Source organism: Nelumbo lutea, chromosome 7 (genome assembly GCF_056320005.1).
Source record: "Nelumbo lutea isolate HS-2025 chromosome 7, American lotus-T2T, whole genome shotgun sequence".
In the NCBI taxonomy this organism is placed as follows: domain Eukaryota; kingdom Viridiplantae; phylum Streptophyta; class Magnoliopsida; order Proteales; family Nelumbonaceae; genus Nelumbo; species Nelumbo lutea.
Window position 1 is genome coordinate 26,830,084 of NC_142690.1, and position 144,179 is coordinate 26,974,262.

General features: G+C 37.9%; 5 protein-coding genes, 1 long non-coding RNA gene and 2 pseudogenes across 9 annotated transcripts; 3 read left to right on the forward strand and 5 right to left on the reverse strand.

Annotated features, from left to right (window-relative positions):
* Nucleotides 1-15,635: 15,635 nt before the first annotated feature.
* LOC148845827 (F-box protein SKIP31-like) lies at nucleotides 15,636-39,466 on the reverse strand. 3 transcript variants are annotated; one of them, XM_088955017.1, is made up of 8 exons: nucleotides 38,762-39,466; nucleotides 27,523-27,598; nucleotides 26,135-26,245; nucleotides 25,267-25,441; nucleotides 25,047-25,165; nucleotides 17,246-17,306; nucleotides 16,301-16,375; nucleotides 15,636-15,933 (listed from the first exon to the last, which is right to left on the reverse strand). In XM_088955017.1, exons 1-7 carry the CDS (start codon nucleotides 38,830-38,832, stop codon nucleotides 16,305-16,307), a joined length of 684 nt encoding a protein of 227 aa, XP_088811143.1. In that variant the 5' UTR covers nucleotides 38,833-39,466; the 3' UTR covers nucleotides 15,636-15,933; nucleotides 16,301-16,304. The 3 variants fall into 3 exon arrangements, 2 of the variants coding, with proteins under 2 accessions (XP_088811143.1, XP_088811144.1); XR_016102241.1 differs by lacking the exons at nucleotides 15,636-15,933; nucleotides 16,301-16,375; nucleotides 17,246-17,306 and adding exons at nucleotides 24,648-24,759; nucleotides 24,869-24,937; XM_088955018.1 differs by lacking the exons at nucleotides 15,636-15,933; nucleotides 16,301-16,375; nucleotides 17,246-17,306 and adding an exon at nucleotides 24,648-24,937.
* A 3,433-nt stretch (nucleotides 39,467-42,899) lies between these two features.
* On the forward strand, nucleotides 42,900-43,715 carry LOC148845828 (ubiquitin-conjugating enzyme E2 35 pseudogene; annotated as a pseudogene).
* Nucleotides 43,716-53,876: 10,161 nt separating this feature from the next.
* On the reverse strand, nucleotides 53,877-68,533 carry LOC148845829 (zinc knuckle (CCHC-type) family protein). The gene is made up of 7 exons (XM_088955720.1): nucleotides 68,092-68,533; nucleotides 67,933-67,995; nucleotides 67,466-67,617; nucleotides 67,174-67,281; nucleotides 63,732-63,933; nucleotides 54,873-54,987; nucleotides 53,877-54,787 (listed from the first exon to the last, which is right to left on the reverse strand). Exons 1-7 carry the CDS (start codon nucleotides 68,314-68,316, stop codon nucleotides 54,252-54,254), a joined length of 1,401 nt encoding a protein of 466 aa, XP_088811846.1. The 5' UTR covers nucleotides 68,317-68,533; the 3' UTR covers nucleotides 53,877-54,251.
* A 3,852-nt stretch (nucleotides 68,534-72,385) lies between these two features.
* Nucleotides 72,386-102,502, forward strand: LOC148845830 (RNA polymerase sigma factor sigB-like). Its single transcript, XM_088955365.1, has 7 exons — nucleotides 72,386-72,770; nucleotides 73,823-74,004; nucleotides 80,348-80,956; nucleotides 90,066-90,296; nucleotides 90,515-90,655; nucleotides 101,727-101,927; nucleotides 102,033-102,502. The coding sequence occupies exons 1-7, from the start codon at nucleotides 72,662-72,664 to the stop codon at nucleotides 102,312-102,314; spliced, it is 1,755 nt and encodes a 584-aa protein (XP_088811491.1). The 5' UTR covers nucleotides 72,386-72,661; the 3' UTR covers nucleotides 102,315-102,502.
* On the reverse strand, nucleotides 102,462-105,980 carry LOC148845831 (ABC transporter G family member 14-like). Its single transcript, XM_088955364.1, has 5 exons — nucleotides 105,711-105,980; nucleotides 104,754-105,546; nucleotides 103,973-104,158; nucleotides 103,465-103,652; nucleotides 102,462-103,326 (listed from the first exon to the last, which is right to left on the reverse strand). Exons 1-5 carry the CDS (start codon nucleotides 105,840-105,842, stop codon nucleotides 102,676-102,678), a joined length of 1,950 nt encoding a protein of 649 aa, XP_088811490.1. The 5' UTR covers nucleotides 105,843-105,980; the 3' UTR covers nucleotides 102,462-102,675.
* Nucleotides 105,981-114,953: 8,973 nt separating this feature from the next.
* Nucleotides 114,954-115,979, forward strand: LOC148845832 (F-box protein At3g07870-like; annotated as a pseudogene). Its single transcript, XR_016102524.1, has one exon. The product of XR_016102524.1 is annotated as an F-box protein At3g07870-like (transcript).
* A 10,862-nt stretch (nucleotides 115,980-126,841) lies between these two features.
* Nucleotides 126,842-127,523, reverse strand: LOC148845833 (uncharacterized). The gene is made up of 2 exons (XR_016102537.1): nucleotides 127,448-127,523; nucleotides 126,842-127,314 (listed from the first exon to the last, which is right to left on the reverse strand). It is a non-coding gene; the product is annotated as an uncharacterized LOC148845833 (long non-coding RNA).
* Nucleotides 127,524-138,614: 11,091 nt separating this feature from the next.
* LOC148845834 (uncharacterized) lies at nucleotides 138,615-138,974 on the reverse strand. Its single transcript, XM_088955899.1, has one exon. The coding sequence runs from the start codon at nucleotides 138,972-138,974 to the stop codon at nucleotides 138,615-138,617; it is 360 nt and encodes a 119-aa protein (XP_088812025.1).
* Nucleotides 138,975-144,179: the final 5,205 nt, after the last annotated feature.

The following is a 144,179-nucleotide window of genomic DNA, read 5'->3' on the forward strand; positions in this document are numbered from 1 at the left end:
GCTTATGAAAGCTCTCACATTTATAAAGCCAAAATGAAAGTGTTCCATGATAAAAACATTTCAAGAAAAACATTTAAACCTGGTCAAAAAAATTGGCTCTTTAATTCTAGGTTGTAGTTGTTTATGGGTAAATTAAAGTCCAGATGGGATGGGCCATTTGTTGTTGATAAAGTGTTCGATCATGGTGCGGTTAGAATAGTTGATCCTAAGAATGAAACTATGTTCAAGATCAATGGTCAAAGGATTAAACCATACATAGAAGGAGTATCTGAGAGTAGAAGAGTTGATAATTTTAGGCTGAGTGATCCAGTTGAGTCTGGCTGAAGACGCTAAACTTAGCGTTGGTTTGGAGGCAACCCAACGTAGTTTCCAATTGTTATTAGGATTAGAGTTTTTAGTTTTTGATTCAAGACCAATTGGCAGACCTTGAACCCCTTGGGAAAACCCTCTTGATTGTTCCCTTTGGCCCAAGTCCTTCGCAACATTCTAGTCATGCCATTAGGGACAATGGCACTTAAGTTAGGGGTGAGGAAAGAGAGAGAAAAATTGAAGCTAAGCCTTTAGAAATGCAAAACTAAAAATTTCATTGAAAATTTTAAAAATTCTTTCCATTAAAAGAGATTCCCAAACAGAAAAAGTTGAGGAAACTAATAGAAGAATATTGAAGTTTGTTGAAATTGGTAGTAAGTGATAGGAGTCAAAATTAGTCTTATTTGAATATTGTCGAAACCGTTTAGAAATTAGAAAACTCCCAAGTTTGCCCCTGTAATGATAAAAAGAGAAAGATTGAGAAATCAGACACAAAAATTCTTCAAATTATTAGAGACAGTGGACTACGCTAAACAGTGTTTCAAAAAAAAATGAGAGAGAATAAAAAGTCAATGGATACCCTAGACAATCACCTAACACTTGGTAACCGGATCTCTTCACCTAAGGAAAGTGTCGAGATTTGCATCAAATGGTAGAAGATATATATATATATATATATATATATATATATATATATGTGTGTGTGTGTGTGTGTGTGTGTGTGTGTGTGTGTGTGTTCATATCAAGTTCAGCAATACCTGCCTGATTTTAAAATCAATCATAGCTTACCGAGGCAGTTTGCAAATGGAAGGGTATATAAGATTTTAAGCCAAGTTTCTGTAATATTCAAAGCATGACAGTTTTACCCCTCAAGCCCAATGCTGATCTATACAAAGTTTGAGAATTCTGAAATCAGAATACTTTGCTAATTTTGTTAGGGATGATCTTGCAATGGGAATGGTCTCTTTACTCAGTATAATTTTAAGACCGCATTGCTAATGTTATCATTTCAGGGGTATTTTTGGCCTTAGAATAGGCAAAATGTCCCATTTTCCCAGTTAAATTCAATATTGTGACCTCTGAGGGTCTCTATGCAAATCTTGGGGAAAACTAGGGAGTTTCAAGACTACAATGCAGTTTTGGAAAGCTAGTGTGAAGTCCAACAGAGAGACGATGTGTTTTTGTGAAAAAACTGAGCACAAGAGGGTGCCTCCTATCTACTAAACCTAGAATGACACCCCTCCTACTATATTAGCATACTCCCCTCTCCTTAGAAAACCTTAGTCCACTCATTCTTTTCATCCTTAACAAACCCTAGTCGCCCCTAACTGCTAAATCCTCACCTTCCATCCCTTCTAATCTCCACCATCCATTATAGGGCACTCTTTTTTTAGCATTCTAACCCTAGAGAGCCACCTAACTTCTAATCTTCACCATTTAGCCTTTAGCCATTAAATTTCTGCCCTACATAATATTGGGTGCGCTCTCCTTTTCTTTTCAACCTTAGGATCACCTTAAAACAATCCTAATCTTCCATTCTAAACCATAGGGTGCCCATATTTCTGCAAAAAGCCAATTCTCGCCCCCCTTTTTCTCTCTAATCCCAGTTTTATCCACATTTTCTATAAAAAGGACCCTAAGGGCCCTGGAGAACGGGTTGGTCAATTCATCCAGTTTACAAGGCTAAGGTTTCTTGAGGAGTTCAATGGTTGTAGAAGGAGAGGACGCCCAGTTCTTGTTAGGAGGGGTTCCTACAAGCTGTTCAATTAATCTACAACTATCGCCACGTGATCTGATCAATTATTCTTTTCTTTTCTTCATTTTCTTTTCCGTTATTTTTTTAGCACTCTTTTAGATTTAATTCTTGTTTGTTTCTCTATTTTGCAGATCTCAATTCGTCTGGTTCAATGCTAAGGTGTCTCAAGGGGTTTGAGGGCTGAAGAGGGGAAGGACTTCCCTATCTTGTTAGGAGGGGTTCCTACAAGCTGTCGGCCAATCTGCAGCTACCGCCACTGAATCCGAATTTTGGATCAATTTTATTTATTTCTTTTGTTAATTTCAGTACTCTGTTAATTTCTAAATTTTATTTATTGTCTTGTTCAATTCCGATCCTTTAATTTCAACATTAATAAATTTTATTTTCTTATTTTCTGCAATTCCCAATTATATTTTCTTTCCCGGATCTAAGTACATAACGGTTTTTCTCTTGCTTCTTTGTGGATATGACCCATTTTCACCCATTTATTGTGTTTATATTGGTTTGTGAATCAGAAAAATTTATAAATAATTAAACTAGTGTTCCAAAGTGGTTAATGACATACTTCCTGACACACCAGTTAACCACTTAGGTAGCATAAGAGATATTAAGATGGGTAACGGTTAGATAAATAAGATTGTACACAAGTTGCCAATATAAAATAGCATCTAGAAGAAGTTCACCATCATCTGTGGAAAGCTTAAGATTGACTTGAAGAGGTGTATCAACTTGTTTATCTTCAGCAATATGAGCCAATTAAACCAAACCAATCACATGCTTATACTGATTTACAAAATAACCTTAAGAAGAATGAGACAACTCCAAGCTTAGGAAGTAGGTAAGAAAACCAAGATCCTTCATCTTAAAGGACTAACTGATAAGATTCTTTAGGTGAGTATTACCATCATGGTCATAACTAGTTATAAGAATATCATCTACATATAACAAAAGAAGAGTGATTCCTTGAGGTTAAGTATAAATAAAAAGTGAAGGCTTCATAACAACACACTGAAAGTTCTCAAACTAAGCTCAAGATGCATGTTTGAGACCATAGAGAGATCTCTTAAGACAACAAACCATAGCAAGATCATCATAATATCTAGGTGGAGGCTTCATAAACACTGTCTTCTTTAGGCGACCATGCAAGAGAGCATTTTTAATATCCATCTAATGGATGCCCTCATCTCCAATTGATGTACTATACATAACTTATTATGTATAAAAGCTCATTCATTTCATGTGTCATGGTTTATTCTACTAAATTACTCTTTAATTCATATTAGTATTATGTATGAGGCCACATAATAATATGGACTTAAATTTTAACAACTAGTGGATAGACTTGGGCGTTTATCCTTACAAGGTTATCATTCTCACACTACCCAAGGTAGTAGAGAAGTAGGTTTTAGCTACTTGGGTTGTGACCCAAGGTGTAAGAATGAATGTTTACAAGAAGCATCAAACTAGACCAAACCCATTGTGTTCCTAGACCTTGTGATAAGTGGAACAATTGATATTCCATTTAATCTTTAGACTTGATATTAGTATTAGGTTGAGTATCAAACTTCTCTATCTTTGATATGACAACTAGTGACATCCTTAGGGTTAAATACCTAGGTACATTGGGGGGTATTCAAGAATGATATTTCAACTAATGATTAATGTGATAGGATTTGCTACTAGGTTAAAAAAGAATCCTATGTGTAATTTCTCATGATAAATACCTGAATATACTAGCAATAAGGTTACATGAACATTCATAAGGATCCATTAAAGGTTAGACACCATGTCATAAAAACTAAGAGAGAAAATGTCCTTCCCATATGTAGTGTCGAGTATTTTTAGTAGGGAAATTTATTATAAGTGATTTGTTGGGTTGATTTAATCTAATAATCATATAATAGGTTAAACCAATTGGACTCAGGCCTTTAGGATGGTAATGTCCCAAGTACACAAGTGTTTAGACACTTACCGGTCTAATTCACTAAAGCCCATAATTGATATAAGCAAATTAGCCACATGGTCTAGCTTCTTTTAAGAGGCCAACCCACATACATAAGTGTTAAGTGAATAGGGTTTAAGTTGGTTCACTCATTAAGAATGGGTTCCATGCCATACAATTTGGCATTTCCCATTAATAGTAGATATTTTAGAATCATTTGGATGCTAAAAGTTGGTTAAGAAACCTATATGGATTTAGAGAGGACTCTTTGCAATATTTTCATGTCTATATAATAAAACAATGAAAGGGAGATTGATGCATGTATTGTTCCCTCTACATATTTGAATTCATCCTAGTCTTGTAAGATATTTTTTCTAGGGTTTTAGAATTTCATTCAACCAGACCTTTTGGGCATCCAATATACCTTTGTTTCAGAAATATTTTAGGTGAAAGTATCACTCAAATTCATGATAAAGACACCACCTTTGTTATTGGAAATTTTGGAGATTAATTGAAGTTGCAAATACAAAGTTGTGTCATCTTCAACTTATTGCAATCTTTCTTAGGAGGATCAAAGCTTGGATTTGAACCATCACTTCAATTTCTGCACTTGTGGACATCAAAGGTTTAGTACTATAACCATCCCTCATCCAAAGATTTGATCTAGCATAGTCCAATAGACCTAAATGATTCAAGAAAGAAATTGGATCTCTCACATTATGCGATTTTATCATTAGGGTTTGTGAAAATTTTTATTTTACCTCCTCTTTTTGCTAGGATTTTTGTATACAATGATAATTAAATGATCACCTAGAAATGTCCCATTACTTAACAATAAAAACCACAAGTACAATTCAAATTGTGGTGATCTTAGCAAATAGGGTAAAAGTCTCATCATAATTGATACCATACCATTGCTTATACCCTTGTTCTAACAAACGAGTTTATACCTATCAAGACTCTCATCATATTTCAATTTCATAATGTAGATCCATCTATTACCAACGATAGAAGCATTTAGAGGATCAGAAACCAAACCCTAAGTATCATTTTCCTAAAGATCGTGAATTTTGGCATCAATAACTTCTTTCCGGTGCGGAATAGCTTTGGTTTGCTATTGAGTTTTAGGAATTCCTATAGAAGAAAAAATAGAAAAACAAAGAGTTATGATAAAAAAAATCATAGCGGGAAGCTTACAAATGTGAGTAAAATGGTACAAAGGTGGAAAGCATGAAGAAACTTTAGAAGAAAAGATAAGAAAAGAACTTATAGTGTCAAAAGAAGAAAAATGACTCTAAATTAATAGTATTGGAAGTGGGGCAATAGGTGTTGGAGTACTTATCTACTTCCTAACATACTAAAAAAGAGATAGAGAAAAAGCTAATGAGGAGACTAAAGAACCTACAATATCAAAGGATCATAAAATTGATATGGGAGTAGGACACTTTGTAATATGATTAAAAAAAGAGGCATTTTCAATGAACACAACATTTCTAGAAATCCTAACCTGACGGGCCTGAGGGTCATAACAAAGAAACCCTTTATGGTATGAACAATATCTCATGAAAATGCACAGGGAAAATTGTGGGGTGAGCTTAGTCCATTTATGAGGATAAAGATGGACAAAACACACACACCCAAACAAATGAAGAGATGAAAAGTTTGGTGGATGATGGAAAAAACTTTGAAAATGTAAGATGTTACTAAGAACTAAAGAATGAATCAAGTTGATGAGATGTATAATCACATTGGTCACTTACATCCAAATGGAAGTAGGAGCATGGGAGTCCTACAACAGGGTTCTCACAACACCTAGTGTATGTTTTTTTTTTTTTTTTTTTGTGTGTGTGTATTCTTCTACCCCATTCTACTATGGTGTTCTTGGGAAAGACTTTTGTGGCTATATTCTCTATTCCCTCAAGAAGATTTGAAAGTTTATATCAATGTACTCCCCCTTAAATTCGAATGAAGCATGCCAATAGTTGTATAAAACTAGTTCTTACTAGAAAAGTTTAAATGTGAAAGAAATTCTTATTTCTATCAAAGAAAATATATCCAAGTATAGTGAGTACAATCATCAACATAAGTTACAAAATATTTATAGCCCAACCGTGAACTTATTAGGAGACGACTAAGACATCATTGTGAATCAATTTAAAGGAACATTATAATGTATAGTAAAAATAAGAAAAAGGCATGATGTGGCTTTTACTCAAACCACCTAAAATGTATGATTTATTCATGAGTAAATGATGTAGATTTAGTAGAAAAACAACTAAAGCAGAATAAAATTTATAATTTATTAGAAAAATGGTGGCCAAGGCACCTATGCCATAAGTGGCACTCATTACTTTTGTAAACAAGTTTTGAACTAGGAGTGGTGGAAAATAAATAAGATGAAACAGATGAAGCCAGTGTCTTCTCAAACACTAGAGTGAATAGCTATCCAAGTCTATGCCCCTTCCCCTTCATTGTCCTAGTGCATTGGTCTTGAATCAAACAACCATCATGAGAAAAAGATACGGTATTATTCTCCTCAACAAGTTGTCCAATAGAACTTAAATTAGTAGTAAGTTTAGGAACAAGAAGGGTTTTAGAGAGATGAAACAAAGAAGAGATTGATGTACGTAAGAACAAATTACTACAATTAAGATTTAATATACTAATCACAATGTGCTCCTATCATATGATTAGAAGCACCAAAGTCTATAATTAAAATGTGGCTAGGTGAAGAACAATATATAAAAGACTCATTAGACAATCCAATGGTCGAAAACATAAAGGAAATAATTGTAAATACTAACTACCACACCTTCCCCTCAGTAAGAACACCATAAGGCTCATTCTTAGTTGAAGGCACAACTAAAGAAGAGGTACCTCCCTTAGGGGTGGATGTGATGGCGCACTCTATTATGATGTAACCCTACTATTTTTAGTAGGGTCATGTATTCCACTTCCTACAATGAGACTCTACATGACCAAACTTCTTACATTGATAGTACTACACTTTAGGCAAATCCTTTTTGGGCTTTGATCTTATTTGCAAGAAAAATAGTCTTTGGTCCCAAATCTTGCTTCTCATTGATAGTTGATTGGATCACAAAGTCTTGTCTCCTCTTTCAGAAGTTCTCCTAGGATAACAACTAGGCTTGGAGTTATATCTCTACTCACAATATTAGACTTAATCATTTCATATTTAGGTTGCAAATGCATTAGAAAAATGCAAGATCTTTTTCTATGAAAGCGACTATTCATAGTTTTAGCACAACAGTCTATCAAGGATTCACCCATGTGCACAAGTTTCATACTAGGTCCATAGAGCTATAGACCCAACATATTACTCCTAAATCTTATTCTCTCCATGGGTATAGGAAAATCTCAATTTTAACATGATATTGTCTAGAAAGATTAGACTGTTAAAAGACCTTTTCCATATAATCAAACATCTATTTTGCAGTCTTTAGGCCTCTCATTGGAATGTCAATATCAGTTGCAATCAATTCAAGAATCCATAAAACTATCTTAGCATAATTTATCTTCCATCTTTTTAGCCTTTTGGTATCAAAGTCATTAGGTTTAGGTGAAGAATCATCAATATGTAGGAATGGCAACAAGGCGGAGCGGGGCAAAGTTGGGTTTTGCATGCCCTGTCCCTGACCCCAAACTCAAATACCCCACCCTATCCCCGCCCCGAACCCCACTTGGGGCTAGAAATCGAAATCCCACCTCTATCCCCACAGGGAACAAGGATCCCCAAATTTTCCCTGCCCTACCCCGGTCATCCTACTTACATACTTACAAATTTATTTTTTTAAACCTACCTGGAACTATTATATGTATGTATGTATTAATAGTTTTACATATATTATACCATCCCCACCTTATCCCCAATCCCCAGAGTTTCAGGTTTCCATGAGACCTGCCCCAAACCTCAATCAATAGTAAAAAAACCCACCCTAACTGGGGCGGGGCGAGGCAGAGCCCCACAGAGATGAGTCAATTTTCCATCTCTACCATTATGACCCCAAAGACCCTGCCCTTCAACATAATACTAAAAGTGGAATTTCCACAATGAGTAATTTCTAGAAACTGTCCAAATTCCAAATAAATTAGATAGGAAGATAAAAGACCCTACACAGGATCTAGAGCCCCAAGTCTTTTGGTTCAGCCAATTGTGAGTAAAAAGAAAAAAGAAAGAAAAAACTAACCTGAATGGTATCTTTCTTGAGAAAACAGATGAGCTTTGTACTAATCAAAGCAGCCTTGAAAAGAGATCCAAATAGGTGTCGAACAGTAGATCTGAATGCTTTTGAAATACCCTTTTAAACGCTAGTTTTGAAGTTCGATCAGATGAGAAGAATGTGAATTTACTTTGATACCATGTCTTCTGGAAGAGAGAACAAGTAAAAGGGTGTGTCTAAGATTAGCCACACACCCAAAGAAAGTTATATTGTGAAAGGATAGTTTTGTCTCTTACAAGTGTAAGAAAGAAATAATAAAATAAGTATATGATAGATAAAAGACAAGATAAAAGAGTGCTTCCAATAGTAGATCAGTTGTAGATTCTCTATAGCTCCATCATGTCCTTCCAAAATTTGGTCAAGATTGTTCAAAAAATAGCCAAAGGAGTGGATTTAACATATTTTGCATGCATGTAGTTATCCCATAAACAGTTCCTTTGCACGAGTCTAAACCAAGCCTTAAGTTTGAAATATTGGACAATCTCATTCAGTGATCTAATACCAAGACCACCTTCATTAATTAACTTGTAAATGTTTTGCCATCCAACCCAATGAGCTTTGTTACCAAACTCAATAGACCCCCATAAAAAATTGGCAAAGAGCTGATGCAAGTAAGTGAATAGAGCTTTCCAATCTTCAACTCCTTTTTGAATTTTTCCCACAATAGGATCAAAGTCACTAGACTTCAAACACTTTATACCAACTGGTGCACCCAAGTAAGTGAATAGGGCATTTTTTTTTCAGTGAACCCTGTAATATTAGGATGCACGATGAAGCAAGATTTTTCTTGACTTACCTAATGGCCAAAAGCTTTTTCATAAACCCTAAGAGATGCCATTAGGTTTTGAAGACCTCTTTCAGATTTACCAAAAATTATAGTCATTTGCATAGAGATTGTGAGAAACCTAAATGCAACCTCTAAGGAGATCAAAATAGGGAATATGACAATTACTAAAAATAATAGACAAGATTCTACTTAGAACTTCTTCGACAAGTATAAATGTTAGGAGAGAGAACATCTCCCTACCTCAGCCCTCTAGAAGAGTGAAAATAACCTAAAGAAGGGCCATTAATCATAATTGAAAACCAACATTTATGCATGCATAACCTGATTAGATCTATCCAAAGTCACACGCACTAGCTGTTTTGTTTAAAAAAAATGTTCTTTTCTCTATAACATTGTTTGCCTACTACAACGAAGGTTCAAAGTATTGAGATATTGAGTATCATAGGGCTGCAACTTGGGCTAGGTTAGCTCAAAGCTAGCCCAAAATAGTAGGGTTTGATTGAAATTTAGATTAGGGCTAGGATTGAAAAGTATGAACCCAACTTAACTTCATATTTGCATGTAAAAATATAATTATGTATTTATAAATGTAAGCACATATGTTAATGGGCATTCACTATTCATGCATGTTCTTATATGCAACTATGCATCCATAAATATATATATTTATGTATACTACATGTATATATATATATATATATACATATATGCATGTATGTTGTATGTAAAAAATTTTAAGTTAAAGGCAATTTTTTTTTCTAAAACATATAATCATGTTCTTTTACACATAATAATCCTAATATTAAATTAACATGCATAGTCCAACCTGAAATTTTAAGGTCAGGCTAGGGTTGGGGGTTCAACAACTCGGGTTGTGTTAGGGTTGACCTCAATCCAACTTGACCAGGCTTGACTTTCAACCTTAAGTAACGAGCACCCAATCAGCTTGATACGCTTTTTCTTTTCTTTTTTTTTTGAACTTTTCAGTTTTGTAATTTGCACTTGAGTATATTGCTATCTTTTAAAATTATTAAATGAGCTTTGTTTAAATTAGGACACGTATTGGTGACCCTAAAAACTGATACGTATTGCATGGTACACACCAATACGTTGGGATACTTTGAACCTTGATTACAATGAGCAAAAACACTCATTTCATTTTAACCATTATTACCTGGCTCAATTGGTATGGTTTGTGACTGGTTGTAGCAGAAAATTGTGGTCAAATCCTATTATTACTAAGGTTGGGGGATTATGGATTGGACCTCGTCTAAATCAAAATCAACTTAGATGGATTGGATAGACCAATAAGATATCGAATTAGACCAGTTCAGACTTAATGGTTCAAAGAATTTATTGGATTGGACTGGACCTAGTCCATCCATAATGAATTTGTATTGGGGGTTGGATTGAGCCAATATCTAATCCATTGATAGAAGATGAGGATATAGGTGTCAAATAACCAGGTTTGGGTTAGAATTAATCTAAATTAAAACAAATTCGATGAATAGATTAGATGGTGCAGACATTGAATTGAATTAGTTCAAAATGATCCAAAATATTTATTAGATTGGATTGGACCTAATCCATTTATAATGGATTAACATTTGAATGAATCGGATTGATCTAAATCCAGTACAATTGACACCCCTACCCCACTGTTGCATAGCCGCATGAAGAAAATAAAAATTTAACTACTGACATAACACGTTTAGATTTTCTTAATAAAACATTAGTAGAGCAACATTGCTTGATAATTTCCATATTTAAGACTCAATTGTTAACTGATAGGTTGCGATATTAGAAATTTAATGAAGTCCAAACAACAAAGTGATCATTTGGGAGGGCTTTAGGGATGCGGTTTTGGCATTTCAAGCTGGCCCCATACAGAAAAGTCAAAATCTGTGTTTGGTAAAAATCCAAAAAGTCAACGTGGGTTTTCTAAACATCCAAACCACTGCTCAAATATGAAGTTATCTAGAACTCCGTGCTCAACCACCTTAGCTCAATTAACACAATACACCCCAAACATAGAAGCCCTTCCAAATGAGCTCTAAGTGCCTGTTTGGAAGAGCCTTCATCTAACGGCTTCTGGCTTAATGGCTTTACAAGGTGGGCCCCCACACAAAAAACTTAGAAACTATGTTCGGTGAAAACCCGAAAAGATGGAAGTAGGGGCTGCTCACGGTTCGGACCGTGGACCTTTTTTTGTAATTGAACCAGTACTATTGGTTTTTGGAAAATCGATAACCAAAACCGAACCGATGCCAATCGGTTAATCGGTTGATTGGTTCGATTAACCGTTGGTTTGGTTCATCGGTTTTCCAAGTTCTTTATTTTTACAATGTTGATTATAAAAATATATAATAAAAAATTATAAGTATATATAAAATATTATATTTTAAATAATAAATAATATATCATATTATATAGAATGCATATTTATTAATTTATAATATATAAATATATATATAATATACATAAATATATATAAAATATATAGAAATATATGCATACTAGTCAGTTCAATTAATTGCTGGTTTTCTATATTGGTTAACCGAAATTGAATCGGTACCTTTGGTTTTTTTAAACATCGAACCAAAACCGAACCAACCAATTCGGTTAACTACTTTTTCGAATTGGTTTTAGTTGGTTTTTTCGATGGATTCGGTTTTTCAGTTTTTTTGCTCACCCCTAGTTGGAGGCACTTTCATTCAGCAAATAACTCAACTTTCCATTGAAACTAGCTTTAGTAGCTTTGGAAACACAACCAACTCAATGCAACTCAATCATATATTCATAGCTGAAGCCTTCCTAGTTCCCATAAAGCCTTTAACTTATTTCTAGGGGTGAGCAAAAAAATCGAAAAACTGAACCAACCGAAAAAACCGACCAAAACCGAATTGAAAAGTCGATTAATCGAATCGATCGGTTTGGTTTTGGTTCAGTGTTTTCAAAAAATTGAAGGTACCGGTTCAATTTCGATTAACCAATACAGAAAACCGGCGGTTAACCAAATTGACCGGTATACATATATTCCTATATATTTTATATATATTTATGAATATTATATATATTTTTTATATTTTTTATATACTATAAATTAATAAATATGCATTATATATAAATATATTTATAACATATGATATATTATTTATTATTTAAAATATAATATTTTATATATATTTATAATTTATTATTATATATATATTTTTATAATATATTGTAAAAAATAAAAAAACCAAAAAACTGATGAGCCGAACCAACGATTAATTGAACTGGTCAATCGGTTAACTGATAGGTTTCGGTTCGGTTTTAGTTATTGGTTTTCCAAAAACCGGTACTACTGGTTCGGTAACCGTGAGCACCCCTACTTATTTCTAGAAGCTTTACATAGGGGTGCAAGTCAAGTGGGCTGGGTTGAGTTTTTGGTCAACCCAGGCCCAACCCTAAGATTTGGGCATAAGACTTGAGCCCGAGATCAAGCCCAATCTTCCTAGTCCGAGCCCAACACACACTATAATTCAATGCACTTGGGTTGTGCTCAAGCCCAAGTTAGGTTCAGGTGGGTCAACAAATCCACTCTAAAACTACACACACACACATATATATATATTTATGCAAACATGTATATATATAGAGAGATAAATATATATGCAAATCTTTGTGTATATATGTAAAATGTATATTTATATATGTATGAATATATGTGTATAGTCAGGCCGGGCTTGGGTTGGGATAAGGTCGGGTTGGACTCGGGGCTAGGTTCGACTACCTAAGGGAACACCCAATGTCTTGGACATGAGCCCAATCCGATAACCAAAATCCAAACCCATCTCATATAAAATTTCAGACTGAATCAGTTCGGGTTCTAGGTTGGACCCGCCCAAATTGCACTCCTACTTGACATGTCCTAAATTTTCCTTCTTATGGAGAGGATAAATATCAATTTCGAGGGGCATTTTCTATACAATACCAACGCGTTTATGTTGGTGGAACCTATTTAACTTTCTAAATTGGCCATGCATTCGACATAACATTTACAAATGCCCAAAGAACATTGGTATGATCAAATGCATTTGCAACGTCCGAAACATGTAATATATGAAATATAATTTGAAAAATTTTGAATGGTTTGTGATTTGAGAAGTCACCCTCTTTGCTGCCTTATTGTCAAAAGTGTGTAGTTTATGGGTTCAGTAATCTTTTGACAAAATAGAAGCGTGTAGTAAGAATACCAACTAACATGACAGAAGTACACCCATTATATATTGAGAGGGTATTATGGTTTTCCTCATATTTGTTTGGAATCATGGGTGTTTATTCATTAAATGTGTGTATTTGATTTGTTTATAAAATCGAAAAAATCAATAATGAATTAATTTATTGATATTTAGTCACCATTAGGTACCACATCAGCAAAACAATGAATAAATGCCTATTTATTGGTGGAAGCACTAAAATTAAGTTTCCCCAAGCGATAGACGTGCACATAAATTATTGTTTGCTTTTACAAGTCTCTATACGCATGGATCCGCATAATGAGAGAAATGCTGAAGTGGCATTTGGTTTTGTTGGAGTTTGTTGGGGGTGTTTATGAGATAAACGTTTATATGATAAATGCCACTTCAAGCATTTTTTATGTTCATTATTTGGTTGGGCATTTTGTGGGCGTTTCAAGAAACAACGTTTAAAGGCACTTGTCAATTATTTACATGTTGATTTTGATTCTTTTCTTTTCTTTTTTTAAATGGAAAAGTGACATCTTAGATTTATAAAACAATTTCCTTACTTAAATTAATGGATTTTAGATCTTCAAAGCGTGTTTAAAAATACAATTGAAATGCTACCCATGCCCGACCCATTGACATCCCTAATAACGAGAGTACTGAGACATATAAGTGATGAAAGGTTTATTGAGAGATGATATGCTTCAAAGCTGTAAAGAGGATTAGTGAAGATGTATTTCTAATTTTTGGATTAATCAATGATGACCCCACGTAAATGAGGCTTCTCAACCACCAAGATGTCTACTGAACGCTCAAACAAAATTGTCTACTGAATTACCGCTTGAAGTAAATTTGTCAATAAACAAAAAGCTTATCATCCTAACCAATGTTGAAGTCAAAACAAACATATTACATTCCCAATACTGTGAATTGGCTCCCATTTTCGTCTCTGGTTCAATCATCTTCTATCCCAATATCCCATTGTATTGAATGATAAGTGGTGGACTGCATTGGAGCCCAAGCCCATGGTCCAAACATTTCAATCCATCTTCTGTCCTACACATAACTGTTGGTTTCTCCTAACTTATAAATAAACTTCAAATTGATCCACCCTGATTTGCTTCTCAAGTTCAATGGCTTATGAATTCAATAACTACCAAATTGCACCAGTAATATATTTCTTCTGATTAATGCCACATTTTGGCTAGCTTCATGATGGGTATTACTAGAAAACAACTCCTTCAAAAGCAATCTGATTCTGAAATAAAAAACAAAGAAAGACTGTTCTTGATTGTATTTGTGTTTTTTGTTTTCAAAATTGAAACTAAAACCTAAAAGCTGGTTCTTAAATTTATGATTTAAAGAGCACGTTTTCATCTAATGGTTGTTATCATGTTTTAATAAAGGCCTTGTGGTCAGTATAAAACACCTTGCCAGAATCAAGGCGGGGGATTTGACGGTGTTGACAGCAAACTTACCGGCGTTCACAACCTCCGGTCAGCGTGAGAACCTCTTCTCTGCAAGTCATCCTCACTGCGACCATCGAGAGTGATGGTTTGTCATGGTAAAGGTTTGTGGCAGGTTATTTTTTTGTCAAAATGATAGATCCGTGATGCACCAGATTGGGACCCTCAAGCACCACATCAGCTTACACATTAGTGCCATGTCCGCTTCACATTTCACGAAATGTGTAGCCGTTGGGGGAAGCGAGAGTGACTCCTTGCATGAAAAACCACAAAGAAATGTTTATCGGTGTTTTCTTGATAAACGATCACACCAAGCACCCATATCAAGTCCAAGAAACGTTTATCGAGCCAAATGCTGAAGTGACACTTATGTGGCAATGTTTATTGAAAAAACGCCCACGGTTCCAAACATCCTCTTAAAGTTCTCTCTAGAATCTATTTGATTCATGGGAATAGGAATCAAGATGGCCTATTCTGATTTCATCTGTTTGGTTGAGCAGAATTAATTCCATTTCCATTCATGGTGGAACGGAATTCCCCCATTCAAAGGAATGACTGTTCCCTCCCCCTCCCTTGGGAATGAGAATCCATTCCAATTAATTCCAATTCTCATCTGAACCAAACAAATGGGAGGAATAGACCAATCTGACTCTGATTCCAATTCCAACTGTAAACCAAACGGACCCTTAATGCCAAGGAATTCTTCAATTAAAGCACTACTCCATTTTTCTTTTTGTGATAAAATTCTTAGTGTGAATTTAAATATTTGTGCCACAGAAAAATGTTATGCGGGGATAGAAGCCCGTCTTATATTCTGAACATGGTGTGGGAGTTGTGATTAGGATTTTTTTGGAAGGGGGAGGGTTTATAGATTCTTCCACTTCATATATTTTTATAGGTTTGTATAACCGGAAACAGAGATAGGTGGGGGAATCTATTACAATACAAAGGGGTACTATAGTGGGGGTTTGGGACAATACATTCAGAAAACCAATAAAAATTTCCATCGGGGAAATTGGGGGTACAATACAAAGGGGTAGTATAGTGGTGGTGGGGTACTATAGTGGGGGTTTTGTCATTTCTAACCCTTTATCATAAATCATAAATATAAAAGACCATAAACTTGCATCTGCAATGCTCACATGGTGGGAAAAGTCCATCTGCGTTGAATTTAGACTTTCCATTTTCAAGCTAATAATATTCCTGCAATGTGCAAACACTTTAGGTCCATATTTGTGAGATATAAATAAAAAACACATACTGATTAATTTATAATCTTATCCACACTAAACACCTCTCAACATCTTCAATCAAATGGTATCCTTCTTAAAAAACAGTTGATCTTATTTTCTTTTCTGAGTATGAAATCCATTGAGGTTCTATTCAGCACACTTCCTCTTGGGGAGGGGAAGGTGGACGGGTAAGAATGGAGAAAATTAGCTGATGAGTATTATAAATGGTTCCAAATATGATGCAATTATAAAACTTTGTTGGCAAAAGAAATTTGATGCCGTCTTTCATCCTGCCAATCAAAATTCATCTCTACCATGCAAAGAGAAGCACACAATACCAGATCAGCAAAACCTCAATGCTGCTGCCAGTTCCTTCTCATCAGCACAATTATATCCCAACAGATAAGCACGCGCTGCCAGAAAAGCACACGAAATGAAGAAAGATGAGAAATTGACATCGTCAAGATTTAGGATACCAGAGAGAATCTTGGACATAAAATGAAGATGGTTCACTCAGATTTTTAGCAGATTATTGTGCCCTTCAAAAACACTTTGTATTGAAGCTAAGGTAATAGTAAGGGTTTGCTCAGAATGATGTTGAGGGGATAGCTGTTAATAATTCAATAAATATGATAGATTAAATCTTAACAAACAAATAAGATTTGTTATTTCACTTGTTCAATAAATAAGATTTAAATACTGGAAATATGAAGCACATGAAGGAGAAAAAGTGAACCTTGTCTAGTCATCTGTATTCACCACATCAATTATTTGATATCAAATCCCATTGCCTTCCCAGATTGACTTGGATTTTAATCTAATTATTACTAGTGGATGTAGGGGTGAGCAAACAGTTTATTCGGTTAAAAACCAAACCAAATAAACCAAAATATTGAAAAACCGAAATTTCCGGTTCAGTTTTTGGTTATTTTGGTTAAAACCAAATTTCTACACTATATATATATATATATATTTTAATATATAATATAATACAATTTAATATATTTTATACATATTATATATGTATTATATGTTAATATACATATTAAAGATAATAAAGTTTGGTTAATTTGGTTTTTTTGGTTAACCGAATTAGTGCTCACCCCTAATTGGATGGCCTGAAGTTTTAGAATTCTCATAATTTTTGTTTTTGATAGCTGATTGGGGCCTTGGTTAACCTCTATGATTTTATCTTCCCAAAAAGCATGTAGTGAAAAGATCTAAAAAAGTAAATAGATAAAATACAATGATGCATGAATAAAGTAAGGGGACTGAGTCTTTACCAAATCGGCCAGATCCCATAAATGGTTCTGCTTCATCCGTTACACCACCTTGTTGTTGTTCCTAAAATTTTGTAAAAAACCATCAGATTTAATCCAGTAATGCAAGATGATTATGTCAAGTCCTTTTTACTTCAGAATCGTCATCCCAATTAAGTGAAACTAGATTGTTCTTTGTGCAATAACAGAAGAATGCTATGATCCAACACAGGATATTCACAATGCACTGAAACAAAAAGTTCGGAAAAGAGCTCAAAAAATCACATCTACCAGAAGCTGCAATATCCAAGAAACAGTTACCACACAATGCAAGAAACACATCGAAAAACAGTTACCACTGAAACAAAAAGCTGCAGTATCCGAAAAAGGGCTCAATGGACAGTAACTTTCATTGAATTAGTAAAGGAGTACAATGCCAATCACTCATAGCATGAGTGTTGACCCCATATTTTCTCCCAAAATTTACAGTACAGTCCAAAAAAGATTTTCCCTTCGAGTTCCCTGTTTTGCCAAAGTATTAGCCACACTGTTGCTAACCTCCTTGTCCAAATAAAGATTACTCCTGCCCTTGCTAAACAATAAATCTCTCTCATTTGCTGTCTAAAAGTCCATGCCCCCAGCACATTCTATCCAATATTCAATAGCAATAGGAGCAAAATGTTTGAAATTTGGGGTTGGGTGATCCATGGAATATGTTTTCTCCAATACATTATCCAGAAACAATTTCAAAACTTTTTGGATGATTTTAATTTTTGGTCAACTCATGTCCTTTTGAAACCACAAATTTGGATTATTAGGAGCATTACAATGTAAACGAGATGGATAGTCAGGGAGGGATAGGAGTTGATATTTTTCAGGGGGCTTGACGAGCATAGTGCCATAGGCATTTGCTACCATATTGTGGTTAATGTTAGGGTGGATAGGGGTGTGGTTGTTGGGTCAGAGCTGTGTATCTATTCTGTTAGACTATTGTAAGGTTCAGGGTGTTTGTTTTATCTTTATGAAGGGTAGAGTGCCTTCCCTTTAGGTGGGCTTGTAAGGCTATTTCTGTTGGGCTTTGGTTTTGTAAAGAGTTTGTTTTCTTTCATATGAAGTGGCTAGTGTTGCTGGTCCTGTTTTCTCTGGTGATTTCTCTTTACTTGTATTTCTCCTTTCTTTTATTTGAGTGAATTTTCCTCCACTATAAGAAAAAAAGTCTTTTTATACCCCTACCAAAAGCCCAAATAGTTGGGAGCAGCCATTTTGTGAAAAAAATAAATAAATAAAAATGCTGAGGTTAGGTCCATATCCAGCCTACCCATCCCAAGAACCCAAATAGCTGGGACCAATATGGCTGTAATTGGGTCAGATCCATCCTCATCCAAATCCAATCTGATTATTAAAAACTTAGATCCAAATCCAATCCAACATCCGATCAGATCTAGGGGTCTCAGATTTGGATCAGATCCCATCAGTTTGGATTTATCCAAGCCCACTTCTAAAATAAAAGATAAAAAGTGAAAAAGCTAATCACTATTAACTAATACCTGTAAAATAAATAAATAAATATATATATATATATATTTATATATAACATTGGAATTATTAATTAAAGCAAGAAAAAGCTACAGCATGTTGAGATGATGATTCCTAAAGATAAAGCAAAGATCTTTATGTTGTTGAATTCTTATTCCTGCAATTACCATAAAAGGCAAAATCATACATGTATTTTTGACTTGGAAAATTCTTTAACTCAATACCACTAAAATTAAGGATGAGTTATGCTGAACCAACCCAAACAGTAGCTAATTGAGGTGACTAATGAACTTGTTCAAGTTAGAATTAGGCCACAAAGCACTCAGCTTGTTAGTTTGACGTCTTGCCTGGAACTTAACAACCAACAGGAATTCAACAGAGTTTAGGAGGGTTAATAAAATTAATAAAGAAAAGGGTAAGGGGGATGGGTTGAGAGGAGCATAAAGAGGATAGAAAATGTAGTCTAAGAGTTCGGGGGGGAGGGGGGGGGGGTCTGTCACAAAACAAAGCTTGGGGGGCTAAGCACCACACTGACCCCTTAAGTATAGGCTGCGCATCTGTAATTCACCCTAATATTTATTTATGAAGTCAACTAAATACATTTCATTTGTTTTTTTCTTATATTTTTCTATCAAATTTGTTTCTTTATAATTAAAAATGTATTTCATTCATTTTCATAAGAAATCAAGTTGTCCAAGAGATGGCCAGCAATGGCAATACAACACAGCTGTAGGCCAACAAATCTTCACTGTTTTTAAGCTATGAAAAAGCTTTACATTACATTCCCAAGTCCCAAAAAGGTGGATACCCCAGATTATAATCTTGCATTTCTCTCACCCCAAATGCTCCAAATGATAGAATTTCTAGTGAAGTGCCAATAACACCTTCATTCTTTTTGGATGGGATTCAAAGGGATACATGCCAAACAGCTCCAAAATATTTGGTAGGGCTATCTAAGATATCCAAAGACAGGAAGCGATTCCAAATCTGAGAAGAATAAGGATAAGATAGAAATAGGTGACTTGTTTTTTCTTGGTTTCTCACAGTCCACTCTTTAGGCAAGGAACATATCACGCAAATGGGGATATAGTATGCATCAGACCTTTTGCTTTCTTTGAAGCCTATCAAATGTGTTAATAATTTGATTAGGGCTGCAAACAGTATCCAATAGTCAGAATTCGAATTCGAAGTGGATCTGGTTAAGGGTGTTACAAATTCAATCTGAAATTGGATAATACCCCAATCTGACCCAATATAAGCTGATTTTATTTGATTTAATTACAAATGGTTTATATATATATATATATATATATATATATATATATATACTTGAATTTTATATTATAATCATTAGTAAATCTGATTTGAATTTTGTTTTATAGTAAAGAGTCATAGGTTCAAGTTTCAAACAAGTTATTATCAACTCATTTGTTCATTATATACAATATTGAAGTTATATATAATATCTTGATCACTTTATTTTTTTCAGTAATATCTTGATCACTTTGAGCTTAACTCATTAATGCTATTCAATATCCAATTGCATTCTCAATTTGATTTAAATGTCAAATCCGAATATAAACATCTGATGCAATCCAACCTATTTACAGCCCCAGATTTGAAGGGCAGCATCACAACAAAACACCTTTAATTTTTGGGGAGGGTCCCCTCCATAAATCTCTCCGATGGAAGATGTTGAATTGGACTGGTTATTAATGAAATACTTCACCTTACATTTCGAGAGAGAGAGAGAGAGAGAGAGAGAGAGACTTGGTGAAGGGCTTTAAAAATAGAACAAGAAAAGGTACAAGGGTTAGGAGGCAACACTTGCCCGTTCTCACTAGCTGGAACCAATACAACTTGGTTTAAAATGTTTAGAATAAGGATGGCTTCCACAGATTTAACACAAATAGTATTTGATTCAAGATTTGGAAATTCTTGACAATGGCCCCTTGCTCTCCAGAGACCAAAGTATCACACTTCTCTCAATCTCAACACCAACACTTTTGTAATAATCTTGTATACACTATGGTGAGGTAGATTGGCCTAAAACCACATGGGGCTTCTGTATTTGGATTATTCATTATTAGGGTGATAAAGCTAGCATTCATTCCTTTTCCCACCCTTCCCCTGTCATGGAATTCATGGAAAACCTTTTTTTTTTTTTTATCAATAATTCATGGAAAACCTTCATCAAGTCATCCAGGTTACTCATTCCCAAAACTGTACTTTTAATCTCTATTTAAGCGAATGGTTCTTCCAACTTCCTCATCCACACTTTAACTCCCAAGCCAGCCCCTCAAAGATTGGTTTCCTACACCATGATGGTGCAAATAATCCTTTAAAATGTTCAATAAAAATATTTCCAATTTCCTCTTGATCTAGATTCTTTCTCCCACCATCTACCAATCTCCTTACGTGATTCTTTTGCCTCCTGCAATTGGCCAAAGAAGTGTTATCAATGTGGTAAAGCGATGAGTAGTTGTTTTGGCCTCTCTGGTCATTTCAATGACTAGTCGGTGCCTAGGTGCTGCCTAGTCAATAAAAAAGATACATTCTAAATTTAAGATATTCATGCCATCATAAATAAGTTAATATAGACTACAATCATGCAAGGAAAGAATGATTTTTTATCATTAACCTTGAATTGTATTAATTAAAAACGGAAACTTTTCGGTATATGACAGGATGGAGAGTAGACAGTACAAACAGCTTAAAGCTGACAAGAAAGAAACAGCATATAGACATACTGGAACTACAACATGTCTCGGCCTTGGTATTCTCCAAAAAATATGGGTCTTGGTTACTCCATCTCTTACAAGAGTATCAGCTAAAGTATCGGCTAACTGAGGAAATCACTTGAACAAGCAATTCAAATCGGATAACAAAAGGCTTCCCTAATCTCCTGATGGTGTGCTGAAGGGCCTTCATTTTGAAATTTCCATCCAACATATCACCACTCTGCAATCCCCTTCAACAATCAGGTTTGACCAACGCAGTGAATAAGCTATTTTCAGACATTGAAGAAGTGCATGGATCTCAGATCTCAAAGAATTACCAACCCCAATCAGTCTTGTGAAGCGCTCATAAGGATGTTGCCATTGTGATCTTTCACTGCATCCCCTACTCCTGATGGCCCTGGGTTTTAAAGAAGTGCATGGATCTCAGATCTCAAAGAATTACCAACCCCAATCAGTCTTGTGAAGCGCTCATAAGGATGTTGCCATTGTGATCTCTCACTGCATCCCCTACTCCTGATGGCCCCGGGTTTCCATGGATGGCATCCCTCACAATTTAATTTTAATCTCCCCATCTCAAGAGGAATCCAACTGGTGGTAATGGAAGTTTTTACAAAGAAAAATAAAGAATGAAATTTATTGAAAAATAGAACAAAGTACAACTTCTAAGGTGACAAGGTGTGACCACCCAACATACAAAACTGGATCCCAAAAAGAGAAAACAACAAAGATCACTAATCTAAAATAAATGATCAAACATTTTTTTTATCAATAAATGATCAAACACTCAAAGTACACCAAAATTTAAAACCCAAGTCTTCTTTCCTGAGGCCTCCAAATTCTGGAAGAATTAGAAGTAGAACTCAGCCAATTATCTTTGAGCTGATTAGCGCCCCTAATTCTTCATTGCTTTCATCCTCCCTTCAAATATTCTTTTGTTTCTTTCGTTTCATACCTCCCAACAAACAGCCAATTATCTGTTGTTTCTTTTGGCTTTAGTATTCCATGAGCTCTTGGCCTTCCAAAGATTCAGCAACCATCCGACCACTTTGAAGAGTTTGAAGAAATAAGCCCAAATTCCTCTCACAAAGCTGCACTAGAACAGAAAATGAAGAATATTCTCCTCCACAGACATACATAAAACATATCTGTTTGGAAAATGAAACCCTCGTTTTTTTCAACATGTCTTGAGTGAGAATTCCACCCATTGATACCAGACAAGCAAATGCCTCCACTCTTGGAGGAACTGGCTTCCCCCAAACACCTTTGATTGAATTGGGCTCCACCCAATTCCTAACCAAAGCATTATATAGAGACTTGACTGTGAGCCTCCCATTCTTGCATTCCTTCCACCACTTTGAGTCTGACATTGAGGGATTCAAAACATGCCACAGCAGTCAATCCCTTTAGGATATTATCCAGTAATTGACTTTTAAATTCTTTTTTTCTTTATCAACACCCAATGAGCTGTCTTTGCCATGCAATTCTCTATTATGGTCTTTATGCAAGGAAAGAATGATATTGAACATTTAGCTTATAGTTATCACAAACAAAGTAAAAATTAGGTTGAATAGTCTAGGATAGGGAATCAGAACCTTTGTTTTCTAAAGAAGAGTGCAACCTTAACTATTGGATGTGCCCTTTGTTTATGGCAACTCCAAACCAACACATTATTGAATGGAAGAATACTTAAAAGAACTCCTCTACTGCCTTCTTTTATTTCATGGTTTTAATATGCCATCATCTAATTGTATTCCATCACAAATATTTAAAGCAACAGCATGAATATAAGAAAATGCATACGTATACAAGCAAACAAATAAAGCTTTAAAATGATTTTGTGGTTACTAAGTTGACTAGTTGTTAGCCAATTAGTCAATTTTGACTAACCTAGTTGATGCTTAGTTGTCCTAAGAGACTGTTATGAGTATCAACTAATAGTTAGTGATGCAGTCAGTTTGGCCCTCAATTGACTAATCGACACATAGATAACATTGGACCAAAGAATGAAATAATCTTGTACTGCCATCCCCACTTTTAGTCATGTACATCTTGGTTTCTATTTTCCACTAATCCTTTCCCTCCTAGTTATTGTTTCTATTTCAGCCTTAAGTTTGACTCTTCTCCCCTATTCTCTTCTAATAATCCACAGCCCTCTTCTAATTCCTCCCTATACATTTTTCAATCTGACTTAAATTTTGACTCTTCCTTTATTAAATTCTACCAAAGTTTTTATATTCCACGTTTTTAATTCAGATTTGACACCTCATAGTTTATGCATGAACTTAAAGTCTTCCCACCTGTCAACCTGATTATTCCCCAACAAAGAGTGACATTGGTTTTGAATGATGAGTGGGTGATCCACAATCCACATATTCTCAAAATGAAATGGGATGAGCCCTTTTCTAATTTCATCACATGTCAAAAGAATGGGACAATGATCAAAAATCAGTTTACAATGATATTTCTCTTTGAGATCTATAGGATTTATCTTCCTAATAAGTTCAACAAACAAGAAAACACGTGCTAACAAAGAAAAAATAAATAAATCTAACTCAGAAAATAGGCCCCCACTTGAGTTTGAATAATCTTCTTGACTGCACCCAAGTTCATGGGCTCTGGCTTCACTCATGGTGTCTTGAATAATCTTCTCCCTATTAGCAAGCTTTGTCCCCCTTCTGAATGGGAGGCAGGGGAATCCCCCTCAATCTCTCTTTTTTTATGAATTATTGAATATAATATACCTTCTAGTCAACAATCCCAACAGCTTTTACAAGATAAAATGAAGATGACTGGGATTGGAGTAGCAAACAAGGAAACAAGAATCTATCAAACTAAGCAGGTCATTTTAAGAAACAACCCAAAAAATAACACATTAAGGGGCTCATTGATAATGGCTGAAGATGCTCAACTGAAAGACTCAATTCCCTGTCTTTCATTAGATAATAAAGAAATTAAACAATAAAATATTCAAGGGTATAGTAATCTACCCAACCTCGGCTTCAGCCATGAAGGAGTGCACAACCTCCCTAAAAACCTCTTCACCAAAAGACAAAGCAATAAGATTTTCAGTTCAGCCACTTCAGCTATTATCATAAGGCCCCAAAGCCCAAAGTGAGCTATAGTGACATTGAAACAAGGGAAGTACTAAGAGAAACATTGCAATATTCATAGACCAATATAGATTTTACTCACAGTGTCTGGTTCCATCTCTGAAGGTCACCAAAAGACAAAGCAATAAGATTTTCAGTTCAGCCACTTCAGCTATTATCATAAGGCCCCAAAGCCCAAAGTGAGCTATAGTGACATTGAAACAAGGGAAGTACTAAGAGAAACATTGCAATATTCATAGACCAATATAGATTTTACTCACAGTGTCTGGTTCCATCTCTGAAGGTCACCAAAAGACAAAGCAATAAGATTTTCAGTTCAGCCACTTCAGCTATTATCATAAGGCCCCAAAGCCCAAAGTGAGCTATAGTGACATTGAAACAAGGGAAGTACTAAGAGAAACATTGCAATATTCATAGACCAATATAGGTTTTACTCACAGTGTCTAGTTCCATCTCTGAAGGTGAGAGCATTCTATCAAAACAGTGCCCAGATATTGTACAGACCAGAAGCCCACTGTCAGCATCTAAAACAACTTCTCTGCATGTATCGTCACACACTGCAGAAGAGGCAATTAAGAAGAAAAAATGTGTAAGCTCCAAATTCCATGAGCAAGGGATTGATTGGTGAGCTAAACTCATGATAAAGAACAACTCATACCATGGACTCGACCAATTTTCTCACAGAGGAAAACATCTCCAATCTGGTAGTAAGAACATGTTTCCCCTGAACAAGCATGGTCAGTAACTACTTCATCAGTCAAGCCGTGACTGCTTTTCCACATAGATACTTGATCTGCCACTGTTTTGTCTAGAATTATGCGGTCATCATTCACCTTGACATGCCAAAAAAGAATAAAGATTCAAAAGGAAATACGCAAGGATCAGAAACAGAAATAAGGCATCTTGATTCTTGGCAGCACCTACCATGCATATGGCACAAATGCAAGGCTTGCCCTTGGCATTTAAACCCAATTTATAAGCCCCCATCAAAAAGTATATAGTTCAAATAGATATTTCAAATTTCAATAAAAAATAAAGCATCATAAAATAAAACTTTGAGCAATTTCTAAACTCCAATCTTTCAAAAATACAATTTTCACTTAATTCCTATTTTATTTGAGAATTAAACAGAAAAATTGAAAATTACACCTAAAACTTAACAACATTGTATTGCCATACTAGGAGTTCCTTTGAGAAAAATGTCATTCAAAAGAACAAATTTTCTTGGTCAACAAAAACTTCAAGAATGAACAGAATTTTCAGAAAATCCATTTTCACAACACATTTTTTCGAATAGCAGAATCGGATAAACAGGCCTAATAAGCATGCATCCACGAGTGCATGATAGTGATAGGATCATCTTTCTGTGAGTTTTCCTAATTAGGAACAACTTATTAATAATTTCCAAGCCACTACATCCACATGTAATTGAGATGCACAACAGTGGAAGAATACAGTATCCACATGATAATATGAATCTTTATCATGCTTATCAGAAAACAATTTCAAGATCTTTTTCCCCTTACCTGTGAAAGAAGAGGAGCCTGGCTTCTCTTGGCTGCCTGCATTTGGATATAATACTCTCTGAATTCAGAAGGAGTATTCCTAACAAATTCAACCATGTCCACTTCATCTCGCTGCAATATAAAAATATTTCTTATTACTAAGGTAACATATTCAATTTGGCAATTGTAGTATAAATGTCAAAGGCATCAAACATAATATACTAGGCAACTCCAAGCTCCCAGATTAAGACTATTCTTGTATTTAGATCACTAAAATCTAAAAAATAAATCTATGACATATATCAAAGCAAAAGGGATGGGGGCATGGCCCCCTCTCCTTGCAAGTAATGGTATCAAGTGGCCTCTTCTGCATCTAGGAAATGGAATCTTTTTTCTAATTCATAAATTATTGCTTTATTTTTTGTTAATGATTTTTTAAAAATTGAATAAATAAACATTTACTTTTTCCTATTAATGATTATTTTAAAGGGCAATGACATTCCATTAACTTATTTATTTTGTATTATTTTTAATAACTTTTTATCTTACTTTCATGACAGCTACATTAGCAATTAAATACATTTCATTTCATAAAAAAAAGTGGATGAAGGCATTGAAAAAATTAAAATGTTAATGTTTTTAATGATTTGCTTCCATACTTTTATGATAGCTAGATTAGTCATTAAATGCATTTGATTTCATTCAAAAAAGTGAATGAATGTAATGCATATTAAAATACTAAAATTGTTTTAAATATAATTTAATTTATGAATTTAATTTAAAGATTAAAAAACATTAAAAACATATAGATTCAAAAGAACAGAAAATTTTAATATTAATTGAATATTAGTAAAATTGTTGTGTTATTTTAAATTAAAAGATTATATTAGTAAAACTGTTGAAAAATTAAGAAGATATATTAACCATTAACCAATTCATTTGTAAGTCACATGTGTACATGCTCAAGTTAACCAATTGGGCTCTGCCACATTTTGGCAATATATTAACCATTAACCAATTAATAAAAGAGAATATAGTTGATACAATTTTGCTTTTATTTATATTTATAAAAAAAATCTTTTATTTAGAAAAAGAAAAATAATAATTGGAAAAGATATGTTATTTTATTTAATTTAGCACTTACTTTTTTACCTTTTTAATATTTATGTTTAAAAAATTTTTGGAATTAATCATGATTATTCTTTTTTAATATTTTTCTATTAGAAAATACGGTTATTTTCACTTTCAACACCATTTCCTTCTCAATTACCCATGTTCAGCATAAGCCATCTCCTAGCAATAATAGTTCTATTTTGGACGTGTCTACTTTGTTCCAATTTACAAAGAATAATTTTCATTTCCAATGTTTATATGATGCAAGGAAAATTGATCTAGAGACTTGATCATGCCTGAATGTAGAGCTTTTTCCAAGCAAACTGATGCAACTTTTTAGTAGGAGTTGACAGACCCCAACGCATACAATACCTACAAAAAAAATTCAAATTGGATAACATACACAAACATATTTTATTAATCAACATAAACCAACAGCTCCTTTTCAAAGTATCCCCTAAAATGAAGGTCAAAGAGACTCTATCATCTAAGAGCACAACAAACAATAAATCTGTAAATGAAAGTAACATTGCTCTTGTGGGAAATGTGGTAAATCAGTCCATGCAAGCAAGCAAGACCACAGTCAGAGAAGGAACAAAACCCCAGAAACTCACTTAAAGTAGAAACAGATCAAAGAAACCGCATTACAAACATGCAGAAAAATGCTCAAATGCAGCTTCAACATCCAATTAAACTGTTCAATCTTAACAATGCATCTAATCTAACCAACAAAAATAATCTTGATTATTTAAATTGAAGTTCAAATGAAGTATTTTTAAGTTTTAACTAAAGGCAAAATTTGTGGTGCATGAACAGCACTCTGAAATAAAAGAAAAAAAACATGAACCAGTGATAAAACAACACATCATAGCTGACACCTTTAATGTTGTTAAAGCCTTGATGGCAAGTACACCTTGTGAAATGAGAACAAATAAAAAGTAAGCAGACCATGTGATGTTTTTAACATGATCGGTTGAAATCTTGATCTAGCATGCAGCAAATATCCGGAAATGCACCATAGTTGGACACTTGGACTCTTAACTAAAAAGGATCCGATCCTAAAAAAAAAAGATTATCATACTGAAATTTGTTACTAAATCATTGGTCATAAATACATCAAACACTAATAAATTCAAAGAAATATCAATCTCGGTTTTTACCAAAAAAAAGAAATATCAATCTCGACTAAACTAGAAGACAGATTGTCATGGTTAAACAGTAACATGCCACGTAAGAAGTTAAGAACCATAAAGAATTCAAAAAAATATAGTTAGAAAAAGTTATCGAAAGAATATGCCATTGGCATGAATGACACTATACTATAGTCATAATTTACTTAAACCTCTTCCAGTTTCCTTGAACCACAGCTCTGACTTTCTTTTTGTTGATCCTTGCATCCTTGACTATTATTGCTACATTCATAGTACAATTAGATCAATTCATAGTATACATTTTTTATCAGTAATTCGTATTATGCAATTCATAGGTTGGCTAGTGAATCTAATTCATGAAGTTTGATTCATCCGATTCATGGCACTAATTTGTTCAGTTCCGGGCTAAGATCCTCAATAGTAGTTTTAGTTCAATTCATTTGATCATCATCATCATTCATGCCTCATCCCAACTACATGGGGTTGGCTAAATGAATCCTATTTCTCCAATCCATTCTATTTAAAGCCATATCCAGTGTAGAAAGTTCAATTTGTTTCATACATGAATTTAATTGGTTCAGCACCTTTTCTAAATATAAATAGAAAGGAAGGTTATAATTTCCAAAATAAGAAGATTCTCAAATGAAATAGCATGTGATCTTTCTATTTCCATGGAAGTTAAATCTTTCCACCTAAGAGTTATATGTTTTTTTTTTATCATTTTCCCAAAATGTTGGAATTAACAGGCTATTTTCTATGAGGAATGTGTGAACTTACAACTTATACACTTAACTTTACAAGGAAGGATTCACTGGATGTTCTAAACTTGGAAAATTGCACAAAACATCATGAATTAGCTCATATGAACTATTTCTTGGCAGGGATGCAGCAAATCTAGCAACACTTTCCTTGACAGTCTTAGATGACTAAACCACTCTTCCCTGCTATATTTCAATACAGTCTAGTCTTAGAGGGAAAACTTTATGCCAGGGTTCAATCTTACCTTTTATCAAAAAAAAAAAAAAAAAAACAGTTTCACTATAAATTTCTGCCACATTATCTATTTAGAAGCAATAGAACAATATTAATCTAAATTGCTTCCCACCTTTGCACAATCATAAGTGAAAGGACATTATCCAATGCTGTTCCCAGTTATCTGGGATCTTGAAAGTGATGGACTGGATATGAACATAACCACCAGTATTTGTTGGAAGTGGCCATTGTTAGACTCACACTGATGCAGGAGTGGAAGAGTCAAAATTGGAATTTTGTCAAATTTTATGTATTTCTGTATTTTTGGATGTTAGAATGTTAGAGTGATGTTCGGCTGATAAGAGTTCTTATTAGCCCATTCTTATGTTTAACTTATCTTGTAACTGGGCTTGTGTTAATGGGCCTGGGCCTAATCCTGTTTAATGATTTAAGTCATCTGGGTGTCCCATCACTAATCAGGGGCATCCCAGTAATTTCTTGTACCTTGTACCATATTCATCTATAAATAAAGGACTGGTCGACTGGATAGAACAGTTCGACATTCTCTTCAGTTCTGTGGTTCTCTTCTCCTCCTTGCTACTTCGAGTATAGCTCTTCAGATTACATGGTATCAGAGCATTAGCTCCTTCCTGGTTTCAGCAGGCGCACTCTTTTCTCTTGCTGTCCTTTCATCTTCTCTCTTCCTTTTCTGGGTTGCTGCAGTGAAGACCTAGGAGTGTAAGAGAGTAAAGCAAGTTCGAACCTATGGTTTCTCTTGGTTGTAGGACTCAAGGGAAGTAAGACCCAGAAGTAGATGTCCTACTAGATTACACCAGCAAGTAGTAGCTATTGGGCTACTAAGAGAGGTCTGTATAGGACAGACCTGGTTGAGGGCTGATTCAGCAGTCCTAGCACTAGCCGAGAGGGGGAGAACTTCCTCTACAGTTGCAGCTTCGTGCCCTAGCAAGACTTGTGCAGAACAAGTGGTAAAGACTTAGCTCCTTCAACTTCAGTTGCAGTCTTAGTGCATCAGAACAAGTGGTAAAGACTTAGCTCCTTCAGCTTCAGTTGCAGTTTCGGTGCATCAGCTTCTACAGTTGCAGTCTTAGTGCATCAGCAAGACTCTTACAGAACTGCGGCAACTTCAGTTACAGATTTTCTTCAGGTCGGTTATCAGCCCTACTCTTGGACTAAACTGGTTCAGTTACAGACCTTTACCTTTTACCAGAACTGCGGCAACTTTTGCACCACACAGTTGCAGCCTTAAAATTTTACCAACACTGTGAACTGGTTCAGTTACAGATCTCTACTTGCTACTGTACCCGTATTGTGAACACAGTGACCAATTTGGCCAGTCCTTAACAGAATCACCTATAGTACTGTGAACAACTCTTGGACTGAAGTCAGGATGTCCTCACTATCCGGTGAAGTTTCCTCTAGAGATAATAGACTTGTTACAAGGTCCTCAAACCTGGAAAACCCTAATTTGCACAGCTTGCAGATTACAAGTGTGCTGCTAGATGAGTATAACTTCAAAGAGTGGTCTGTCTCAACAATGCTGTTCATTACCTCTCGTGACCTCACAGGCTATTTGGATGGAGACAAGAAACAACCAGAAATTGGCAGTCCTGAATACACCGTGTGGCGCAAGGAAAATGCCACTGTCATGTCTTGGTTGCTGGCCTCTATGACTCCTAGGGTGGCCAGAACTGTTCATCACTTCCCCACAGCTGCTAAAATTTGGGAGAAAGTATCTAAGACATATGGCCAGAAAAAGAACAATGCTAGAATCTACAGGCTGAACCAAGACATTGCAGCCCTAAGGCAAGGAGACATGTCCGTGGCAACCTACTTTGCAACACTGGAAGGCCTCTAGGAAGAGCTTGACCACCATTTGATCTTGGATTGGGAAAATGCTATTGATAAGGGGAGGCATGATAAGCAGATTGAGGAGGGCAGAGCCTTCAAGTTTCTGGCGGGTCTTGACCCTGTATATGAAGGTATAAGGTCACAGATTCTAGGGAGAGATGAATTACCTGAGCTTCACCATGTCTACTACTTGGTGAGGAATGAAGAAGTAAGGAGAAAGGAGATGCAAGTTGACTTCCATACACAGTCAACAGAACTACCTGGAGAACATTCAGCCTTAGTCTCCACTAAGGGGAATAGATTTTCAGACAAGAAGTCCCTCAAGTGTACACATTGTGGTGGTGAGAAACACACAAAGGAGAAATGTTGGGTCCTGTACCCTCATCTGAAGCCAGCTGCTCTGAGAAAGGACAAAAGGCAACATAAGGGCCACACAGCAAGTGGGAATCTTGCCACCAACAACAGTAGTGACAACTCACAGAGTATTCAGACAGTGTCATCTTCCACCGCAAGGCAGGCTGCTGACTCCTCTGGACCAAGTACTTTGGGCTTCACAGCTAGTGAGGTAGAGGTTCTCAGCCGGGCATTAGCCCGTCTGAAGAACAATTCTTTAGCTTCCACCTCTCTTGCCAAATCAGGTACAACCTCTGCATTTAGTGCATCTAGTTCCATTAATTCTACCTCTTGGGTGATTGATTCAGGAGCCACTGACCATATGACACATATGTCCTCCTTATTCTCAACATATCATCTGTTGTCTGGCCAGGATAAGATGAGAGTAGCTGATGGGTCCCTCTCCACCATCTCTGGAAAGGGGGTGGTTGACCTAAGCAAGGATCTCTCTCTTAAATCAGTCCTACATGTTCTTAGTCTTACCTCAAATCTGTTGTCTGTTTCAAAGCTTACGAAAAACTTGAACTGTAGTATAACTTTATTTCCTTCTCATTGTGTCTTCCAGGACAGATTGACGAGGAGAACGATTGGGAGTGGTCATGAGCATGGGGGCCTCTGCTATTTTGATGAAGATGTCAGCTCAGCCTTGCAAGCTTCTACTACTAGTCTGGAAAGTGTGGAGTCAATAGCTAGGCTGCACTTGTGGCATGCTAGGCTAGGTCATTTGTCTTTTTCTTCCTTAGCAATGTTGTTTCCCGAATTATGTAAGGGCATTTTAAGTCAGAGTTTAATTTGTGATGTGTGTCAAATGTCAAAACAATGTAGATCAATGTATCCAATTTCTAGTAATGAAATTCAAGCCCCTTTTGATTTGGTTCATTCTGATGTTTGGGGTCCTTCACCCATTGTTTCCATTGATGGCTTCCGTTACTTTATCAGTTTTATTGACCATTATTCTCGGTGCACTTGGATTTATCTGTTGAAAGGACGTGAAGAAGTTCCTCGGATAACTACGATGTTTTGCTAGATGGTTGAAACACAATTTGACAAAAAGATCAAGCAATTCCGTTCAGACTATGCAGCTGAATACTTTGAAAGATCCCTGAACTCATTCATGGAAGATGCAGGCATGTTACATCAATCATCATGTGCTTACACCCCTCAGCAAAATGGGGTCGCTGAGCGCAAGAACAGGCATCTATTGGAGACAGCTCGAGCCCTTCTTTTCCAGCACAATGTGCCCAAGCAATATTGGTCTCAAGCTGTTCTTACTGCATCTTACCTGATAAATCGGATGCCATCTAAGGTATTGGGTATGAAGACCCCTTTCTCTGTTTTGTGTCCCACTCTTCCAGAATTTCCTCTTCCCCCGCGGGTTTTTGGTTGTACATGCTTCATACATGTGAAAGATCCAAAGAAGACCAAGCTGGATCCTAAGGCTACAAAGGGAATATTTTTGGGGTACTCTCCTATGCAGAAGGGGTATAAGTGTTATGATCCTGTCTCCAAGAAAAAATATGTCACTAGGGATGTAGTCTTTTTTGAGTCTCAACCCTATTTCCGATCTTCTCAGAATCCTCTTCAGGGGGAGAGTAGTGGGTTGGAAGAGGATTCTCATTCTCCCTTCTTTTTTGTTCCCATTTCATCACCTTCCACTACTACTAGCTGTAACATTCCGGGTCAACCTAGTGAGACTTCCACTGTGCCAGTTACTTCTCCAGATTCAGCTGATGCTCCTGAAGGTTCCAGTAAACAAGAAAAAGAGATACTTACATACAGTAGAAGGAAGAAGGCCCCTCAACCTCATGACTGCAACCAGTTGAACTCAGATCAATCTGTCTCTGCAATCCAAGGTAATTCTGATTCACTCAATTCAGATTTGGATCTTCCTATTGCTCTTCGTAAGCCTGTTCGTTCTTGTACCACTCGGCATCCCATAGCCGATTATGTTTCTTACTCACACTTATCCCCTGCCTATCATTCCTTTGTGTCTGCCCTTTCCTCTGTATGTGTCCCTTCCAGGTATTCAGAGGCGGCATCTGATCCAAGGTGGAAAGAAGCCATGAATGAGGAGATGAAAGCCCTAATGAAAGCAAGGACATGGGAATTGGTGGACCTGCTAGAAGGGAAAGGCACTGTTGGGTGCAAGTGGGTATTCACAATAAAGCACAGGGAAGATGGGTCAATTGAGAGGTACAAGGCCAGACTTGTGGCAAAGGGATTTACACAAAATGAAGGAATTGACTACAAGGAAACCTTTGCCCAGTAGCAAAGCTCAACACAATCAGGGTTCTACTGTCACTAGCAGCAAAATTCTCTTGGGAACTTCATCAGCTGAATGTGAAGAATGCCTTCCTAAATGGTGATTTTCATGAAGAGGTATTCATGGAACCCCCGCCTGGATATGATGTTGGAAAGAAGGTATGTAAACTAAAAAAAGCATTATATGGTTTGAAGCAATCTCCCCGGGCATGGTTTGAGAGACTTTGTTTGGCCATGAAGAAAGTAGGGTACACTCAGAGCAGTGCAGATCATACATTGTTTACAAGGAGACAGGATGACAAACTTACAGCACTCATTGTGTATGTGGATGATATGGTGATTACTGGAAATGATGTGAAAGAGATGAAGAGGTTGAAGGAGTTCTTAGCTTCAGAATTTGAGATCAAAGACCTGGGAAATCTGAGATACTTTCTTGGAATTGAAGTTTCTAGATCAAGAGAAGGAATCTACATATGTCAAAGAAAGTATGTGCTAGATCTCCTAGAAGAAACAGGCATGATGGGGTGCAGGCCAGCAGACACTCCAATAGAACCAAGCCATGGATTACAAGAATCAATGGGTGAGGAATACTGTGATAAGGAAAGGTACCAAAAGTTGGTAGGAAAACTGATATACTTATCCCTTACTCGGCCAGATATTGCCTATGCAGTGCATGTTGTCAGTCAATTCATGCACTCACCAAAGGCCCCTCATATGAGAGCAGTGGAAAGAATCCTCAGATACTTAAAAACTTGCCCAGGGAAAGGAATTTTATTCAGAAAAAACAGCAGACTTGAAATTGAAGCCTACACTGATGCTGATTGGGCTGGGTCCGTTGGAGACAGAAAATCAACCTCAGGTTACTGTACATTCTTGGGAGGAAACCTAGTCACATGGCGTAGTAAGAAGCAGAATGTTGTGGCTAGATCAAGTGCAGAAGCAGAATATCGGGCTATGGCACACGGGGTTGCTGAACTCTTATGGCTCAGGACTCTCCTTAATGAGCTTGGTATCAAGACTGAGGGTCCTCTCAAGCTGTATTGTGATAATAAAGCTGCTATCAACATTGCCAACAATCCTGTGCAGCATGACAGGACAAAACATATTGAAATTGATCAACACTTTGTCAGAGAGAGAATTATTTCAGGAGAACTTTGTGTGCCTTATACTCCATCAGAGATGCAGATTGCAGATGTATTAACTAAAGGGCTGGCATCAACGAAGTTCAGGGACATACTTGGCAAGCTAAACATGATTGATATTCATGCTTAGCTTGAGGGGGAGTGTTAGAATGTTAGAGTGATGTTCGGCTGATAAGAGTTCTTATTAGCCCATTCTTATGTTTAACTTATCTTGTAACTGGGCTTGTGTTAATGGGCCTGGGCCTAATCCTGTTTAATGATTTAAGTCATCTGGGTGTCCCATCACTAATCAGGGGCATCCCAGTAATTTCTTGTACCTTGTACCATATTCATCTATAAATAAAGGACTGGTCGACTGGATAGAACAGTTTGACATTCTCTTCAGTTCTGTGATTCTCTTCTCCTCCTTGCTACTTCGAGTATAGTTCTTCAGATTACATTAGACACTAGGGATAATTTTACCATTTTACGATTTTTCTATTGGGTCTAATAATAGGGTTTGATTGTCTATTTATAGTTTGTTTATGTTTAAAATTTCAGAATCATTGCCATTCATAAAAAAAAAAAAATCAGAATCATTGCATAAATAGGATTAGAGTTATTGAATCTACTTTGAATTGAAATAGGATATGATAGCTTAATTTTAATCGTACTAGTATTATTGAGTCTAACAATTGGACTCCAAGGACTATTATGAGTCTAACAGTTGGACTCCTATGTGACGCCTAGGCAACAAAGACTATTATTCTTCTCATGAATATGTTCATTTTCTATACTTTAACATGAACTCTTACTTTTCTTATGAATTATGAATAATTATTAGGGAAATATGGTTATGGTACCCAGGGAACTACCCTAGGATCTATTGTTTTCTACATAAAATAATCCACCACCTAGGCCGACAAGGTGCCCCTTTTCCCCTTGTCACCTAGCCTCGCCTTGGTGCCTTGAAAACTATGCTCCTAGGATTATTATGAGTTTAGAGTGTATAAATATGCATGGACGTTTTATAGAAAGAAATGAAGTTTATTAAGTTTTCTTCAGCTTATGCTAATTATGGTGAGTGATTCCCATACCCTAGAGTGATTCTAGGCACCCCATGACTGTGATTTAAAAGGCGTGCCAAGGCGCAAAGGCGAGGTCCTAGGCACACCCCTATCAAAAGGCGCACGCCTGGTGCTCCTGTTGCACCTTGCGCTTCAATAGGGGTGCTCTTGGTTTGGTTAACTGAACCAGTACTACTGTTTTTTGGAATACCGATAACCAAAACCGAACCGAAGCCAGTCGATTAACGGGTTGACCGGTTCGGTTTGTCGGTTTTTTAATTTTTACAATATATATTATAAATATATATATATATAATATTATATGTTAAATAATAAATAATATAATATATATTTATATGTAATGCATATCTATTAATTTATAATATATAAAATATATAGAAATATATGCATACCGGTCGGTTCGGTTAACGCTGGTTTTGTATATTGGTTAACCAAAACCGAACCGGTACCTTCGGTTTTTTAAAAACATCGAATCGAAACCGAACCGACCAGTTCGGTTAACCGATTTTTCAGTTCGGTTTTTTGGTTTTTTTGCTCAGCCCTATGCCTTTTTAAAAATATGCGCTTTTTGCTTTTTTTTTTCTAAGAACCCGTTATTTGCTAATCTTGCCCATTCATTAATTCCAATAAAATATCTTCTTAAAAGGCAATTAAAGTTATAAAATCATTATTTTTTATGTGAGAAATAAGAATTTAAAACCCAAACATAGACTTGTTCGGGCTTGCCTCGAGGGGCATGGTACAAAGGCGACTCACAGAATCAAGTATGCAATATGTTTGACATCACATTAGCTACTTGAAGTAATGCAGTTGAGGAAAAAAACGAGATTGCGGTTTAGCAACAAGATAAAGAGCACCGATGAGATTGTACAGCAGGCGGTTAGCAAGCTGATTTCTTGGATGTCTGTAGCTCTTGATTTTAAAAACCTGAATGTACCTAAGTTGTCTAGATCTAAATCCATTTGGATTTTGTAACCTGCTCTGTGGTCTGGGTAGCCATTTAATGGCTAGCTCTCCTGTTGTAATGAGTTCTTTCTGAATTAATAAAATCTTACTTTACCTTTCAAAAAAACAAGAGAGAGAGAGAGAGAGAGAGAGAGATTGTGGGTTTTACATGCTTGAAAATGTTTTATATGTTTGCTTTTATTTTTAAATTTTCATTTGAATACGCTTTACATGTTATGTTTATGTATTTTAATTTTAGAAAATAGGTTTTTTAAAATATTTATTTTAAATTTTCAGTTTATATTTTTTATTAATATTATGTTTAATATTTTTTGAATTTTTATTTTTTTATTTTTGGTTTTTTTAATTTTCTGACAATTTTTTATTTTATAACATTTTTTGTATTTTAGTGAGTGCCTCAAGTGAAAATTGGCCCTTGCGCTTTATTTGCGCCTTGCACGTTTAAAACACATTATTCTGGGTATTTTCTCTCTTCTTTTTCTCCATGTTTTCTTTTTTATTCCTTCAAGAAGCCATTACAGCTATCAACAGCCATAAATTTCTGATCAAAGAAGACCATTCAACGTTGTCCAAGGACTAGAATTGAGCTGGTCATACATCACACACCCATGTTTCTTACTTGTCAGCTCAAGATATTACCATTGCACCAAGTAAAAGCCCCTCTTTGCAACTCAAACCCTTCCAAAAATGTATGGTTTCTTTCTTTCCAAAGACACCCAGCAACAGAGGGAAAAAAGAGCATACACTAAATAATATCCTTTCTCTTGCAAGTACACCCAGGTCTGACTAAATGGATATCAAGTAATCCACTCACTTAGATGGTGTTTGGAAGCGTGGGCATAAAAGAAAAAACGCCCATGCTTGCTAGACCCATTTTTCACAAAAAAAAAAAAAAAAAGCCTTCATATGTTTGGGAGTGTTTCTGCCACGTAGGCAGTGAACAACACTATGCTGTTTGGCAAGGTGATTTTCATCACTGTTTTTCATGTATGTGCTGATAGATAAGCACCGCATAGGATACATGTAATCGCCGATCAGTCAACCATTGGGGGAAACGGTTCACCGATGGATGAAATGCCAAATTTGACATTTCATGAATTGGTGGGGTCCCGATTTATGAGGCATGCCCTTTTTCAGCATTTTTTTCAAAAAACGCCTGAACCAAACAATCATATATGTGGGCATTTGTTGAAACGCCTATGTGGATCCAACGTGGCAATGTTTTTCAGAAAAACGGCCATGCTTCCAAACATCCCCTTAAAGCTTCAGAACATCACCCAGCAAGAAATGATTCCAAATACAGGCTGCAAACTGGAAATCAAGTACTGGATGATCCACTAGGTCCACTACCTCCACAGATTCCCAGCACAAAAGGCAACATCAGATTCATTTGCATGTGTTCCTTGTACACTTCAAGATCATCACTTGTCAAATTATTTCCAACTGATAAATACCCACACAAATTAACATTCCTTCCTCATTTATTGCTTCCTATCTCACTCCCTCATGATATGATTCTAAATAAAAAAAAATAAGCATCAAATATTCCCACACCCACACGTTGTTTATCAAGAACAGTCAACATCCAAATTAAACAAGGCCTCCTTTTTGAGGCCCAAAACACAAATTTGATGGGTAAAATTTTTCTTGCTTTTTTAAAGAAACGCAGATGTAATTCTAAGAAAGAACATGCGTTGATGATGATATACTCACAGGCGACGCCATAAGCTTTCGTCGGAAGCAGCATAATTTAAAAATCTACAAACCAAAGAAAAACAAGGCATTCTCAATCAAAACCCTATCGATCTGATTTAATGCGAGAAGACCTTCAATTAATAAAGGAACGGGTAGAACCAGACCTCGTCGGATACCTCGGAGAGGACCTCGGATTCGAGAAAGTGAGCCAAGGATTCGTTTTCGTCGTCCGAAACTGTCATGGCAGAAAACCCTAATAACCATAGAAATCGAGTGCAGAAGACTTGAGCAAAAGCCCTTATAAAGTTCTGCCAATTTCGATTCCAATGGTGTGGTCACAGTTGAGGCCAACGCCACCACCGGCGACGTGGAGAAAACGGCCGGCCAGCCTACTCCGATACAACGCCACCACCTTCCGAGATGTCCCGACTCCTGATCGCGTGAGGAATCTCGAAGGTCAAATGGCCACCCTGTACTTTGGGGCTTTTAATATTTGGCCCCCCGAACTTTTTCTTTCCGACAAAAAACCCCCAAAACCTTTAGATTCCAACGTTTTACCACTCATCCTGCTAAACGGGTTAACGATAAAATTAATATTACTGAATTGTCCGCTCGAAATTCGCAACAAATATCAAAATGATAAAAAATTGAAGTCCGGATTTGCTCTCAGAGAACGCTCCTCACATCGAAGTCACGGCATATACCAGTTGTACATACATCTCTAGTGAAGTCGGTGTGGCCGTGAGTTATGATTTAATTAGTTTTCTAAATACAATATTGAAGTCCTATTGGTTTCTTTAATAGATCTTTTCAAATTTCTGGCTGGATTCAATATTTAGATAAAACAATAGAGGTTTCTTTTTGATAGATATAAATTTAATGTTTCATTTGATTTATTGGAAAAAGGAGTGGATAATTTTTATTTTTTAAGATTAAGAGAGACATTCATGTTAGTGAAATGAAACAATAATATAAAGAAACTTGTTTTTCTTTATTTACAGTAAAATGTAGATTAGTGTCCTAACTTTAGGGGTAGTCTCATTTTAGTACCCAAACTTTAAACTTGAACTCTAAAAAATGGATATTCAATAAGCTTTAAAAGACCTATAGAGGAAAGTAAAAGGTTATTCTTGAAAAATAAAGAGCTTAAGAAGATAATTGAAAACCTAACTATCCAATTTAGTAGCCTATGGAGTCAAAACATTGCACTTGTATATTCAAATTCAATAATAAAGGCTAAAAATGAAGAACTTAGGATGGAAAACTAAAGGTTGAATGAATCTTTTCAAAAACTAACAAATGAGTGTATGCTTGAAAATTAAGAAAGGCAATCTATTGAGAACCTTAGGAAAGTATACAAAAGGGACAAATACTTTCAATAAATGTTGGGAGGCCAAAACGCTAGTAATAATAGCAAAGAGATTGGATACTCTAATTTCCAAAAGGGACAATGCTCCAAAACAAGATTTGTATAATGTAGAAGCCCCCAAAACAAACTAGACCCGTATGCACTTGTTATAAAGTAGGTTACTGAAACTACCACTATTGGTATATAAAGAACCGAAAGGATCCATGTAAAAGTTGGATTCAAAGATGGAAGACAAGACGGAAAGTCAAATGGGTACTAGATATTTTTTATTGCGGGTCCTCAAAAGGATTGAATTCTTGAAGAGGACACAAATGATCTTTAGAAAGGGTCAAAGGAAAATTATTTTAGGGAAAATTCCCAATAGGTACCTTCTACTTTAGGTCAAGTGCTAATTTAGTATCCAAACATTAAAATGTGACAATTTAGTATCCAAATTTTCATTTCGGGAGTACCTGGCATTAATTTACCGTTAAATGTCATGGGAAAAAACCCAAATGCCCTTTAAGTTTCATCCAATTTTTTACTATTCACCACCACTGTTCATCGTCTCCTTTGTTGAACACCGCCATTATTCCCCGCCATAGAAGAGAAAACCAGATAAAGAAAACCAGTGTTCATAGAGTTAGAACTAAACAAAAATTCACCGCCACTATTCTAGTCCAAACCATGGTTTCCGCATCATACCATTCATTGCTACTGTTCCCCGCCACTGTGCATATGCTGCCACCGGATTTGGGGGAAGGAATTCTTGTTGTTTTAAATCTAAACTTACTCCAAAATTGGTAGTGGAATCAGAATCCTTGCGGTTTTAGCGGAGTTACATGTAAGGACTCCAAAGTTTCAGCTCTTGATCTTAACTCTATCCTGGTAGCCTCCAATTTTCAGTCGGTTGCTTCAACTCTCTTGAGCCTAGAGCATTTGGAGTCATTGGTGCTGAAGCGTATGAATCTTATCGAGAACCTCTCGTCGGATTTGGGTTCTCGGTGTAATAAGATGTTGAGCGAGCTGGATTTGGCAAAGAACGGTTTGTCTGGTTTGGTTTTGGACATTTCGTGTTTGTCTTCGTGTTTGAGCTTGAAATCTCTAAACCTCACGATAACAGCACGGGCGTGTTGTCCATTAGATGGACGCTCTTAAACTCTTTATCCTCCCGCTGGCCATGGGGGTGGCCAGTGACAAGCACCTTGGATTTTGTTTCATTTTCATATGATGAACAATGTATTTTTTAAGGGTAATTTTGACAATTTAAAAAATTTTAAATTGTGCATGAGGTCACGTGATATACATAATTGATGGTCCATTAACGGTAAATTCTAGATTAATGCAAAATAAAAGTTCGGATACTAGATTGTCGCATTTTAAAATTCGAGTACTAAATTGGCACTCAGCCTAAAGTACAGGGTACCTATCAGGAATTTTTCCATTATTTTAAGCTGAATTTTGAAATCAACATCCTTTCTTTTTAAAATCATATCATCATATATCTTGTTAAAGTCTCCTGAATAGTTTGATTTGATTATTGGTTGCCTTGACAATGACTAAAAATTTCTTAATTTAAATTTAGCTTCAAGTTTGCATTTTATCTAAGTATTTTTGAGTAATTGATGAACATCAAATGGACTTGATGAGTAGGGAATACTAGGTAAGTGACAAGTTTGTTTGAAATTCTATGCTTGTGTCCAATACGGAAAAACGGTTACCATCCTCTAGGGATTGAAATGACTAAGAACAATGAAATTAACTTGTCTTTGCAATATGAAAAGAATAAACTCAGTATACTTAGCAATAGGAGGGATTGTTCAACTTGAAATGATTGAAACAAGCTATAAATCATTCTTATATACTTGTTTTGTGATTTACAAGGATACTTGTGAGCTTAGAATGTGTAAGAATTGACTCCTAAATTCTAAAGTCAACTAAGAAACTGCTTGAAATATGGATTGCTCTGATCAGTCGACTACGTGAGTCAAGACTGTCGTCAGTAGCTAGTCCACTATACTTTGCATTACTTGTATTTAATGATAAAATTTTTCAAAAGGAGTTGTCCTTCACTAAGGAAACCTCTTCCTTTATCATTTAAATCCTTGAATGCCTACTTTTGTGAGTCAATATGGCATCTACAGATGAAAAAAAGAAAAAGGTCTAAGGCTCTTGAGGTTAGAATCAAGCACATTTATGATAGAACGGGGCCACTATTCAAGACCAAGGAAGCCAAACAAGGTATCAAGAACTCTTTACCACTACAGAAGTTTTAGAAGGAAGATTAGTTGGTTTGGGAGTTTTGGAGTATGGGGTTTTAACATAGAGGGGGCAATTATTTTTGGGATTTAGAGAGAGGGGAAAGTTGGTCAGTGGTGAATCCCATTGGCCAAAAAACTCATCTCCTAGGTGGATAAATTAACTTTCCCAAATTGGAAAAGTTGCCAACACTTGGATAGAATAAAAATGCCTTTTTGATCATGGAATTTTTATAGCTCAAATGGTTATTATATTATTTACCTGAAAAATATTAGCAGGGTAAGTGCATTTATCCAAATAATTTACTAAAAAGCTAAAAGGGCCAAAGACTCCTTTTATTCGTGGGATGAAGATGGGAAAAAGAGAATTTTTTTTTCCTTTATTTGTTGTAAAAAAAACAATGAGATGGAATGGAAAAAATGTGGGATGGAAAATCCCAAAAGTAAAATTGAGGGGTCACACCAAATCTGTGCGACCCCACTGAAAAAGGGAAAATGAGAACTTGATAGGAAAAATTATCGGGACTTGTCAGACACGAACCTCCTTGTCTTCTCCGTCTACCTTTGCACAACATTCCAACCTTCATATCTCCGGTCATTTTTTTTCAGTGTTTTCGAGCAACGGTAAGACCACAAACATTTTCTACATGTTTAACAAACACCAAAACCTTCTTCTCTTCCAGCTCTTCGCCCTCTCTTAGCTTTTCCAAAATCTCAACTTCAATGGCAAACAGCAATCTATCCCGAAGGATTATCAAGGAAACACAACGGCTTCTTAGCGAGCCAGCTCCTGGAATTAGTGCTTCTCCTTCAGAAGACAACATGCGATATTTCAATGTCATGATTCTTGGCCCAACAGTCTCCTTATGAAGGAGGGGTTTTAAGTTGGAATTGTTTTTGCCTGAAGAATATCCAATGGCGGCACCTAAGGTTCGTTTCCTCACCAAGATATACCATCCAATATTGATAAGCACTCCTGAGTTCTCCGAATCCGGAAGGTCCTCTTTCCGAAAATATTGCTAAGCGTTGGAAGACAAATGAAGCTGAAGCTGTTGAGACAGCAAAGGAGTGGACTCGTCTATATGCAAGTGGTGCCTAATATTGCTATAAAACCTGCCTCCTAGTAAATAACATTTCTGAGATGTAAGCCAAGTGGGCGTCGCGGGTTTCCAGTGGAAATGGAAATGGAAGAATTCATGACTGAAGTATCAGAGATTAATCCCTTCAAGCTCCAGTACCTGCTGTTACTCGTTTGATGGAAGGCGTCTCAGTCAAATTTGTATGAATAGATATTGTTTACTCTTCTATCCCCATCTTTCTCACGATCTTTAATATGATTTAGTACAATACTCCACTTGCTCGTGCATTGATTTAATCCAATTACAAAGACTCTTCAATTTCTATGTGGTGACAGAATTCCAAGTTGGGATCCTTCATAGAAGCTCTTATGGATGGAGAGCTCAGCTCAAGCTTTGACCTAGCTTGAAGCCTAACATGCCAGACCCAACCTGTCAAAGAGTTTAACAAGGCCCTTGTAAGTTGTGTTAATAGTCAATTTTTTTTCTTACCCAAATGATAAAGGTGACTATGTAAATAGGGAGAGAGAGCTCTACCAGCATGAAAGTCTTAAAAACAAGAAAAGGGAAACTAGGGGAAGAAACACAAAAGGTTTCAAAACATTCATGTACACCTCTAATTAATTTCCCACAAAACAAACATGGAAAAATAAAATTTCCCACTATTTTCCCTTGTTTATCAAACGGTGGAAGGTAAAATTTTCACACTTTCTCATCCCATCCCACCCAAATTTTCCCATAAACCAAACGGAGCCTAAAGAATCTAGAGTGGGATGCTCTGGTCAAGGTTTAGAAGCCTTTGCACCTCACACTTCTTCACCATTTCTGTCCTAGCTTCTCACTGACTATAACTAGGAACAAGTTGGATTCCTTCATAAAGGGTGTAAGGATCAATCTAACTATAGAAGAATTAAGGCAGCTCTTGGGAATCTCAAATGAAAGTTTAACGGTATATAAAAAGGGGGTGCTGATCTCAACTATACTAAAGTTTTAAGAACTATCTTTGAGAATCCTCATTATTCATTTATTTATTTTATTCATTTTAATAAATTATTATATAAAATTAATTTATTTAAGAAAAACTAGGGTCGAACCAATGGGTTGGCTCTATCTTGATGGAGCTAAATTGACTTAACATAATTATAACGGTTTTGATTCCATGATTTTGTCTCGATTAATTATTGGATCAATTCTCGTTTTTACCTGTCTAGAACCGATTTAGGTCCAAAACCATATATTTTATGAAATGTATAATTTTTTATCTTTCTTGTAATTTTTATCATGTTTCATGTTTAAAATAGTAAATTTGATAAATAATAAATAAGATAATATTAGTTAAAATGTTTAACTTATTAACATAAAAAAATAATTTAGTATTATTTAACTATTCGTTTCAATATAATCATGTCTGTGATTTTATCCCATTAAATAATTGGTTCAAGATTGATTCTACTTAATCTTGACTTGTTGACAACCCTAAACTAGATCAGGGCCTACTATATTTATTTATTATTCATAATAATATAGTTATAATTATTTTTATTTACAAAAATATAACCTAATTTATTATTGTATGTCCAAATGGCATTTTTCTATTTTGCCCCTGCAAAGCAAGGGCTTCCCGCTAGTTAATTTAGCTATAGAAGAATAAAGGCACCTCTTGGGAATCTCAAGTAAAAGTTTGACAGTATATAAAACGGGGGTTGGATGGCCTAACTTTGAGAATCTCAGCTATTATGAGTTCTAAGAAATGTCTTTGAGAACCCTCATCTTAATAATTATTAAAAGCCTTGGGCAAAAGACTCGAAAATTCCAATTAAAGTTTTGCATATTATAGTAGCCAAGGGAACTCTTTCCAAGAAAAGTTCCTTCAATAGTATCTCTTTTATGGAATGAGAATTTTGCATATTATAGTAGCCAAGGGAATTCTTCCCAAGAAAAGTTACTTCAATAGTATCTCTTTTATGGAAATGCTTCTGATGTATTGCATTAAAACTAAGGTTTTGTTTGATAACTCTTTTTAGATATTTGAAGTCTAAAATATTTACTTTTCAGATGTCGGTCTCGTTTGTATTGCATTTGAAATGCTTTTTCAGATCTGAAATACAAAGAGGTTGGTCCGGCCCTTAATGCGCTCATATGCATTTCAGATGTGGCCAAAAGACAAAAATACCTTAACATTGTTTTGAAAATGACACGTTATGCCCCGTTTTAAACCCAATCCTATAACATTCGGGTTCTTCTTCGCCGAGGAAGACAAACAATGCACCTTCGAAGCTCTGCTCCAGGTATGTCTCAAATTCACTTTCTCTACTCATTTTGCTATTTCGTGGTTGCAAATGCGATCTCTCATCATTTTCTCCATTTTTTAGGGATTCAATCAGTCGCCTATCAAGCATTGAAGCAGCAATGAAGGTGAGTTTCTTTTTCTCTTGCCCATTGACCACTTGTTGTTCTTCTACTAGCATGACTCATATTCACCAATGTCGGGCATTTGAGAGGGCTTCAAATCGACGAGAACTTCTATTTCTCTTCTACTTCTAGTTTTCCATCAGAGTGAAAATTACAAGCTTATTCGTCTTGAGAAGCCTAGAAAAACGCATCCCTTCTCATCAATGGAGGCGGCATTTTTCTTGGCCTAGATTGGATTTCCTCGAGTATTGGGCTCTGAGTTTCTTTTTTGATCAATCTGGGTTTCGGTTTGATCTTCTAGGTTGGTATCTACTTCTCCAATGGCAGCCTCCTCTGTTGCTTCTCCTCTTTGTACATGGCTCGTCGTTGCTTGCATGTTGGTTATTTGATTTTATTAATTAAACATGGAATTTATTCAAAATTTTTAGTGCTATTTGAATTTAAATTATTAATAACCATTAATTTTTATTGATTATTTTCATTTTTATTAAATTTTAATCATTTTATTATTTTTGAATAGTGATTAATTATTTTTTATTAATTTAATTCATGGTTTTTAAAACCGATCCAGTGACCAAACATGTTAAGGATCTAGTTACCAAGTGGAATGGTCCGATCTTTCGAATCGAATGGTTAGCCCATTTTGGCAAGAAAATAAAAAAATTCAAAAAAAAACAAAAAAAATGTCAAAACCATTCGAACGTTAACTGCTCAATTCAGTAGTTCGCTGACCAAAATCAACAGTTTTGGGGGAAAATTCGATTTTTGGGGTAAACAAAACCAGTCACCTAACCGGTTCCCGGTTTTTTTGGTCTAATTGTCTGATCCAACCCGATTTTGAAAACCATGATTTAATTATGTTATTTGTTATTTATTAATTATTTTTAGTAATTTTTATCAATTATTATGTATTTAATTATTTTTTATTCGTGTTAGTTCAATATTATTAATTATTAATTAGTAACCATTAATTTTTTTGATTAATTATTTTTAGTAATTATTATCAATTATTATGTATTTAGTTAATTTTTATTCATGTTAGTTTAATATTATTAATTATTAATTAGTAACCACTAATTTTTATTAAATTTTAATAATTTTATTATTTTTAATAGTGATTAATTATTTTTATTAATTTAATTATGTTATTTATTAATTATTTTTCATAATTATTAATTATTTTATTAATTTTTTATATGATTTCAATATTATTTTGAATGTGGTAAATTATTTTATATGGAATAGTACAAATTAAGCTCAAATTTACCAAATAGTCTATTCTATGGGTAAAATAGTAAAATCAGTACACTTCAGATGTTAAAGATTTGGTCCAACACAAACAAGGTTAAGTATTCAAAGCCTCTAAAAAGTAGAAAAGCATCAATGACTCTTTTCAGATTTTAAACACTTTTAATATATTTTTAACTTTTCAGATTTCCGATTTATCAAACACCACCCAAGTGACCTATCAATTTATTGCATGTCATTGGCAACATTAAACTACACCAGCCCTTTACCTTACAGAATGGTATTAATAGAGATCTTCACACAATTTGGGGTAAACTTGAAGAATGAATAAAAAATAAGAGTTGAATTTTGTGAAATAATAAATACATGGACATTGAAAAACATGAATCTTCACAAAAATGACATAGGAGTATGGGTTAATATATATATATATATATATATATATATATATATATATATATAGAGAGAGAGAGAGAGAGAGAGAGAGAGAGAGAGAGAGAGAGAGAGGGGGGTGGGGGTGGGGGAGAAAGAAACACAAGTAGAAGTTGATATATAATATGAAGGACAAGATGATATTGGTACAAAGAATCATCACGTTGAGGACCACACAGAATATGGTGGGGACCATATGCCTTATCATGATGTTAATGTGAATGATATTGACCTACAAATGTTCCAACTTGTTCTCACAACCCATCAGTTCCCTCACCATGAATGCTCTAACTCACTACTTAGACACCATCACCAACAGCATCTCTGATATGAACGATAAAGTGATCAGACTAGATAAAAGGTTTGTGGGTCATAAGCGGTTAATAAAAAGAAATCTAATTCACAGGAAGTTAAAGGATCCAATAGTGGTAAAGAAACCAATTCACTATGATGAGTAACAACTAGAATCTTGCAATCAAGTTGGGCTTGAAACGATAAAGATTTAAATTAATTTAAGTTTAACAAGATTTGTAATACTAATTGTCCAAATAATGTCAAAAGTGCACTATAATATTCAAAATATAATAAATATAATGGGAAAAATCATAAAATTTAATTTCAGCTTGTCCTAGTAAGACACAAAAGTTAAATGAACGATATATAGAACTGCCACAAAGTTGTACTATGGCTGAGGTAAGATTAATCAAAACATAGTGAATATTTTCTTCATCAACTAAAGAATATGGATAGAAAAACTAATTATTCAGAATATAAAAAATAAATTCTAGACCCAAATCTAAAAGATAAATGCTTATAGACAAGGAAACAGAGCTATTAAGAAGCACTTCATAATCTATATGTGACCAAAATCAAGACAAAACAGAGGTTATAATGTGCAACCAGTGATCTAAATAAAATAAAATACAATTAATAATCCAATCAAGTGAGTTTAGATCTTCCCTGTTAAGTGAACTGGGATATTGTTCGTATCAATGGCAAGCTTTTGTCTTTCTGTGTTTGTCGGTCTCTAACATTTGAAAGTGAATGGTGAGCTATGAAACAGCCTTGTTGTGAAGCCATATATAATGAGAGTGAGTATTGCTTGCCCCTATTAGGGTTTTGGAAAATAAATAAAAGAAAGGGAAGAGAGAAAAGTATCACTTACCTAGAAAATTTGATTTTACTGTGGGTCCAATACAAGGTGTACCATATCCATATCTATGTCCATGGATACAGGATATGCCACAACTAGGTATGTATCCCACGCATCATGCATATCGACAAGATACACCTCCGTATCAAGTGGTATCAGATACAACACGATACAGCCTGATATAAAAGCATATCAATACCTAGTTTGACAAAATTCTTTATTGACTGCTTTTGGATTGTTTTTGAACTTCAATAAAAATTGAAAACTATAATTATAAAAATTGAAATAGAATTATAATTATAAAAAAATAAATAATTTAAGATTTACTTTTTCCCCAAACATTTAATAAGAACCAAAAGTTATAAAAATAATTTATTTTACCTACCTGAAATGATTTATATGTTTTATTTTACATATAAATTATATAGTAAAAATGAAAACATATTTATTATTTAAAGATTAGATTTATTATTTATATAAAAATACTAAGTAAATAAATTTTCCTAACAAAATTTGAAATAAAGTTAAAAAACAAAAATAAATAATTAAAATTTAATTTTCTCCAAAATTTTAATAAAAACTGAAAATTATAAAAATAATCTATTTTATCTACCTTAAATGATTTATATGTTTTATTTTACAATTATATGTTGACAATGAAAATATATTTATCATTTCAAAAAATAAGTTATTATTTGTATAAAAATATAAATAAATATTTTTTTAATTTTAATAAAAAATAAAAATTGTAAGTGATAATTTATTCCATGATTTGTATTTTGCACATGTCTTAGAGTCTCGGTATTGTTGATTGGGATGTTTCTCTTCATATAACCTATTAAAGTGTGAATTTCTCATATGTTTATACTTAATACCTTATCTATAGATAATTCAGCTTTAGATTTGGTATTATTAATGTATTTATATGATTTGTGTGCGTTTATCTAGTGTATTCAAGTGTTTTGATATCTTTCATTCATATCCATATGTTTCCAAAATGTATCCATATCTATGTTTGTATCCAAACTGTATATGACCTGATACTAATACTTTGATCCTTCTTTCTTGCTTGTGAATTATGAAAATGAGAGTTGTCTACACTATTTGTACCAAGTAGAGTTTTCCTTTGAAGTCTTAAATTTTGAGGGGTCTTGGGGCTTTTTCCTATGCTTGCTTTCTCTCCCTCATTATTACAATGATTTGGCATTTGGTAATGTAAATAGATGCTTTTTTTGTGCCAGATTGGAATTTAATCAAAATGATACCCATCTTGAATTGCCATTGATCATCTAATGCCAATTCAATGGTATACATGAATTATGAATCAATATTGTTTTGTATTTGTTCACTTTGACTTTTGCCCTATTCAACAAAAGTTGACACTAGCTTCATAGCTTGTCACTTGACACTTAATGGAACTTGCCCTTCTTAGCTACAAACACCAGCATGCTAGACTCCCGGAGCCACGAACCATGAAAGCATGCATTGTAGTTTCTATTTGTGAGGGTTTTCATGTAATGGTCTTTTGGATTTTCAAGGTAGGGCCCACAAGAAAAAGCTTAGAAGCTTTGTTTACTGATAATCCCCATAAAGTTGAAATTTGCTTTAACTGAGATATTCATTTGCATTGAATTCTGAACTCTGAGTGCTTCTAAATTAAAATAATTGCTTTTAGAGGTGCATTAGAATTGGTGAACTTTTCTTGGTTCTGAAATGTAAATGCAGAAAATGTTGTTTTGAAATTTAAATGTTAGAGTTCTGAAAAGTGGCAATTAACTATTTTAACCCTGCATGTGAGAAACCTAGCTTGTTTTACTTTTAACAAATCAAATAAATAATTTATCAATTTAATAATACTAATAATAGATAATTATTATTTTTAATAAAAAATATTAAATAATTAATATTTATAATATTAATAATATTATTATTACTAATATAATAATAATAATTATTATTATTGTTATTTTATAATAATATTAAATAATTTATAAATAATGGAATTGATAACAAATTGTAAATAATTAAATATTTATATAATTAAGAAATTATTAATTAATTAATTATGTAAATAGTTATTCATAACCATATTCATTATCTAGTTTATAATAATAATAATAATAATAATAATAATAATAATAATAATATAATAATAATAATAATAATAATAATAATAATAATAATAATAATAATAATAATAATAATAATAATAATAATAATAGTAATAATTAATGATTTTTTAAAATAATTATTATTCATTATTTTGTAATTAATTACATAAATTAACAAATATGTACTCCATAATTAATTAATTAATTTTAATTAACAATTATTATTATTATTAATTAATAATTATGTATTCCATAATTAATTAATTAAATTAAATAATTTAATGAATAATAAAGTAAGCGGAGTCATGAGAAAAGAAATGAGGGATTAGACATTAAGACTGAAATTCAAAAATGGAACCAAACACTATGATGCATGAATGCTTTTCTGCATTCAGCATTAAGAGGCAACGACCATGCACTTTTAAAGTATATTTTGGCTTTCTACATTTTTCATCAAACATGACTTCTACGCCTTTCATGTGATATCCACCTTGTAATGCCAGAAGCCATTGCATAAACATCTTTCCCCTGGTGCCCATTTGGGAGGGATTTCAAGCAGTGAATTCTAGTATTCCAAGTGGGTCCCACATGAAAAGCCAGTAAGTTATGTTTGGTGAAAATCCAAAAAGCTAAAATCAACTTTCAGAATGTAATTTTAACAATTGTAACATGAAGTTACTCTAATTAAGAAGCTTATCCATACCATACCCACTCAATTTGAGTGGCTTCTCTATTTCTCTATAGTATTTCCTCTGAAAGTAGGAATGGCAATGGGGCAGCTTTAGGGTGGGGCACCCCCTCCCTATCTCTGCCCTATAGCCAAGATATCTTACCTCATCCCCACCCTGTGCCCAGTGGTGGGGCATCCATTCCCCATCAAGGGTAGCCCCAAATTTTCTTACCCGAAGGCAATTACCTAAAAATGCATTTAATTTGGGGGTATTTAAAAATGGAATTATAGGATCCTAAGGTTTTAAGAATTGGAAGAAACTTATAGATATTTTAGAAATTAATATTAAGCCTAAGGGTATTTTACTAATTTACCATTAGGCTTGAATCAGGTTCAAGGAATTATGTGCAAATCCCATACCCATTTAAGATCAGGGAAAACGTCTCATTCAGGGTGGGGTGGGGCGGAGCCCCAGTTTTATGGGGGAAAATTGTCATCCCTATCTGAAATGCATAAGCCCTCCCAAATGGGGCCTTAATACCTTCTTTCAGGGGTTCAATCAATGCAATTCAATCAAAGTTGAAGCCCTCCCAAAATGGCTTGCAATTATATAAATCGAATGCATAATACAGGATAGTAACACCCAATCAGAGATAAACACGTCATTAACATCCAACCAAATGTATGGAAATTGACATGGTTAATTTTGATTGAATGTTAATAGGACATGTTATAATCTTGTTTCTAGTGTAGATCAAGACTTGTGAAAATTTTATTTTTCTTAAGGCTCAGTTTGGAAATAGTATAAATACAAATATGTACAATGCAAATACATAGAAAGTAATACAAAATATAAGATTTTGCACTCTACATATTTGCATTTGTACTCCTTCCAAACTAAGCCTAATGTTCATGAGTTAGAAGTTCAATCGGAATTGAACCGAAGGTTGAACCGTGATGATTTGGCATATATGTATATATAAGGTTTAAAATATTAATACATATGAGGAGGCAAGGGTGTATCAAAGAATACACATATTAGAATCACTATAAAAAAAGGAAGGTTGGTGTGATTTGAACCTAAGTCACCAATGCCCTAAGAGTTAGATGCATCCTTAACCACTAAGCCACTATTCATTTTCTAATAACAAATAAATACATAACTTTTACTCACTTTAACGTTCAAAATCAATTCAAATAAATAACATATATTATATTCAACGACTCCAACTACAAATTAAAATCTCTCTCTCTCTCACCAATGCCCTAAGAGTTAGATGCATCCTTAACCACTAAGCCACCATTCATTTTCTAATAACAAATGAAATACATAGCTTTTACTCACTTTAATGTTCAAAATCAATTCAAATAAATAACATATATTATATTCAATGACTCCAACTACAAATTAAAATCTCTCTCTCTCTTTCTACACATACATACATACATACATACATACATACATATATATATATATATATATTCAAAATTAGTACTTTATAAACTAATAGAACAAATAATCTATCAAATCCACATTTATATCAAAAACTAATTTTTAATCTCAAGAAATTTATATAAATAAAAATATTAATAATTGAATATTTATTTTTAGTACTTAAAATTTATAAATTTGCACATTTTTTTCTGTATCCATGTGTTTCCAAAATGTATTTGTATCCAAACTGTCTAACACAATACTTAATACCGATACTTTGATCCGTGCGCATATAAACTGAGTCATATAAATACTATATATAATTCTTTATAAAACAAATACTAGATATTATTTTACAAATTTTATTATACTAAAATTTGGTGGATGGATAGCAACTTAGCAAGTTCCTTAATTTTTAAAACATATTACCAAGTTCAAGTCTTTTAGTTTACATTTTCTTTAAAACGTGTTGTATAATAAAATAATACATACAATAAATAGTCATTAATTAACATGAATAAAAAAGCGATCTAATGATAATTAAACAATACATAAAATAAGAGGTCGTGAGTTCCTTCTGAAATTTCAACTATTTAATGACTTGGGTGGTTTCATAAAATTGAAACCGGTTCATCAGTTTTCTGATTAAATGGCTGATTAGTTGGTTTTCACTGGATTTTTAGCAATTTCGGCTCTTGGGGTGCGACTGAACTGGCCAGAGCCCTCCTGGGTCATGATTCAACCGGTCAGACCAGTCGATCAGGTCCAATTTCCTAAACAATGATTTTTCTGCAAATACACAGGTAATTTGATGTCTATAATTATGGCATTACCCTTTATCAAGGAAAACAATCATTGTTTCTGGTCAGTTGATAAATAAAAATAAATATTGGTTCATTGTTTCGAACAAGAGCCACCATCAAAGAGTAGAAATGATTGTTCATACGGTTCACTAGAATTTACAGAAAAAAAGTTACATACAGATAAAGAGAAAGGAAAAAAGATGTGCAGTAATGCGTTTAGTAACATCGTCAAGATACAATGCGTTTAGTAACATCGTCATGATACTTAAGCACTAAAACCGATTTCACACCCACAAATAAATGAAAATGCATAAACAAGGCTTTAGAAATAAATCAAGGATTAAGGAATCTTACTGAATATACTTCTGGGTGGAAATCATATAAATAAATGTGCTTTAATACCATGGGAGGCCCAAACAAGCTTCATGGAAAAAGCTGATTATGAAACTGTTTTTCTTCCTCTACTCGAGCAGAACAAGATAGAAAAGAAATAGACTCGAGGATGCACTTGACATGGAGCATGGTAAATCATGTACAAACAACTAACCAATGCAATCTAGCACTAATCAGCTCGAGTTGTACCAGAGTGACGATGGCGGTGATGATGATGACCATGATGACTGTGGTTGCGCTTACTACTACTCCTATGATGCCTATCAGACTCAGAATTGTCGGATGAACCTGATTCAGGGTCACGCCGCTTTCGACTTTTATGATGCCTTCCATGATCAGTATTGTCAGATGAGATTGAAATAGAACCCCGGCGTTTTCTACTTTCATTGTGTGTGTCCGAGTCGAAGTTGTCGGTTGAATCTGAGACAGAATGTCGACTTTTCCTTCTATGATGTCTATCAGACTCAGAGTTGTCTGAAGAGCTTGTATCAGAATGATGTCTCTTCTTCCTATGTAACCTCTCTTTTGCTTTCTTTTTCTTTGATTTCTCCATGTCAGGATCGGGTGAGGATGACCGGTTCTTGGACTTGCTACCAGAAGCTGAAGAACGACTCTTGTGTTTGCCCTTCGTTTTAGAATGTTTCTTAGATTTGCTTGCTGAGAAGTTGGTCAGCAGGTCGGGGATATTTCCTCCACAGAGGAACCCTACGAAGAACAAAATTTATGTGTAAAATATAGAATGCAAGGATCACAGAAAAGGAAAAGTTCCAATTACTAAATAGTTTCTTACCCCCATATTCATCAAATATGTCTTCAGCAACTATCTGCTGGTTTGGGTCATCTGGCTTGAAGCCCCCTCGTGGAGGACTCATACCTGGTTTTTGTTTCAACTCCCACTTTAGAGGCTGCAGAGAGATCCATAGAGACAATATTAAGTTACCATCAAAGAACTTAATACCGAAAGTTTCAATGATGTTTTGTTGCATACCCTCCTGTCCTGATGCAAAATAACCAACACCTGCAGTGTAGTGCAAATACACCCCTCCCCCTCCCCACTAACAAGAGTGCAACTGAAAATATCAAGCAAAAAGGGGCAATTTTAGGACCATAAAGGTTCACTAGCATTCACAAAGTGCTATGAACAGCCTGGTATAATACGAATTTGTGCTAGCAGATCCATCAAAAAACTTATGCCAGAAGATGGTATCTGAAAATAGGGAAATAGGATCTGTTAGAAAACCAGTACTGGACAAGAAGTTTTAACTAATAAACCTCAATCTAGCCCAAGGACGTAAGGCTTGATTGAAGAACAAATCATCTGAAAAAACCGACTCACTCAACTAGCTTGCATTAGTGCAGACCAAAGAAAACTAAATGGCTGGAGAAACTGTTCCAGTTCAAAATGGGGACAGATCTGATACATAAACCATGGAGGCAGGCTTGACAGGTAAGCTGGTATAAGGGATGAGCAACCACATTAACCTCACAAAAAACTTACAATGGAGGCAGGCTGGACATGAAATCCATGCTCTATACTTCTTTAATAAACCTGATCGATCTTCTATTGTTTCTATAGCATGCATTAGCATCAATTATGCCCCAGTTGAGCCAGTCTATTGAGGCTTTAATGAAAGGGCAAACTTCAACCATGTGGGAAGCAACAATTTTCATTTAAAAATTGCCATTCAAAAGAAAATAAATTTCATTTAAAATTTCATCAGAGCATGAAATAATATATCATTGGCGACCTCAATACGATTTTCTCTAGAATGGTATATAAAACAAGACATGAATCTTTAATAAGGACAATAAGAAACTCAGAACCTATAGACCATGGAAGCGTGGATCTGGAAAAAGCCAAATCCCTCGGTGCTGATGAGAGCCTTCACACCAAGCTGCTTTTTTGGGGACAAGACGACTTGGATGTTTCAGTTTCAGCTCAGAATTGGGAAAATAAGTGGGCGGACTTGTTAACAAGGGCTCTACCTAGAGTCACATCTGACCATTGCCCCATTAGCCTAGGACAGGAGCCTTTTAGGCAAGGACCTTGACCCTTTAGGTTTGAGAACATGTGGTTGACCCACCCGGACTTCGTGAAGGAGGTTGATGAGTGGAGAGAAGATCTAAGGGGGGTGAAGTGGAAAGGGGTAAGATTCCATAAAAAACTAAAAAGATTGAGAGCAGATGTAAAGGATTGGAATCGGGAGCATTTTGGGAGAATAGAAGAATTGAAATCCTCTCTATTGACCCAAATAGAGGAACTGGATGTGAAGGAATCCCAAAGAGCCTTAAGCCCTCAGGATAGAGATCGGAGATGGAATCTGAAAAGTGAGTTAAATGAAGTTATTTTGAGAGAAGAAATTTCTTGGAGGCAGAAGTCTAGATGTAAGTGGATTAAGGAAGGAGATGGGAACACTAAATTTTTTCATGACCTAGCCAATGGAAGGAGAAGGAAAAACCTAGTTTCCAAACTGGAAGGGATGAAACAGTCTTTGATACCCAAGAGAGGATAGCTACTTGTTTTGTTGACCATTTCAAATCCATCTTGAGGAGACCCCTAAGCCCTAGAGTGGAGTTGGAAGGTGTGACCTGGTAGAGGCTTCCAGAAGAGAGTAGAAGCTGGCTGGAAAGGAATTTTGAGGAAGAAATTAGAAAAGTTGTCTTTTCCATGGACAAATCTAAAGCTCCAGGACCAGATGGATTTACAATGGCTTTCTTTCAAGATTGTTGGGACATAGTCAAAGAAGATTTATTTGAGGTCTTCAAGGAATTTGAGAATAATCAAGTGATGAATTGGGGGATTAATGCTACTTTTCTAGCCTTAATTCCGAAAAAGAAAGAGGCCAAGCATCCAAAGGACTTTAGGCCTATCAGTTTGGTGACTAGTGTTTACAAGATTGTGGCAAAAGTTTATCTTTGAGGATAAAACAGGTGCTTCCTTGTCTTATTAGCCAAGCGCAAGGAGCTTTTGTTCAGGGGAGACAAATTGTAGATCAGATTCTAATAGCAAATGAATGTGTGGAGGAGATGAGGAGATCGGGGCATAAAGGTTATGCTTGTAAACTTGACCTTGAAAGACCTATGACTTAGTGGATTGGGGATTCTTATCACTCGTGCTAAAGAAGTGTGGGTATGGGGATAAGTGGTGCAAATGGATAAACGTTTGCCTCTCTAGTTGCCATTATTCCATCCTAGTCAACAAGGTAGTTATTGATTTTTTCCCAGCTAGTAGGGGTCTTAGACAAGGTGATCCCATGTCATCTTTCCTTTTCACCTTAGTGGCTGATGCTTTTAGTAGACTCCTTTCAAAAGCAGATAGAGCCAGATCTCTAAGAGGGTGGAGAATAGGTAGAGACAGAGTGTCAGTAACCCATATCCAATTTGCAGATGACATAATAATCTTTTGCAAAGGTTGTGATTTGACAGATGTAAGGAATCTAGAGGACTTAATAATTCACTTTGAGAGGGCCTCGAATTTGAAGGTAAATTTTGAGAAGAGTTGTGTTGTGGGGGTTAATTTGAACAGGAGGAGGTGGAGTCTATAACAGCCTTGTTAGAATGCACTTGCTCTCAGTGGCCTCTATCCTACCTAGGACTTCCTTTAGGTGCAAACCCAAAGGAAAGTAGGTTTTGGAATCCGGTGGTTGAAAATTTAAAAAAAAGATTGGCAACTTGGAAGAGAAACTACATTTCCGTGGGTGGTAGAGTTACTTTGATTAAAGCAGCTTTAGCCAGCTTGCCTTTATACTTCTTGTCAATCTTTAGAATTCCTAAAAGGGAGGCAAAAAAAGGTTGGAAAAACTTATGAGGGACTTCCTATGGGAACCTAGTGAAGAGAAAAAAGATCACTTGATTAGGTGGGAGGTGGCGAGTCGAAGCAAAAAAGGAGGACTAGGCTTAGGGAATGTGATGAGTAAGAATGAGGCTCTTTTAGGTAAGTGACTTTGGAGGTGGCCCCTGGAGAGGGAGAGGTTGTGGCATGAAGTAGTGAAAAGTATCCATGGTTGTTTTGAATCAGGTTGGGATGCAGGGGTATCTCGAAGGGCTTTGCTCACAGCACCTTGGAAGACTATCTCTGGCATTCTCCCTAAATTCCTCGGGTTTGTAAGGTATGATGCTTGTTCTAGAGACTCTATTCTTTTTTGGGAAGATACTTGGGTGAGCACTCAACCCCTAAAAGACTGTTTCCATTCTCTCTATTTCATCTCCCTCTTTAAAAAGAAACCCATTTCTTGGTTCCTCCCCCCCCCCCCCCCCCCGGCCTGCCCTTTGGCTTTAAATTGGGATTTTGGGTTTCGGAGAGGGTTAAGGGATGAAGAGTTTCATTGTGTCTCAAAGTTGTTGTTGCTTCTAGATTCGGTGTGCCTGGACCCCACCAACCTGGACAAGAGTCTGGGCTCTAAACCCGGTTGCCTCTTTCACTTGTGCATCTTTCTTTAAAGCCCTTTGCTCTAACCCTTCCTCTCAGATCTTCCCTGTTAAAGAGGTTTGGTCAAGGCCAATACCCCCCAAAGTAGCAGTGTTCTGTTGGGAAGCCTATTATGGTAAGATCAATACTGTGGAAAACTTGCAAAAGAAGAAACCTTTCGTGCTCCTTTGCTGCCAATATTTGAAATTGGATTGTTTCTTTATTTGGGTGCAAGTGGAACTTGCCCTCTGAAGTAAAGTTGTTGTTCACTCCAGATGCTCTTGGGAGATTGACAAAAAAGGGGAAGATAATTTGGAAATGTATCAGAGCTGCCACCTTGTGGATCTTATGGGAGGAGAGAAATGCTAGAATATTTCAAGAAAAGGAAAGAAGTCTTGCTGAAGTCAAAGAATGTATATTGACAAAGACAATTTCATGGCTGAAATATTCACAATTGTTGGCAGATTTCTCCTTTGATGACTTACGGAGAGAAGCAGTGGCTTCTACAGTCTCCACCAAGAACAAATTACAAGTTGAATGGAAACCCCCACTGAATGGAGTGGTAAAACTGAACTTTGATGGTAGCTGCCAAGGTAACCCAGGGCCATCCGGAATTGGAGGGATTCTGAGAGACAAAGACAGCAATATGTTGTCTCTTTTCTCAGGACCAGTGGGTAAAGGTGATTCTGTAAGGGCAGAGCTACTAGCAGCGGTACAAGGTAGTAGTGGGCTGGCTGAATAGCCCAGACACAGTTTGTTGGGGCTACGGGAATCTGGTAAAGAAAGTTAAATGGATGACAAGAAATATGACTGTTAGGTTCCAGTGGGTTAGAAGATCAGCAAATGTAATGGCTGATTCTCTGGCCAAGCAAGGGGTGTCAAGGGGTGATCTTTTTTGGGCTAATTTTTAATTTGTTTCTCAGGTTTGGGCATGTTTTTTTGTGCTTATGATTCAGTCCTTGGGGGAGGTAACATCTCGTGCCTCTTCCTAGGCTGCATGTATTTCTGATACTCTTTCAATAAAATTACTCTCGTTTATAAAAAAAAATGAATATGGATCTAATAATAACATCATATTCAGGGCCTCTAGGTCATGGTGACACCCTGAGAACCGAGTTTAATGTGGTGCCACAAGGGTTGAGGATGGCCAAAGCACTTCATGTGGAGAATCTATTTGCACAAAGAGACTCAAGGATAGTGGTGGTTAAAAAATAACAAGGGACTTGGACGCTTAGACACCTCATGAGGGAAAGCAGGCAGATTGTCAATGGAATGGTGGTAAATTTTCAATTGATAGATCCATATATTGGCAAATGGGTTGGTTGATATTCTAGCCAAGCAAAGGGTAAGTAAGAAATCAATGGAATACAGCTAAGTGCAGCCTATACAAAAGTAACTGTTGGAAAAATGTGATAATAAATGAAAAAGAAAACTCATTGGTAAGAAGCAAAGAGTTCATGATCAAAACAAAGGCTGATGAGGAATCACCCAAAAAGGAAAGCAATAAAAGGCAACATAACTCAAACCACTCTCTCAATACCAAATCTCCACAATCACTTCTCTAACAAAATTTTGTTATATAATATCACCCTTCTTATCCCCAAACCCCCATCCTTTCTAGATCTACAAACCTAGCCCCACTTTACTAAGTGATACCTCTTTCTACTTTGATGTTCCAAAGGAAATCTCTTTGCATCCTCTCTATTGAATCAGCCTTTTATTCCAGATTTTTTTATCAGAAACACATAAGAATTTTATTAATTAAATGAGAACAAAGTTACAAGAGGTTGTGAAAACTGAAAAGACCCAATACAAAACGTACAGACCCACCACCCCATTACAACTGTGCCCAATACAATTGCTGTACTCTTTGTTTAGCCAAGCCATCTGCTAAACTATAAGCCGATCTCCTATCCCATCTAATTTGAATGAACATGTCTCTAGAAAACCACTTAAAGCACCTAAACTCGTTCCAAAACTGCCACAGCACCCCTAAACCTTTGTTTATCCACCCTACTATTGCCTTCTGATCCTCTTCAATGATCAATCGAACAATTCCCATTTCTCTGGATTTCAGTACCCCAAAAATTGCTGGCAAAAGTTCTGTCCTTACTGAATCACCTCATTCTATTGGGCCCAAAAACAGGCCACAAATAGTACCATCGTCACCCCCCCCCCCAATTCCTGAGGGAACAGGATTGCCCAAGCTGCTACCATCAAAGTTCAGTTTCATCCAACCACCTCAGGGTGACCAAACCTCCAAGACCTTTTGTTTCCTGGAGGAAGAGCCTGCTATTGTCCCTCAGTTTCTGAAGAAATCCTCCAATGAGAAGTCTGAAAAAACATTTTTAGTGTCTTCACCCAACGCACCACTCAGAGAATTTATGATCTCAATAACTTTTTTTTTGGAAAAAGTTAGGTAAATTTATTCAAACAGAAAAGAACATTACAACAAAACTCAGGCCAAAAACTGCCTGAGTGCATATCAGATTACAGACTCATCCAACACTGAGAATAAAACAAGTGAGTCAAATTCTGATGCCTAAACTCCTCAGTAACCAACACCCAAGAGATCAACTTGCCCACGGCTCCCTGCACTAACTCATCAGGACTTTTAGCTCTACTCAAGAAAATTCTATTATTTCTCTCATCCCAAATAGACCACAAAACAGCTGCAGGAATGGTCTTTCATACTAATCTTCCTTTCTTGTTGAGACCGTCCACTCTCCAACAGTACAGCAGTTCCTTGACTGATCTTGGCATAACCCAACTAATACCCAGAGCCTTCGGAAATGTCCCCACACCATTGTGGAAGTCAGGCAGTGAATGCACAAGTTATCTGTAGTTTCTGAAAGAGAACCACACAACACACGAGGAGTCCAGAACCTGAATGCCACGTCTCTCCAGATTAGCTCTAGTCAAACATTTATCAAGAGCCATTGTCCAAACAAGAAAGGTAACCTTGGAGGGGCTAATTGGATTCCAAGTTTGATTGGCAGGAAAATCCGTATGACCTGAACTGTGCAGCTTGAAGGCCAAAGACTTAACAGAGAAACAACCATCTGAATTCCATTTCCATCTCCATTTGTCCTCCATATTCATATCTATCTTCTGATTTTGAAGCAGCCCCAACAACTCCACAGTTTCTTCTATCTCCCAATCAAACAGACTTCCCCTGCAAAGCGGGGTCCAAATAATGGTTCCACCAGAGAAACTATAATTCTCAGCCACCAATAAGTCTTCATTAATAGAACATTGAAAAAGAAGAGGGAAAGCATCCGCCAAAGGACCCTCCAAGCACCAGGGGTCCTTCCAGAACTTTATTCTATCTACTTTACCCACCTTAAGACTGATCCCTTCCAAGAGTGTAGGAAGATTCTTCATTATGCCTGTCCAAAGAGAGCTGCCCCTACTTGGAGGAGGATCCCTCGATCTCCAACTTCCCCATTCCACACCATACTTAACAGCTACTAGGTTTCTCCACCATGCATTCCTTTCAGAAGCAAATCTCCATAACCATTTACTAAGAAGGGCTGAGTTAAATTTCTTCAGATTTCTTACTCCCAGCCCCCCTTCTTCCTTAGGGAGACACACTTGATCCCACTTGACAAGGTGAACTTTCTTTTCATCTTCCCAACCCCTCGACAAAAAATTCCTCTGTAATTGCTCCAATAACTTTCACCTTCTTCCTTAGGGAGACACACTTGATCCCCCTTCTTCCTTATGATCTCAATAACTTTCACCCCAAAAATTCTTGTATTCCTTCTCTTCCCAAACTTTCCATATCACTGCAGCCCTTGTGCATCTCCATATGGTTCTTCCCCTTTTCTTTGTGCTTCTCAAAAAAAGAAAGATAAAAAATAGGCAAATTAGTTAGAAATCTCATGATGAAAGTAAACCTACCTCCAAGAGAAAGGTATTTCCTTTCCACCCAGCCAATCTTCTATCAATTCTATTCAAAACAGGTTGCCATGTGGATTTAGCAGAAGCCTTTGCCCTAATTGGTAAGACCATATAGATGAAAGGGAATTCATCCACAAGTATCCAACGTTACTGCACAATCTTCTAGCATGGAGTTTGGAGTATCACCAACACAAATCATAATGCCTTTGGACAAGTTTACTTTCAGACCTGATAACATTTTAAAACATTTTAGAGTAGCTCTAATATGCAACACCTGCTCCATAGATGACTTTAAGAATATCAAAGTGTCATCAGCATACCGAAGATGAGTGATGATTGAAGCCTCTCTTCCTAACTTGTAGCCTTTAAATTAACTCTGCTTCAACACCTTTACAAATCATCCTAGTTACAACTTCTGCAATTAAAACAAACAACATGGGGAATAAAGGGTCCTCTTGCCTCAACCTTTCTAGAAGTTTGAAAGAATTCTGTGGACGATCCACTTATCAACATTGAAAAGGATACCAAAGATATACACGCAAATATCCAACTTCTCCATTTCTCCCCATAACTCACCTGCATGAGAACCTCCTCTAAAAAACCCCATTCTCCATAGTCATAAGCCTCCTCAGTGTAAATCTTGCAAATCAAACCTGCTTCACCACTCCTAATCCTTAAATCCACACACTCACCAGTAACTGATGCCCCATCAGATCATTGCAAGGAAGGTAACATCCTTTGGAACATCATACCTTTTATATTTTGTTAGTAGACCTTATCGATAGAGCATAATCATACTCTTTAATGCAAGAAGTGTCCTACTCCAAACTTAGCATTTACAGGTAAGGTAGAGCAGCTGATTTATTTGTGGGCATCCATCTTGGTGGAATTCAAAGATTTAAAGATCCACAGCTTTTGCAACAATTGGAATAGAGTTATTACTGTATCTAATGACGGTACAGAAAAGTACATCTTGTATATGAGTAACCTCATAGAAACCACGTCATTTTTCATCTAGGGGCTCATCTCTTAACCTACTAGCATATCAATAGAAACCATCATTGTTTATCAAAAGGAAAGAAAAGAAAAAGAACACAATCGCACTAAAGATTAATTAATAAGTGATAAATTTATGATAGCAGATAGATTTAATGAAGAGATGATAGAATTTAAACTTAAATGGCTTTGAACTAAATACCACAAACTTTACCTAATAGAACATCATGTTTCATAGGTATGAAATAAGTTTCTAATAGGAATATTGAAGCATGTATACCAACTTGAAACATTGATCAGAACTTAGTTCATTTCAAAGTACCCAATGAAAACATCACTGACCTCGCTAGATTCAGTGTGGGCCAAGATAGCTGTCAAGGGATCATCTCTCTTCAATCGGCTTTCTTCATTAGGCATTATTGCATCTCTCAATGGGCATTCGCGATCACCACTTTGATGACCATATTTTCCACATCTTACACATTTCACATTACGGACTTCAATCCCAAATGGTTTTACTCTTGCTGGCAGACCTGTCTCTAGCCTGAAATAAAGCGCCGCTATTTAAACCGCATATGGAGTAGTGGTCAAGAATAACATAAGAAGTTTTCAGGTGAGAACAGCATTACAATTAACAACAGAAAAAAGTCCAAGGTATCAAGAGAACAAGAGAAAACCTCAAGTAAGAACTCTTATTGCATGACTTGGGAGGTGGCCACTCCCCCCATAGAAAATGATGCATGCATCAATTGGACTTTGTTCTCAGCCTATGCATGGAACACATGATGATAAACCAGGAACCAGGACCATTCAAAGGCCTACAAGGCTACCACAAACTACAGTTCACACAGTCTTGACAATAAAAACATGTTGGACATGATGGATCTCATCCAACGCAATAGTGAACAAGGCATCCTCTTGGCAACAAGGCATTGTCCCAGGGTCACCTTGCATGGAAGCTTCAACATATATATGTTATACATGTCATGTTAAGCCACAAGAACATGGCCAGAAAGTGTCAGATAAGAATGTATACCAAAAATTGAAGTATTCATCACGATACAGAACCCTTATATAGATAACCTGTATCATGGTTGTGGTGTATGTGCACTATACTAAAACATACATAAATATACAATGCGAAAGGATGTAAGTGTTGAAAATGAATGATCACTATTACTTGACAGATCAAGAGTTTACAAGCATGGCAATGGAGAGGAAGGAGAAAAAAAGGCAGGCAACAAAGAGGTTGAAACTCCATGAATCAATTGAGGTAGTAATTTTTTTATTGATAATGATCAGAAATTTATCAAGAAAAAAATAAGAGTTAAGATACAACAGTGAGTGCACGCTTTCATCTATCCCAGTAAAACTGAAAAGAAAGCCAGCCCCTTGACTATTCGCCCTAACATCTTTAGTAGTCCATTTATAATCATCATCATCATCATCATCTAAAAGGCCATTTGGTAATGGATGGAGTTGTTGAAACTGAATGACTTGTTGCTTTGTCCTTTCATGGACAAAATCATTAAATTATAAAATATTTAAGGGTATAGTAATCTATCCAACTTCAGCTTGAGCCATCAAGGAGCCCATAACCTCCTTAAAAACTTATTCACTAAAAGACAAAGCATAAATTTTGTCCATCCACTTCAGCTGTTATCAAATGGCCCCTAGCATGTTCCCACTATATGGGGTCAGATACACCAATGCTGTTCCACCATTCTCTTCTATTATTACTAGTCCATTCCCATACAATAATCGACAAGCCCAAAGGAAATGATCTTCAACACAAACCTTATCTATTTGCACCATCTCTAGCAAGTGAATCAGCTAGAATTTCAGAGATCAAGAATCTTATAGAAACCATAAGGTTGATTACCAGCAATTCCATATTCAGAGACTTGTTTTGAAGTAACTCTTTGCCATAGTTATCAAGGTGTAGACGATTCTAGGTAAGAGTGGAGTGCCTATTGGCCTAGTTACCTAGCCAATAGAATTTTGCAAAGAAAAACCTAAATTCTAAGTTAACTCCCTATTTTTACATACCAATACAAATACATATAAATTGAAAAAATAGCCATATTCTTTAATAGTAACATTAGTTTTCCCCTCAAAACATTCTTTAGACAGCTAAAAGCCCTTTTCTGGGGGGTAGGGGTGGGGGTGATTTCCCTCACAAACAAGTTTGGGCCCATGGATTTTGTGGCATGGACAAAAATCTTAGGCAAATGTTTGACCATGTAAAAGTTAGTTCTAAGGAAGATAATCATTCCAGGGTGTGTTTAGGAATGAAGAGGGGCAGATTGTTGCCTTATACTCCAGCCCAAATGGTGTGGGGGATGCAGTTAGTGAAGAGATGCAAGCGGCTATACAGGGTGCACAAATTGCTAAAGAGTTGAACTTTGGGAGATTGATCATTGAAGGCGACTCTAAAGTGGTAACTGGGTGGTTAAAAGAACCAGAGACAACAGCTTGGTCTTTTAGGGGAGAGATAAGGAGATTTAAGTGGCTTACTTCTAATCTCACAGTGAGAGTTCAGTGGGAGAGGAGGTCAGCAAATGGGCCGGCAGACTTACTAGCTAAGCAAAGGGTGAACAGGGATCACTTGTTCTGGGCTCAATTGTAATTTTATTTTGATTTTCTTTGTTTTGGAAGGCAGCAACTCGCGCCTTCTGGGAAAACTCTAGATTGTATCCACTTTTCATTTTAGTTTATTTTCATCCTAATAAAATTATTCATGGTTCATCAAAAAAAAAAAAAAGGAAGATAATCAAACATGGATGGTGTTCTTTATCAAGAGACAGTTGAGACTGCTAGTCACTATGACTGATCACTTTGAAGTTTTTAGAATTCAACCCAAGGTTTCTTTGTTCTTTTTTTTTATCAATAACAAAACTTTCATTAATCAATCAGAATAATTAATTAAGCAAAGGGGGAGATAAACTCTCTTAACTCCCCAACAGAGGCATGAACCCCCACAATGAGAAAACCAGAATTACAACTGAGCTCAAAATATAGATTCCCTGGCCATCCCTAGCTTAGCTAACCCAAGGTTTCTTTGTTCTTACAGAGCTAAGGATGGCAAATCAGGAAATTAGTAAGAAAAAGCAAGGCCAATGGAGTATCATTCCTCTAGCAACTATTTGGATGGTTACGGGAGAGAAATTCCAGAACTTCTGAAAGAAAAACATCTACTTCTGAGTCTGTGCTCCTTAAATCCACTGGGATGGTTTCCTCTTGGTTATCTATAAAGGAATTCAAGGGCAATGTCCCTATGTAGTTATTAACATTATAATATAATCCGATCTAATTCACCCATCAAAATTTATTACTAATTATTAGAGTATGTTTTCAATGTAAAGCTGCTTATAAGTTGTATTATCAACTCACCCACCCACCAGAAGTCAAAGTTACAAAAATTCATTTAACAAGAACAAATACTAAATTGTATACTGGCACTTGATGAGGAAAGTTGCCTCCCCCCCCCCCTCTCTCTTCAAAACGGACTTGGACAGCAAGAACTATTCCCCTGAAAGATATAGCTATTCTACATTAATTTCAACAGGAATTCAAGCATACAAGGTGCAAGGATTATTAAGTATTAGCAGATCTTGCAGAAGAAAATATGGTAAATAATGTGCTCTTGAAAGTTTTCCTTGCAATTCGGACAAATGAAATGAATAAGCCAATATTTCTACTACAATTTCAAAGCTCACATCTGAAATCACAATGAAAACACAGATTTTACAAATTGCAAAGAAGACCAACTAAATAAATATACCGTGGAGCATTTTTCAATACTTCAAATTCGTCCTCTGTTGGTAAGGCACGACCAAAGACATCCTTTGGCCTTGGCTTCCTCCTAGTTTCACTTGGATAATCAGGCGGCCTACAAGGAAATGCAATGTTGTATTTGTAATCGATCACATATGAGAAAACAATCTTAGTATTACGTTTACAGTCTAAAACACCCAGTGGACATCCACCATTAGTCTTCAAAGATTAAGAAGCCCTTAAAAACAGTTAGTAGGGATGGGAAAGTAATAGAAATGACAAGAAATGAATGCCAGTACATTGTGGGGGGAGCACCATCTGCAGGCTCTTGCTGAGGATTGTTTTGTTCCTGCCTTTTCCTCTCATCCGCAATCTCTGCAGCTTTGGCACTTTCTGCATTATAACCCGGTGGCCGAACATACATGAAACTAACAGCTTTCATCATCTCCACCTATACAAAATTTTGAATTACAAATGTCAAAAGGCATCATCGTTCTTTTTCCTCAAGCATATCTTGCATAATTGTTTACTGAAATTTCTTCTATCAAGTTCCAAGTATTTCCCAATAATTCACATTATTTATGGCGACAGACTGAAGTGGACTAAAAGAGGAATTAATCCAAATCCAAATTCTGATCATTCATGCGAACCCACGAAGTAAAATAGGCAGATAATTACAATGGAACAAAACAAAAAAAAAATGAGATGTTAAAATGGGACTGCTGCAATTGAAATTCTAATTATATTTATTGTAATTATTTTTTACCTTCTCCTTCTCTTTCTTGGAGACAAGAGCAGTTTGACGGAAGAACTCCTGCTCCTGAGCAAACTGCAGAGCCAAACACAAAGACGCATAGAGAAATTTGACAGAAAAGACGAATGAAACTGAAAGCATATGAGAAAGAGAGGGAACGGAGAGACGAACTTCTCTGGCAACTTCCTCGGCACGGCGCTCGCGTTGAGCATCGGTCTGCTCAGCTATCCACTTGCGACGTTGGTTGGGATAGGACAGAGGGTGCCAAGGCTTCTGGTTGAGGTAGGAATGGCTCCAAGCCGTACCAGCCTTGGTCTTGTAGTCCACTTCGCCCTTCTCCACGAATTTCTTTTTCCCTAGCCTCCCCAACCCTCCTCCACCCTCCTCTTCATCCATTTTTCTTACTTCTCCTGAAACCTCAAACTCCCACTATTCTTCGTCTTCTTCGTCGTTGTCGTCGTCGATCCGAACCAACTCTTGATCAGCAAACAGGGACCTCTCTCCTCGACCCTGTGTTTTATGGAACGAGGAAGAGTATTGATCAGGGCACATCACCATTTTGATGATCCGAGCAAAAAAGACAAATACGCTATGGGGTACATTGTGGTGCCCCTTTTAAAAAATAGGAGGTGCTATAATCAATAATTACATGTTTTCTTATGGCAAATTTTTTAAAGTATCCCTGAGATTTAGCAAATTGACTAATTCTACACTTAATATTGTGTTAAAGTACGTTAAGGTGAAAAAAGGGCAAAATGTTAAATTTATTCTCCATTATTTCTCAAAATTTCATATGTGATGATCCTATCAAGTCGGAATCTCGCTGATGTTTTTTCTCCAACTATTCGGCCATTTTACTTCTATGTTTTGTAGCAATTTCAAATCTAAATTGATTTATCTTGGCTACGATCACACAATTGTGTTTTTTTCCTTCGACTTAAAGACTGTTTTCCCCGTTTTGCACTGTTTCTCGAACTAATAAAAGTAGAGCAGAGTTGGAGTTTGCATTTTTAGAGGCAAAATCAAATAACCCTTAGCAATTTTAAGAGATTTTAACCTTATTGGAGACTATTCATGGTAGAAGATAAATGAAGGTCAGAGCCTTTGCTTAAGCATTGTTTCAGAGTTTCATATTAGGAGGTCGAGGTGGAGACAAGGAAGTCATCAAGGAGTATTTCAATAACTTGGGTTTTAGAAATGGAAGAAGATGTATGGAGATAATGACGACGTGAACAAGATCCAACTTGATATTCAACTCAAGCAGTCTAAGACTATCGACAACGTAATAAGGACAATTTCTATTTCCACCACTCCTCCCCACCTCATACCATCCTACCAAAGTTCGAACCACAACAAGGTTGCACTTGGTTTTGGGGAATGGAATCCGAAAACATGAGAATTTACAACAAGGTGAATTATGGTTGTTTTGATGCCAGCAATAGTTGAAAGGGTGGGGGCATTTATCAAATAAACGTTTACTCACTTTAAATGTTTTTTTTTTTTTTTTTTTGTTTGGTTGTTTGGTTGGGCTTACCTTGGGCGTTTCAAGAAACAGCCTATAAAGCTACTTTACTATTCAGCAAAAATAAATGTTTTCTCATGGGTTGGTTGTTTGGTGGCGCATTTCAGAAAATAGCCATATGGGTGTTTTAGTAGGACACTTTCACTTGGATGCATATGAGCCATGAATCAATCTAATGGCCCAAATTACCCATGCTTGGACGTAATGGCTGATTTTCATATCCAATGGTGGATCTATGATGCAAACCACATCTAACGGTCAAAAATGTATGGTATAGGTTCTCAAAGTGTGAAATCGATATTTATTGATGTATATTATATACAAACTATCCATTGTTTTCTCCTAACCTCATCTCATTACTTGTCTATTATTTTCTTCTATTTTGGATTAAGACAAATACTTTGTTGGTAAAATATTTGTTTGATAAAAAATTATTATATATATATATATATATATAATATGACGAAAAAAGTGAAATGTTGAATTTGACGTCCATTATTTCTTAAATTTTTTAAAACAAAACTTAAGTACTTAACTGATGAAAATTTTCAAGAATAGTAAAAGAGTCCAAGGCCCCACCAATCACAAACAACTCATCACTTGAAACAAGTAGGTGGGTTTTTGCGCAAAGTGACTCCTTGTCCCTAGCGTTAAAACATGGGTACTATGGCAACGCCGAAAGCAATGTGGCCTGTGGCCTTTCTTGAGTCCCTCATTCTTGGAGAGATAGATTCTCATCTTTTATCTTTATTTTTCTTATTTTTCTCCTTTCAGTCCTTTGCTCAATTTATACTTACTCCTTGATGTAGAGAGGGCTGTTTTGCTAAGGTGTCATTGCATACGAAACTTATGTTCCTTCCAATTCTTGTTTTGTTTATTCACTAGTTCTGCTTTAGGTTTAAAAGGGCTGTCAAATTTGGTCGCCACCACTTGACAGAGCAACAACCATTGTAGGAATCTAGCACTCATAACGTAATGAAGGCATTCACAAGGGATTCCCATTTAGAGGAACATATTTGTTATAAGGTGGGTTTTTCTCATTGTGGGGTCATAGTGTTGTAGAGTTAGATATAGTCGGAGTCGGATTTTAGGCTGGGTGGAGATAGCGGAAGGTCATTTTAGAAGGCTTTGAAATTTGTACTGAGGAAAGTGTTGGATAGATTTGAAAAGCAGGGTGGTCTTGATTAGTCACAGTTGGAGACTAGACTTGTTGTTCATCCACCTAGATTAGTGATTGCGAGCATATCTTACAATTCTTTTTTTTTTCTTTGGTTATTGTTGGTGGAGATGATTGCTAGCGACATTGGTTGAGCATCCCTTTCCATAATAGCTTCTTCACTACAACTAGGTTGAGCATCCATTTCTTTCATCAATAAGATAGGTTTTGTTTTGAAAATTTAAAGAACAATGAAGAGCAAAATCGACCACAAAAGGGTAGTTTTGGAATTAGGAAGAATTTTATAACTCATGTGACACCACATGAGAACAAATTATTGTAACGACCCACTAATGGTAGGGGAGGATTTTGTCCATTGTCAAAAAACTTAATGGTCTTTTAAGTAATTTTTCAAACAATGGGGTACGTTTTTGTCCATTTGTTAAACCATAAGGGTAATTTAAGTATTTAACCCTATATTAATTTATTTAATACATACACACATACATACATACATACACACTCCAAATTTCCAAGTCATCATAACCCCCTTTCTATTCATTTATGGTTCACAAAGGTGATGGATTAGGAAATGACCTCTTCTTCCCTTTCTTGAAAGAAAGAATTAATCCCCTAGATTATAGGCATCAATCCCTCTCTCTCCCTCTACAATGATTTAGTGTGCTTCTTCTTTTCTTTTATAATTTATTGCCTTAATTGGAAAAAAATTAAAACATCACAAAGACTAAAGAACCTACATCTTCTGTCCCTTTTATCTTCTTCATCCCTATTAATCAATTAATTGAATAAAGGTGACCACTCCTAATTATCCACTCATTAATTGGAGTTGAACTAATTCATGCCTATTAATAACAATTTAATCCACTTACTCAATTAATATTACATTAATTTAAATTTATTTTATTCAATATGTAATAAAAGAGAGTTAAGGATAAAGTAGGAAGGGGAAATGAAAGAGAGTTAAGGATATAGTAGGAAGGGGGTTTTGGAGAAAGGAGAGGGTTGCTGACATGGACCGTTTCGCTTTATATATAATATATATATTATTTATATTATATATATCTCAAAATATATTTAAAATATTATTTATATTTTAAAAATTTCTTTTATTTTAAGAAAATATATTTTCCAAAAATACTTTTAATTAAAAAAATTTTGGTGATGCAAGTGCCCACAAGGAATCCATCTCCATCAAGCGGGAATGGAGGGTAACTTTTAACCCCAACAGTGATTAGGATGGAGAATAGTCCCTGCCCTAAACTCACCCCATTGCCACTCAATTACTTATCATAAATAGTAAAGTACTTATTTTACTATTAATTAACATTAATTATTTAAATTTAATTATAGATTAACAAGAGTTATGATTTAATTTACCTTAAATTAATAATAATTATGAATTTATTATTTAAATTATATTGTCCGATAATAATCTGGACAATATATTGGTTCCGATTATTGGAACCAGAAGCAATTCAATCGATTCGGGTCCGTCAGGTCGGACCCGACCCATAACTCCAAATTAGCAAACGGGGTTTTAATAGTTTCCGGGGTATTACAAGTCGACGGTCTAGATCTTAGGATAGTTTTTTTGCTTCATAAGATCTTACGATAGTGGCACTTACAAACATGTATATTTGTATTAAAGCTACACAAAAAGTGAAACACAAAAAAAAACAGGTGAAGCACTGAAACTTCAGGGGCAGTTTGGTCTTACAAACATGTATATTTGTATTAAAGCTACACAAAAAGTGAAACACAAAAAAAAACAGGTGAAGCACTGAAACTTCAGGGGCAGTTTGGTCCTTGCGTTTATTTTTGAGAGACGGTCTGTCTGTTCCTCTCTCCTCCTCAGGCGTTCGTTTTCCCTTATCCAATTATCACTACACTTCTTAAACTCTTTCTGAAGCTCCCGCTATTCCTCTGTTCCGAAGATCGTTCTGGTTCTATCACTGTCTTCCTCTCATTTACTTTAGTTGCTTCTATCTTTCTATCTACTTGTTCATGTAGACATAGAAAGTTAGAAAATTAATACAGAGAAAATGGCGTGTCTGCTGCCACAATTCAAGTGCTCACCAGATACTATTTCCATCCATTTCAGAACCCACCAACTTCAACACCACAAACACCACCACTGTAACAATAAACACTGTAAGTTATGACTCCTTTAACCCTTTTTCCCGTCATTCTTCCACCTGTTTGTATTGTTTTAATTGGTGCTGTTATTTGTGATGGAATGATAACTTAGCTTAGCATCCTTTTCTTCCGGAAATGCTACATACAACAAGAAAATGTTTCGAGTGGAGTAGTGGGTCTGTTCTGTTTTCTTGTTTCCTGCTATCTTTCCAAAGATATAAATGAACTAAAACTTATGGGTAGTAGTAGTTGGTGTAAAGAGGTAAATTCGTTGGTGGTGCATTTATCTGCAAGATGGCAAGTCCAGGTATTTTCTAAATTTCAACCCGTACAGGTGCATTCTGGAATTGCTTTCCGTTTGTCAACGTTGCGGTGTTTATATGCTAGACCTTGTCATTGAATGAATAATCCTCCTTCTGTGGCCCATTTATGGCATTCAAATGGAATATTGGTTGATCAGGTCTTCTATAAATGTCTAATAGATACAATTTACATGTATAACTTGGATGGTTTGTTATTGGGTTTGTTGGTTTTTGTGAATTGCTGATTCTTCATGAAGGATGCAGTAATTTAAGTCGTGTGGTTTTTAGTCTCCCCAAGACGAGCTCTTAAAAAGAAAATGAAGGGAGAGAAAGAGAACTAAATTACTTCGGGTGCTGGCATTTCCATTTAGTGATGTATTTCACTTGGGCGTGAAAAAAATAGTTTGGGGGAAAATTGTCACAAATCATGCTTCAAATTTGATAATTAAGTATGTAGTCCTTATTTTGTAGAGAAAATTCCATCAGAAATCTCTAGTTGACATACCTTGTCCTTTCAATCATATCCTAGAACTTATAAAAGCAATTGACATAAATGTATTAATATATATGTGATAGTTCATAGTTGTTCTGAAATTTAACTTCATTGTTATGTGAAATTAAAACAGAAAAGTCACCCCTTTGTACGTTTTTCAAATGATTACTATGATATACTCTTTGGAGCTTATAATTTTTGAAAAACCTTTGAGAAATGTGATTTTGTATATGATGTTGGACTTATTTTTCAGTATTGGTTGCAATATGCAGCAAAATCGAGAGATCTTCTTTCCTTCCAGACACAATGTGTTCTTTCCACAACAACAACAGCTATGACAACTACACTGGTTGATGTGGAGAAGCTGAGAATGCCTTCTTTGGAATCTCATTCAATCTCAGTAGCAGCTGACAGACCCTTGTCTTATATTGGGGCCACCGGTCCACCCACAAAGGTCAGATTTAGTTTATTTTATATATTTCAGGAAAAAAGGGTCCTTAAGTTTAGCAACATATTGTTTCCTGCAAGATGACATGTAGGACTTATGTCATATGTAGTATTTGAAATGTTGTCAAGTGAGCTCTTGTGGACCAAGATCCTAACATGACACTAAAGGCAATTCTTCACATTTTTTTTCACATTTTTCATTTTTCATTTTTTTTTTGTGATCAGCAAAGTAGATTTTATTGAGAACCATAAAATGGCGCTGTATGTACAAGGTGTACATGTTTCTTGACATAAATAATGACCATAGTAGCAAAAACATTTTACATTTCCATACTGCATTAAGAACCCCATAAAAATAAAAAAAATGAACTCAATGGATATTCTGCCCAACAAAGCTGTTGCCTATCCACACCTTCATGAGCTAGGGGATCTGCCAAAGAATTTATGGATCTTGGAACCCTAAAATTTATGCTTGCATTCTTTGGCATAATTGTTTAGCCTCCCTGATCATGTTCTACAGGGTTCAAAGACCTGCCTTTCACTTTTAGCAAGCATATGATTGATCTTGAGTCTCCAATTGCAAACCAGGGTAACCTGCTGTATTTGCTAGTTTTCAGCCCTTGCATCACTGCTAGTAACTCAGTCCTTATCGAATTTCCTTCCCCAGTAGACCCTCAATATGCAAATAACACATCTCCCATATTGAAGTATTCCACCAATACTGGTTGGACCTGGGTTTCCACGGCTGCATCCATCAAAGTTCATTTTGATTTTATCTGCTGGTAAGAGTGTCCACATTGTGGTGATTTGGTTGGCCAAGGAGGGTGAAGATGCCATTATGGCCAACCTCTATGGATAGGAGAATTCCCATCCATATGCAATAGAAAAATAGGTGAACTCTTTAGTTGTTTGGGCCAATTACTTTGATCATGGTTAAGCTGGTTGCCTCTTCTCTTGACTTTTATTGATCTTTGAAAATTCTTGCATTCTGTTCTTCTCAAATGGTCTATAGTATTGTCACCCGAGAGCACCTCCACGTTATCTTGCCTTTTCTTATTCTTGGTGCAAAGCAAATTAGTTGGAACAAAGTGGCAGTTCCAATGGGGGATTCCAGCTAGCTTCAAACAAATTAAAGAAATGCTTCCTAATATATGATACCCATTGACAAGAGATTAGCAAGTGATAGGAGGTTTCGGAACTTGCCTTGCATAGGAAGCATATATTTGGGGATATAGCACAGTTCGGCCTTCTCTTTTGAAGGAATTCCCAAGTATTTATCTTTTGGTGGTAGACTTCCCAAAAGGCCAAATTCGTCACGTCACTGATTATTGGATATTCAACCATAAAGATCATGGTTTTTAGGTTAAAATTTGCAACTGGATTATACAACTATAATACTTGATAGTTTATTATAATACTATAATCAGTTAGGTGTTGTTCTATTTTTTTAATATATTTGCATAATAAGCTCTTAGATGTAATTAACCTTCAGTTACTGGATTCTCTTTGCTAATATGCATATGTTAAAACTCAAAATTGAAATTCAAAGTATACCCCCCTGTGTCCCTGAATCCTACATTTTTCATGGAGTTTGAGATCTTGTCCAATGCTATGTTTTGAAGCTTATATGCTCATCCACATAACAAGGTATATTATGCATATTTTTTCTTCAGTGCATGAAAGCAGTATTTTAAAAGCTGTGGGAGGCTCCAGGTGAGGTGCCCCCAAAATGCCCGAGGCGTACACTTCATACACCTTTTGCATGAGGTGTGCTAGAGGCATATGCCTCATGTCCCTCATACAAAAGATAGAAAGAAAGGAAAAAGAAGAGAAAGGAAAGGAAAAGAAAGGGAAGGGAAAGAAAAAGAAAGAAAGAAAGAAAGAGAAGGAAAAAAAAAAGAGAAAGAAAGAAAGAGAAGGAAAAAAAAGAGAAAGAAAGAAAGAGAAGGAAAAAAAAGAGAAAGAAAGAAAGAGAAGGAAAAAAAAGAGAGAGAAAGAAAAGAAAAGGGAATGGAAGGAAAGAGAAGGGGAATTAGTGTTTGGGCTGGGGGTGAAGCACCCCTTCCCTCCCCAAAAAAAACTCCCAATTTGTTTTTGTTAGTTTTTTTTTTTTTTTTTTTTTGTTCTAGGGGGTGGGGGGTGTCTTGCTCCAATCCAGCCCGCTTGCCTCTGCTTCAACAAGAACCCCCCTCTTTGAACTAGTGTTTTGCATCTTCATTTTTCTTAATATAAGAAATCTTTCATAAAGACACAAGTTGAGATCCTCCTTCCTCTTCTTATTCCTCCTCCCCCTCCTTTTTCCTCTTCACCTCCCTCCTATTAAGGAGGCTTATGCTTCCTTGTGCTCAGGAGGCTTATGCCTCTTACGTTTTGCACTATGCCTCATGCCTCTAGGTAATGGAATGCATTGCATCATGCCTCCACGTTTTAAAACATTGCTTCCAAGTCAATGGTTATTGCTGTCCTTGACTGAAAATAGGAATTACCTACTTAGTAATGGGGTTGTGCTCCCTTGTTTGTTTGGATATCTTTTGCATGGTAAGGGGGTGGGGTGTGGTGGTTCATAGGTCTACTTTAACCAAAGCTCCTACCTCAATACTGGCAGTACAAATACAAGGCCAAAACGAAAGCAACTCAGCCGAGATATGGCAGATGGTTGTGCCGTAGGAGTGCAATGTGGGCAGGTTTGATTGGGTTCAAGGCCATCGTGGGTTTATAATCTATCTCTCATGTTTTGTATGTATACATTTCATTTGGACTCCATTTGGGTTTTATAGTCTAATATAGAAATAAAACAAGAGAAAAATATGTAAAATTGTCATTACATATATATATATATATATGAAAGTTTTTTTTTTCTTTTTGAGAAAAGGAAAAGTATGTTTGTATTATTAAGAAAAATGGGAGGTTACCCCAATGCAGTGAGTGACCGTACAGTGTAATTGCATTCACAAAAAATAACAATAGTATGCTAATTACAGAAAAGAGAATCTGTAGACAGATTACAAAGATTTTACACAGGAATAGATCATTCCAGCCATGTTATGGATTACTTGATCAGTCTGAGTGGTTGTTTTCAAACATTCTGCTATTTCTTTCCATCCAAATGGTCCAAAAAACAGCAACAAGCATCATGAACCAGATGAACTTATCAGATCTGGTCAGGCCTTCAATATGCCAACTCTGAAGAAAATCCAAGATCATGGGAGGGATCCAGTTCAACCGAAGATTTCCAAGAAGATGGACCCAGATTTTCTTGCTAATGGGGTAATGCAGGAAAAGGCGGTTGGCAGTTTTTAACTCCCCATTATATAGAGAGCAATTTGTGGAGGAAACTGAAATCCCCCTCCCAATCAGCTTATCCTTGGTTAGACATTTGTCTAAAGCCACAGTCCAAACTGGGAAGCAAATTTTAAAAGGCACCTTTCTTGCCCAAACAGGTTCGTAGGGGAAGCTGGTTCCATCAGAGTAGGAATGATAAATCATAGGCTTGATTGAGAATTTGTCTTGACAGTTCCAGCTCCAAACTCTCTTATATCAGTGTGGGCATTCAGATGAATGTTCTGAAGCTGATAGAGTAGATTTTCAAGATGGTCAATCTCCCAGTCAAAGAGATTCCTTCTAAATTTGGAGCTCAAACATCAGAAGGCCTAGAAGCAGAAAACATCTCAGCCATAGTAGCATCCTTGTTTGTGGCAATATTAGAAGACTCTGTCAAAAGGTCTATTACCCCACCAAGCATCAAACCAAAATCTCAGGTGGGTACCAAGTACCATTTCCAAGCTTGAAAGCAGTGCCTTTGAGGAAATAAGGGTGCATCTTCTGTATGCCTTTCAAAATAGGTCTGCTGGTAGCATTCAAAATAGGACCACCCCCATTAGATAGCCCATATTTATCAGCAATCAACTGTCTCCACCAGATGCAATTTTCTTTATTAAGTCTCCAGTGTCATTTGATTAAGAGGGCAGTGTTGGCATCTCTGGTTCTATACAGCACTAAACTACCCAAGTGCTTAAGAGTGCAAATTTTGGCCCAATCAACAAGGTGAATCTTCTCCAAACTTTGTGCCTCTTTGACTAGGGATGGCAATGGGGCGGGGCAGCCACTCCCCATCCGCGCCCCGTAGCTTAAATCCCCGCACCCATCCCTGCCCCATCCCCGGTATCGGGTGAAGATTCAACCCCCATCCCCGGCCCCGTTGGGGATGGGGAATCCCCGACATGTACTCGCCCCGCAACCAATGATCTGGGGATGGGTAACCCCTGGTATTTCTCCGCCTGGATGACTATTTCAATGGGTACGCTGGAGGACGAGCTGCAGAGATGCCGGCCTAAAAGCCAAAAGAGATCGATGAAATGGAATGGAGCGGAGATGTAAATTAGAGGACATGACAAATAGAAAATGAAGAAAATAATGAACATGGAGAGAGAAAGGGTTTCCATGCGTAACATTTCAATTTACAAGAACCTAAAATGTCATTTGTTTGTTCTGTTTTGATTCAATTAGCAGGACAGTCTTTCAGAAACCCTCAGCTATTGGACAATGAGGAGCTTGGACCTGATCTTGATGCGACGGTCGACGGACGAACAGAGAGCAAGAAAGACCGAAGAAGATTGCAGACCGAGAAAGTTTGAAGACGAATAAACGATTGTAGACTGATAAAGGTTGAAGATGATTGCAGACTGAGCTGCACCTCTGTGCTACGGCGGTTGGCGGCCGGTAGTTCTATAGTGGCGGTAGCGCCCAACGGTTAGCGGACGAAGCAAGAACGGAAGAAGATTGCAGACTAAGAGATTGAGAAGTCTCGAAGACGAAGACTGAACTGAAAACGGTTGCAGATTGAGCCACAACTCTGTGCTATGGTGGTCAACGGGCAGCAGTCGGCAGTTCTACGGTGGCGGTGATGCCCGGTGGTCGGCGGTTGTGCGAAGGTTGAAGGTCTCTGCGCTCAGCGAAGGTTAAACAATGAAACTGAAGAAGAAGACGAAACAGGAATTCAGGAAACACGAATTTAGTCAGCAGTTCTACGGTGGCGGCGATGCCCGGTGGTCAGCGGTTGTGCGAAGGTTGAAGGTCTCTGCGCTCAATGAAGGTTAAACAATGAAACTGAAGAAGAAGACGAAACAAGAATTCAAGAAACATGAATTTAGTCAAATTATTCTTACTCTAATACGTTTAATACATTTATATATATATAAGGGTATAGTTGTAAATTAAAATCGGGATCAGGGCAGGTTTGGGGATTTATAGGCAGAACCCATCCCCGCCCCGTCCTCGGTCCGGGGCAAAAAAATTCCCCAAACCCGACCCGTATGCATTTGTGACTGGGGAAAATCCGCCCCATTCAGGGCAGGTCGGATCGGGGACCCAGTTTTGTGGGTAAAATTGCCATCCCTATCTTTGACTGGGATGTGAAACATAGATAGGTAGTGTCTAGGTAGGCCGGAAAGAGTAGATTTAATAAGGGTTAGCTTCCCACCTTTAGATAGATATCTAGCCTTCCAATATGAGAGCTTTTTGTAGAATCTCTCTAATACTAGATATCAGAGGGAGCAGGGGAAACTTTTTACTCCAAGAGGGAGCCCTAAGTAATTGAACATGGGCTAGACATTGAAGGTCAGGAATAAGACCAAGAGGAATTAGAGAGCATTCTTCAAGGATAACTCTTAGATCCGAGGAATTAGTGAACATGCGGCAGGCATGTGGCTAAAAACATAAAGTAATAAGGTCCAATTAGGCATAAATAAACCATGAAGTAATATAACAGGCCCAATAATTCATATTTTTGGCTTGATTACTCTGTCAATAAGGACCTTCCTGGGCAGTGCCTTGATAACTATGCTTAGGAATAATCACAACTTTTCATCTTAATAATTAAATAAAACCTTAATGTATCCTAACCAACCTTAGCTTCATTGTTAATTCTTGGAAGACCTATGCAGTAAATAGCATCAAAATCTGTATTAATTAGTTTTTAGGATTGAGGAGATCTTTGCAACAAGCCAGAGCTTGCTCAAAGCGGTCATTGGATCACAGAATTATGCCTCCCCATAAGGTCATTACATTTGCTACACATTTCACCAGTCCTATAAATCTATTCATCAAAATAATTTATTTTCTTGAAGATAGATGCTGCAACTAGGTTGATGTTTCATGAGAAGAGTGGATATTAAGATCATCTGGTTGGGTCATTTCAAAGGTTCTATTGCATGATGCAGATTGATGGCAAGCATATGCATTGAACTTGTAATTAGGGATCTTATGCGTATGACATTGTGAATGATAAAATGCCATCATTTGGTTTTTTGTTCACCATATTAAGCTCTTTTTTTGTTTATTTCAATATGCAGGCCAGTTTTGAAGCAACTTTGGCCATGGAATCACTTATTACGGGAGATGAGGCTTTGATTGCTGCTGCTGCTGCTGAAGCAGTTGCTCTAGCAAAAGAAGCAGTTGAGGTTGCTAAGGATGCAGCTCTCATGGTCAACGATAGATCTTCTTCAGAATCAGAAAATGGGCCTTCAGATTTTTCATCTGAACCTCACATTTTCAGGCTTGAGAAGGCTCAACTTACTGAAACACAAGAAGTTGGCATAATAGATCATTCTGTAGGATCAGAATCAAGACAAGAGGAAGAACAATCCGTGCATTTTTCCAACAAAGACTCTGATGGTTTGGACTCATCAGATGAAGAATTCAAGCTCTTGCAGATGCAGCTTTTGAAAAGCATAGCTGTGAGATCAGGGCGTCAGACAGAAAGACAAGCCAGAAGAGCAAGGGCAATGGAAAAAGCTTCTACAAATGTTTTATCTGTGAAGTCTGGACATTCAAGCAGGAAAAGGCGTGCTGCTTTACAAGATATAGACTACTCTGATCCCTTGCGTTACTTGAGAGGGACTACTAGCACTTCTAGGCTTCTCACTGCTACTGAAGAGCTTGAGTTTTCAGAAGGAATACAGGTATTCTCACACTAAGATTTTTGTCTATTAATTCTGGATCATATTAGTTAATGGTATAGCAGTAAGATAGGTACAAATCCCCACATTTCTGCATCTGCACTCAACACATCATCATCATCCTCCTCCTCCTCCTCATCATCAAAATGTTATCCCATCTATATGGGGTAGCTACATGCCATCTCCATTATGGCTGTTAATGGACTCCAAAAGTCCAATACCCAATTTGACACCACATCTGATTACCCCGGTTTGGTTGTTAGAACTTCCATCTGATTAATAATCAGATTGGATGCAGATTATCCCATTCAATCTCACAAAATGACAGTCCACTTCTATGTGTTTGGTCCTCTAATGGAATATTAGTTTAGTGGATATGTGAATGGTGGCTTGATTATCACAAAACAACTTCATAGGAGAGAGTACATCTATCCCAATTTCTTGCAACAAGTGCTTCATCTACACCAACTAACAAGTAGTATGACCCATAGATTTATGCTCTGCTTCTACATTGCTTCTAGCAATCGCATTTTACTTCTTGCTTTTCAAAGAAATTAAATTACCCCCATTGAAGGTGCTGTAATTTGTGGTGGACCTCCTGTGTTGGACCCTGCCCAGTCTGCATACCCTTCTAGGGCTAACTCACTTCCTTTCTTATATAACAACCCTTGATCAAGAGCAACTTTCACATACCTTGGTACTCTTATAACTGCTTCCTAGTGGCTGGTTCTAGGATTTTTCATGAACTGATTGAGCACACCCACACTGAATGAAATATTTGGTCTTGTAATGGTGAGATGAATGAGTTTGCCAACTAGTCTCCCATACCTCCCTGGATCATCAAATGGCTCCCTCTCATCATTTGAAATCTTCACATTTGGACCAATAGGAGTGTCAACTGGTTTACCTCCTAGAAATCTTGTCTCTTCCAACAAGTCTAGAACATACTGACGTTGGGAAAGAGAGATTCCAAATTTGGACCTAGCAACTTCAATACCTAAGAAATATTTCAAGTGTCCCAAATCCTTAGTCTGAAATTGTTTTTGCAGAAACTGCTTCAACTCCTCAATTCCCTCACCATCACCGCTTGTAATAATTATATCATCAACATATACTGCCAAGATAATTTTCCCCACTGGTGTCTCTACTAAACATTGAATGGTCCATACTACACTGCTTTAAACCGAATTGTTTTACCACATTGCTGAATCTGCCAAACCAAGCTCATGGTGACTGTTTTAGCCCATAAATAGCTTTCATGAGCTGACACACTTTACCTTCCTTCCCTTGAGCAACATACCCTAGAGATTGCTCCATATACACCTCCTCAAGATCACCATGAAGGAATGCATTTTTAACATCAAGTTGAAACAATGCCCTATCAAAATGAGTGGCTAGGGAGATAATGACACAAACAAAGCCCATCTTGGACACTAAGGAGGTCTCAGTATAATCAACTCCATATAATTGAGTGTAACCTTTGGCAACTAGCTGAGCTTTGTACTGTTCCACACTACCATAACGATGGTGTTTCATAGTATAAATCCGCCTCCAAACAACAACCTACTTCCAATGAGGCAAAGTAACAAGATCCCATGTCTGATTAAATTCCAAAGCAACAACTTATCATCCATTGCCTTGTAGTTAGGAGAAACAAGAGCTTCCTTGAGAGAACAAGGAATAGAAACGTAAGACAACAAAGAAATAGATCTCTTATAGGCAGGAGATAGATGTGCAAATGAAAGTCCTTGTCCAACTCCATATGGTTGGGAGAAGGCCAAATTGATGATAATGATCTAGATGAAAGTCCTACAGCTATTTGCAGTTAAAGGATGTTAATGGAATCAGTAAAGGACTTTCTAGGAAGTTGGTACTTGAGGGGTTTGAATGGGAGAGGTAAAGTAGCTTGTAATGTTACGCCTGCAGCTGTATTTTGGGCTATTTAGGTAGAAATGCTAGGGTCTTTGAGAGTAAACAACACTTAGAAGAAGAGGTGGTTAGAGGAATGTTCTCATGGTTGGCCAATTGATTTTGATAACCTTTTTATAAGCTCTTAAAGTATGTCATATGATTCTTGTCAGTCTTCTCTATATCTTTTGTTGAATAGCTGTATTCAATTCAATGCTTTACCATTTCAAAAAACAGTGTCAAACTTTTTCTATTTTTATTTTATTTTCACTCTGTAGTACTCTAGCGCTAGTTTAAAAAAGGCCACTACCCAATGTTGGTCCCAGCTATCTGGGGTCTTGAGAAGGTGGACTGGATATGGACCTAATCTTTGTCTGTTTTTTTCTTTTTTTTTTTTTGGGCACAAAGTGGCGAACCCACATTCACACACATGTCAGTCAAAGATTTACTGTTACATGCTCAGTTTTATAATTTACAAGGAACTTTCTTTGCACCTTATATAAGCAATGAAAATCATAAGCATGAGCAAAAGCCATAGTTCGAAGGATATTGCTATTTTGTAGAGGATGAAATCCCAAGTATCACTTTCACATGCCTCAAGAACATTATATCAACATTGTACCGGTGCAAGTGGTGGCGTACATGTTTTAAAGTGTCCATAAATTTCTTTTAACATTTCCACAAAATATTTTCATTTCCATGGTACCGACACAAAATATTGTTGGAGTCAACATATTCCCCAATAAAATCTACCAGTGTTATGTCAAGTACAAGAGATAGTATTATAACATAAGTGAAAAGAAAAAGTATAAGTTGGTGACAATATTTTAGATATGTGGTGTATCAGTGTTATTTACCACCTAATTGATATAATTCTCACTTTGAACCAGCTCTAAATTCTTTTCAAACATGAAGTTAAATCTTATTTTTCGTTGTATAATTAATTATTTAGTTGATCTATCAGAATCATTTGCACGTTTTATGAGTTGAAAATTTTCTTGAACTCACTCTATAATGCAGTTTTAATGACTTGGAACAAGATAATAATTTAAAAGGGTCTACCTATGCATCTTTTATAATTGCATAAAATAGCATTCTATATTTTTACAATATTTCCATACAATGTTTTTGACATTTCTGACATGTTTCCTATATTTGGGTGACCAATATTTCCACTGACACCAACATTTAAACCTTGGTGGTGTGATCCACTCTTTTGATGTTTTTCAAATCTCAACTACGTGACCCCCACCCCTTGATGTGGGACAAGTTAGAGGTCCTAAAACTTTCAGATCTAGTGATGGGGGTTTTGTAGTGTGATAAAGGAGATTTGGATGATAAATGATGAAGAATAGAGATGGAGAAGCATGCATACAACTTGCTGTCCATCAAAGAATGTGCAAGAGGTAAGAAAGAACTCTTTCTGTTATAGTAAACATTAATTAGATGGCTCACTTAGAAGAAGAAATAAGTGAGAAGAGCGAGGGGTAAAAGGAGAAAAAATCCTGACAACCAGAATTTACTAAACCAAAAATTTATTTCATCAAATCAACACGTATAAATTGCAATTCTATTTATAGACTCACCATGAGAACTTGGAACTCCAATTCGAATAGGAAGCTGACCCAAAACAACTTCCAACCACTTCTAGGACTTTTAACTCCTAAAGTAACTCTAGCAACACATTACTAATCTTACTAAAACCAGCTTAATGTAAAGAAACCAGAAATTAATAAAAATAGTAAATCATGATTTTACCATAAATAGTAATTATGGGAATTTCTATAAATAGTAGGTCCATAAATTACCATTACTAGTAAGTTCAGTTTACTGATAAGAGCAAATTTCTAGAGGGAAAAATCCTAATCTCGAGACACCTACAACTAGAAAATAAATTAAAAAAAATGAAAAAAATACCAATATCTCTATAACTAAAAAATTCTAAAATTGGTATAAGTAGAAAATTGGTTTATTTCTCCATCCCACCTCCAACAAAGGAAAAAGAATGGAATAGATAGGGGGACATGGACCTAGTAGGGCTGTTTTCAGTTTTAACAAAGCTGGAATCATAGGATGCTTGAACCATAACCCAAGATCTAAATTGGGTTTTGTTCATGTCAATATCTTGATTGAATGTCAGTTGATTCAGTCAGAACATTTTATATATGAAGCTGCTTTTAAGTTAAAAAAATGATTGGATCATAGTTTTCAAGGCGCCACGACTGGGGGGCACCTTGTCACCTAGTCGCCTAGGCGATGGATTTTTTTATGTTAAAAACATAGATCCTAGGGTAGTTCCCTCGGTACCATAACCATATTTCTTTAATAATTATTCATGATTTTTATAAGAAAAGTATAAATTTCATATTAAAGTATAGAAAATCAACATATTCATGAGAAGAAAAGGAAGAAGGAAAATAAAATTAAAAAAATATAGGGGCTGAACCCTTATTTTTGTTATAGGAAAAGAAGAAAATAAAAAGTATTGGTATTAGTAGTAGTAGAAGAAGAAGAATATATGGAAGAGGAAAATGTGCTGATTAGATAAAATTTTAAGTTCTTCCTTATTGGTTCAGGTTTTCAAGTCTTTGAGGGTTTAATACTGCATTTAGTAATGCTTTTTGTTGATTAAACCCTAATTAATAAGAAAATAATAAAAAAAAATTAGTATATAAACACAAAATGATTATTTTGGTTTAATAATGTCTATTTTATAATTATAATCTCAAAAAAGAATGAATACAAAAGTATTTTATAGTAGGAAGTAGAAAACTGCTTGGTGATTAGGCGAGGCGAGCCTCGAAGGTGCCTTGTCGCCTAGGTGTCGCCTTGACAACTATGGATTGGATAAAGTTTTTCTAGGTCTTTTTTGTCAAAAACAGTAACATGGTTTTATTAGATTTTGATAAAGTTCAGATCTATATATCCGTTAGTTTCAGAATACAAGAGAGAGGAAAATGAAAGAAGAGAGAAGAGAGAGAGGAAGAGAGGAGAAGAGTGAAGAGGAGAGAAGAAAGAAAGACTGGTTCGAACTAGAGAGAAAAATCTCACCTCTCTAGTTGGCCAAGTTATATTTATAGTTTTCTATATTAAACACAAATCAACTCTTGTGCCCCTACTTAAGTATGGGACACATCACTTAACTCAACATTACACCTCATACTAAGAATAAACAAAAAGACTAGTCTGCCCCTGTATAGTCGACACTAACACTCCCCCTCAAGCTGGTGAGTATATATCATATAATCCCAACTTGTTACATATGTAGTCCACTCTTGCCTGACTCAACCCTTTGGTGAGCAAATCTGTTCATTGGGCTTCCTGTGTTAACATATGTTGTACTTATCACTCCACTAAGAACCTTTTCTCTCACAAAGTGACAATCAACTTCTATGTGTTTTGTTCTCTCATGAAAAACTGGATTAGAGGAGATGTGGATTGCAACTTGGTTGTTACAATAAAGCTTCATCCGAGTGTCAATTGAGTACCCCATCTCCTGTAGAAAATTTCTCAACCACACTATTTCACAAGTTGTATGTGCCATGTCTCTGTATTCAGCTTCTACACTGCTTCTTGCCACCACTGTCTGTTTCTTACTCTTCAATGTCACCAAGTTACCCCCAAGAAAGGTACAATAACCTATAGTGGACCTTCTATCAGATACAAAACCAGCCCAATTAGCATCGGTGCAACTTGGAAAGCCACAACTAGGAGCTCCCTTCAAATACCTCACAATCCTTAGAACTGCATCCTAATGTGGAACTCGAGGGTTTTGCATAAATTGACTCACCACACTAACTGCAAATGAAATATTTGGCCGAGTAATGATTAGGTAGTTTAGCTTACCCACCAACCTTTTGTACTTTCTTGGATTTTCAAACTCCTCACCTGTATCACTACTTGACATTCAATTCCATGGGTGTTTCAGCTGGTTTGGCACCCAACAACCCTGTCTCCTCCAGTAGGTCAAGGACATATTTCCTCAGGCACAAGTTAATACCATACTTGGACCTCGCTATCTCTATCCCTAAGAAATATCTTAGTTTACCAAGGTCCTTTGTCTGGAACTGATCATGCAAAAAGGTTTTCAACCTATCAATCCCAAACTTGTCACTACCAGTAATAACAATATCATCTACATATACCACCAAGAAAATCTTCTCAGCACCAAAATCATAGCTGAATATCAAATGGTCAACCTGACACTGTTTCATGCCAAATTTCTTCACTACTTCACTCAATCTGCTAAACCATGCATGAGGAGACTGTTTAAGTCCATAAATAGCTTTCTTGAGCCTACACACTTTACCATCCTCCCCCTGAGCAACAAACTCTAGTGGTTGCTCCATATACACCTCCTCAAGAAGATCACTATGCAAAAAAGTATTCTTAATATCAAGCTGAAACAGAGGCCAATCATACATAGTAGCTAGAGAGATCAAAACATGAACTGAACCAATCTTGGCAACAGGAGAGAAAGTCTCTGTGTAGTATGCCATATAACTGTGAATAACCCTTGGCAACCAACTGAGCTTTCAACCATCACTAGCCACTGCACGATTTGCCCAGGTTTGGGCCATGTAGATCATAGCAAAAATTAACAGTATGTCCATCCATACCACAATGTGTACACCTTCTCGGACCATTACTATGTCCTCTACCATGAGCTCCCCTTGAATCTCGACCTCCAACATGCCCACCACCATGATTGTACATGTGTCCACTTCCATCACAACTGTATTGTCCACCACTACCACTACGGCTTGGCTGAACCTAATGAGTTACTCCTCTACCACCACGACCTCCCCCTCTTGTCAATGCAAAAGCAAACCTATCTGATATGGTGGGGTTCTCTGGAGGTCCAACGGAAATCCTCCGGAGACGGGAAAACACCTCTTCAAGGGAAGGGAGGGCAGACCCACCTAGTATCTGTGCTCTCACCGGTTCATATTCAGACTTCAATCCCACTAAAAATCTGGTTACATCAAACTATTCTCTTTGTTGTTGCTGAATTTTGACATCAAATGTAAGGGGGTGATACCCATTCAGCTCATTCATTGGATTCCTCAGACTAGCATAGTACTCCTTAAGACTTTGATTACGCTGCTACAAATTAAAATACTCTTGATAGAGCTAGTATACTCTAGTGGTATTGTCCTACCCTGTGTAAAGCTTCTTTGCATGATCCCAAATCTCCTTGACTGTGTCTAAGAACATGAAGTTCACACTAATCTTAGGTTCCATGTCGTTCCATAACCAAGTCATAATCTATGCATCTTCTTGTTCCCAATCACTGTACTCCTAAGAGTCAACTAGGGGTTTGTCTTCTCTCACATGCTTTACTTTCTTCTTAGCTCTGAGAAACACTTCAACAGATTTGGCCCAAGGCACGTGATTCTCTCCATTCAGTTTGATGGATGTCATTTGCACATTCAAATAATCAGGGGGAATCATAACAGACTTGTGTTCACTACTGTCTCCCATAGCTGCCATAATTTTTTTTTTCACACTAATATGTTACCCTACCTTACCAACAATCACCACACTGCACTCCTATACCTGAACGATCACCAGTATTTCATTCCTATGGCTGACCATTGCTGAAACATTCACTATCACAGGTTTCAGCAATTGTAATCACCACCGTTCTCTACTTTCGGCACCACAGATAAACATCACACACAAAAACATCACACCAACACCACACATCTGATACTGGATTTTCAACCCACCTATGTGAACCACACATCTGAACATAGACCATGAAGCTACTGTAGCAGCCCTCTTTGGTCCATCGATTAGAGGGTTTCCTACCAGCCACCTGAAACCACCACACCAAAATCAACCGGAGGCATTAAAACCTCCAGAAAGAAAAAACCGACCACTCCTTTTCAGCCTTTTTGTCAAACTCCAAGAAACCTAAGAGAAATCTGCAAAATACTAAACTAGGGTGTGCAGAAAACTATACAGATCTGAACTGATTTAACCTAGCTCTGATACCATGCTAAAGTTCAGATCCGTATATCCATTAGTTTCAGAATACAAGAGAAAGGAAAGATAGAAAGAGGAAAGAAGAGAGGAAGAGAGGAGAAGAGTGAAGAGGAGAGAAGAAAGAAAGACTGGTTCGAACTAGAGAGAAAAATCTCACCTCTCTAGTCGGCCAGGTTATATTTATAGTTTTCTATTAAACACAAATCGACTCTTGTTCCCCTACTTAAGTATGGGACACATCACTTAACTCAACATTACACCTCATACTAAACATAAACAAAAAGACTAATTTGCCCCTGTATAGTCGACACTAACAGATTTAAAAAATAAATTACAGAAATTGTGATATGAACCCTTGTTGTAGGCTAGCATAAGCTACTTACTACATATGAAGTGTTCTTTGCTATTAAATGAGTTCCCTCTTCTAATTCACACTATAGTACAATTGCTCCCTCTTTACTAGTCTTGCCAAAGCATCTGCCATGCTGTTGGAAGACCCGAAGTCCAACAAAAAATGCTGTTTAACTCAGTTTCTGTCTTCTGTACTTCCTCAACAAATATCTGTACTTTCAATTCCCCATAGTTTTATTTTTGTGCCTGCCAACCACTACTTTAGAGTCACCCTCCACCACTATGTCATTGTATTGGAGAGAACTGGCCAATCTTGACTCTTAACCCATACCAAACCGATAGAAGTTCTTCCCTTGTGAAGTCTCATACTCAATAGGTTCTGAGAATATAGGCATTAAATCTCCATTGCAGTTTTCTAAAAAGCCCTCCTATCCCATAATTTCCAGGATTGCCCAAACTAATGGATTTCATTTTTTTCATAACCATTTAGACTGCAACCTGTCAGTGCCAATGGTTTGATGCCCATTCCAGGTTTAATGACATTGATTATTTGATAATGCATTTCACAGAAAGTTGCCCATACCTTCTTTAGTAAGTCCTCTTATTCAATAGTTACATTTCTCCAATATGTTATAATTTTCTCTTAAAATCTTTAGGAAAATAAGTTGGTAGCTTCAATAGTTCCTTTCTTCTTTAGTTTAGTTGGCCTCTCAGCAACATCCTGAATCATATCTATCTCCTGAACTTACTTTCTGAAAAGTGTTTGTTTTTTTTAACAGAATATTTCTATTTGATGTTTCTTTTGAGGGTTTTCAATTGACTTATCTGACTAATGAGGTGTTCTTTGATGTTTATGATGCAGGACCTGTTGAAGCTAGAAAAGCTCCATGAAGAGCTTGCAGAACGATGTGGTGGTCAACCCACTTTTGCTCAATGGGCAGCTGCAGCTGGGGTTGATCAGAAGACCCTGAGAAAGCGCTTAAACTATGGCATTCTTTGCAAAGACAAAATGATTAAGAGCAACATTCGGCTTGTTATTTCTATTGCAAAAAATTATCAAGGAGCAGGGATGAACCTCCAGGATCTTGTTCAGGTAGTTTTTCCCTTTTATATTTCTAAATGTTATGTTGTCCAGTTATCTGCACAATGTGTTGTCTTATGTTGGACACTTCTTTTTTACAGTGTGAATTCCATGTCTGACACTGTGTTCAGCTATGTCCTTGCTATATCTGGCTATTGCAGTTTAACTGGGTTAAATTGCAGGGCTCATGTGAATTTGGTTCAATTCTTATGGATAATAATCTTTCACAGGAAGGATGTCGTGGTCTTGTAAAGGGTGCTGAGAAGTTTGATGCTTCAAAGGGCTTCAAATTCTCAACCTATGCACACTGGTGGATTAAACAGGCAGTTCGGAAGTCTCTCTCAGATCAGTCCAGGACAATTCGCTTACCGGTAAGTCTCCAATATTTCAGGTTATTCTGCTGAATCAGATAATGTTTCTGATCCAATCTCTCTCTCTCTCTCTCTGTTTGTCTGCTTGGATGAACAGAAAAATAGACCCAAAGTTTGTTTTTGTATGCATGTATATAGGCCATTTGGGAGAGGTGGACTTGATATGGACCTAACCTTTGGCATTTTTTTTTCCTTTTGTACAAAGTGGCTGCCCTCTGACTTGATCCTACATTCTCATGCACCCTGTGATGCCATTGCACTAGGGCGGATTCTAGATAACGTTGTCTAGAATTTGGACACTGTCTTAGACCCCACTAGGGCGGATTCTAGAATTTGGACACCTACCCCCAACGACATCTTTTCTTGTGCTTCTTTCTTCAAAGTCTTAAGTCAGTCCACCAGTTCTACCTTCCCCCCTTTTCTTGTTGATGAGGTTTGGTGCAGAGCAATACCTCCTAGGGTTGGTAGTTTTTGTTGGGAAGCCTATCTTTCTAGGAAGAATAAACACTAGTGATCTACTCCAAAAGAAGAGACTCAGTACTTGTTTGTCACCTCAATGGTGTGTTCTTTGTAAAGCGGATGGGGAGACTGGTTTTCATCTACTGGTGTCTTGCCATTTTGCGAGGTCAATTTGGGAATGGGCTTTGTCCCTATTTGGATGTAGCTGGAATACCCCATCAGACTTGCAGGGCCTTTTTTCCCCTTCTTTTTTCAGGTGGCGGATAAAAAGGGGAAGGACAATGTGGAGAGGACTAAGGGCTGCAGTATGTTGGACACTTTGGGAAGAAAGAAACTCCAGGATATTCTCAGAAGCTCAGAGAGGAGCAGCAGATCTGAGGGCTTTCATTGATATTAGGGCGGTACAGTGGCTGAAATCTTTGGAGCTTTTCACAGATTACACTGTGGATGACATGTTGAGGAAGTGGGGTGAAATTGCAAGTTGCACACAGCCCAAGTCAGTTATGAGTGTGGCTTGGACCCCTCCACCTGGTGGATTCATGAAACTAAACTTTGATGGGTGTAGAAGGGGAAATCCGGGACAATCGGGGATTGGGGGTGCTTTTAGGGATGAAAACAGGGTCATTTCTGCCATGTTCTCAGGCCCAATTGGAGTGGGTGACTCCCTTAGAGCTGAGATCTTTGCAGTTATGGAAGGAGTCCAAAAAGCTAAGGTGTTGAACATCAGGAAACTCTTAATTGAAGGGGATTCAGAGGTGGTGATAGGGTGGCTGATTAAAGATCACAATGGCTTATGGAAGTACAATAATGAGAGGAGGAAATTCAAGTGGCTGGTGCGGGAGATGGAAGTTAAGATACGTTGGGTTAAAAGATCGGCTAACTCCCTAGCTGACGGTTTAGCTAAACAAGGGGCAAAAAGGGACTCACTATTTTGGGCTAAGCTGTAACTATAATGTGTTTTCTTTCTTTCTTTTTTTCCTTTTCTTGAAGTTCTTTGTTGCTCTTGGAAGATAAGCGTGTTTGTCTTCCTATTGTAAATATTCTATTGATGAGTTAATGAAAGTGTTATTGATAAAAAAAAAAAAAGATGCCATTGCACTAAGCAATTTGTATAACTCTACCAATGTGAGCTTGTCATACACTGTAGATCCCAAGCCTGGAAAAAGGAGGGCTGCATCAGGTTGGCAGCTAGCACTAAAACTTTTTCCAAACTCTCATGATCATGGATCCTGGTTTTTCTTTTTGAATGGTGAAACAGGATTCATGTTAGCTGACCCCATATGGTTAATATAAGGCTTGGATGATAGATGACTAAGCAATTTGTGTATACACACACACACACTAGCTGAGTCATACATGCTTTTCCCATGCAATAATGTAGTTCATATAATAATAAGTATGTAACCTAGAATGTTGGTAAAATAGAACTTGGATCTAAGACATTAACTCAACACCAACAAAGCACATTCAAGAATCCCAGAACAAGCATATGCATACAGAATTCATAGAAGCTTTAACAATAGCTGAACCAAAATGTGTTAGGTATTTTAATGGTTAATGTAGACAATTTCTCAAGCCTCTTACTACATTAATAGTTAATCTAGATATTTTCTTTTAGTTCTTTTTGCAAGACTTTAAAACTGAAATGGTAGTGTGTGTTGTTCCAATGTCTTCCTTGATATAGCAGTGTAAGTTGTTCCAAAATCTTGAGATACCTTTAGTTAGAATTGAATTTTTAGTTAGGAGAGTAAGAGTCTATCATGTATTTAGTCTTTACTGTAGTTAGATTAGGATTATTTTTACTTGATGACCAAGGAAGTTTAAATCAAGGTTTTAAAAACCAACCTGGAAATGGAACCACCTTTGATTCCTGGTCAGTTGTTCAACCGTATGGGTCAAATAGATCAAAACAGTTGAGTTCAATTTACATTGTATATTGCATCCTGACGATTAGATTGGAATCAATGTTTTAAAAGGCATGGGAGGTGCCCAAAAATGCCTTTAGGTGTATGCTAGAGGTGCTGATGCCTCTGAGGCATACACTGCATATGCCTTTTGCATGAGGTGGTGCTAGAGGCATACACCTCATGCATGCCTCATACAAAAAGATAGAAAGAAAGGAAAAAAGATACGAAAGAGAAGGAAAGAAAGAAAAAGAATGGGAAGGGAAAGAAAAAAGAAAGAAAGAAAAGAAAAAAAAAGAGGAAAGAAAGTGTAGAGAACACTGAAGTGGGCCCCACAGCTACGGTCCCACTGTGTTCGTAGGGTAGAAGATATTCTAGTCTGCCTAGGGTTAGCTATTGGTCATTTAGTTGTTTCAGTTGTTATTTATTTCAGTCTTTGTTTTACTCTATTTGTTATGTAAAGACTAAGGGCAAATCTGTCCTTTCCATGTAATGAGCATAACCTATAAATATTAATTAAAGTGGCGGCGGCAGAACATGAAGCTTCTGCTCCTCCTTTCAACCCTTGTGTTCTACTGCTTCTTCTCCCTCTTTCTCTTCTCTCCTCTTTTTTTCTACTTATCTTCGATCCTGAGATTCATTAGGGTTCAAGACTGATAACAATCCTGAACTTCTAGTTGGTATCAGAGCTAAGTTCTCTCATGTGAGCCTAGTCCAGCCGACCACATGAGAACCATCTAAGGCGGGAAGACTGAGAAAGCAGAGTTCGTTGACTGGTTCTTGGAGATCTCCAGAGGATTAGCAGCTGTTTGAAGAAGTATCACAGTTGTAGCAAGTTGGTGATCAGGAAGAATCAGAGAAGGCTAGGGTTTGGGTAACCTTGGTAGGCAGCGAACTGCATTCTACTGTAAGTTTTTTACTTTCTGAGAGAAGTAACATCATAAAAGATAGGTTGGACCTATCCAGTAAGGGTGGCCGAACTACTCTAGGGTTTTATCTCTCTATTCTCTAGGGTTTTGTCCTATCCCTACGGCAAACCCTAGTATTAGGCCGAAACTTGTGACCTTATTCCTACGGCAAACCCCAGAATTCTCCTCAACATTGATCAGTTTTAGGGTTTCATATTAACCCTAATACAAACCTTATCCGTAAGGCTCTTAGGACTGATTAAAACCTCGAATTTGCTTCAGCATATCAGATTGCCCTTCAAACTGTGTTTCAGTCCTTTTTTGGGGTTTCAAACACTTTTGAAGGGGTGAAAACAGTTCGGACTGTTGCTGTTGTGTGTGGTTATTGATTTCAGATCAGTCTTATATATATTTCATGCACATCTATCGTGAGTACAGATTGGTTCTCTACTAATTTTGTGACCGTTGTTGGGATTTCTAGTGCTGGTTTTGACTGTAGTAACGATAATCTTTGATACTTCTGGTTCTTGACTGAAATGGAGCTTAAGAATCAGGCAGAAGGCAGTTTTGGGAACAACAGTTATGGTGGTGGTTCTGAGACAGGTTTTCAGATTACAACCGTAAAGTTTGATGGATCAAACTACTTAGAATGGGCTCAATCAGCCATGATGGCTATTGGGGGAAGGGGCAAGGTAGGGTATCTCTTGGGAGATGTAGCAGAACCTTCCAAGGGAGACCCTACATATACCAAGTGGGTCCAAGAAAACTACTTGGTTATGACATGGCTCTGTAATTCAATGCAGCCCCATATCAGTCGAAATTACTTATGGGCAAAGACAGCCAAGGAGATATGGAATGTGATGAAAGAGACTTACTCCCAACCCCTTAATGTTGCCAGAGCATATGAGTTGAAATGTGTGGTGAATGCCCTTAAACAAGGAGAGAAACCGGTGTCGGTCTATTTCTCTAACTTGCAGTCCCTATGGCATGAGATTGATCACTTAGAGACTCTTGAGTGGGAGAGTCCCAAAGATGCTCAGATACATAGAAAGCACATTGAGACAAACAGAGTGTTTGAGTTTCTGGCAGGACTGAATTCAGAATATGATATTGTGAGGCAGCAGATCTTGACCAGAGATAGTGTGACCCTCCCTCAGGCATACTCCTTAGTGCACAGTGAAGAGACCAGGAGGAAAGTCATGATGCAACCTCAGCCGCTTACACCTGCCTTTGTAGCTGTCAAACCCAAAACAGAGGGTGATTCAGAGAGGGACAGAAAGAAGGAAGATAAAAGGGATGTGGTGTGTGAGCATTGCAAGAAACCTAAACACACAAAAGAAACATGTTGGAAGTGCATCCACATTTGGTCCCGGCAAAGTTGAGAAATAAAAGGAGTAATGCTCATGTGGCTACGACTACTGATTCAGCATCCTCATCTGGCACGAGAGGCACACCATTAGAGACCTTAGCTGCAGTTCGGGCAGCTCTAATACAATTGGAGAAGGAAGTTGACAGTTCAGCTCAGTTACCGCAGTCATCATCAGCTCCAACTATATCGGCCTTTGCACACTCAGGTACTCGAGCCTCAGCCTACCATGCCTCCGCTCCAGGTACTATTGAACCGTGTTGGGTAATAGATTCAGGTGCATCTGACCATATGACCAGCTTGCCCTCTCTGTTTACTACTTATCACTTATCTTCTGGTAGGGATAAAGTATCTATAGCTGATGGCTCTCTTGTCCCTATTTCTGGCGAGGGTGACATCAAACTGTCAGATACTATATCCTTGTCCTCTGTCTTGCATGTTCCTAAACTGGATACTAACCTCCTTTCCGTCAGTAGCATTACCAAACATTTGAACTGCTCAGTAACTTTCTTTCCTGACCGATGTGTTTTTTAGGACATGGAGACAAAGAAGGTGATTGGGACTGGCTGTGAGACGAATGGGATCTATCTGCTCGGGGAGAGTTCTCGTCGGGAAGAGTCAGTGGATAAGAAGTTACTGGTTTCTCAAGTTGTGAGTCCGGTTATGTTGTGGCATAACCGATTGGGTCATTTATCTTTTCGGTCCTTGAAGAGTCTGTTTCCTACTTTGTTTGAGTCTGTTGAGTTATCTCAGTTGAAGTGTGAAAGTTGTGAGTTGGCTAAACATTGTAGAAACTCTTATTCATTGAGTAATAAAAGGAGTAATAGTTCTTTTGATATTGTGCATACTGATGTTTGGGGGCCATATCACATTCCTTCTATGGGGGGGTACAAGTATTTTTTACTATTTGTTGATGACCACACCCGTTTTTCATGGGTTTATCTTATGCGATCACGAGATGAGGTGCCTGTCCTGACCCAAAACTTCCACCAAATGATCCTAACACAAATTGATGTCAGGATAAAAGTGCTTAGATCTGATAATGCAAAGGAATACTTTGCTAAGCCATTGGCATCGTACCTCCTTAATCATGGGGTTATCCACCAGAGCACGTGTTGAGAGTCTATCAAAGGCGAGTGCAGTGAGGACAGGGTTAATACCTTTGGGGCTGTTCCCTTACCTATTCCAGTTGATGATGAGGGCTGTAGTAGCGAGGGTGGTCAAAGGGATCGGGAGTTGAGAGTCTATCATAGGCGATGCAGGCAGATTGATCCTGGTCATCAGCAGTCCCAGCCAGCTACAATCTCTTCTGCGGCTCCAAGTCCAGATATTATAGTCCCAGGGCCCACAGAGACTCCTTCCATTGTTGCTACCTCACCCTCTGCAGATGACCTTGACCTTCCCATTGCCCTCCGTAAAGGAAAACGGCATTGCACCACATCTACAACCCACTGCATCTCCCAGTTTTTGTCCTATGATCGCCTATCTCCCTCCTACAGGTCCTATCTCACCTCTGTTGCTGATGTCCCTATTCCGTGAACAGTGCAAGAAGCCCTATCAGTCCCGGAGTGGAGAGGTGCAATGCAAGTTGAAATGGATGCCCTGTTGAAAAATAATACCTGGGAGCTAGTTGACTTGCCCAAAGGAAAGAAACCAGTTGGATGCAGGTGGGTATTTACTGTGAAGCATAATGCGGATGGTTCCATTGAGAGGTACAAAGCTCGGCTAGTTGCAAAGGGGTTCACTCAAACTTATGGTATAGATTACTTGGAGACATTTGCCCCGGTAGCCAAGATGACCACCATTCGGGTTCTATTATCTCTTGCAGCAAGCTACACTTGGCCTTTGTACCAAATGGATGTTAAGAATGCTTTCCTGAACGGGGACTTGCAGGAAGAGGTCTACATGCAGTTGCCTCCTGGATTCTATGATACAGAAGCAGGTAAGAAAGTTTGTCGGCTCAATAAGGCTTTGTATGGTTTGAAGCAGTCACCTAGAGCTTGGTTCGACAGATTCAGACTAGCCCTTGGGAAGTTCGGTTATGTACAGGCCCAGTCAGATCATACATTATTCATCAAGAGGGTGGAGTCGTCACTGACACTACTTGCAGTTTATGTTGATGATATTGTGGTCACAGGAAACGACAACCATGAGATTGAGTCCCTTAAACAGCTTCTTCATCAAGAGTTTGAGGTGAAAGATCTGGGTACACTATGGTATTTTTTGGGTATTGAGGTTGCTAGATCTAAGCAGGGGATCTTTGTCTCTCAGAGGAAATATGTGTTAGATCTCTTGGCTGAAACTGGAAAGCTAGGTGTCAAACCTGCAGATACACCTATTGAACAGAACCACAGGATTAATGCAGAGAGTGGGGAGCTGCTTGAAGACAAAGTTATGTTCCAGCGGTTAGTGGGAAAGCTCCTATATCTATGCCTTACCCGACCAGACATCAATTATGCCGTTAGTGTTATCAGTCAGTACATGCATTCTCCTAGAACCACACACCTTCTAGCAGCAGAAAGAATACTAGCATATTTGAAGAGATGCCCGGGTAGAGGTATACTGTTCAAGAACAATGACCACATGAAGGTGGAAGTCTATACAGATGCCGATTGGGCTGGGAGTGTTGATGACAGAAGGTCTACCTCTAAATATTGTGCTCTTGTGGGAGGTAACCTGGTTTCTTGGCGGAGTAAGAAACAAAGTGTTGTCTCTCGATCCAGTGCTGAAGCTGAGTATAGGTCAATGGCTAATGGAGTGGCTGAAATTCTTTGGCTGAGATCACTACTTGAGGAGTTGGGCGTTGAGTATGAGAAGCCCCTGATGCTGTATTGTGATAATCAAGCGGCTATTAATATAGCACACAACCCAGTGCAGCATGACAGGACTAAACATATTGAAGTTGATCGACACTTTGTACGAGAGAGGGTCTCATCACAAGAAGTATGTCTCCCATACATCACCTCCAATATGCAATTGGCAGATATCCTCACTAAAGCTGTATCACGGAAGAAGCTAGAGGCAGATCTATCCAAGTTGGGAATGATAAACATTTATTCCCAACTTGAGGGGGAGTGTAGAGAACACTGAAGTGGGCCCCACAGCTACGGTCCCACTGTGTTCGTAGGGTAGAAGATATTCTAGTCTGCCTAGGGTTAGCTATTGGTCATTTAGTTGTTTCAGTTGTTATTTATTTCAGTCTTTGTTTTACTCTATTTGTTATGTAAAGACTAAGGGCAAATCTGTCCTTTCCATGTAATGAGCATAACCTATAAATATTAATTAAAGTGGCGGCGGCAGAACATGAAGCTTCTGCTCCTCCTTTCAACCCTTGTGTTCTACTGCTTCTTCTCCCTCTTTCACTTCTCTCCTCTTTCTTTCTGCTTATCTTCGATCCTGAGATTCATTAGGGTTCAAGACTGATAACAGTCCTGAACTTCTAGTGAAAGAAAGAAAAGGAAAGAGAAGGGAAAGAAAGTTTGGGCTGCCTCCAAACCCCCCAACACCTTTTTAGTGCAGCCCAAATTGTTTTTTGTTTCGTTCTTTTTCTGTTTTTGTTGGTGCTGGGCTCCACTTTGTCTCATTTGCTTTGCTTTCTCACCTATACTTTGACAAGACTCCCTTTTAGCATCTTCATTCTTAATACAAGACATCATTCATAAAAAAGAAACCAAAAAACAAGATGAGATCCTCCTTCCTCTTCTTCCTCTTCCTTTTTCCTCTTCATCCCCTCTTCTTAAGGGGGCTTCTTATGCCTCCTTGGGCTTAGGGGGCTTACACCTCTTATGTTCTGAACTATTATGCCTCATGCCTCCAGGTAGTGGAACACCTTTTGTCACACCTCTGCATTTTAAAAGATTGATTAGAATATTAGGTTAGAGAGGAAAGAGTGAGAGGGACGGCTGAGAAAGAATGAAAGATGGAAGAAAAAGGAGTGTGGCAGTTGCCTCCTCAGTCCTCCCTCCAATCTCTGTCTTTCAGGTTTCTCTTTTCTCTCTCCCTCTCTTTCCCTAGCCCTCTCTTTTTACTCCCCCTACCAACTGGTCAATTTCTTTCTCTCTCCCCCACCAACCAGTCAACCTTCTCTCTTTTTTGTTATTTTAGTGTTTAACAAGTTTAGTTTCTTTTTATTAAACCCTGAACCGTTGCCCAGGTCTAATAGTTCAGTGGTTAGACCATCTGGGTCAACAGTTTTTTTTTTTTACAAAACAATGTGCACGGAGCCGGAATGGTGGTTAGTTTCCAGTCCGAATGTTTAGACTGCCAAGTCAACCATGGTTTGAAAACGTTGGTTTAAATAGAATGGATGATTAGTCTTCACTGTGTCTAATTTAATCTTTATGATGAATGGAGTAAACAGAATAGAATAACTTTAAATTTTATAGTTACTTTTGATTGTTCTCGGTTTGATGGTAATTATGTAGACTATCTTGATGGTGCTAAGTCCCTTGAGAAGCTATAGGTGCTGGCTCTTAAATATACTGGGTTATTATATCTCCTTTTTATCAATAAAGTTTGAATTAATATGTTACCAGTTGAAAACAAAGAATACAAATTTGTTTAGAATCGAAAAAAGATTCTAGAATGCAGAAGCAAGATGGAAGGAAATACTTGAGTCAATCGGAGAAAGATTGTACTTTTATTTTTCTCTATGCTCTTTCTAGTTTTCTGACTGCAAGCCTGAGTCCCAATGCATGTGGACCTTCAGGACTACTATAATCACTTGACTACATACAACAAACACGAATTCAGAATACCCTAGAAATTAAATTGAAACAAATAAAAAATGTGATCCTTAGAATCTAAACAGAAAAGCCTGAAGATGTTCCTTTGTATCATCATTTTGTGCCAAGATGAATTGACCTCTTCTAGCCTCGAACCTATATACCCATCTAGCACATGTGGTTGTTATCGCCTTCATTTATTCATCTCTGTAAGAATCACAACATCACAAAAAAAAAAACATAGAAAAGAGTTTGCGAGAGAATAGCAGAGCAAGCAAAGAGAAAGAAGACAGTCAATCCGATCCATGTTCTTTATCTTCTCTCAAAGAAAAAGTACCTTTTATGTGGTGGAGAAGCTGCTGGCATGTGCTTGGAGAGGTTCTATGTGTAATGCTATTGGGAGAGATTGAATGTGAATGCACAGATAAAGAGCAAACTCTTGGGTTTCTCCAACAAATAAGAGGGAGGAAAATGGATATCACATGGATTACCATAAATAAAAATAAAAAGGGAGGTATTCTAGGCATTTAAAAGTTAGAACATTGACCAAGACAAGTGTAAAATTCTCTCTTTTATAGCGGTTAATGGATATACCCACATGGCATAACTATAAATAAAAATAAAAGAAGGTTATCTAGGCATTTGAAAGTTAGAACATTGGCCAAAACAGGTGTTTGAAGCTCTCTCATAGTGGTTAATGGTTATATACTTATATACAATTATGGGCCATTGCATAGATTTTGAGGCATTTATACTGATAAAGGATACATCTTTTTTGGTGATAATAAAGGAAACTGAATGTCTACATTTTTATCTCATCATCAAGTTGTAAGTGCTGGCTATCAACCTGATACATCTTTCCTTAATCTGGGCTTAGGACTGGCAGTGTAAGACAAACTCACACCAGCAGAATATCTACATTTTTTATTTGAGTTTACAAATTTATTATGAAAATGGTGCTTTCTTATACGTAGACCTAGACCTAGCGCAGCTTGCATGAAAGAACAAAATATTCAATTGGTCTACTGGCCCCCCTCAATGAAAAAAACAAAGGAAAAACACAAGAAAGTGCATGCACATGGAAATTCACCAATGTGAATGTCTACTGTTAAACATATCTTTTTTTTTTTGTTATATCTCAGAATATCTTTATAGTCAGTAAAGGTAGCTTTCTACTGCAGATGATAATCTGCACAACAGAACGGATAAATGGTTCAACCCCTAGCCACCTTCCCTTGCTGATGGTGGAGGGTGATTATTCTTTTGTAGATATGGGTCCCTGTCCAAGTTCATTGATATTGATTCCACTGTGTGGGCCCATATCAGATTGCCACTTAAAGGAATCTGGTGATTTGCTTTCTGCTACTGCCCATGGATTTGTCTATTGTATTTTATGTGCGAAGGATGTTGTATGTACTCTTGATGTTTCTTTATTGGTTTCTCTTTCTTGGTCTTGCACTGTAGTTTTCTTTTTTCTTTTATTAATTGATTTTACTCATCTCTGACAGTTGAGGGTGGGGGAAGAGGGAGAAGAATGTAACCAATACTAATTCAAAAACCAGTTCTGCTCTTACGTTAACAATCACAAAATATAATTTGACTTTGAGTATAGTAAATTGACTAGTTTGTTGTTACAATTATTAAGTTGTGATTGCATTTTCTTCTAAAATATCCTTCAATCATATGTTTGAATATTGTTGGAACGAACAGTTTCACATGGTCGAAGCAACTTATCGAGTGAGGGAGGCTAAGAAGCAACTATATAGTGAGAATGGAAGACATCCCGATAATGAAGAAGTTGCAGAGGCAACAGGGTTGTCAATGAAGAGACTCACTGCTGTGCTACTTACCCCAAAAGCTCCTATATCTCTTGATCAGAAGATTGGGATGAACCAGGATATGAAACCTTCGGTCTGTCCTTTTTTGCGTTATTCTTTTGTATGGATACCTATCATTCATATGGAATCACTTCACTTTCTTATTCATTTATTAATGGTGCTTTCTCTTTGTTTTCAGGAAATTATTGCAGATCCGGATGCAGAAACAGCTGAAGAATTGCTGATCAAGCAATTCATGAAACAAGATTTGGAGAAGGTGCTGGATAGTCTTAATCCAAGGGAGAAACAAGTAATTAGGTGGAGATTCGGGATGGAGGATGGAAGAATGAAGACGCTGCAAGAGATTGGGGAGTTGATGGGTGTGAGCAGAGAAAGAATCCGACAGATAGAATCCTGTGCCTTTAGGAAGCTGAAGAATAAAAGGAGAACAAAAAATTTACAGCAATATGTAATTTTATAAGCCCCACAGTAAGATGCTCGACGGGGTTGTCCATATTTATTTTCTTTCCTTTGTTAATCTTTCTTTTTTTCCATCAATGGGAAACATATCTTATTCATACCTTTTTGTAATGCACATTTAATTTATTCCATCACGAGAAATCAGTTCTGTAGAGAAATAAAGTTTGGAGTTGGTATATTTCATTATTACTGAAGTCTGAGTACATGAAACTGTGACAAGGATCAAAACGGTTGATGACCTTTGTCTCATAACCTAACTTTTCAACTAACGTTTTTCCTCAGCTGAAGAAAGAGAAAACTCTTCAACCGTCGGTGTTCTTGGACGAAATTAGTCCTCTGGTGCTGAATGAATCGACTGTTGATTACCTCACCTGCACCCTGCGTAATGCCATGTACGCAATAAGCCGATAGCCAACTAACATCATGGCCATGATGGATACATCCACCCACAAGTTTTTCAGACCCACCACCTTCACAGCCGGAAAATCTACCACCCGGCAAAACACTCCCTGTGAACACTCGTAGTAGTCATTCTCAGTGTACTGAATCCCAAGAAGCAGCTTGTAACAGTAGAAGCTGTAGCTCAAGTACTTCAACCAGACAATGAAGGGAGGAATCTGTTGTACGTAGTAGCCTCCGGCTATCAGGAAGACAAGGGTGGTCACAGAGGCCAAGGTGGCAGCCTGTTTGACATCCATGAGGATGGCACCATATGCAAGACCAAGGCTCTGGGAGACCAGAACACTGAAGAGAACTACAAGCCAGGAAAGAACGAAGGCGGTGAAGTCAGGCTTGAGTCCACCCATCCAGTAGATTATGATTACAAAGGCAGTAGGAAGTGCGAGCTCCATCGGCAGGTCGCCGGCTGTCCGGGCAAGGAAGTAAGAGGAAAGACGGTACATTCCAGAAGAGCGTTCTTTGATGAGCATTGATCTTTCTTGAGGAAACGTGAAGACAGCATTGTACAGTGGGAAGAAGCCCCAGAACACAGAGAAGAAAAACAGCAAGGCTATCTGCACTCAAGCAAGAAAACCACCCTTATGACTCACATAGAAATAGAACCCACAGAAACTTCAGTTAACAGTTTTGTCCTCTCTGTCTTCTAAAGTCCTAATTGGGTTGTTTAAGAAGTGGAAGAAATTAGTACTTACTCGGTCTTGGAGATGGGATGCTGGGGTATGCCACCAAAGGAGACCGCCCAGAGTAGCAACACTTATGACTTGGAAAATTCGTAATCTGTTGAAGGACTCGTACCTCCGTTCCTTCAGACCTCTCTTCAGAAGAATCAAAAACTGCTGGCACCAGCTTGTTCCCCAGTGATCTGATTTTGTGGAATTCCCTGCGTCAGGGTGCAAAGAGAACTTGAGATGACAGTCTGGTATAACCACAAAGTCGATATTGTATGTATACGTCCCATCATCAAGTGGTAAACCGAATGATCTTTGATAGAAGTGAATCAAAGAGATTCCATTCCAATAAGCACTGAGCTGTTAATTGTAAAAGCCAAGATGATTCCTAAACCTAAACATCTGGGAATTAAAAAAGTCACGGATGATGAAGTATTGGTAGTATTTCTCCAGTTTGTGTTTATGTGGAAATCGCATATTGTTGGTGTGGCTGGCATGAATAGTCATGGCAATTGGATAGAAGATCACTTACTTGCAGAGGCATCTCTTGTATAGTTGTAGCTATTTACATCCGTACTGCAGAGCTCAGCTTTCAACCCCGTAACAATGTTTTTGTCATAAGCAGAAATGAGGGCCTCCTTCACTGATTTCTGCTCCTGTTCCATGTTGGCCTGAAAATCACCTTGTTCATTGACATGCTTGGAATCCGGGGCAATCCCTGCATTAGTGGGTAATCTTAGAATCAAGTTCCAATGTTTCTTCAACAAAACTAGCCCTGTTCCTCCAATTCTCTCAATTGGAATGTTTAAACAGATAATGGGTTACGAGAGATTGATCCTGACAATGCAGGGGCATTGTCATCTTTGATCAGTCTCTTGCACAGGTGTTAATGTTGGATCAAAAGAAGACATTATCGTTTTCTTCAACTATTATCCTATCAGTTTAATATTATATATGATGCTTCATAGATTAGGCATAAAGAGAGATTAAGATGTCTCGTGTCCCATAAAATACAGGAACTGAAGATGAAATTGTGGTGGTGCTGTGGGTTTCTCATCATACTCCATTTATTTCTTTTGTCAATGAAGAAGGTACAATAATAACCACCACTTCCACTCAGTAGTAGGCCCTGCCAAGTGATTCACTATCTCCCGTGCAATAAACTAACCAAAGAAAAGAAAATAAAGCTCCCTGCACTCCCATACCCCATTGCACTCACGTCGCCACTTATTATTAAAAGATATCCAAATAAGGTCACTAAGTTGTTAATAATGGCCAAAACGAGAAATTAAAATAGCAGAGGGATTACATACCATTGGCGAGATCAAGTAAATGATCGGCCGGGTTGACAGAAACAGACGTAGAGAAGCCAATAGAGGAAAAGTAATCCAAGGCAGCTGATGCTGGGCCATGGTAGATGGGGTAGCCCTCACAGAGCAACACCACCTTGTCAAACATGTGGTACAGTCGGCTTGAAGGCTGGTGAATGGTGGTAACCACGGTGCGACCCCCGCCGGCGAGCCGCTTGACGGTGGTCAGGATCCTTTGAGCCGTGGTGGAGTCCAATCCTGAAGTGGGTTCATCCAGCAGCAGAAGACTTGGGTTGATAAGCATTTCTTGGCCTATGCTGACTCTTTTCTTCTCACCTCCTGATATCCCTCTGAAGAGTGGACCTCCTATCATGCTATTCCTGCACCGGCCGAGCCCCAGCTCGGCGATCACATGCTCGACATGCTGGACCTTCTCAACCCGAGTCAGGGTGTCAGGCAGCCTTAGTAGTGCAGTAAATACTAAGGTCTCAGTCACAGTCAGATGTGGGTAGAGTACGTCGTCCTGTGCCACAAATCCTGTCCTCCGTTTGATGGCACCGGAGAAGGGCTGCCCATTATATGTAATCTTCCCGGAGAGCTTCCCATTCAACCGCCCTCCGAGAGCTGTCAGCAGCGTCGTCTTGCCGCTGCCCGACGGGCCTAGCATCGCCAGGATCTCTCCTGGGCACACCATCCCTGTTATCCCATTTAGTATAGTCTTCTCTTTGGTATTCCATGTACCACCCCACCAAAAGCCTTTCTCCTCCAGTTTTACTTTGTATACCATTTCTTCAAACTGCACAACATATATATCAAACTATATATTAAGATCAATAAAAAGTACATCCTATATAATAAATAGAATATATTTATTGGAAAAGAGAGAGAGAGAGAGAGAGAGAGAGAGAGAGAGAGAGAGAGAGTTAAGTGACTGAAAACTAAGATAGAAGAATGAGAGACCTTAAGTGTTATAGGGAAGGCAAGTTGTAGAACAGATGGAGGATTGGGGTGCACTGGGTATGCGACGATGGTTGTGTTGTTGGGTTGCTCAGACATATTCAAAGAACCAAACTGTTGGGGGTTTTCCGGCATGGATATTGGAGTCTGGTCAAGAAGAGGATGGCCAAAGAAGAACCGATGGAAGAGAAGTGAAAAAACAGAAAGTCTATTTATTCTGGATTTGGGTTCCTTTGGCTTCCCAAGGTGAACTGGAGGACCCTTACATATATACTTAGTACGAGATGTGAAACGAGGATGTCCCCTCTGTGATTAAGCCTCCATGATGATGTAGGTCTCTCCTCCTAGACTTCCATAGTGGGGTCCCACAAATCCCACATTCCCACCTTTTTTCTTTCTTACCTTATCAATTAATCTAACACAGTATCACCAACACGAATACATTTTATAAAACCAAATCTATTTTACTAATCTGAATGTAAAACTTAACTTGGTGAGCTCTACGATAATCTGTCTCTCACTTTCCTTCAACTAGCTAGCTTTATTCAGAAAAGATTTTCTATGAAGATCTCTTTCTTCTATTCTAGATTATGATTCTCTCACCGTTGGATGACTCTTCTCGTTCTTTTTGACTTTCGGTTAGCATCCAAGAATACTTAAAAAAGAAAGAGAAAAAAATTTAAAATTTGTAGGCTTGGTATACTATGAGAACACATGGTGAATTGTACTAGAAAAAAAAAAAAAAAAAAGAGAAGATTGAAGACACACCAAGCTAGCTTTAGGCTTTTGCTTTACTGCCCAACTGATTCTGATACGTTTCAGATGGTGTTTAATTTTCAACATTCTCCGTGGAAATATTCGATAAGGTTTTGTGTTTGTATAGTATTGGAAAATAACATATATCGACTTAATAAAGTGGGGAGAGGAGGAGGAGATGCATAGCAAAAGCCTCCCGTCTTCCATTAATACCGTCTCTGTTTTGGTTTGCTTCAAGCTAACTTTCTCTAGTCTTTATCATAAAATTTAATGTTGTTTAGACCGAGACAGTGAACAAGAAAGAGAGACATGATTAAAAGACGAACCCCAAAAATATTTTACTTAATTTTTGGCAGCGCACTGAGTTTTGGGTTGTGGGTCTCTTGAGTCTGGGCCCTTGGAGATGGGTCTTGAGTGGAGCCACCATGTGGGTTTTCATTGGTAGGTTTTGCCGTGGTGCGCATGGCAAATCAGATGCCCTCCGCCCCTCCCTCCCTTTGCTTCTCCTTTCGAGTCGGGAATTGGGATCTCCTGCTGACAAAACACGTTCCAACACTGTCCACTTGATCTAACACAGCACATCTCACTATGAAAGTGGGGCTCACCATAAAAGTGGGACCCACCTTGCATGAAACGTGTGGTAGGAGTGTCAATTGCCAATCCGGCCCAGTCCAATGTGAATCCATTACAAATGGACCTGGCCCAATCCAGTCCAACGAATATTTTGGATCATTTTGAACCGGTCCAGAGACTGTTGTCTGTTCAAATTTCTGTTAATTTAGATTGGTTTCAACTCAAATGTGGTCCATTGACACCTATGTTCTTATTTTCTATCAATGGACTAGATATATCCAATATGTTATATTAGTTCGTCCAATTCGTCTAAATGAATTTTGATTTGGATGGAATCAAACCCAAAACTGGTCCATTGACACTCCCAATGTGTGGTGTCCGATGATGTTGATAGGGTGTTGGAACGTATTTTATTGGCAGGTGATCCTGATTCTCTCCCCTTTCTCTATTATTCTAAAGTTTTTGAAGGCATTTAAACTTAAGCTTCGAGGCTCGCACTCCTAGGCAAAGCTTAAAGAAAGATGAATGTTGTCAACTTGTAAGGTGCCAACCAGATGGTTGGTAAGGTCTCCTGCTAGTTGTAACATAGATTTAGGAACGGATCCTCCTGCACTTAGGTTGGGAGATGGATTATCCCCGTTGTGAAGTCCTTCAAAAGAAATAAAAAAAAAAAAATGTCAGCTCAAATATTGATATAGATCCTTGCCCTAAAATAAAATGCATGTGAGACTTACGCCTTGAGCTTTTTGCTTAGAAGTTAAACTCAGACACCATCTTGAATTCAAATCTCTGAGGTTCATGATGTTTCTTTTGAAGGGGCTGAGTATATACGTTCTGCATACTCAAAAGATATATATCTTTTTTTATTTCTTTAATTTGAAATCTTTAAAACTTTTTGAGATTCTACTTCACATAACCATGTTCTCTAATAGCTTTTGATGCCTATTTGTAAGTTGACTTCTTTGCAACCATATGAGTTAGCATCAGAATCTGAGATATTATTTACCTTCTGATGTAAGATTAGTGACTAATTAGGATGCTTTAAGCATTTAAACAAATGAAAAGTTAATTGGGAGCTTTATCTTTTTTACTACTTTATTTTGTAGTTGAGCCATTTATATATGTATTTTCTCTGAACACCAGTTAAGCCTTTCACATGCAAGACACGTGGACAGTCTCATAACCATTATATCTAAGTAAGAAAAGTACCAAAATCTGAAGGGGCCTGAATTAGGAAAATATACCATAAAATTAAAGTCAACCAATTATGTGCTATTTAATTAGTAGACAACAAATTCAAGAGATTGACTAATTAAATTGGTTTGGCAAACTAATAAAAAGGAGCAACTAATTAATTCATTTCACGTTTTGAATAAAATATTTTGGAATATATATTAATCATTTTTGATATTTTTTTATTCTTTTTAAGAATTTAATTTCTTTAACTATAGAAGAATGAGAACCATCAATGCTTATATTTTACGCATTTAGAGGTTCATTGCCTTTATCCTTCTTTTCTTTCTTTCTTAACTAAGAAGTTGTTTGACACCGTGGCATATCTTTATCCTTCACTGTGTTAAAAGCTTAAAATAATTAGCTGCATTTCGGGTGCAAGCTGGGCAGATTAGGCTAGGTTTATGGTCAACGAAACCCATAACCGGGCCCGAGGTCAAGCCTGATTTTTCCAATCTGAGCCCAGCCTGTCCTATAATTTGATGCATTCAGGTTGGGCTCAGATTGGTCAATGAATCCACTCTAAAATTATACATATATAAATGTATTTATGTATGAATGTGAATATATAGGCAAAATATTTATACAGATGTTTATATATATATATATATATATATATATATATATATATGTAAATATATATATCCAACATTTACATATATGCACATATATATGTATAAATATATATAATTGGGCTGAGCTCAGACTGGATTCGGGCTACCTAAGGAATAAGCCTAAGCCCAGCCTGAAAAATAAATAAGCTTGACTTCTGGGCTCAAGCTCAGCTTGAGGACTGGAAATCCAATCCCAGCCTGTATAAAATTTCTGGGTTGGGCCAATTCGGGCTTGGGCTGGGCCCGCCCAAGTTGCACCCCTACTCTGCATTAGCAGTTTTGCATAAAGCCTTAATCTGATTATTGCAACAAATTTTATTAATAAAATAAGTAAAAAAATAAAATGTTTTAAAAATAAAAGCATCTGGAGGGTGAGTGCATATATATAGATGATTATGCTTTATTCAAAGAAAAGAGAAATAAATTAATTTAGATACCAAAAATTAAACCATCTAATTAAAGAAGAACTGTTCATGGCTTCTTGGATTCCAAAGTTGATCTTGGCATTGGGACTCACAATGGGGCTTGGCTTAGTTGAGTTATGGAGTTGGGAGATAGACACGTGGCAAGCACTCCCATATATACATGATCTAGTGAGGGCATCCTTTTTATGGTCCAATATGACATTGACAAGCGATCTACAAAATCATTGGCAGCAATTGGACGTGGAGGGGCCACCCACTCAAACCCATCTCCCTTTTCTGAAATCTTTTTATTGGTATGTCTCTTGTTATTTTCTGTGGTTGAGCACACTCTCTTTCATTTGTTCTTGGCTTCAATTTTCAACAGCTTATCTGAAAAAGAGAAAGAAATATAGGGAAAAAAACACAGAAATGTCTGATCCAACTGTGACCCACCATCCATCCATCCTCCATAAATATATCTGATCCTAATTCCTAACTACCAAAATTTGTAGTTTTCCTTCTCTTTGTTTAGTGTGGTGTCCAATTAGACCCTCCTACATGTGCACCGCATGCTTGTATTCAACCATCTTTAATTTCTCACTTTTAGAGCAAATGTTTCTCCTTTCAGCCCCTACATAGGGGGGGCATAATTAAGGCTAATTAGACATTAGAAGCAAAATACACTGTTTTCTCAAACCCTAATCATGACCAACAAGTATCCCAGAGGTGCGCGTGCAGCTGAATCTTCGCCATGTTGCACCACTAAAGCGGATATAGTGGGATCAGAGGAATCGTGGAATGCCACTTTTTTTGATGGAGACGACTGAGAACCAGATGCCTTAATTAACTTTTTTTCAATTAACATATCTTCAATTGGAAAAAAAAAAAACACAAATTTATTAGTAGAGGGATGATGAACAACCCTAAAATATGGAGTATATATGGAGATATCTCTGAAAAAGGCATTGAAAGCTTCATGCTTCATTCGTTTTTCGATAAGTAATTTATTCCAAGAAATATTTATCTGGATAAGTAAATTTATTCACATTCTTTTATTCCCCAGATAAATAAGATAATGACCATTTTAGTCATAAAAATTCATTATTAAAAGAAGTATTTTGTTTAGAAAAATAAAATTTTCCTGATTCCCACATATATTTGAAAAAAGAACATAGGTTTCTCGGTCAATGTGAACCAAAATCCCATCGACCAACTTTCCCTCTCTCAAAATCCTAAAAAAGGAACGCCCCTGAAGATAAAGTTTAGTTTTCTTAGTGGGTTAGATAGAGCTTGACACAAACTCACTCTCTATATATGTGTTATTACATGATGTTTACTGTGCTTTCGTTTCATCCCCACTGGCATCAACTATACGTTTTATTCATCTCTAGATATTCTCAATGATAAACTGTCACCATTTCGATCTCGTGGGGACCCTATCGATGAGGTTGGAACAGTGAAAAAGATCAGCAAAATCTGCTTCCAACCATGAATTTGGTTCCATGATTCTTATTTGTAGGTTACAATGTAGGCATTTGGAGCAGAAAAGAGTGGCCAAAAAAACAAAAACACAAAAAAAAAAAAGCCTAAGCTAAGAGAGAGACCCTGGCTACACGAGGTAGGGAGGATAGCTCTATTTCCTTGACAATGGGCCGACCGGGGGCTACTTGCGAAGAGAAATGTTGGTTCCTAACATCCACATGGATTGATGCTTAAATGGTCTCTTTAGTGAGATGCAGCCATGTGATGGATACTGGACCTTGCCATAAAAAAGTGATGAATGCCCTATGTGAACAACACTAATGATCAGCTTAATTAACTAGAGAGGCATTTTTATTTTTCTTGTAATGGTGGATTTGATCCCCTCGAGCTAGCTGAGAATGGCTTTTGATGATAAGGGTCCCACCATGTGGGTAGTGGGATGACGTGGAGGAGAGTGACATGTCAGCAACTCAACTTCTGACTCTATGTTAAGGGAATATGTCTAGCTAGATTCCTAGACATCTGACCCCACAGTTTCACGCCTGTGACTTGGGCTTTCATTCTTTTTTTTTTTTTTTGTTGTACTCTTCTGCATGTGAAGTTGGGACTTGGGAGGGAGATAATAGAGATTGGTGGGCTGGATTTTGTACACGGCTTGTGTGGACTCTAGAGTAGTACTACTATGGACGGCCCTGGTAGGATTGTATATTAAAAATGCCAGCCCACGTGGCATTTTAATAGGTTTCCAACATGCCCATACCCTCTAGACATATTCTTCAACCCATTGCTTTCTGCCAAATGGCAAATGATGATTGTTTATTTTTTTCTATACAATCTTTTTCCATATAAAGGGAAAGATGTTCACTGACACTAAGAGCTCTCAGTCCTAAAAGAGTGGAATCTTCAAAATTTTCCCCAATATTCAATCATGTTGTTCTCAATCATTTTAATTTTGTCCCTTTTTTCTAATAAACTGATCTCAATCATGTATGAATTTATGTAGTACAAGAGTGATGAAATCCTTGCTTTTTGCTAATATGGATTACTTAGCCACACAGCGTAAGAGTGAGCACAAATGAACTAGGGTTACATCACACTTTTAATGACCCAATGAGGGAAAAGTTATTCATTAACAACTCTTTTCCACCAAAACCAATTTGAGCTTTCCTTGCAAGAGAGCTCAGAAAAAAAAATGAAACAAAGAATTGATGAAAAAAGCCGAGTTTATAGTTACTAGGTCTCAGGGTTTGCTTGGCTCCAATTCAAATCTGAAGTTCTTGAATATTTGGTTCATTGCAACTTATGTACTTAAAGTGGATGATGCAAAGTATAAACTTTAATCGTAAAGGTTTAGAGTGTGAGACATGGTAAAGAATCTGTATTGAATATTTTGCACATAACATTCTTTTTGAAGGGATTTGAGTAATCAATTTATTGTGACAAGCTTATAATGGAAAATAAAAAAGGGGTTTTTATAGTTCAGTCCACCCCTAGGTGGAGCTAAGATGTCTAGAAGTGGACTGAATCCTTCTCGTGCATAGATTGATGTCAAATTCATGGGTAGGATGCAGTTTATTAGGGGGGGGGGGGCTGCAATTCAGATTTCTGAAGTGGATTGCTGTTCACTTATCCCAATAAAAAATGTTTTTAGTTACTTATTTTTTCCTTTCCTATTTTGCCTTGAATTTCTTTGAATGAATATTCTGTTTGAAGTGGTCATCTAGTATTTCTTATATTTAGTTCATTACAACTTCTTTATAGCCCCCAAAATGAAGGTTGACTTGGTATTATATGGGCTAGGATATTAATAAGACTGCTGATAAAGTTGGCTTAGAGATTTGTTATTAATAAGAAAAAATTTGAGATCCAAGAATTTGCAAGATCTTTCCTCGAAATATTAAAGGTTTAGAATCTCCACTTTGGAAATCTATAGCACATGGATATATCATATTATCTTTTTGATAAAATTGGAGTTCAGGTTTGTAAAAATTTGTAAAAATTTGATAAATTTTAACAATTTTTTAGTCCTTATGGTCCCCCTCCTGTTCATGTGGGCAAATCTTTTGGTCAAGGATCTCATTGATTCTAGAACTGGTGACTAGCTAAGATAGAGAGAAAGTTTGTTTGGTTTTCACCCCTCCAATTAGTTGTCATACATGGGACCGGATCTAGTAGGCACAACATAACTAAGCACCTTAAGGCTATGTTTGGTTTGAAGGAAAAAGTAGGGAAAAGAAAGGTAAGGAAACCTTTACAAACCTTTTATAGGTTTCCCTGTCTTTCCCTTCCTTTCCCTATCTTTTTATTCAAATCAAACATAGCCTAAATGAACACTTGATAAATATTTTGACAACTGTCAAAAGTGGGTTTTAATCTTTTTCAGGGGTGGGCTGAGGGTATTTTAAGGAACAAGTGTCAAAAAAAAAAATTTCAAGTGCTCATTAAACATCCTTGCATCGTTGTGCCTACCTGATCCGGTCATATACCTATCTATCCAAATATGCTATGCAGAATAAAGTAATAGTGTGTGGAATTTTATTTGTTAAGGCTGTGTTTGGTTGCAGTGCAATTTTATTTGCACTAATACGAATGCATGGGGGTACAAATAAAAAAAATGCAAATTCTCATTTAATTTTGTTTTTGGTTTTACTTTATTCTAGTTCTGTCTTAATTTATTTCATTTGTACTACAATAAAATAAAATAAGTTAAAATTTGAAACAAAAATAGGTCAGAATTTACACTCAAAACATTTGCACTGTCATAATTTTGCACCAGTACAAATTTGTTTGCATTATAACCAAACACGGCCTTTATGGAATTCTATAAGTGGGTTGGACTGAGGTCCTGAGTTGCATTAGGATGATTTGGAAAATTAAGACAAACATTTCTTATGGGGTGTTGTTGGAGGTTTTGTAAACACAAAAAGTTTACTTTGGCAATGGGTATTACTCAAGATAATGTGTGTAATTTATTTCATGATTAAGATTTAAGAAGAACTAAATATCTATAACAAAATACTGCAGATTTTAATTCAACTCTTGTTGGACAAGTCTCACCCTCCTTGGAGTGTTTCCACACTCTTTACCAGCTGCATGAGTCTCTTTGAACCACCTTCCGACTTTCTCAGTTACATTCATATCCAGGTCTTGTAATGTGGCTGCCAACAGGGAAACCAAATATGCTTATCTGTACTAGTGTGTTCACACTCCACACCTGGAATACTTCCTCATATTTCTGGTATTCACGATGTAACTGAGATTTGTTTTGTTGAATTGATTAGTCTTTGGGTAAAACTGTTGATGAGGTGGTCGACAATAGGAGTCCTAGAGACCCAGAAGCCAGAACTCGGAAAGAGAACACAACTCTAAAGAGAACCCAGGAGCCAGATCTGTAGAAGGATGGAAATAAATAAAAAAAAGAAAAAATATATACAAAGGGCTAGTATGAGTCGAACTCTCCTCCAATCTTGTAGGAGAAATATTGAACAAGAGGAAACCATTCTATATCTTCTGATTGCGTTGGCACCTCGTATGCTGATACAATTTGGAATTGTCTTCATCAGTTGCGTTGGGGTGTATAGTGTGAAGGATCAGCTTTTGGTTTGGATTTCTGTTATTTGTTCTTTCATTTAGACAGTCAGGAATTTATATATTTTTCAAAATAATAAAGAAATATTTCCCCATTGGATCATTGTTAATTAATGTGATAGAATTAGAAACTTCGTTGAAAATTTTCATGGGACTACTAATTACGAAAATGTTAGAGTGAATGCAAGTTATTGCTCAATTTGTTTGAAGTGTGAGTTTCCCTTGCACTGGTGTAAATGCAAGGGAGTGCAAATAGGTTAAGCCGGGTTAGGAAGCTTTGAGAAATTTCGAATGGGAAGCAGAGAGGTGAAATCAATTAGGGAAAGAGGGTGGAGGTGGCGGAGGCAAGTCGGGTTTTTGATGGATTAGGGGTTTCAGGGGTGGAAAAGGTTAAGGGTGTGAAGCGGGGTGTCTGAGGTGTAGAAGTCGAGTTGGTGGGTGGGAATTTTTCATTTCTGTCTCGAATAGTTTTTCCATCTTTTTTTCGAGTTCACATCAGCACTACAGAACATCCCAACTGTGTATTGGGAATATTTCAACAAGAAATGATGGAACATCATGGGCAGATGTTGGGACGTGAATTTATAAAAAGATTATTTAATAAAAATTTTTCAGTTTATTTATCAAATAAAATTCTGTTTGATTTTTTGTCTGAATATCAATAAAAAGTAATATTTTTATAAAATAAATAAAATAGGATAACTTTTAAAAAAATATCAAAAAATAGCAATAACACTGTTTATCGTCTTCCTCTGTTCTCTCAAGAGGACGATCGATCCATTTATTTACCATTAGCATTCTTTCTGTTGTCTTCTCTTTTGTTGGATTATCTGGAAGCTTGCCACGTGAGAGCACGATGAGATCGATCTATTTTGCATTCACGGCCAGCGAGACCAATTCACTCTTGCAAGAACAACCGCCTAAGTTCCTAACCCAACAATACTCGTCATCGCCATGTCGTCGAGGAGCCTCCCTGAAGAATTCATCTTCGACATTCTCTGTAGACTTCCCGTGATGTCACTACTGCAATCTAAGTGCGTCTGCAAATCATGGTTCGCCTTAATCAGCGACCCTCGATTCGTCAAACAACATCTGAACCGAGTACTTGAAAGCATCACCACCCCCAACGACGATGGCGGATCCTCTAATTTCATTGTCGTCTCTTCCGGAACTGTCTATCACGTAGATGATGGTTCTGAGACAGCAATGCATGATGGGTCGTCGAGAAAATTCGATTTGCCGTTTCAGGATTCTTTCAGATGGCCATGGGTAGCGGGTTCCTGTAATGGGTTGGTGTGCTTGGCCAACGAGGCATACGATGACACCCTAGAAGACTTGTTTGTATGGAATCCATCTACCGGAGATTACATTAAGTTGCCGGAAGCCTCTTTTGAGCTTCCTCCATCCTCCCTACTAATGTTTTGGCCTTCGGCTACATCTCCGTCCTTGACGAATACAAAGTAGTAAAAATTATTCATACTCTTGATACTTCAAGAAGACCAGGCGTCAATGGATCCATAATTCTGGTGCATACACTCGGCACTGATTTGTGGAGAAAGATCGGAGAAGACGTCTCATTCCAATATCATTCCATCGTCGACGATGAATTGTCCTTTTTCTGATATTTTTCTAAAAAAAGTTACTCTATTTAATATTAAATTTTATTGATATTCAGACAAAAAATTGCCCTTATCTGCTAAAAACCTTTACCTTTTCCTCTATTTTGATTGTCCTATTTATTTGTGAGAAGTAAAAAAATGTTATCCATCGAAGAGGGTTATTTATTTGCGAGGCAGGAAGCAATAAGATGTTGTGATCACCATTTTATATGAAAGAGAGTGGTGCAAAATTTGCATTTTTGTACTGCCAATGAGTGCAAATGAGGGAAAAAGTACAAATTTTGTATAACTTTTAGATTTAGGAGTATAATCACAGAGTTACAAATAAATATATGCAAAACTGAACCGGATGCAAAATTTGTGTCTAGTTTACATATGCACCACAAACAAATGGATCCTTGGTTGTTAAAGTGGAATCCTCTAGAAAATGTTTTGAAATAAATTGTGATGCTGAACCTATTTGTGGGAATTGATTCTCTTTTTGTTTCATAGTGAGGACTAATTTAATTGGGTAATTTCATTTAGCTGTAGGAGGATCTTTTGAATGATGCCAGGGTATTATGGAGGCTAAAATGAAAGCAAATTCAAAATCTCTTGAATTTGCGATGCAGAAGCATTAGAAGTACGTTATTTTGGAATTTGACTCTATTTTGATTATGTCTATTTTTTTTGATAAATAAGGTAAAGTTTGTGCTACTAATGGATAGTCTACATAGATTGTTGATGATCCATGGCTACCACAACCGTTACAACACTCAGGTAGATTACCTCCTCATTCAAAAGTTGCAACATTAATTGATATGAATCAGGGATGACTGTAGAGTGTTATCATGCAAAGAGTCGGATTTATCTAAATTTGAATTTGAATTCAAAATTCGTTTGGAAGCTGTTTCGTCATAGGTTTTTGTTCAACTTTGCAGCCAATATTGCAGGTTTATGGCATTGAAGATGAGCATTTCACATATCCATATGAAAAGCTCTAGAAGCCAACTTTCCAATGCATTAAACAAAGTTGGATTTGGAGTTTTCTAGGCAAAGTTAGTCAAAGTTATGGCTAATTCTTCTTGAGGGTGGAGTTGAAAACGAGATTCCAAAAAATGCATAATTAATTCCAAGCCTTTTGAATTTATCTCTAGGTCCAAGTCTTTTAGAGTATTTAAGGCTCAATTTGGAAAGATTATAAATACAAATATGTACAATATAAATACATAGAAAATAATACAAAATACAAGATTTTGTACCCTACTTTTTTTTGCCCCCAAATGGAGGGGAGGCCACCTAAACTATTATTAAAAGTTTAAAACCAAGACCCAAAAAATAACAAGAACAAAGGGGAGGACATAGTCTGCCTTGCCCCTAACCAAGCCATGGAAACACTCCCTGAAACTCTTAAGCCCATTCAGAAAAATGACAAAATTACACAACTCTAGGAATAGGGATACCCAAAAAATCATCCTGGAGGAGGGATTTTGTTTTACTAGGTAACTAGCGGGGACCCGTGCCATGCACGGGATTTGGTAAAAAAAAGTGAAATAATACATTTATAAATACTTCTAATTAAATACTGTAATTAATAATATTAATTAATTAATACTATATTTTTTAAATTAATGTTAATTATTAAAAATTAAGAATAATAATGCAATTGTAAATACTTCTAATTAAATATTTATAGCTAGTAATTTTATGCTATTTATAACATAATAGATATCACTAATGTATTTTACATTAAGCTTTCAAAGGCCAGAACCGACTTGAACCAAGTGTTTCTTGTTGGAAAGAGCGCCTGAAAACCAACCTGAAATGGAGATGAAGTCGTATTTCAGAATCCAAGGAAGAAGAAAAACAAAAAACAAAGAAAAACCACCCTAAAATGGAAAAACGATGCATTTCAAAAGAAAAATGAAACTTATCTCTCCAACCCACTATAAGATGAAAAACAAAAAAACAAAGAAAAAATTACTAACCTAAAACTTATCTCCAACATTCTCACTCCCAATCTGTAAATCTCTTCAAAACTTTATTTCCAACGCACTTGTTGTTGCACGATCTGACTACTCCCAGCTGGAGGGCGATCTGGCTTCCAATCGAGCAGCGAGCTGGATCTATTTGGCTTCCAAGGAAGAAGGAAAAAAAACAAAGAAAAGCCACCCTAAAATGGAAAAACGATGCATTTCAAAAGAAAAATGAAACTTATCTCTCCAACCTACTATAAGAAGAAAAACAAAAAAACAAAGAAAAAATTACTAACCTAAAACTTATCTCCAACGTTCTCACTCCCAATTTGTAAACCTCTTCAAAACTTTATTTCCAACGTACTTGCTGTTGCACGATCTGACTACTCCCAGCTGGAGGGCGATTTGGCTTCCAATCGAGCAATGAGCTTGATCTATCTGCAAGATAGTGGATCAGAGAACTCGGGATGGCTAACCCGGCGAGGTCGCTCCGATGCTTAAGTTAGTATACTGTGATGCGAGCTGAATGCTTGAGAGTTTGAGAGCTTGAGAGCTAGAGAGTAGAGTAATCATGTGCACCTTTGCCTTGAGGTTCCCGTCTTTATATATTAGAATAGTCATGGGTCTCACGAAAGAGCTCCAGGATCTCCGGGGTGTGGAGATAGGTTTCGTTCTACTTCCGAAGGAGCACTACGTAGATAAGGCTTATCGTTTCACTTCCAAATCTGGCGGAGTTGGGATGAGTCCTTATCGTAATCTCAAAAAAGTCGGGGTCTGTTAGCTCATCGTGATCCCGAGTAACTTGGGATCCGTTAGCTCATCGTGATCTCGAGAGATTCAGGATCTATTGGAGAGACCTCTGGAGTCGGTTACATGGCGATTTGGGTTGTTAGCCCCGAGTTGATACTTTGATTCTTTAGTTTCAAACTATATTGGATGTCAAAGTGTCTCGATGCCGAGGTGAGTTTTGAGCCGAGGTGGCTGAATACCCGAGCTCAAATGTTGCAAACTAGGCTTTCCAGGCTGAGCTGTTATCCCTTAATTAGGTGTGTCCATGCGTCCCCTTCTCGCTAGGTCGGGCCAAATCACCCTTCATCAATTGCTCCCCACTCCCTGAGCCAGGGGTCTCAACCCAGTGCAGGGAGTTCATGACAAGTCCAGGTGGATTTGGTACAAGGTCTAGACGGCTTGACAAGCGAATCGTTGGTCGGACTTGTTCGACTGCCAGACTCAACTCAAGAATAACCCAGGTTGCGTTTGAGTTACGCGCGGATGTCACACCATTTTATAAACTCTACGGATGTCAAAACACGCGCTAAATCGATTTCAACCTCGGGGGTCGTGCAATTGATTTCCTTAGGAGCCGCTGGGTCGTGTTGATCTCGACCATTGATCCCCATGTATACTGGCTATAAATAGAGACCGAGGGGCTCATTCTCTTCACCACAAGTCCGCAAATCCACAATATTTGAGGTCGCGTTCAAGTCTTTCTGAGGTTGCTCTCCTTTCTTTGGTCTTCCTTTTGGTGAGTCTTCCTTTGCTTCTTCTTTTCAATTTCGTGTCATTTTAGTATGTCGAATTTTAGTTTCGATAGTCTCTTAGACGGGAGCGGTGAATCCGATGGTACCTTGGCTCAGGCCATAGATCCTCGTCCTACCGAGGAGGTTACTTCGAGCCAGGATGTGGTCCATAGTCCTCCCAAGGTGAACTCACCTTAGCAAGAGCGAGAGGCCTCAGGTAACCTGGCTTCCACCTCACATCGAGGTCGGCTGCTAGATAACTTTGGCCCGTCGACAATGACAGTGAACAAGCTCCTAACCCTAGTAGCTCGGTACAGTCTTCCCAACAACTTTGTATATAGCATCCCCTTAGGCAACTTCCCTTGCGATCACGGTCACAAAGAGATTGTGATCTTCGAGGAGGAGCTAGCAACTGGTCTTCGCCTTCCACTTCACCCTCTCGTAGTCGAGATCGTAAAGTTTTTCAGTATCACCATAGATCAGTTACACCTAAACTCTATCCGCAACATGGTAGGGACCATTTCACTTTTCCACGAATACAATCTTCCCCTTGACATCGACATTCTTTCTTCTATCCTTTCCATAAAAAAGAATTTGTCTTGTGTTCTGCACGAGCACAGACAAACTTACTATTTGTCACCTCGTCCTGGCTTCAAACTTTTGCACGAGCTCCCTAACATGGTCCCAGCTTGGAAGAGGCGCTATTTCATGGTCTGCAACACTGAGGGGTGGCCCTTCCCAACTCATTGGAGGGTAGCCATCCAAGACTCCGGTGTTAGGTTGGACCTAAAGACAAGGGAGGCGCTCTGATCTTGGGCGGAGCTTGGCCTGAAGTTCGAAGACTTCGTAACCGAGGAGAAGCTCATGCAAGCTGGTCTGAGTCGTGGTAGATCGCTGTTTGTTGTACTTTTTCTTTGTTTTACTTTGGTACTGTATCTGAAAGCTCATTTTTTGTCGCAGCTATCATAGACATCCCCGCTAACGAACTCTTCGGGAGCATGAAGAAGGGGAAGAAGAGAGCCACCAAGAGGGCTCGCGTTGAGCACCCATCGGTTGCCGTTCCTGAGCCCGAGCAGCCGTCAATTACCGATTAGCCTCCTGTAATAGATCTAGTCGAAGAGGACTCGGGCAAGCCCTCCCCACCTCGCATGCCTAAGGAGGCTACGTCTTTGGAGCCCGTCTCGGTAGTTGCCGCTTCTTTGGGTAGCGATGACGAAGCTCAGTGTATTTTGATTCCAAAATTTGGCCTTCTCAAGAGCAAGGGTGTGGTATTTGCTGAGGAGGTCCCTAGTTGGGATGAATTGCCAGTTGCTCAGCTCGGAGCCTGAGCGGCAACTCACTACATGGTGGTAAGTTCTCGGACTTGTCTCTTCAATCTATCTTGTACTTGGATTTTTTATACTGATGCATGTTTTCTTCTCTTAACAGGTGAATTCCACCATCCACGCCTTGGCCTATCAGTCTGAGGTAAACTTGAAGCGGGCCCTCGGAGCCAAGGAGTCTTCCCGGAAAGCTCACGCCGAACTGAACTTAACTCGCAACGAGAATAACCAGCTGAAGAACGATGCGCGAGCTAAGAAGGAGCTGCTCATTTTGCTGATGTTTGAGAAGAAGGAGCTCAAGGAGCGTGAGGAAACATTGAAGAGGGAGGTGGAGAACCTCGAGGCTCATGTGAAGGAGTGAACCGAGCTATTTCAGACAATGGAGGACCAGTTGAAGAATGATGCACGGGCTAAGAAGGAGCTGCTCACTTTGTTGATGTCGGAGAAAAAGGAGCTCAAGGAGCGTGAGGAAACATTGAAGAGGGAGGTGGAGAACCTCGAGGCTCATGTGAAGGAGTGAACCGAGCTACTTCAGACAATGGAGGAGGCCAAGGCTAAGGCCATCGAGGAGTACAAGTCCTTAGAGGAGTTTTGGAAGGAGATGGTCGAGGTAGGGATGGCGAGCTACCGCAAAGGATTCAAACTTAGCAGGTGGTTGATCTGACGTGAATTTCCCCAGCTCGACCTTAGTGTCATAACCACTTTGAGGATCATAGAGGAAATGGCCATCGAAGCTTCCCAAGATCCGGACTTCGAAGCAGAAAGTGATGGCGACCTGCTCGATGAAGATGAGGAGACCGGTGCTGTCGAGAGCCGCATGGAAACGGATCCTCCTGCCGAAGCCTCCAGTAAGGATGAGGAACCTCGAAGTGACCAGATGCCTCTTTTCTCTTGGACCCCCTTTTGTAATACATCGAGCTCAGTCTATTGTAATTTTTTTTATCCGAAATTCCATATCAATGAAATACAAATGTTTTTGCAATCTTTGTATGCAAAAATTTCTTTTTTCTTCTAAGTGTAAATAACTCCCGAACTAGCGAACTAAATCAAATAGGAGTAGATTTTTTTTCTAAGTGTAGGTTACCCCGAATTATCGAGCTAACGAACTAGATTCCAAGTAAGGATAACTTCGTATCGTTGTACGCCGAGGTGGGCGGACACTGTTGGGAATATACCCGACTTGTCTGCACACGGGCTACTCATTTAAGTGTTGGTTATCCCTTAGTGCCGAGCCATCAGGCCTGACTTCAAATGCGATTAACTTGTTGTTATACGTCGAGGTAGGCTAGACGTCGTAGGGTTTGTACCTGAATTGTCAATGCCTCAGGCGTGAGAACTGGTTTGCCTATGCCGAAGAGGCGACTAGGACTTGACTACCTATGCTAAAGAGGCAACTAGGACTTATCTGCCTATGCCGAAGAGGCGACTAGGACTTATCGTAGTGCCGAGGTCTTATGTCAGTTCGACACCATGGCCCTTAAGCTTCTGGGAGTGACTCATAGTCCTCTCTTCAGTTTGGTGATCCTTTTTTACCAGTTCGGTGGTCACAAGTAGTACCTTCTCAGGTTGTCGATATTCCATGCTCGATGTACCTGCTTCCCTTCCAAGGTCTCAAGTTCATACGTGCCTTCCCTAAACACCCATCTTTCTCGGTACGGACCTTCCCAATTTGGTCCGAGCTTACCAACGCCGGGCTCAAGTACCATAACCTTCTGAAGAACTAGGTCGCCGACGCAGAAGTGTCATTTTCTGACCCTGGCGTTATAGTATCGAGCTACTCTCTGTTGGTAAGCTACAATCCGAATGTAAGTCAGGTCTCGTATCTTTTCTACCAGGTCTCGTACCTCTAGGGCCGTCCTAAGATTTCTATTAACAAAACCAACTAAGTTTTTCAGGTGCCAGTCAAACCTTTACAACCTAGCAAGACTTCTAGGTGCCTACTAAACTTGGATAGACTTTCCTAGTGATATCTCGATGAACTCTGGTGCTCAACTTTTGGCACAACATACATGTGGCCGTGTTTCCCTCCTCTGGGATACTTTGGGGGGTTGGCCTGGTACGGTCCATGGCCCGAGCCCATGCGATGCCACAAGTTGGGCTGGTCTGTAGGCCAAGTCTTGGGCCAGGCCAGGCTAGGCCATGGACTAGGTCAATCCATGAGAGGTATATTTTTTTAAAAAACTTGAAAAAAAATAAAAATTTAAAGTAAATTAACAAAATAGACAAAAAATTAAAAAAAAATTAAATTTTATTTGATATGAATATATATAGGCCATGCTTCTCCCTAATGCATATCTACGATATCTGGTTTTTCTACTTCATATGAAGAATGTTGCTATGAGGTCAATCATCAGGCAAAATTTATTCATTGCCATTTCCAGTTAGCCATTCCTACTTTGCTGCACCATTTTATCTTCTTCATTATAACATTTATGGTGCTTACTGGACTGCATCCCACTCTAGCATCCATTATTCTCTCATTGTGGTTGACGACCACTATTACCTAAATACGCTTAGATAATAGGTTTGAATTACCATCTTGCCCCATGTAACAATTTTATCAAAGTCAGGACATACTTCACCAATGATCCTATGTATGTGTATCATGGTTTTTGAACCACTGTTGACTCGGATGGTTGGACCGTTTGGCCCAGGAACCATCCAGGCAACCGGTTCTGTTTTACCCCAAACTTGGTCTTTAATAAAAAATCGTTGAAAAAGTCAACAACCCATTGACCCAGACGGTTGAACCGTTGACCTGTTGACCTACTCAGCAGTTTTGACATTTTTTATTTTTAATACTTTTTTTTTTATTTTTTAAAATTTATTTGTTAAAACGGGTCATTTATTTGAATCAGATGGTCAGACCATTAACCCAGAAATCGGTGGCCAGAACAGTTCCATTTCTGGGTCATTTTTTAAAACCTTGATGTAAATACACCCAACTAAAATGGTATTGTTGAGCAAAAATACAAGCATCTTTTGGAGGTTTTGAGACCTATTTGATTCTAGGCAGCACGTCCCTTACAATTTTAGGATAAATGCACACTAATTGATGCTTATCTTATTAATTATGTACCTTCTCCAATCTTATAAGGCAAGGCTCCCATTAAGGTACTATTACACAAACCTCCCTCTTATTTTCACCTTTTTGTATTCAATTAATTGTTTGTGTTGCTTGTGTTACTTATCCTTAAAGAACAAAAAGGATATCATGTGTATGATTTGGACCCTAAGATGATGTTTACTACTAGGGATGCTGTTTACAAGTCCCATTTCACTTTGAAAGAACACAATTTCGCTTATCACATTCCATCTCTGAGATTGTTATACCTTTTCCACTACAATCCGGTGACAATTTCATGTCTCGCTTTGAAACCACCTCTCCTGTATATTGTTATGCCTACTATCAATCCACTAGTCCCATTGTTGTTGTCTTAGCCTTCTAGGATTCATATAGGTTCATCAGATGCTTTGGTGCACAATGTTCAAATTCCCCATCTTGGTGACTACATCTATAATATACCTCATTCTCTTATCACTCCATCCTCTCATCCTAGCTCAACTCCCATGGCTCCTCGGCACCATTTCCATGAGAGCAAAGCCTTCCTTTGTCTATTGCTTTTTTTTTTTTTTTTTTTTTTTGGGATTTTGAGAGGGGAGCAAGTTGGTTAATGGGATTTTGGTTCCCATTGACCAAGAATCCCATGTTCATTTTTCAGATTAATGTGGGGACCAGGGAAAGTTTATTTTACCATCTTGTAGGTGGGTAAATAACTTTCTCACTTAGGAGGAAAGTTGCTAACACTTGAATGAGATGAAAATGCCCCTTTTAATAATGGATTTTTATGACTAAAATGACCATTACCTTATTTACCTAAGAAATAAAAGAACATGGATAAATACACTTACCTGAGTAAATAACTTACCGAAAAGCGAATGGGGCCTTAATTCCAACCCAACTTCGTTGCCTAGTAGGCCACCTATTTTATTTGATAGTCATGAATCCTAAGCTCAATTTCTCAGTTCACATTCTTGGTCAATTTCTCAATCACCATTGACAAGAGCATATGGATGCTACAATGCGCATCCTCTGCTACTTACGTTCTTCCCCAGCCCATGATTGTTATGGAAGGCTAAGAAGTAGAGCAGCACCATGATTGTTAGCCGAGGCTGAATACCAAGCCATGGTGGTTGCTACTTTTGAGATTCTTTGGCTTAAGTGTATCTTATGTGATCTTGGTGTTGATGTTTTTCAACCAATGCTGAATGCATCTTCATTCTAATACCCAAGTGACTTTGTATATAGTTAATAATCTAATTTATCACGAACAGACTAAACACATCAAGATTGACTATCATTTCATAGGAGAGCACATAACCAATACACACCATATTGCCACCTAACTGATTTGTTTATCAAAGCACTTAGTTTTGATCAATTTAGGCTTCTTTTGGCATCAGTCTGGCAGAGTAATTCTTTCATTTAGCATTCTAAAGAATGAGAAACGCATTTGGAAAGCACTCCCAAACATGACCTTAATAATTTAAAAAAATAAAAAAAACAAGGGCCTAAGACTACACAAACCAAGACAAACACACCCAACTAGCCAAATGCCCGAAATAGAACAAAAATACAACCTCGACCATCCCCACTACAAAGAAGAAAAAAAGCGGCCAAAACCACCAAAGGGCAGGATTACAAGAACGACCCAAGTTACGAGTCCAGATCTGCTTCTCAAACTGCGCAAATCTATAATATTTGCTCGGATTATGTAAATGGATTGAAATTGAATTTGGATCAATGGATATCATTTGCAGTTCTACAATGAAGAAATATCCCTACCATGAGCAAAGATATATAGTGGATGATTCACCAACTTTTTTGATACGGATACTGCTTTTAACAAAATGGACATCAAAATGCTTTTGAAAGCTTATCCAGCACAAGAAAAGAGTAGAGCTGCTACATGACGGGACAATACTTTGCATTTCATTGTCATGGAATAATGCTCAGATAACCAATAACCCTATGTTCATGTGCACAAAAAATTGCACCCAAATTTGGATTCAGATCTACCTTAAAATAAATGTAGTTGATTCTGTCCAGCTTTCACACATCAAAAAAGAAGTGCAACAACAAAGACAGATAAATCCAATGAAGCTGGGTGGTGGGTTGGGCGACGAATTGACGACTCTTGAATTGAATACATTTTTGTTGAACGAATATATGCTTTTTACACTTTTTTTTTTTTTTTCATTTAGGCCATGTTTGGAAGCGCTTAAAGAAATGTGCTTATTTGGGCGATGACCACACCATTAAACACTTATTAGTGTTTGAGAAATAAATCTGAAATAAGTGCTTATTTTAAAAATGAGGATTTATTTTTATGCCCAAATTTCTATGTTTTTTTAAGTGCTTATTGTATGAGCACTTATTCAAAATTTTCTCCAATAATTGTCCCCAGTGAATTTTTAAAATATCAATCATACCCTCTTAAAAAACAATTTTACAAAGGCACTTTTAGAAAAGTAATTTTATGAAAATTACTTTTATGAAAATACTTTTATATAAGTACTTATACGAAAGCACTTTAATAAAAAGTACCTTTATGAAAAAAGTGCTTTTGTTAAAACACTTCTATCTATCAAAGTACTTTGTATTTATTCACTTTGGATTGAATACTTGGAAAATTTGAAATAAAATGAATGACAAAAGAGTAACAGTTGCTTATTTAAGTACTTATCGGAGAAAAAGACCACCAAAATGCATGCTTATTTTTCAAAATAAGCACTTAATAAATTTGGGTGCCAAATGCAAATAAGTGCTTATTTGACTAAGCACTTGTTTTTAACATCTGCAGTCCCAAACATGGCGTTACAATTATTTGAATATAGAGTCTTCTTTAAATTAATGCCACCTTAATCTCTACTCTTTTCTTTTTTTCTTTTTTTTTTTTTTTCTCTACAAAGATAACGTATATCATCAATAAGATTAAATAAAGATATATCAGCGTTCAAACAGATTAACCAACCATTCAGGAACAGAGTGTAACGAGGCCTCTTCTCTCAACAAAGACTTAGCATGCTGAGCAACAGTATTTACAAACCTAAACCAGACATCATAACGGGCTTTTTTTTTTTTTTTTTTTTTTGAAGCCATCAGAATATGCATGTTTTAAAGCACATTGAATGGAGTCCAAAATATATTTACATGACCAAGGAAAGCCATTCGATTGGCCCAAAATAGCATTCACAGCCACGTGAGAATCAGATTCACAACACATAGATCTGGCAATGCCCCAGCCAATTCCTTTGTGCCAAAGAGCATTCAAGATGGCCCACAATTCAAATTCTAAGACACCAATTGGAGCCAAAAGTAGACCACTTTAATACGTCTTAAGAGTACTCACCCCTAAAAGCTAGTTATTAGAGGGAGGGAATTCAAGCACACACAACAGTATCCCATATTACTGATGTGAGATATCTCACATTAGCATCCCATTCTGTCAACATGGGGCAAATAAATCGTAACATTTACCTGCAAAACACTCACCCGATTACATTCCCAGAACATACATCGTTGCTAGAAATGAAACTACTTTATAATTAATCCTAAAAGCACTTCTGCTATGGGACAAGCACAATACAAAGGAAAGTTACAAGAGTAAGACCATTGATGCCGTCGAAAAATGCTCAAGTCCCTGAAACAGCTCAAATGTATTCTGTAAGGAGAATTCTCCGAGTCATAAAGTATGAATTGAATGCTAATTTGTCCCATATATAGGATTTTTAGGGATGCCTGTCAGAGTGTGCACGTGTCAGACATGACACTTTGAACTCTGTCAAGACACCTGTTACTTGAGCTGAGCCACGTAGTGCCCAGCTTGGACAAGGGATACTTTGGTGGAGCTCGAATAGGACACTTGGGATTCTGTCAAGACACTGTTACTCGAGCTCGGTCACATAGTGTTCAGCTCGGACATCTGTGGCCTGATTCAAACCAGCTGGTATCCAGTCAAGACACTTGGGCCTGGGCACCTAGATCCTAATCAATGCTACCCTTTAAACCACCTACAACATGCATTAACCACCTGACGACACATGCAACAAGATCATCAGCACGTAAGATAAATCTGCCAGGTAGCCTCTTTTAACCCTTTCTGCTTTTACTCTCAGAAGTTTTCCCAAACGCATCCTAGAAACAGTAAATATGAGATGGCAAATGAAGAGGAACTGCAGAAGCTATAGCAGCTTCTCATGTGTTATTGTAAGTGGGGGAAAATATGATAATTAGCATAATTATCAAACACACAGTTTAGGGTAGAAAGCACGCGCACTAGCCTCTATCTCAGACTCTCGTAAGCATGAGAGCTTTATGCGTGTTTTGGGCCGGGGAATGATGGATTAGAATACATTATAGCACCAATAGGAATGGGTTTTCATGGGAATTAAGATAACACTCAATCAAAGTAGAGTGAAGTGTGTATTGTTCAACCTTTTTTCTAAATCATGATTAATATGAATCAAAGTGTTATTTGCATGTTTCATGCTTCACTCTTTCGACAACCCGTGATTGAGCTAGCCAGAAATTGATCGCGGGTTGGACGTCCTTGGGTCCGATCTACATTGGGGAACAAAAACCATTTTCTTAGTTTATTTGACATCGATCTCAGATTCATTTGGGGAACAAAATGATAGAATGAAAGTACTCTGGCAACTTACCCATTGTCAATAGGTCGGGTCTGAGCTGGGTCCAGGTAGAATCGGAACTAATCTATAACAAGAAATATTAAGGATTTGGAACTGGACTTGATAGGGTTTGTAATTTTAGATCTAGAATTGAATCGACTGATTCTTGAAACAATCGAATCTGAATCGGTTCAGGGTTGGGTGGAACTGGTTTCAAATTAAACGGATAAGGATTGTGACAATGTATCAGGAAGTTCTTCGAACCAGAACCAACCCAATCAATTTGAGTCCATCACGTCTAAACCAACCCATTGACAATCTTAAATGGATTTGGTTCATTCTAAAAGGCTTGGTTCGGTTTAAAACCCGACCCATATTTTACAATAGGGTTCAAGGGTCGTACTAGGTGCCCTCTAGCTTTATTGGACGATTGACTGAAAAGAAAAAATATACATAATCATTGAAGGTTTAGTGACAAATCTAGAAAATTCTGAAATCTTAGACTGAACATTCAGTTGATTGTGGAGTGGTTTAATGACCAGAAGCAACTATCGTTTATGCTTAATCATTAATTTCAGAAGTTTTTTTGTCCCAAATATAATGATCATTAGATCGGATTTTACTCAAGCTCCAAGCAATGAAGCAATGTTTTCAGTCACAAGAGTCCGGATTGGTAGAAGAAACCTGAAAATCTCGTTAAGGTTGTATTTGGTATCTTTAGGCTCTCTTCATTTTTCGCAAAGTTACTTATTCGGGTAAATGTTTCCTAGGAAATACCTACTGCTGGTTGAATTGCACTTATCCATTTTTCTTTATTTCCAGGTAACTAAGATAATGACTGATTTATCCATATAAAAAGCCATTAGTTAAAGGAAAAATTTTGTTCCATCCAAATTTTGATAACTTTTCCCCCAGGTGTGGGAAAGTTACTTACCCACCTATGATATGGGTATCACTTACCCGGATAAATATACTCAGGCAAAATAAATTTTCCATAAACACCACATAAGTCTGAAAAAAGAGCATGGGTATCTTGGTCATTGAGAACCAAAATCCCATTAACCAACTTTCCCATACTCAAAATCCAAAAAATGAATGGGCCCTTACTGTTTCCACCTAAAATGTTTTGGATCAATTAAAACAAATTGGCATATGACCATTATTTGAACCTATTTATGGTTGAAACAAGTATTTTTGTATGCATGAAACTGATAATTGATATTTATAATTAGAGAAAATCTATGATGGGGAAAAGAAATGACATAAAAAGAGTTTTGGCCAATCAAAACCAACATATGAATTTTGATAAATAATACTTTATTCGCTATCATGTTTATGACTTCAGTTTATTGATCAATTATTTTTCAGATATGATCATATCTTTTCCATATCATAGTTGAATTGATGTTTCTTAATTAATCATTCTAGCTGAAGTGACAATGCATATATACATCTTTTATCAGTTTATATTAATCAACCCAACACTTCAGGTGGAAGGTGATGATTTGAATCATTTATCCTTCAGCCCATAGGAATCATCAAATAATCAAGAACCACAAAGCTTATAGGGTTGATCAAAGGAGATGTGTCATGATGATTAATTCCTTTAATTAATTTATACATCCAAACTACAAGTCATTAATTTAATTATAAGAACACACCCATAATAATCTAATCCTTCCCATAGAGTGATATAAAGCAAGGTTTTTAAAACTGATTCGGAGATCGAACTGATCAGGGGTTCGGCTCCCAGGTCGAACGGTCGGCCCGTTCTGACAAAAAATAATAAATTAAAAAAAATAAAAAAATAAAATACTATTGAACGGTTTAACCGCCTGAATCAACGATTTACTGACCAAATCAACGGTTTTTTACAAATATCCGGTTTTGGAGAAAAACAGAACCAGTCACATAATTGGTTCCCGGTTTTTCCGACCCGATCTGGTTTTGAAAAACATGGAATAAAGAGATTATATGAGATATCGTATCTGGTGATCAAGTTCTCTATCTCTTTGTGACCAACTATGAAGTGACAGACAGAGATGCACATTTTGATTACTATTTAAAACCTAGATATTGTTAGCATGGACTAAGGGGACCAAAGGCACATTTTATTTGAACCATGTAAATGTCATAGCAGAGAATAGCATTAGCATGGCTCTCTCAAAGGAAAGGACGATGCGCGCAGACAGCAAATTGGTCAAAATGTTTTGCCAAACCAACGAGGGGCGGAGGGGAGATTCCTCCTAACATGGCTTTATTGTTGCTGCTTTAGTATTCCCACATGCAATGGTGGGTTGTAGATCGATGCTTTTTTTTTATTGGATTTGCTTCATCTATATCAAAGAATTTTGAGATCTTTCTGACAGTGTTTTCAAAATACGACTGGATTGGACGGCCGGATTGGAAAAACTGGGAATTGGTCACCTCTATTTTATCTAAAAATCTTTTTTTGGCCAAAAATTGTTGATTTGGTTAACTAAACCGTTAATCCAGGTGGTTGAACCGTTGAATTATCGACCCAAATAATGTTTTTTGTCCATTTTTTTTTTTTGTTTTCATTTTTTTGTCAGAGCAGACCATCCACTTGGACTGGACAGCCAGACTGTTTGACCCAGGAACTGGATAACCCAGAATGATTCCTTGTCCGGTCCGATAATATAAAGTATATAAATATATAAATTATTTATATAAATTAATTATTATTATATATATATATAAATTATATAAAACATTTAAAAATTTTATATATTATATATAAGAATTAAATAATCAACTGAATTCGGATATTTATTGAATTGAATCAGGTTATACTCGAATTCGATTCGATTATATTGAATATCAAATTTAAAATTAGATTTTCGGATACCGTGGACACCCTTAGTGCAATCCATATTTTAAATGAATTAACAAACCTAAGCAAAAATGGTCTTTCCATGCTCGATTACTTGTAGAAGATTAATTAAACAGTTTTCTGATAGACTTGCCGCCACTGGAAGCCGCTCACAAACTCCAGCTGATACACCACACCCTCACCCTCCATGGCCTTAGCATGGAATATGATGCTTTCATTAAAGCAGTAACCACACATAATGATGATCTCACCTATGTCAATCTTCAGTAAACCTAGAAATTGGGTTTGGTGGGTCAAGACACTTCAGGTTGATTTCAGGTTGGGTTATCAAATGCTAGACCCTAATCTTAAATGTTTGGGTTAGGGTTGACCCATGGGTCAATTCAGATCATCCTAAAAAATAACTGAAATTTAAAAAAAATAAAGAAAAATTATATGAAAATGTCAAAATTAAAGGAATTAACATTAAAATTCCAAATATAAAATAAAAAAACTTAAACATTTAACAATAAAGAGTAAAGACTAAATAGAAAAAATCAAAGAGTGGAAACTTCTAACAATGCATAAATAATCTCAATTAGACTTGATAATCAGGTCAGCGGGTTGACCCATGACCCAACCCAACTCAACTCAGTTTTTTTTTTTTTTTTTTTTTTTTTTTCGGATTGGGTCGGGTCTGGTCATTCTCACATTCGGGTAGCTAAATATGAGACCCTAACCCTGTTTTTTCAGGTTGGGTTGGGTCGGGTTCGTAGGTTGGGTCAAATTTTTGCTAGGTCAAGTCTATAGGGTATACTTCTCACCTTCCTTGGAGTCTGCTCCACTTAAACATGGGAGCTCAATTAGGAATGGCAATGGGGCGGGGCAGGGACGAGGAGCCTCTCCCCATCCCCATCCTCGTCCCCGTCCCCGCTAATGAAGACTAGGTTATCCCGATCCCCGTCCCCACGGGGATCCCCATTCCCCGTGATTTTTTTTATTTTTATAATGTTAACCATTTGGTTTTTATTTTATTTTAAAAAATAAAAATAAAATAATTAAAATTTACAATCCGATTAGAAAAGATTCAAATGTATTCTACCATATTTTTAAAAATATTAATATATAAATGTGTGTACATATATACATATATAACGCATGCATACATATATACATATATATTAGTGGGGATCCCACTAGGTGGGGATCGGGGTCCCCATAGATCCCCACATAGGGCAGGGAGTGCTCTCCCCATCCCCACCCCGTCCCTGCTAGCGGGGACGAAAATTCTCCCACCCCGCCCCATTCGGGGGATCCCCACGAGGATCCAAAAAATGAAAAAAATTGCCATCCCTAAGCTCAATCGATCTCATCATCCTAAGTCATTCTCTTTGAACGACTTTAGATCTTCCTTCTTTAAAGCTCTCCAAATATAGCAAGAACCCTTGCCAAATTTGCAGAGGGAAGAATCATTATTGTTGCAAATTAATCAACTTACTCGATGAACTGAATAATCATAAGTTGACTTTTGCAGCAGCTACCTATTCTGTTGCCACTGCTACTCTTTGCAGCAGTTATGTATGGTGCAAACGATTTAATGTAAATTTTGACCTATTTTTATTTTAAATTTTAGCTTATTTTGTTTGATTGCAGTACAAATAAAGGAAACTAAGAGAGGAAGAAGAATAAAGTAAAATCCAAAACAAAAATAAATAAGAATTTGCATTTTTTTTTATTTGCACTCCCATAGATTTCTACTAATAGAAATAAAATTGCATTACAATCAAACATGACCTATGAGTTTTTGATGTGAATGCTACCATCATATCTTCGATCAATAACTCCCAAAAATTAAAATTTTGATTTAGGAGGTGTGTTTTCTTTGTCTACGCCCTTCACCTAAAGGGTATTACTGCCTTGATCGATCACTCAACAGGTTGTATATTCAATTCATACCATGTCATCTTCAATGAGCAATGTATTCCGTTCACTTAATTGGGTGCATCATCTATTATGTCGGTCTGTGCACTTTACTACTACTGCTATTGGCCCATCACCTTTGTAGAAACAACTCCAATTGATCCTACACCAGCGACTAAGATCATTTTATTATGTTGTCAATGGCTTCCCGTTATCCATATATGGTCACTTGGTCTCAGCATGGTATATAAGGCTTTAATGCAAAACCTAACTTCAAAGCAATGTTTTTAAACTGTTGTTGACCTGGATGGTCGGACCGATCGGCCTAGAAATCATCCAAGTAGTCGGTTCTGTTTCACTCCTAACCTGTTTCTGGGTAAAAAATCATTGACTTCATCAGAAAACTACTAACATGGGCAGTCGAACTGTTGACTCATTTGACCTGGATAGCTGTCCGCAGTATAAAGTTGCATAAAGGAGAACTTAGAACTGAGGTCCAGTCTGAGACACGAACTCAGATCTGAGATCCAGCAGAGAGAGAGAGAGAGAAGAAGAAGAAGAAGAAGAAGAAGAAGAAGACTATAGATGTTATAGAGAAATCGATCTCATATCTGAGATCTAAGAACTCAGGTCTAAGATCTCAGATCTGTGTCTGTTGCTATCGCCGGTGAGCGTTAAATCATCCTCCTCTTCCTTCTTCTTCTTCCCTCCTTCCCTCCTTCCTTTCCTTTCTCTTCTTTTCTTTTTTATTTTCCTTTCTCCTTCCCTTATTTCTTTCTTTCTTTTTTTTTTTCTTTCTTTTTTTTTTTCTTTCTCAGCCCACAACATCTCATGTCCAATTCTCCTTTCTCAAATCTCATATAAATATTTGCCCTAATATGCAAACCGTCTGAACCGTTTGACCCGGACGGTCAAACCACTGACCAGGAAATCGATATCTAGAACGGTTCCATTTCTGGGTCGGTTTTTAAAACCTTGGTTCAAAGTTTCATCATGAATCGAGGCATATTGTAGCATAATGCCCCTACCACAATACCCTAACTATGTGAGTATTTCATATTTTTCATAATTTCAGGTGCTAGTCCTTGTTAACCTAAGACACCCTGTAAAATTTTGGAAAAAAAAATCTAAACAACAACAAAAAAAGAGAGTGAGTGGGTCATGGCCCCAAAAAGAAAGTTTGAATCTCCTACCAACAAGAACCCTATCCATGCCTCAATATAGTTTTACATTGACAACATCTATTGTATTTACATGTTACCCTTCATGGGGAGATGTTCCCAATGTACAGTTGTATTGTCATGTTGGTAGGAGATCTGAATTCTGACAAAGCATGTTCATGCATAACAGGGTGTATTGATACTTTGAACCATGTCCAAAACACATAGTCCTTGGTTTCTTCCGTTTAGGGAAGAACATCATTGGCAACCAATGGGTGTTCAAAATCAAATACAAGTCAGATGGTTCTATTGAGCATTTCAAAGCCCGTGTAGTTGTCAAGGACTATACTCAAGAGATTGGTATTGACTTTGATAAAATGTTCAGTTTGGTGGTTAAATCCACCAAAATTCATACTCTTCTTGCTCTAGCCAATTCATTTAGATAATTGGTACATCTACTAGATGTATCTAATGCATTTCTTCATGGATTCCTTAACAAGGAAGAGAATATAAGCCAACCAATGGTTTGTTGATCCCTCTTATCCTCATTATATTTGTTACTGATGGTGCGCGATCTGGAAGCTCCTAGCTGGAGGATCACCTGGATGCCAGTCGCATTGCAAACTGGTTTAAGCTGCAAGAAGACGAATCAGAGAACTTGGGGTGGCTAACCCGGTGATGTCGCTTCGATGCTTAAGTTAGTGTTGTACTCTGGTAATGAGCTGAAAACTTGAATGTAAATAGCTAGTGAGCAAGTAATCGCGCGTACCTCGTGCCATGGGGGCCAATGCCCTTATATTGTTGGTGCATAACATGCTGGCCAATAAACCTCATTGTGTCCGCCCGAATCGGGCGGGATGAGGATAAGACCTACGGATGCGCGATGTGATCTCGAAAGGCTCGGAGGCACCTCGGCAAATACAGACATCTGGGATACCCTATCCTTGGGGTGATCCAAAGTGAATGGGATACCCGAGGTGACTAATCTGCCAAGGTGGTTGGAAGCACTGAGTCATCACTTGCCTGGCAGATTTTGTCCACATGTCCTCTGTTCATCAGGTCGGGCCAAATCACCCATCATCAATTGCCCCCCACTCCTCATGCACGGGTCACAACTTGGTGCGAGGAGTCCATGATGAGCTGAGGTGGATTTGGCCTTGGTCGATTTGGTGGTTTGACCTCAGTGACCTGTCTGACTTGACTAGGAACCTAGATCGCATATCAGGAACGCACGAATGTCACACGGATTATTAACCCTGCAGACATCAAAATGCATGCTCAACAGAATTCGGCCTCAGGAGGAGTGCAACTGGTTTTCATGGAAACCGCCGGATCATTTTGATCTTGCCCATCCAAAACTGACTACAGTAGCTATAAATAGGGCCTATCAGGTCCCCATTTTCTTCGTCGTGATTTGCATGTTCATGATCTGAGCTCACATGTTTGCTTCCAGGTCGGTGTCACCTATTCTTGTCCTTCGAAGTCATCTTCTCTTTTCTTTGATCTAGGTAAGTTTCCTCAGTTCCTACTTGTTTTCCTTCCATTACAATGTCGAGTGTCAGCACTGGTAGTCTACTAGATGCCAGCAGTGAGTCAAGTGGGACCGAGGTGGACTCCTCGGGCCAAGAAGTAGAGTTTGGTCCTACCGAGGTGGGCACCTCGGCCCATGGCTCTGAGCCTAGTTAACTCTAGGTGGACTCCCAAACAAAGGAGCGGGAAGACTCCTGGAAGGAAGCCTCGAGCTCTCGTAGTTCTCGGAGGTTGGAGCCAAACAGCTTCGGTCCTTCCATAATGAATGCGGAGAGACTGCGAACATTGGCCGAGTACTATAAATTCCCTGAGGACCAAGACTGGTGTATCCCTTTAGAAGGGTATCCTTGGGATCACGATTCCGACGAGGTCATGGTGTTCGAAGAGTAGCTAACAACCGGGCTGCACTTCCTGCTCCACCTGTTCATTGTGGAGATACTCCAATTTTTTAACATAACCATAGGCCAGCTTCACCCGAACTCAGTTCGCTCTATAGTAGGTACCATCTCCCTGTTTCACCACTTCAACAAACCTTTGGCTATGGGTACCTTTAGCTCGATTTGTTCCATTAAGAAGAACTCTACTAGTCTTCCTTCTTCTGAACACCGTAGCTATTACCTAATCCCCCGACCTGTATACAAGATCCTGTATGGTTTCCACAACAAAGTCCCAGCTTGAAAGAGGCATTATTTTATCGTCACTGTGGCTGGGGGATGGCCGCTTCCGATGCATTGGAGAATGACCATCAGTGACCCCGGCATCAAGCTAGATAAGGACATGAAGAAACAGGTCCGCGCCTAGGCGAAGCTTAGGTTGGAGTTGGATGATTTCCTTGCTGAGGAGAAGTTAGTTAATGCAAGGCTGAGTCTGGGTAGGTCTCCACTTTGGTTTCACACACTTGAATTTTTTATCTTTCTCACTAGCTTCTTTACTAAGTCTGTGTCTATGATACAAGTACCATGGCGTATATCCCTGTCTCTATGTTTTTCTCTTATATGAAGAAAAGGAAGAAGAGGAAGGCGTCTCACATCGAATCCCCAGCCACCAAGCCCATCGTTAGTCCCACTACACCTATTGCCCCAAGAAGAAAGGAGAATGCACCTATCATTGACCTAGTTGAGGATAACTAGGGAACCGGGTCTCCAACTCGCGAGCCCGGGGTGGCTCAAGAGTTTGAGCCCCAGCCCATCCAACCCAAGGAGGGCCAAAGCATTTTTTATGCCTGGGTTGCCACCCTCAAGAGCAAGGAAGTTGTCTTTCCTACTGAGGTGTCGAAGTATGCGGGGATGTCGTGCTCCAAGTTTGTTGCCACTGCGTGGGGTCATTTAATGGTGGTAAGTTTTTAACTTCACTTCTTTGTCCTTTCTGCTTTTCTTGCCTTATTGATTGGTATAGCTTGTTTGCAAACGAACTTGATGATTCACTCGTTGGTGGAGCAGTTCGACCACCAAATGGAGCTATTGCAAGTCTCGGAGTCAAAGGTGAAGGTCTTGGAGGCCAAGGTTCTAGCTGCCGAGTCAAAAGTAGCGGAGTGCCAGTCTAGGACATTGAAGGTTGTGGAGCTGGCAAAGAAGCGGGAGGCAGAGGTGAAGTGGAAGGAGGAGCGCATCCGCGAGCTGACAAAGGAGGTTGAGGAGAAGAAGGCTCTCCTTTCTAAGCGCAAGGCTATCTTCTTCCAAGAACTAATGGAAGTCGGTGCTTGCGTTGTTCATGCTTACAAGACTTCTTCGGAGTTCGAGAACTTTGTGAACGAGACAACTACCTCGTCCTTCTACAAGGGCTTCAAAGTTTTCCGTTGGCTGGCAAGGCGTGCGTTTCCCTAGCTCGATCTTCAACCACTCACAACGATTAGGGTCTCCACAGAGACTGTAATTCAGGTGGCGGGCGAGGATCCAGATTCTGAGGAGGATAGGGATGATGATGTTGAGCTAGAAACCGGAGAGAAGTCAGGGAACTCTGACGTAGCAATCAACAAGGTCATGGAGACTGATGAGGTTGCCGCTGCGAGCACATCTATGGAGGTGGACCCAACCAAGGATTCTGAGCTTGTCGAAGGAGGGGGCGAGGAGCCCCATCAAGACTAAATGGTGCCTCTTTTCTTGGACCTCCCTATAAATATGATGTAATGTCCCGAACCTCTGAGCTCAGATAAGTAGCTTTACCTTTCACTTTTGGTTGTTTTTTTTGCTAACTGTACTAAACTTTTTTTGAATGAATGGAATCTTGCTACTTATCTCATGTATGCAAATCTTACTTGTGCAAAAAATTTTATAAGTGTGGATTACTCCGAAGTGCCGAGCTAGTGAGCTTGGCATAGGTAAGAGTAATCTGATATCAACGTACGCTGAAGTGAGCAGACACAGTAGGGTATATACCCGACCTACCTGCACACAAGCTACTTCTCCTTTGCCCATGCCGAAGAGGCGATTGGGTCTTAGATTGCCCATGCCGAAGCGAATAGGCCTTAGGTTGCCTATGCCGAAGCGACTTGGTCTTCTGTTGCGCAGAGTCATTAGCTCGGCCGTCGTGGGCCTTAGTTTCCAGGAGCGACTCACAGTCCACTCCTCGATTTGTAATATGGCTAGCTTGGTGGTCTTCTAGACTTAGTTAATTTTTGGCGGAAATCTAGCTCTCAAGCTCATAGGTAGTATTTCTTCAGGTTGTCGACGTTCCATGCTCGGGGTACCGACCTCCCTTCCATCGTCTCTAGCTCGCCTCACCCTGTACAGACCCTCCCAACTCAGGTACCATCACTTTACGGAGCACCAGGTCACCAACTCGGAACTGCCATTTCTTGACCTGGGCATTATAGTACCGAGCTACTCGCTGTTGGTAGGTCGTAGTTCGAATGTAGGCCAGGTCACGTACCTCGTTGATCAGGTCTAGGTTAGTTCGGAGCTTGTTGTCATTGGCATCTTCATCGTATGCATCAACCCTTAATGTTGATATTTCGATCTCAATAGGGATCACAACCTCCATTCCATATGTCAAGTTGAAACGCGTTTCCCCGGTTGTAGTTTTGATGGTAGTTCGGTAGTCCCAGAGGACACTAAGCAGCTCATCCATCCATAGCCCCTTAGCTCACGCCACGCAAACTTTTAATCCGCAGAGGATTGCCCTGTTGCCACATCTGCTTGTCTGTTCACTTGAGGGTGTGCAACCGAAGTGAAATTATGTTGGGTCCCCATTTCAGTGCACCAATTTTCGAACTTAATGCCTTCAAACTACTTCCCGTTATCCGAAATCAACACCTTGGGTAGTCCGAAGTGGCACACTATGTTTTTCCAAAAGAAATTCTATACGTTCTGAGCTATAATTGTTACCAGCGGCTCGACCTCCATCCACTCCGTAAAGCAGTCAACCGCCATGACCAAGGATCTTCTCTGCTTGGTTGCCAACGGGAATGGTCTGAGGATATCTATCCCCTACTGCACAAACGTCCACGAGCGGTTAGGTATTTCAGATCGGCAGCAGGTTAATGAAGGATGTTGGCGTGCCTCTAGCAATTGTCACATTTCTTGACGAGCTCGAGTACATCTGCCTTCATGGTGGGCTAATAGTACTCTTCTCTTAGTGCCTTTTGGGCCAACACCCTGCCTCCCAAGTGTCATCTGCAAAATCCTTCGTAGATGTCATGGAGTACTTGATCTTCTTCTGAAGGTCACAAGCAACATAAGTAGGGGAGCGTGAAGGACCTCCTATACAACTGCTCGTCGATAACAACATACTGAGCTGACTGATGCTCTACCCTTCGAGCTGCATTGTGTTCTTCCAGTAGGACCCCGTGGAGTAGATAATGAACGAGCGGATCAATCCAGCTCAGTTTCACTGACAACACGAGAGCGACCTCTTCTACTCCTCCCCAAGAATGCTTGGCCGAGGCATGTCTTCTATATACATTGTTCGCATCGTGTTGTCACTAGTGTTTTCCAACCGCGATAGGGCATCGACTTCAACGTTTTCGGATCTTGGTATCTGTTGGATGAACCAAGAGAGGAAGGTCGGCAAGAGCTCTCTCACTTTAGCTAGATAGGCTACCATTGTTGGGTCTCGGGCCTCGTAGTCGTCGTTGATCTGATTCACCACCAACTGGGAGTCATTGCACACTATGAGGTGCTTTACACCAATTTCCCTTGCTAGGCCTAGCCCGGAAATCAAAGCCTCATACTCATCCTCATTATTTGACACCTCGAATTTGAACAAGAGAGCATACTCTAGCTTCACCTCGCTTGGCCCGTACAGTATCAATCCAAAACCACTTCCTCGCTGATTAGACAAGCCATCTATGTGGAGGATCTAGGGTTCCTTATCCCAGGTCGGACTTTCACTGACCGGGACTAGTGCCACGTTGGTCGAGGACTCCAACGTGCTAGCCGGCTCAGTCACTTCAGGGGCCAGCGTTCTAAATGTGCATTCTACTATGAAATCCACCAAGACTTGGGCTTTGATCGTTGAACGTGGCTCGAACCGGATGTCATACTCACTCAACTCAATGGCCCACTTCGTCAATCTCTATGACACTTCGGGCTTCAATAAAATGTGTCTCAATGGTTTGTTGGTGAGGATGATGATCATGTAAGCTTGGAAGTACGAGCATAATTTCCGAGTTTCTACTACCAGCCCGTACGCTAGCTTTTCAATATCAGGGTATCTAGTTTTTGCAGCTTGCAAAACCTTACATAGTAGACAAATCGTTGGACCTAGTCTACTTCTCTGATTAGTACTGAGCTGACCATCTCATCACTCGCAGAGAGATATAATTTTAGCTCGTCACCTTCCTCTGGTCAGGTTAAAATTGGTACAGTACTTAGGTATTTTTTTCATCTCGTCAAATGCGAGCTGACACTCTTTGGTCCATACAAAGCCTTCGTTCTTTTTAATTGCCTTGAAAAGGGGTAGGCACCGACCCACTGATTTAGACATAAATCGGTTTAGGGCAGCTACCCGACCAGTTAGTCTTTGTACATCCTTTATCTTTTGGGGCGGTCTCATATCTAATATTGCCTTGATTTTGTCCAGGTTGGCCTCGATGCCATGTCGGTTCACTATGTAGCCAAGGAATTTACCCGACGTGACCCCGAAGACATACTTGTTCGGGTTGAACTTCATGTTGAATTTCTTAGAATTTGAAAAACACAATTTAATTCATCAATTCAAGAGTTCAAAAACTGGGTCTTCACGACCATGTCATCAACGTAACACTCTACTTTATTTCCAATAAGAGGTTCAAAAACTTTATTTACAAGTCATTGGAAAGTTGCTCCAACGTTTTTCAATCCGAAGAGCATCACTTTATAACAGTACAGCCCTAGCTCAGTTACAAATGCGGTCTTGTCCTACTCAGCTACGTCCATCCAAATTTGGTTGTAGCCGGAGTAAGTGTCCATGAAGCTCAGCAACTTGTGCTCCGAGGTTGTGTCTACTAGGCGGTATATTTTGGGAAGGGGGAAACAATCCTTAGGGTAGGCTCTGTTGAGGCCAGTGTAGTCGACACACATGCGCCACTTTCCATTGGCCTTCTTCACTTGCACGGGGTTGGCCACCCAGCTCGGGTAATGGACCTCACTAATGAAGTCTGCTACGAGGAGCTTCCCGACCTCCTTGTCAACTACCCTCCACCGTTCCGGGATGAGATTTCATTTTCTTTGTCTAATTGGCTTGACTAAAGGGTCCACATTTAATTTGTGGGTAATTATGCTAGGGTCAATGCTAGGTATTTTTTCCGTGAACCAAGCCAAAACATATAAGTTATTGAGTAAGAAACTTAATAGTTGCAACCGAAGTGGTTCTTTTAGTAGAGCACCGGTCTGGAGGGTCTTCGTCGGCTTGGCTTCGAAAACTGGTACATGGATTGTCTCCTCCATCGGGGCAGCTCGGTCCTCTATGGGCTCGGATGGTAGCTCTAGTTTGACGTTGTCTGCCAACTTTGCCTTATCCTTCAGCATGGCCATGTAGCACTTATGGGATTCGAGTTAATCGCCTCGTACTACCCCTACTCCACAAATCGTTAGGAACTTCATTGCCAAAGAGTAGGTTGATACCACTGCACGTAAGGCATGCAAGTTGGGCCTACCTAAGATTGTGTTGTAGGGGGACGGAGTCAAGACCACCAAGAACATGTGCTTGAAGCGTACTAAGTTGGGTCATATCCCCACTACAACTGGTACTGTGACTCGACCGAGGGGTCTGACCCCCTCGCCATTGAACCCCACTAAGTACGAATCTGCTGGATCTATGTCGCTCTACTTCAACTGCAACTTGTCAAATGCTTCCTTTGGCAGGATGTTGGCCAAACTCCCTGAATCCACCAGTATCCGCTTTACCTTGAAATCGTTATTTACAAGCTTGACGATGAGAGCGTCATCATGCGGATATTGGATCCCACGCGCATCATCCTCGGTGAAGTAGATTGGCTCATCCACCTGAGGTTGTTTCGGTGGGTTCTCTGCTTGTTGATCTAACTGTCAAACTGAGGTCTTCCCGCTGCTGTGGTACACCCCGCAATAATGGACCCACTGGTGATCTTGTTGACCACCCCGTGGATTGGTCTGTCTTCAAGTGGTCGCTGCTGCCGGGGTGGCTGATCATTTTGCTTCCTCAACTCCAGAGCTTCTTTTCTCTGGTCGGCTTGATGGTCTGCTGATTCTCTTCCTTCATGCAAGATGTACTTCTTCAGATATCCGCGGCAGATGAGCTCTTTAATCTCATCGCGGAGGTTTCAGAAGTTCTCAGTGTTGTGCTTGGTGTCACGATGAAAGTGACAATAGAAATTTGGGTTCTTGGTCGCTGGATCTCCCAACAGCTTGGGTGGCCACTTGACAAAAGAATAATTCTTGATCGCCATTAGGATTTCAGCTCACTTTGCATTAAGGGGGGTGTAGGACGTTCTTTCAACAAGAGGGGACCTGGATCGCTGACCTAACCTAGAACCCCGAGATGGTGACTTACTTCTCTAATGGGGAGACTTGCTTTTCTTCCACCTGTACTTACTGCTGCTTGGCCCTTCATCCTCTCTTTTCCTCTTCTCACCTTGTTGGACATCTACCTTTGGGCCGAGAGCTTCTTCGGTGCTAATGAACCTCTCAACATAGTCGAGGAAATCTACGGTCATCCTTAGGCGATGCACTCTGAGGTACCATGAGAACTCCTTGTGTTTAACTCCCTTTCGCGTTGCATTAAGGTGCACAACCAGATTGAGGTCGGGGATCTGCAAACACTCTTCGTTGAAGCACTTGATGTAGCTTCAAATTGATTTGTTCTCCTTCTAGACCACGTTTAGAAGGCTCTCTTGTGATTTTGGGCACTTCTTACTAGTGACAATGTGGGCAGTGAACATATCGACAAACTGAGCCCAACTTTTGATTAAGCCCGGTGCGATGTTTTGTACCACTACCTGGCTAATCCTCTGAAGGTGGTAGAAAAGGCCACCGACATGCATGCCTCATCTGCTCCGACAAGGTTCATTTGAGACTGAAATGCATCGACATGGTCATTGGGGTCAAATTTCCATCATATGTCTCTAAGGTAGGTGTCTTGAAGTCCTTTGGCCTTGGGGCCACTAGTATCTCAGCTGACAAGGGGGAGGGCCGGTCAACAAAGCAGGAGCCGGCTGTGCAGCTATCGATCTCGCTTCCTTTCTCACCCTGCTTCCAATGGCTGATTGCTTCTTGGTGGCAGATTGTTCCTGGCGGAAGATCGGCGCGTCTTGTGGCATCATCGTTACTTCTTTGTTGCTTCCACATTTGTGATTTTGACCTTAATGTTATCGGGTACTTTGACCCTAGTTCATTCTCGCTCCCGTATACTGTCACAAGGTGGGAGTGGGTTCCTACCTCTAGCATCTTCTCGATCGCAAACTTGTTGTTGACTATTATGGGGAGTCGAGGGGCCTCATCGTGAGTTTCTGCCTCATGCTTCGAGCTAGCGGTCATTGATCTATGACTTGCGATTCTTAGGCCGCGAGTGTTATTGTTGATTGGTCCTCGTATGCTGACTGACTCCGGGCTTGTCTTTAGGATTTCCTCTCTGAGAAGGTTGGGGTGTACGCTAACCATCAACTCTACCCCGAGGTGAGGTCCGATCCCAGGGAGGGATCGGGACCTGTGAGTTTCCCACACTCCGCAAAGGAGTTCAATGTATACCCTGCTACTGCTGTTGATTATGGGCCCGATGCTGGTTCTGGTTCTGAGGCTGATGCTGATTCGGCTGCAGTGGTTGAAATTGCTGGTGGTATTGTTGGTAGAAGTAGTATTGTTGGAATTGCTAGGACTG

What these genes read in the sequence shown, in the direction of transcription:
- LOC148845827 (XM_088955017.1), bottom strand. Translation starts at nt 38,832, where the DNA reads ATGCCTTGTTTTTCTTTGGTTTGTAGATTTTTAAATTATGCTGCTTCC. An exon ending in AGGCTCCTCTTCTTTCACAG is followed by an intron (nt 25,442 to 26,134) that starts GTAAGGGGAAAA and finishes TGGCATGTCAAG; the next exon opens with GTGAATGATGACCGCATAAT. An exon ending in TATGGGATCTGGCCGATTTG is followed by an intron (nt 16,376 to 17,245) that starts GTAAAGACTCAG and finishes CTTTTCTGGCAG; the next exon opens with CGCGTGCTTATCTGTTGGGA.
- LOC148845829 (XM_088955720.1), bottom strand. Translation starts at nt 68,316, where the DNA reads ATGGATGAAGAGGAGGGTGGAGGAGGGTTGGGGAGGCTAGGGAAAAAG. An exon ending in GTATTGAAAAATGCTCCACG is followed by an intron (nt 63,934 to 67,173) that starts GTATATTTATTT and finishes GCTTTATTTCAG; the next exon opens with GCTAGAGACAGGTCTGCCAG. An exon ending in CATATTTGATGAATATGGGG is followed by an intron (nt 54,788 to 54,872) that starts GTAAGAAACTAT and finishes TGTTCTTCGTAG; the next exon opens with GGTTCCTCTGTGGAGGAAAT.
- LOC148845830 (XM_088955365.1), top strand. Translation starts at nt 72,662, where the DNA reads ATGGCGTGTCTGCTGCCACAATTCAAGTGCTCACCAGATACTATTTCC. An exon ending in CCACTGTAACAATAAACACT is followed by an intron (nt 72,771 to 73,822) that starts GTAAGTTATGAC and finishes TGCAATATGCAG; the next exon opens with CAAAATCGAGAGATCTTCTT. An exon ending in ACCTCCAGGATCTTGTTCAG is followed by an intron (nt 90,297 to 90,514) that starts GTAGTTTTTCCC and finishes AATCTTTCACAG; the next exon opens with GAAGGATGTCGTGGTCTTGT.
- LOC148845831 (XM_088955364.1), bottom strand. Translation starts at nt 105,842, where the DNA reads ATGCCGGAAAACCCCCAACAGTTTGGTTCTTTGAATATGTCTGAGCAA. An exon ending in TACAAGAGATGCCTCTGCAA is followed by an intron (nt 103,653 to 103,972) that starts GTAAGTGATCTT and finishes ACCCTGACGCAG; the next exon opens with GGAATTCCACAAAATCAGAT. An exon ending in CATCCCATCTCCAAGACCGA is followed by an intron (nt 103,327 to 103,464) that starts GTAAGTACTAAT and finishes GCTTGAGTGCAG; the next exon opens with ATAGCCTTGCTGTTTTTCTT.
- LOC148845834 (XM_088955899.1), bottom strand. Translation starts at nt 138,974, where the DNA reads ATGGATGAGCTGCTTAGTGTCCTCTGGGACTACCGAACTACCATCAAA.